At 37.8% G+C, this 144,179-nt stretch overlaps 8 protein-coding genes and 1 long non-coding RNA gene across 12 annotated transcripts in view; 6 read left to right on the top strand and 3 right to left on the bottom strand.

The window, feature by feature from the left end:
• The window catches only part of efna3b (ephrin-A3b), a 55,361-nt gene extending 42,820 nt beyond the window's left edge, over positions 1 to 12,541 (top strand). Inside the window, exons 2-6 of one of the 3 annotated variants that reach the window (XR_013823720.1) lie at positions 2,239 to 2,525; positions 3,095 to 3,160; positions 5,947 to 6,024; positions 9,178 to 10,571; positions 10,643 to 12,541. Coding sequence is in view for 1 of the 3 variants with exons in the window: in XM_079894897.1 (XP_079751023.1) it covers positions 2,239 to 2,525; positions 3,095 to 3,160; positions 5,947 to 6,024; positions 9,178 to 9,299 (553 nt within the window). In the remaining 2 variants the exon portion in view is untranslated. Of the gene's footprint in view, positions 1 to 2,238; positions 2,526 to 3,094; positions 3,161 to 5,946; positions 6,025 to 9,177 lie in introns of all 3 variants that reach the window. The other 2 variants (XR_013823721.1, XM_079894897.1) reach the window with 2 other exon arrangements.
• Positions 12,542 to 58,650: 46,109 nt separating this feature from the next.
• efna1b (ephrin-A1b) lies at positions 58,651 to 69,033 on the top strand. The gene is made up of 5 exons (XM_079894040.1): positions 58,651 to 58,934; positions 67,566 to 67,861; positions 68,264 to 68,329; positions 68,442 to 68,537; positions 68,692 to 69,033. The coding sequence occupies exons 1-5, from the start codon at positions 58,837 to 58,839 to the stop codon at positions 68,811 to 68,813; spliced, it is 678 nt and encodes a 225-aa protein (XP_079750166.1). The 5' UTR covers positions 58,651 to 58,836; the 3' UTR covers positions 68,814 to 69,033.
• A 2,296-nt stretch (positions 69,034 to 71,329) lies between these two features.
• Positions 71,330 to 78,699, top strand: slc50a1 (solute carrier family 50 member 1). Its single transcript, XM_079893630.1, has 6 exons — positions 71,330 to 71,557; positions 72,189 to 72,266; positions 72,404 to 72,527; positions 72,820 to 72,981; positions 75,157 to 75,276; positions 75,357 to 78,699. Exons 1-6 carry the CDS (start codon positions 71,490 to 71,492, stop codon positions 75,462 to 75,464), a joined length of 660 nt encoding a protein of 219 aa, XP_079749756.1. The 5' UTR covers positions 71,330 to 71,489; the 3' UTR covers positions 75,465 to 78,699.
• Positions 78,700 to 83,601: 4,902 nt separating this feature from the next.
• On the bottom strand, positions 83,602 to 86,059 carry LOC307172521 (uncharacterized protein). The gene is made up of 4 exons (XM_079894949.1): positions 86,002 to 86,059; positions 84,164 to 84,278; positions 83,862 to 83,992; positions 83,602 to 83,750 (listed from the first exon to the last, which is right to left on the bottom strand). Exons 2-4 carry the CDS (start codon positions 84,231 to 84,233, stop codon positions 83,616 to 83,618), a joined length of 336 nt encoding a protein of 111 aa, XP_079751075.1. The 5' UTR covers positions 84,234 to 84,278; positions 86,002 to 86,059; the 3' UTR covers positions 83,602 to 83,615.
• A 1,120-nt stretch (positions 86,060 to 87,179) lies between these two features.
• Positions 87,180 to 102,515, bottom strand: trim46a (tripartite motif containing 46a). 2 transcript variants are annotated; one of them, XM_079895412.1, is made up of 12 exons: positions 102,168 to 102,515; positions 99,158 to 99,413; positions 97,545 to 97,695; positions 95,920 to 96,118; positions 94,612 to 94,758; positions 94,273 to 94,368; positions 92,867 to 93,120; positions 92,539 to 92,660; positions 92,071 to 92,418; positions 90,486 to 90,715; positions 88,913 to 88,980; positions 87,180 to 88,812 (listed from the first exon to the last, which is right to left on the bottom strand). In XM_079895412.1, exons 1-12 carry the CDS (start codon positions 102,225 to 102,227, stop codon positions 88,428 to 88,430), a joined length of 2,316 nt encoding a protein of 771 aa, XP_079751538.1. In that variant the 5' UTR covers positions 102,228 to 102,515; the 3' UTR covers positions 87,180 to 88,427. The 2 variants fall into 2 exon arrangements, with proteins under 2 accessions (XP_079751538.1, XP_079751539.1); XM_079895413.1 differs by lacking the exon at positions 94,612 to 94,758 and having other exon boundaries at positions 102,168 to 102,316.
• Positions 102,516 to 102,749: 234 nt separating this feature from the next.
• Positions 102,750 to 108,840, top strand: krtcap2 (keratinocyte associated protein 2). Its single transcript, XM_079895032.1, has 5 exons — positions 102,750 to 102,889; positions 103,778 to 103,932; positions 104,055 to 104,118; positions 104,758 to 104,824; positions 106,816 to 108,840. The coding sequence occupies exons 1-5, from the start codon at positions 102,886 to 102,888 to the stop codon at positions 106,931 to 106,933; spliced, it is 408 nt and encodes a 135-aa protein (XP_079751158.1). The 5' UTR covers positions 102,750 to 102,885; the 3' UTR covers positions 106,934 to 108,840.
• Positions 108,841 to 109,670: 830 nt separating this feature from the next.
• s100a10b (S100 calcium binding protein A10b) lies at positions 109,671 to 111,451 on the top strand. The gene is made up of 3 exons (XM_079894896.1): positions 109,671 to 109,974; positions 110,525 to 110,674; positions 111,026 to 111,451. Exons 2-3 carry the CDS (start codon positions 110,534 to 110,536, stop codon positions 111,191 to 111,193), a joined length of 309 nt encoding a protein of 102 aa, XP_079751022.1. The 5' UTR covers positions 109,671 to 109,974; positions 110,525 to 110,533; the 3' UTR covers positions 111,194 to 111,451.
• Positions 111,452 to 115,598: 4,147 nt separating this feature from the next.
• s100w (S100 calcium binding protein W) lies at positions 115,599 to 117,611 on the top strand. Its single transcript, XM_079895675.1, has 4 exons — positions 115,599 to 115,980; positions 116,379 to 116,423; positions 116,563 to 116,705; positions 117,085 to 117,611. Exons 3-4 carry the CDS (start codon positions 116,565 to 116,567, stop codon positions 117,247 to 117,249), a joined length of 306 nt encoding a protein of 101 aa, XP_079751801.1. The 5' UTR covers positions 115,599 to 115,980; positions 116,379 to 116,423; positions 116,563 to 116,564; the 3' UTR covers positions 117,250 to 117,611.
• A 24,592-nt stretch (positions 117,612 to 142,203) lies between these two features.
• On the bottom strand, positions 142,204 to 143,416 carry LOC307172967. The gene is made up of 3 exons (XR_013823787.1): positions 143,336 to 143,416; positions 143,030 to 143,123; positions 142,204 to 142,450 (listed from the first exon to the last, which is right to left on the bottom strand). It is a non-coding gene; the product is annotated as an uncharacterized lncRNA (long non-coding RNA).
• Between the last annotated feature and the right edge of the window lie 763 nt (positions 143,417 to 144,179).

Raw genomic sequence — 144,179 nt, 5'->3', positions numbered from 1 at the left:
CTTATGTTGTTCCAAACCTGTGTGAATTTATTTCTTCTGCTGAACACAAAAGAAGATACACAAAAATGAGATACACAAAAATCCTACGGACTCGTGCAAACAGTGTAAGAGTCACATAACATCAATCACTAATAATACCAAGTTACAGTTTTGCTAGTACAGCCTAAATGGTGGTTAATAATTTTATTGAAAAAAAGGCTAGCATATATTGTTGCAATAAAATCTTTACTTTTTCCAGTTTAGGTTTCCTTTCCGTTTTGCAGATGGTGTTGAATGAATGAATGTGTGTGTAGATGGGTGTGACGTGATACTACAGACAAAAAGCAAACATTGAGCTTACACACCATCATTTGCATTTAAAAGTCAGAAGTGAGACGGAGGAATAGAATGAGAGGAGTGAGTGAGGATCAGAGACGAGTGTGAAGCGGGAGAGGCGTTAATGCAGCATGTTTGATCTTCATTCAATAATTGAATAATAATCTCCCAGGAGAAGTGACCTAGAACCGAGAAAAAGAAATTGATATTCATTTGCGCATCTAAATACTGACACCTGCTGGTCAGATGTTATTATGGCAACCTCCCATCATTGAGAGAGCTGAGTTTCACTCCATCCTCTCGGCGTCTGCTGCGGTGACATTGACAAACGAGTGCAGTGAAGAAGGTACCGCGCTTGTGTTTTGAATCCTGACACTTGCAGTGCAACTTTTCCAACCAGCGGTAAGACTGGCCTCGCGAGAGCTGCATTCAGTCGTTGTTTATATACAGTAGGCCTACGTTGCGTTACGCGCGCTTTCATCAGACACAGTCTTGGAATGGTAAGACTCATTGTCAATACAGCTGCGCACTGGAGCGGTATAACAATATATTACTACAGGTCCCAACACAGCCATCACTCTCGTCTCTCCCTTCTTCATGCTCACCTTCACTCTATCTCTCAGGCCCGAGGGAGCTTCCCCCGAAATGCAAATGTCTGATACAAGCTTGCACTGATTCTGCCTGAACTTCAGCCGAAGAAAATGCATCCATCATCGTTTGAAAACTTATTTGTCCTCCTTTAACCTTGAAGAAAAAAGGAAAGATGTGTGTGTGTGTGTGTGTGTGTGTGTGTGTGTGTGATGATTTACAAAAACACATGTGTAATATACTGTAAACGTAAATAATGTAGCCTATAATTATTTAGTAAAAAAAAAAGTAAATGCGCTTCACTCAGATCACTGGATCATTTTCTCTATAGTAGTACATGAGGCTGAAAAGAACTGTTTTTTTTTTTTTTTTTTTTTTTTGCTTTTCATTTTGGAAGAATGTGAAATCAGCTGCACCTGACCTCTTGCTCTTTTAAATCAGATGTGCTTGACTGATACTAAACTTGAGGGCATTTAGTTGTTCTCACATTCAGCTTTGTTATTTATCATACAGACATGCAGAGAGATTTCATGGCAAAAGTTTAGTGATCATTTAGTGATTGTCGAACACGACTGAATGATTTCATGGAGCAAATTTTCATTACGCAAAAATGCAGGTTATAAAGGTTTATTTTCATCATTTTAGTGCATGTTATCACTTCAAGAAAACCAATTAAAAAAAAACAGAAAGTGAAAATATTTATATATGAAGAGTTCAGATGCAAACGCCTCTAAGTGCCATCTGAAATTTTCTTCTAGAATGATCATTTTTATCAAGCTCGTATATTTAAGTTCAGTAATTTCACTTAAATGGCAATGAAAATGACCTATTAATTGTCCTTTAAGTGAAATTACTGAACTTAAATAAACAAGCTTGATAAAAATGATCATTCTAGAAGAAAATTTCAGATGGCACTTAGAGGCTTTTGCATCTGAACTCTTCATATGTAAATATTTTCACTTTCTGTTGTTTTTTTTATTGGTTTTCTTGAAGTGATAACATGTGATAACACATATACTAAATATAATGCTGAAAATAATGATGTATGAAATGTTTAATTATGGTCTGACAAATTTACAAAGAGGTTTGGAAATTTGAGTCTGGAAAAGAGGAATTTTGAAGTTGAAAATGTGTTGGAACCTTGTTAAAAGATTGGTGACTGGTCACAGCACCACACATACACACTTTCCTTTAGTCATTTATGTAAATCTGCACTATTCTGTTTTGTTTTTTTGCGTAGCTTGGTGAATGTATGGGTGAATGGATAAATATGCCAAATATGTTCAGCATTTTCTGAGCAATAACTGATTATAATGTGTGTTTCTGTGTCATCAGACTTCGTAAGGAGGGCTACACTGTGCAGGTGAATGTCAATGACTATCTGGATATCTACTGTCCTCACTACAACAGCAGCCAGAGAGGTGTCGCTGAGCAGTACGTGCTCTACATGGTCAGTTATCGTGGTTACCGTACGTGTGACCCGCAGCTGGGCTTCAAACGCTGGGAGTGTAACCGCCCCCACGCCCCGCATGCACCAATCAAGTTCTCGGAAAAGTTTCAGCGCTACAGCGCCTTCTCGCTCGGCTATGAGTTCCACGTTGGGCACGAGTATTATTATATCTGTGAGTATAGTGTTTTGTAACACAGCTATTTACATTACTGTATTATAGTATATGAATGTCAGACATTTCCATCAAAAGAAAGAAAAAAAATATTCTGCTTAAAAAAAGGTGTTTTTTTTGGAATTACAACATTATTTTAATAACAATTAAGTACATCATCACCCTCCCCAAATTGTCATTATTATGTGAATATTAATTTAAATTTGTTGCTCTGCTTTTAATAAATGTTGCTTTCGAATAATAAAATAAATCATTGTATTTAAATGCATTATATTTATAACTATAAAGTTCATAAATCAGTTTATTTACATTACTGTATACAGTAAGTGCATAATAATCCACTATTATATTTACACACAATGCTAACACTATACACTGTATCTGTAGGACCTTATGCTTGTGTTGTCATACAAGTTACCATTTACATCCAATAGTACAAGCTTCTTTTTAGATACTAGATAGTATTACTTATTTAAAGCTTTTCTGTGTTTAATATTGCAGACAATTTGACAGAATATTACAGTATTTCTGATGACTGACAGATGATTGACATTTTCTTGTTTTTTTAGCCACACCCACTCATCACCACGGGCGGAGCTGCCTGAGATTAAGAGTGTATGTCTGCTGCTCAACAGGTATCGACCTCTATCCATCCATCCATCCATCCATCCATCCATCAACTCATCATTTCATCCATCCATCCAACCATTCTATTTTTTCAGTCAATTAATCCACCTGTCCACCCACCTCAGTCCAGTTTTCTTTAACTCTACTATCTGTCTTTCTGAGGATTTAATCAATCTGTTTACACAGAAAGCACTCTCTCTCTCCCTCTCTTTCCCCAATAGGTTTCATGTCTTAATGTTGTTTTTTGGCACTACAGTGATTCCCAACCGGGGGTACGCGTACCTCAGGGTGTACTTGAAAAGATTTTGGTTTTACTTTCGTTAAACTTACTCTACCATTCAAAAGTCAGTAAGTTTATTTTTTAAAGAAATTAATACATTTATTGAGCAAGAATGCATGAAATCGATTAAAGTGACAGTAAAGAAATTTATACTGCTACATTTCAATTAAATGCTGTTATTTTTAACAGTCTTTTCATCAAAGAATCATGAAAAAATGTATCACTATTTCTAAAAAAAATATTAAGCAGCACAACTGTTTTCAATTGATAATAGTAAGGTCAAAGTAAGAAATGTTTCTTGAGCAACAAATGAGCATATTTAACTGATTTCTGAAGGATCATGTGAAACTGAAGACTGGAGTAATGATGCTGAAAAATTCAGCTTTGCATTCACAGGAATACATTATAATTTAAAAATTATATTTTGCAATATTGCTGTTTTTACTCAATTTTTGATCAAGTGAATGCAACCTTTGTCAGCGAAAACATTAACAGAATGTACCAACCCTAAATTTATGAAGTAGTGTATATAACAGAAATTGTCACTTATTAAAAGATTCGAATAAAAAAAATATATTATGGAGCCCTGCATGACATGGGGGGAAATTATATAATAAAATATAACAAATTAAGATTTTGTTTAATTTAGGGCTGTCAAACGATTAATCGCGATTAATCGCATCCAAAATAAAAGTTTGTTTTTATTGTGTGTGTGTACGGTGTATAATTATTTTCTATATATAAATACACACACATGCATGTATATATTTAAGAAATATTTGCATGTATATACATTCTATTGCTCCACCTCTGTTATTTCTCCCCCCCCCCCCCCCCTCTCTCTCTCTCTCCCTCTTCTCTCTTGTTTCCAGGTCCTGTCAGGATTCATGTTCTCTCAAAGTCAGTTTGCTGGCACTGAGTGTTATTTTAACCCCTCACCCTCTCTTTCTGTCAGTGCTCATGTTCATTAATAATATTCCAGCTCAGTGGATGTATGTGAGAGAGAGAGAGAGAGAGAGAGAGAAAGAGAGAGCATACTGTGTGCTGTCTTAACCTCTGCCCTCTATCTTGGAGTCTCTGAGTTCTTGTGTCAAGATGAATCTGTTATTCTTGCTCAGTCAGGTCTGAACTCCAGTGCCTTGAGATCAAATAGCTGAAGCAGGGCTGATGTATTTATCAGGATGTGGAAAACTACTAATGAGCTGATGAGTTGAGTCAGGTGTGTTAGATTAGAGAGATAACATGTGCAGTGATGGGGGGCATTTAAAGGCCTTGAAACTCGCAGCATTATTCAATGGCATGTGTTGAACACGTAATTTTCACTGAAACAGGAAGACAGGGTTGGACATATCTAACAGCTCCTCCTTTTTTAAAAATAGCCAATAGCATTTCGTTTATATCACAGCCTGGAGCCGTTGAGATAGCGAAAGCCGCAGTCTCCTCCTAATCTCTAACCGTTTCTCCTCCTAATCTCCTCCACACCGCTTTAAAATATAGCATTCTGTGCAGAATTCAAATGGGTCCGATATGTTTTCTGGTATGCACCGACTTGCATATATCATCACTCATAAGAAAATCTGATGAGAATCTGAAGTGCAGAATGATGCCATCAAAATCATTGATGCATATTGGTGGAAATGAAAAACTGTAAGTTTTGAATGCTTATATCTTCTAAATGCAAATTGTGTCTTTGTTTTGGAGCAAACTAGCTTATAGATTACATTAAGGCTAGCATATTCATGCTATAAGCCAAATAACTAAAAATCTAAATTCATGAGGACTTTAAAACCAAGATTTTGATCCACTGAGCTTAAAAAGAAAGAAACAAAATGCAGTAGTTTTCCAATGCATTTTTAAAAGTTGCGCCGTCTTAAAAAAACACAACGCTTTTTTGCTAAATTAAAGCAATGCGAAATACCAAAGCTAAAACAATAATAGTAAAATATTGTTTCAGAATATTAATTGGATTTTTCACAGTACATTTGTTCTGAAGGCAAAACAATTTCTGACAATTTTTTTCTTTCTGTTAAGCAGAATGTATTTTTGTCTACCCACTAATCATTTTACAATAAATACCTAAAATAAATATCAAAATAATATAGTTTCAAAGCAGATTAACAGAGAATAACCCAAACTATTCTTGATTATTATTATTATTATTATTTTACTGTTCAAATTAATGGCAGTCAAAAGAATAAAAATATGAATTAATCATAATTTTCTGAAAAAGATTTTGATAGCCCTAAAAAATTCGATCAAATTTTCCTTGGGTCCCCTACTGCTCACTCCCTTGACTGTTGGTAATTGTTAGTTGTTAGACAAGTTGTCGACCTAGTAGACCATTGTTTCGTGATTTATAACGCATCCCTTTGATGTAAGTAGCCTCCATCCAGTGCTGTATGACCCGGAGGAGCTTCCAAATAAATTCCCAAGGCCTTTGAGAGCATGCATAAGATCCTTCAGAGAGAGAGGGGAGAGTATGTGTGTTCTGATTCTCCTTTCATGTCTTCCCAGCATCTGATTCAGATGATGAGCCCCAGCCCACAGAGCCAGACTACACTCTAAGACCTAACATCAAAATCGATGACCTCGGTGAGTTACGCGCACACCAGACGGACCACACTGACACTTATACATATGCATATAAATCACTGACTAAGTTGACATTTACACCCAAGGTTTCTACGCCCAGATCCACACGCCTCTTTCGTAATTACACAGCAAGCTCATAAATCACGCGTGCACGTGTAAGAGCGGATTTATTGTTATAAATCAAATTGGGTGTGAAGTTAAGAAGCTAAATCCACTTCATGTCATTTGAATGTGTAATAAAAATGCATATGAGCTCAACTCTAATTTGCTTTTCCTGCGCACACGGCGTATCCCAAACAAACACAGTAGCCTATATCTGCTAACACACATCTTATGGGCAATGACTGACACTAATGAAGCCACAAGCTAAAAGGCAAACGAAGCGTGAGCTGCCCGGCTATAGTTAGCTTGATTAGCGCCGAGGCTAGTGTTAGCGCTGATTAGCAGTGGCAGAACTAGCCCTCCAGTTCCCAGCCGTACAGTCACATCCTGCACTTCCTCACCACCGCGGTAACCTGACTCAAGGACAGCGACGACCGCACCATTTAAATGAGAGAAAATAAATTGATTTGACTTCAAGTGTTTTTAAGGAATAAAGAGGCATCGATCTGTTCGTGTGTTTTTTTCCGAGCGTGTGTTTTGAGACAGATGGATGTGTTTTGGGTCGTCTCTGGGTCAGAGCCACCCAACGATTTCCAATAACTGGAATCTGAGTACCGGCTCTCTCCCGCTTGCTCCGATCAGGGGTTCAGTTTTCAAACAGGCCAGAGAGGGGAAGAGAACAACCGCAAGAGGCCAGCCGGGTCTCGGGAAGCCACACGTTTCAGTACTGCTCCATACATCTGTGTCCAACAGACAAAAGAAACCCTGTCACTGCTGTCCTATTAGTATTGACCAGCTTAAAAAAACCAATGGAAATTATACATTTCTAAAGTGCACTTCTACAAACAAATCAAAAGTTACTCACAAAACTGCCACATTAAACTCTAGAATGCTGCAAGTGCTTTTAAAATAAAAGAAAAAAATACATAAGCACTTACTAATTTAAATAAAATTGGATTCTGAAGTCGTTGGAAACATAAATTCTCATTTGCAGGATTCTAAATGTCAGTTCTGTAAATCTGCTGGAGCAGTTAGTCCCAATAATGGCAGCGTGTTTTACGGTACGAAAGGAATTCATGATATTAGTACAGAGCGACTCGCACAAATGCAGGCAATCACAAATACAGGTGCAATAAACACAAAGGCAACTTTTATTTGGCCTTTGGGGAATAATACAGAACAAGAAGAAGATGTGTGTGGCATTGTGCTCATATACCATTCTCTTTATATGCTTTTTCTAACAATAAAACAAACCATTTCCTGCTTATATTAAGGAATATTGGTTAATTCATCAGTTAATGCAATAGACATCCTACACTAACAATGAACAATACTTTTACAGCATTTATTCATCTAAAATAGTATTAGTTTGTATATATACACCACCTTTCAAAAGTTTGGTGTCTATGTACATTTTTATTAAATGTTTTTTTAAGTCTCTTATGCTCACCAAGGCTGCTTTTATTTGATTAAAAATACAATAAAAACGGTAATATTGTGAAATTATTACAATTTAAAATAGCTGTTGAAAAAAACATTTTCATTTTAAAATGCAATTTAATCATGTAATGCAAAGCTAATAAATATGCTGTTTTTATTTGTTTATTTATTTATGAATTATTACAGTTGAAAACAGTTGTTCTGCTTAATATTTTTGTGGAAACATGATCATTTTTTTCAGGATTCTTTGACCGCATTTATGTGAAATACAATTTTTTGGTAACAATATAAAAATCTGTACTGTATCTTTTGATCACTTTAATGTGTCTTTGCTGAATGTGTCTATATTTTTAACATTTTGTTGTAGAAATCAACATTAGCTAATGTATTATAAACAAATGTGAATTAACAGTGAACAACAGTTTATTTATTGACATTGACCCAGATTAACGAATGCTGTAAAATTGCTGTAAATTGTTTTTGGTTTTTTATACCTGAATGCAAACTGAAACTTATGTTAACCATTTGAACCTTATTGTACAGTGTTATTACAATATTATATCTGACGCAAAGTTCTTAGTGTTCCGTAATGTGAGATTCGACTTCCCGTTCAGGTCACTGATAGGACAAGCTCATCAAATATCTCTGTAATCCATTCTCCAAACGAAAAACAACTTCACAAAGTACAAATTGGTCATGTGATTGTATCTGGCCCGAGCTCTGGATGTTGGCACAGAGTGTTGAAATCCAGCAGGTAAACATGTTCCAGAACATCCCACACAGCTCTTCTCTCCTGCCTGGCATCCAAGGACTCCTGTCAATCAAACATTGCCCTGCCATAGTGGTTAGAATGCACTTAATTTGCACAGTGACTTGTACACTTTTAATCTGACAGGTATTATTTAACAAAAGGAATATAAAAAGCAAAAAAAAAATACAGACTATAGAAAAAGATTTAAACAAGAATGATAATAATATTAAGTCTCATAGTTAAATACTGTTGTGATTCAAATGTTAATTTAATGCTATCTGCGTAAAAAGGTGATAAAAGGAAAATTAGCACCCCCGATGTCTCTGGAAAAACTGTCACATCCTTTGTCTGAGTGGTGTAACATCATATTATTCTGTCAAAAACACACTCATGTAATGTGTGCGTGTCTGGAGATGTTTTTTATCTTTTGGCAGCCAATTTGCGTCACACACTGTTCCTTTTCACCTGTAAGTGAAGACGTGTGTTTATGAACTTGTCTGTCTATCACAGAGTCCCTGAGTTGGAGGACACCCACTCGCAGTCGCAGACACCAACAAACCGGTTGTGTTAGATGTTCGTCTCCGGTGATGATGTTGCAAAATTCCATAGATTACTTGGGCACATCGGACATTCCTCTTGTAGCTGATAATAATAGTTAAATTCTAGTCTCTGTTGTGTTCACAATGAAGCTTGTCTACTCCACACAAACACAGACATCTTCAGAGCATACCTGGCTGAGTCAACGCGTTTTATTTTTAACTCCTTCCCTTAGGCCTCAGCTGGTTTTCTATACCTTAGTGAGTCACGCAACAATGGTGTCTAGACCAGCTGGTAATTTTGATCTGTCTGTCTCTCTCTAGATGACTATGATAATCCCGAGGTCCCTAAATTGGAGAAGAGCATCAGCGGTAGCAGTCCATCCAGAGATCGCCTTCTCCTAACCGTGGCATCACTTTTCTTCATCGCCCTCTCTGTCTCCTAGCATCCACCTTTTATCCGTCACCACACCAACGAGGCCTTGGGGGGGAGAAAGGAAGGATCCAGGGCCGATAAGTTTGCCGATAAAAACTGGGAAAGGAAATGAATGGAACACTTGATGCTGCAGCAGCTTACGAAGTGTCAAGCACCAGCCCACAATTCAACAGTTGTTTTCATGTCTTAAAAAAGCGACATACTTTTCATGTCGTGCAGACGATACTAATACAGATTTGAACACCATAATGAGAACTATGCCATTTCGGTTTCAATAGTGCAGATTGTATGTGTGTGTGTGTGTTTATGTGTTTGTGTGGCGCCTTCGGTGCTTGGGGGCGGAGTGGATCTTTCCTTCACTCTGAAGGTTTGATGGCTCCATTATCTGTGAATTGGCAGGTTAAGAGTTTAAAAGTGTTGATGTGATCTGAAAATGAAACCGTCGAGGAGCTCAGGTTACTCTTCGCTCGAACCCGGCAAAATATCTGAACCACCGTTTAATCCAATTCCAAAAGTGTTTGTTTCTCTCTGTGTGTTTCTGTTGCCAGAGAGACGTGCAAACCGCTGGATGATCATGTAATTGCCGTCAGGGATGAACAGCAATATTCATTTGATGAGTTTAAACAAGTCTATAATAGAAATCTCAAAGACTCGAAATCAGTTCATTTTTTACTTTTTTATTGACGAGGCGACAATTTATAAAGCGTTAAAAAAAAAAATCCAATTACATCTGATTCTTATTTGAACGTAACATGGTCACACATGAAAGCAGAGGCCGATATGGTTGTTCTGTGATGCAGAAAATTGAGAAAGAAGTGATTTCGCACGAGCGCCTGCACAAACGCATTAAACACAATGAGACAAACAGAAGCCAAATAGCTTTTTGTTGTTGTTTTCTTTCCTTCTTTCTTTTGATAAAAGGTGCTTTAAGTGTGTGAGTGAGACTGAGTGAGTGTGAGTGAGTGAGTGAGTGTGACTGAGTGTGTGTGTGAGTGAGTGAGACTGAGTGAGTGTGACTGAGTGTGTGTGTGTGTGTGTTTGTGTGTGAGTGAGTGAGTGAGTGAGTGAGTGAGTGAGTGAGTGAGTGAGTGAGTGAGTGTGACTGACTGAGTGAGTGAATGGGTGAGTGTGTGTGAGAGAGTGAGTGAGTGGATGGGTGTGACTGACTGATTGTGAGTGAATGGGTGAGTGAGAGTGTGTGTGAGTGAGAGAGAGAGAGAGAGAGACTGAGTGAGTGAGTGAGTGAGTGAGTGAGTGAGTGAGTGAGTGAGTGAGTGAGTGAGTGTGACTGACTGACTGAGTGAATGGGTGAGTGTGTGTGAGAGAGTGAGTGAGTGAGTGAGTGAGTGAAAGGGTGAGTGTGTGTGAGAGAGTGAGTGTGAGTGAGTGGGTGAGTGGGTGTGACTGACTGATTGTGAATGAATGGGTGAGTGAGAGTATGTGTGAGTGAGAGAGATAGAGCGTATGTGTGTGAGTGCATTAGCTCAGTGATGCTGGAATAATCTCCTCTAGACTTTATGGACTTGAACCGGAGATGGACACCTACACAGACACTGTACATAAAACACATGCATTTATTTATGTGTGGATATTGTGGACGATCTCCGCACTGATACCCGTTGGATTCGGAAGAACTCCAAACCATCTTCAACGGGATTGTTCCAGTTCGAACCGGTTGTCACTGCTTGCTACTTGACTACTTTCGGTGGTGATCAGCAAGACCAAATGAAAATTGAGGGGTCTGGTGGTTATAATCCGTTTCTACGGCAACAGTTATTCAGCTATACACACACCTAAAGGCAGGAAATCAGATCAACACACATGAAAAGAAATAACAGCAATTACTGGCAACATTTCTGGTGACACTTTTGCCAAGAGTAATACAAACACACAAATGCTACTGGGTGGGTAGTTATTGCATTCTTACGTGCTTTTCAAGGGATAAACGGCAGTGTATGCATCAATCATTTTACAACAAGGTTCAAAATTAAGGTTCTAACTCTTTTTACATAGACTAGGACCTTATCACGATGGTAACGACATCATATCATGGCTCATGATAATAGCAACCAGCGCTGCTTCTCGCTCTAGAGACATGCAAATACTGCTTAAACTAGCAATGGCATGTGGTTTAGGAGAAATGATGTGTGGTAGAGGTTTTCTAACTTAGATTCATAATGGGCACCTTCTCTCACACCTACAGGCTGTCTTTAAACAATTGATAAAGCCGTTTATTGTATCATTCTGCTATAATAATAATTTCAGTTTATGTGGAACATTACGTCTACTTTATATTCCATTACTATGGCTGCTGTGATTTCACCGATTTAGAGCAACTTCAGAACAAACTGAACACTAATTTGAATGCTCGGAATGATCATTTACAGACTTGAATCTACATTTAATTTGTTTCATGTTGTCTTTCAAAGTCGTTGGGTTGAGGATAAGTAGTTTTTTCTGTATTTGGGTTTCGGGGGTTCGTTTTTTGTTTGTTTTTTCAGATGGAAAAATGTAATATTTCAGAAGAGTGGATCAGGCAAAGTATCACTCTTCAAATGTTGCACTTACAAAAACTTGGACACGAGAATTGTGTGTGCGTGTGTGTGTTAGACTGCAATTGTTAGAATTTGATGTTTGTTTTAAAACTAGCCTAAATGGCCTTTCAGTGTGTGTGTGTGTGTGTGTGTGTGTGTGTGAGAGAGAGAGTGAAAGAATGAGAGATCAAAAGGTAATAAAGCTAGAGGACGGTGTGAATGCATGTGTTTATGCAAGTTGTTTTCCATTGTTTATTATAGGCATTTTCTGTGTGAGTGGGTGCGAGTCAAAGAAACTGTATTGTTTTGGAGGAAACAACAAAAGCATTTTGTTGGAAACAACCGATTACAATCATGTTTACCTTCAACTGGAATGAATTTAAAGAACTTGAAAAAAGAAACTGTAAACTGAACAAACCATAACAAAGCTTATAATAATAATAATCATGCTAAAAAAAAAAAAAAAAAAAAACACCAAGCCTTTGATTCATATTTGTTACACAACAACACAGTTTACGAACTCGTCTTTTTGGGTATTGAAATGTCCTTCTGAATCAGATGAAACCAAAGGACTAAATCTAATAAGAGTAGCCTACACAAACATTATCTCCCCCTCACTCTGATTCCCCATCTGAAAAATAAAATGTAGTTTCAGGTTTCCCACTGCTGTCATCAAAAACAAGCCATACTTTTCCAATCTTGTAATCTCTTGTATTTTGTTCACTCTATCGTCTCTATTGAATCTATTATCATAGTGTTGGTTATCTCTGCGCAGTGTGCGATGAAAGGATTACTATCAGAGGCCGACCTGATGCTGGGACCCTCTTATCTAATCACTTATTTATGAAGATATTTCTACATATCAATCCACATTGCGGGGCTTGGCATGGCACTTTTTAAAAATAAGACCCATCCAAGCAATTTTTACATCCTGTGCAATCTTTCTTGGGCCAACTTACACAGATAACTACATAATTGTCTGTGTGCAAGGTTAGCCTACTATACTAGTTTATTTATACAAAGTGATGTGCAAATTTGTTTTTTCTTTTTTATAGAATAATTTATCTCATAAATTCCAACCAGCCTTTTGAAAGCAGAATGAAAATTTAAACAGTATCAATAATCAATTCAATAAGTGTTTCTGTATTTATTTAAAAATGTTTCTAGTTATTTAGTTGAGTTATAGTAATTTGCTTTATTTCTAACATTAATTTAAACTGCACTAAAAAATAAGTTTTATAAAATACTAGGCCAATAAAATAACTGCAGTGTAACGTCTCAACAATCAACTTTATCGGCCCTGTGTGGACGCTAATAGTTATCGATCTTGGTGTGGACGGGCCTTAACTCTAATAATAGTTAGGCTACAGAATACATGTTGCTGAATTGAATTACAATAATTATATTTCTCTCATCTTAATACAGTGGCGCTTGATTCAGCGCGACGTGTTGAGGCACAAACTTGTATAGCCTATGATGACTGACGTTAAGTTAATGACTCTGTGGCTTGGCGCGTGAGTAAACCGTCTGAACACGCTGTAACAATAACGGCGATTGATCCACCAGACACCCGGCCGCTGCTTTCTGCTACCGGCCACACCGAGCAGACGCTGACTTCATCTGCTATGGGAACAGGACAAAGACGCCTCGTTTCAAATGATGGAGCTAATGAGTAAAATTCCCCATGTTACTAAGTAGACCAGTACAATGGTGTGTAGACAGACCCAACAACTGAACATCTGTAGGCCACTGTGAAGTGATTATTAGTGCATGTAGGAAAACCTTAGTAACAAAAAAGTTAGAACACATTTTTTTCTTGTTCGAGAAGCCGTTTCACGCGGATATATCACAATATGGAAGAAAAGACTATCGCAGCTTTTGTTTCATGCCGACTTTAATCGCTCAGCTGCCGCAGGACCAAGCAGAAGTAGCCTACAACCTTGAGGTAGGCCTAACTATCTTTGCTCAGGCAGTCAGTTCTGGAATCAGACAAGATTGGCTATAGCCTATATCCCCCCTCCTCGATGCCTGATCAAAAACCTATCGTGTTGTACGAATGAAAAGAGCAGAATGCTGTTACTCAAAGGCTAACTGAAAACACAAAGGAAGTAAACAATTATGGTGACAATCTTAGCTTCATAATGGCTAAAGTGATGTATCCATTTCAGGCTTTTAAATAAAAAATTTTTTAACAAAAAGCAAATGTTTATTGGTAAATGTGATATAGCAAGGGCAATGTCAAAAAAAAAAAAAAAATCCAAAATTAAATTTACAAACAATGCAAGTTGGCTTTCAATGAATCCTTTGTATGACAAATAACATAACAAAAGAACGCAAAACACGTCATAGAATTTAAATGTCCTTCCTGTGTGTTTTAACCTATTCAACACACCTTTTTTCTTCCATACAAAAAACAACAGCAAAACTTTAGAAAAGATTCTTTCAAAGCAAAACTCAAAAAAACAAGGTAGCCTACCTCTCTCCAGCCTGAAGGTTAGTACACGAATGTGCTCCAAAGGGTATATTGAAGTATTTTTAGGGGCAGCAATAAACAATGTACAACTGAAAAATTCCCTCTAATGAAAATAAAATGTTAAATAAGACAATATAACGGTAACATTGTCTCCATGTACATGAGATATAATTAAAATAATTCATGGTTTTCTTCAGAGCATAAACGATACTGTAAAAATGAGAGGGAAAAAAGGCAAATAAAACTAACTTTTAATCGACTGATGTGCTTGCTTCGTGATCAGTGCAGCTTCGGTTTGCATTCAACTAAAACAAATCTCTCTGACCTAAAGGTTAGTACTCCACAAATGTATTTCAAAGGGTAGGCCTATATTAAAAGTAGTTCTATATTTTGAGATAAAATGTCAAATAAGACAATGTAATATTGTCTTCATTTGCATGAGATATGATTATAATAAGTTGTATGGTTCCTTCAGTGCATAAATCATATTAAGAACTGCACAAAAATCAAATAAAAAAATGCTGACAAATAAAGCATGCATGTCACGATGTTCATGATTGCTTTGTGATTAGTGCAGTTTTGGTTTGACATTTATTCAGTTCCACTTCCAGCCCACACCACGTTTCTGTGGTACCATGCCAGTCTTTGGAAGTTGCAAGTAGACTCTAGCACTACCCAAATCAAACCAGAGTTTGCAGCCTTTTTTTATCTTTCAGCCGAGTTTTCTGTCTTGTAAACGTGCACAAGGTAGATGACGTAAACAAAAGCATTGGAGCTGCTGTTGTTCTCTCGCGCGTCTGCAGCTGCAGTGGCGATGTAGTAACACTGACGCGAAGCTCAAGCTTGCGGTGTGAAACGGGCGTAATTGTTCACGTTCCAACTGGCTTGTGACACGTACTTCTGCTGTGTTGGGGTTAATTTCAAAAGCTCCTCAGGGACTGATCCACCAGCGATATTGTATGTCAACTCCGCATTACTCCCACTGTCTGCATCTGTGTCCACACATCCAAAACCTTGTTCACCTGGCTGATTCTCCTCAGCAAAGTCTATCACATACAAAGTGGATTAGAAGACCGAGGGAGTTGTCATTCATGTATGTCTCTTGCACCTTCAGGGAGTTTGTGCTTGACAGTACAGGGTTGCCACAATTCCAATCCTGTAGTCTTTGATCCTCTCATAGTCCAGTAGTGTACTGGAAGAAGTACTTCATCTTGTGGTCATTACTGTTTTCACAAGCTAAACGCAGCTGGAATGGGATGTCCCCAGTGACCACACAGGTCACAACTGCATTTTCACTCTCATCACAATCTGATACATCCACCAGATCCACAGCTGTGCCCACAGGCATGTTCTCTGATATTTTAGCGACGCCATCTTCATGCTTTACAAGGCCGATGCCCTGGATCCTGATAAAGGGTGTGTTGTCATTCTGATTTTTCACTCTGATACAAGGACTTTGGAGCTTTCCAATGGGGACCGTTGTCTTTAGCTTGGACGTGGAACTTGAGAATGCTGATTTCTATGATCAACAGAGCCTTTGACAAAAATGGTGCCTGTGTTGTGGTTAATGCTTAAAAGGACTTGGACTACTGGTAATGCTTGTTCTCCGTTGGGCCCCATGTCAGAGTCACTGGCCTTACTTTGTAGAACAGAACAACCCACTGGGCTGTTTTTTGGCAGTTCACCATCATAGTGTGACTCCTCAAATTTAGGTCCATTGGCATCTGTAATGGTGATCCTGAGCAGGACATGACTCTAGCGGGGTGGAGGGCCACCATCAACCACCTTTATGTTCAGGTCGTATGAATCTTGCTGCTCTCTATCCAGATTGCCCAATACAATGAGCTGCGGCAATTTTTCATCTGAGTCTTGTACCACTTGCAAACTGAAAAGGTCTGCACCTTCAGGCTGGTCAATCAGCAATGCCGTTACTTCCAGAATCTTTGTCGCTGGCCACCAGAGTTGCGAAAAAGTCTGTAATTGACACCTCAAATTTGAGGAACAAGGATTCCCCTTTAAAAGGCTGCGACAGTCCTCAAAAGTCTCACGATCAATTGGGGTCTCTGTGGTTTAGAGCAACAGAGGATAAGCAAAATGCATTCTAGTATGGCTTGACAACATCGTATTGGCACTTAGCCAATAATTAGCTAAGCCACAGTAGTTTCTGGTTTCTTCTTTTTGGCTTTTAAATAAGTTCACCCAAAAAATGCTTCATATAGCTTACTCATGCTCATGTCATCTACTTGTATGAATTTCTTCTGTGAACATAAACAAAACTATTTTGAAGTGTCCATACACTAAAACTGAAAGGGATCCAATGTCTTCATGCAGGTTTGCAATTACGTGTGCAAGTAAATAATAACAGAATTTAAATTTTTTATTGCGGTTGTACACCAAGCATCTCACTGCAAATATAGCACGTTGAAATATAGTAGTCCACGGGTGTTACAGAAACATTTATTTGCCTCATCAAGATCTAAAAGATTGGACTGGATTAGAACGGTCTTCACTGATCATGTACTGAGCTCTGGTTGTTTAATACTGTTACAGAATTTAATCAGCAGGACAAGAGTGAGAACAGCGGGATCAGTGTGTTCTACCTCACTATACAACAAAAACAATCATTTTATAATTAATAAATCCTGGTCCTTAATATTTGGAAATCTTTTTTAATCATAGACCCCAAAAACGCTAAGTGACATAGACCTTCTCATACATTCAGGTGCAGTTTAACTTTAAGGTCACCACCAGGTGTCTCTGTTTCATCTGTTGTACATTCAGAAAAATAATATTGTAGATAGTTTTTCCTTATCCATAAATGAATCCCACTGTATCTGTTGTATAAGAGATACACCATCTGGATTGAGTCTAGCAGGTTATGATATAGTATCCATGTGAAACAAGCACAGTGATTGCAGAGATATTGACAATATGAGCCAATATTTTTATATTTCCATTGACAGTTGACATTTACAGTTGTTCTGTATACAGATTGTTTGCAGAATGAATCAATTAATTCTTATGAATGTATTGTAAAGATTCCATATTTCAAAACACATATACATTCACTCTTACATAGCCTACTCAAACTGCATTTGCAAACACAGATGCTGTACCTCTGGATAAATTAATCTAATAGTTTTATATGTAAGAATTTGGAGCTATTTGTTCCATGGAACACAAAAAGATTCATTCTGAATGATTCAACTGATCTAGTTCAACTCAATTCAATGATTCAACGATCCAGTCACGGTGGTTTAAGGAGTAGTTCACTTCAGCATTAAAAAATCCTGATAATTTACTCTCCCCCATGTCATCCAAGATGTAAATGTTGTAAAAAGAAATTAAGGTTTTTGAGGAAAACATTCCAGGATTTTTCTCCATATAGTGAACTTCAATGGGAACTAACGGGATGAAAGTCCAAATTGCCGTTTCAATTCAGCTTCAAAGGGCTCTACACGATTCCAGCCGAGGAATAAGGGCCTTATCTAGCGAAACAATTGGTTATTTTCTGAAAAAAATAAACATTTATATAATTTTTAACCACAAATGCTCGTCTTGCACATCCAGAACTTCACGCTTTACGTAATCACGTGGGAAAGGTAAGGCGGTAACCTGACATAGGCGGAAAATGTAGGGTAGGGTGAAAAACTTCTTCAAAATCCAACTTCAAAATCCTCTGACATCGTTGTTTTACCTTTTATTTATTTTATTTTTTTTGTAAAGGGTGTTTTACTTTGTCTTTGCATGTTCACTTTGTAAACACTAGGTTTGTACTTCCGCCTACGTCACGCGTGACCTTTCAACGTGATTGTGTGGTGCATCACAGCTAGTGCAAGACGAGCATTTGTTGTTAAAAAGTATATAAATGTTTTTTTGTTTTTTTTTTAAATTACAGATCATTTCACTAGATAAGACCCTTATACTTCAGCTGGGATCGTGGAGAGCCCTTTAAAGATGCATTTTGGACCTTCAACCCATTGGTTCCCGTTGAAGTATATGGAAACAAATCCTGGAATGTTTTCCTCAAAAACCTTAATTTCTTTTCAACTGAAGAAAGAAAGACATGAATATCTTGGATGATGTGGGGGTGAGTAAATTAGAGAAAAAATGAGGAAATTTAGGTTCTGAAGTGAACTAATCCTTTAACGGCTCGCTAAGGGAGAAAATGATCAGTGAATAATGACTTCTGGACAGTGTGAGTAAATGATGACAGAATATTTATATTTATAGGCAAACTATCCCTTTTTGTGTTTTTACATTATTTTTTAATTTTTTTCTGTATATCTGCAGTTTAAGAGGTTTGTGTCTGTCTAAATCTAGACGTAATCTGATTCAAAGAGGACAGAACAAGGTGCACGTCTGTCTTTTTTTTATTCCACAAGATACTTCCTGATCTTTGCTGAACTTTCAGAGGAAGCCTCTCCACCCACTTCCTATTGCTCAGTGCTATAACTGTTGGTTTCCGTGGTACCAGGTTTGCCATGGTTTCCGTCTTGACTCAGTGAAATGAGGGGAATCTGTTATGAGAATTTATGAATATGTGAATGTGTGAATAAGGCCCACCCACTCACCCCATATGGCCCAATCAGAAATAATTTTCCAGTGTAACTATGTTAGCATAAATTAGCATCCATTAGCATACCCATAATGATTAGTCATGTAGGCGACATGCTGCGCGCGACTTAAAATACTTCTCAGAAAAACGATTACTTGATTCTCCTCAAAGCAGAATGATTCCCAAATACTCATTAGCGCCTTCAGCAGCCTCATTACTCTGTGTAAGCGCTTCCTCAGAAGCCCAAATCGCGCCATTTTTCACACAGAGAATTAACCTTGCCTTCGCACCCTGCTCCAGATGATTTTGTTTTTCTCTGTAATTTTCCAAAATGACCGTAAACACTAGACAGTGAAAGTGTCATTACTGGAGGGAGATGAGATTAGCAGTGTAATGCTTAGCGCTGGCAGGGGAAGGACTGAAGTGGGGAAAAACCAAAGAGCTAATCCAGCACTAATGATATTAATAACTGTCCAATCGTATCGCCAATGGCCACTTCATATTTCTGAGCGACATCATCACCATTCTCTACCCCTCTATTGCAGGCTAAATGTGGCAAGCATGTGAGCTGTCAGTCACGGCCGGTCTATATATGGCAAAGGGTGTTTCATTAGTCAGTTAGTGTGTATCGAGGCAAACATGACTGAAGTGTTTCGCTCTCCAACTGCTGAGAATTTTTATCACCCTCTGATTTGCATCCTTTTCCACTTTTAACCCTCTAGGCATCTCATCTCCCACTCTCTCTTCGCCATTCCCCCTCTCTCTTTATGCATAATCCTTTTTAAGGCTGCATCCATACAGCTCTCAACAGATGAATGTTATATATAGACACTGAATTTCTGCCCATCACTCAGTTTGTATTTGTTTGTCATGTAGGAAATAAAGTACAGCAGTGCAGTATATGAAGCTTAAGCATTAGCACATTATGCAAGCACAAATATGCTCCCTGCAGACTAATACCAAAACCATTAATGGTCCAAAATCAGTCCTCTGAGAAATATGTTAATGTGATTTCCAATCATGTTCTTTTACTGTTATAACTGAAAAGTATTATACAATAATATATGAACATATTTTTGGAACATATTTTGTGTGTGTGTGTGTGTGTGTGTGTGTGTGTGTATGTGTGTGTGTTAAGTATAACAAAAAAAACACAGGAAAACATTGATTAATATGGGATATAGCCTACACAAAAAATATCAACACTCATCACTTTCCATTTCCTGTTACTTATATAATCCAGTTACTAAAAGGAAATTAAAGTGGAAAAAGTGACAATGAACAAACAAAAAAAGGGAATCTGAGTAAAATCCTCAAACTGTAAGCTTTATACAGTTTGACATGAGATTTCAACTAAGCACAGTGACCAATAAGATACTGACACATTTCCTATTCAAATCTTGGATGAGTTAAATAAAAATTGGACATTTTCTTTTCTGGAGCCAATTTCATTTATTGGGATTTTAATGAACAGAAATGTTCCTAGACTCTATTAGAGCTATTAGATGAGACATTCTAATGAAAGTGTATCATTTACACGTGTTTTTAAGCCTTGGCCATTTAAATATTTAAGCCAAAGAAGCAGCGAAAGAAAACTCAGTATTTGCGCGCTGTCTGAAAACATCCCAGAAAGCCACGCCTGAATGCTAAAGATACTGAATTGAGGTCTCTTTCTCGTCTTCTTGTGCTTGAACGGACAAATTCACACAGAATTGTCAAACATACTTTTTTCTGGTGGGGCCAGTAAACCTTTTGGCTGGGCCAGTAAAAATTTGAATTACTGACCCAACCAGTTGAAATAAAATCCTTAGCGCTGTAAAGCACTGTAATTTTTGACGATTCTCATGAAATGCCGTTTTGGTTTGGAAGTTGCTTTGGTTTTATTTGAGTCCTTCAGCTTGGGTCACTGGGTTTGGGTTGCTATGGATATCGGATGTCTTGACCTAATTGAATAATTAGATGAACCCAGGGACATGGATTATTTGTAACTAAGGCTAGACCTTGTCCTTACACCACCCAGGGCACACTACACACAAGAATGCATACTATTAAACTATTTAACTCCATTACTTAATCTTCAGTCCATTAAAAGTACGAAATATATGACAAATAGTTTTTACAGATTTAGTTAGATATCCTCTTTTTTCCTGTCAGGTGATTGTATGTTGGAATTGAGCAGCACTAATGTACACATATTTAGATATGTTTACATGCATGTGTAGATGAGCAGCTGGGGCGGGATAAAAGCTGAGGTCTACCTGAGCTCTTAAGACTTTTAAAACTAATTGCATTACTGTCCTTTGAATGGATGATAACAGCACCCCGTCCATCAACGTCACCCCTCCCACAGAACAACTACGAAACTTAAGTAGACTTTTACTCAATCATGACGTCTGTTTCGTTACTATAGAGAAAAAAATGCCATGCAGTTGCAGTATGATCAAATTTTGCAAGCACATATATAAATTCTTCCTTTTTATTATCTTTTATTGTATGTTATGTTTTTAGTATCTATATAATCATATGTACTGCCAAACTATTACCTTTCAAAAGATTGGGCTCGGTAAAATTCTTTACGTTTTTAAAAGATTTGTCTTGCTTATGCTCATCAAGGCTTCATTTATTTGATCAAAAATACTGTAATATTGAGATTAATGCAATTTAAAATAACACTTTTCTATTTTAAAATGTAATTTAATTCTTTGATGGCAAAGCTGAATTTTCGGCAGCCATTACTTCATCTTCAGTGTTACATAATCCTCACATGATTTATCAATCTGATTTGGTGCTCAAGAAACATTTCTTATTATCACAGTTGAAAACTGTTGTGCTGTTTATTATGTGGAAACCGTGACGCTTTTTTTTTTTCATGATTCTTTTTAATAGAAAGATCAAAAGAATAGCATTTATTTGAAATAGAAATCTTTAGTGAGATTATAAATGACATTACTGTCACACTTGATCAATTTATTACATCCTTGCTGAATAAAAAATACAATACTGAACATTTTCCTAACGTTTTAAGCTGTTCACATTTTTAACGATAAATTGTTAGCCACTTGAACTGAACTAAATTTGTATGTTCTAAATATGACCTCACTGATATGAATCTAATAAAGAGCATTTAAAATCATCTTACAAAATTGGAACATACATGCGATATCAAATGTTTGTTTTTACTTTACACTTCATGAAGAAGGCTGATGACCCAATGCGTCCATATCAAAGAAGGTACTTATTGCAAAGTTCAAGTTTAAAGTTCAACTGATCGGATCGAAAAAAAAAACATTTTTCATACAAACCCCTATTTGCGTCACACATGCATGACTGCAAACCAAGTATGTTTGTCAAATGTTACTTTCAGGAGTATTGCTATTGCTACTTTACACAGAGCATGTGAGCACATACACAACCTCAAAATTCAGCTTGGCATAAGCAGTGGATTTTCTAATGGCCTTTCCAATTGAGCACTGCATTTTTAAATCCCTACAAGGTGCATAAAATATTCTCCAGTCATGGTATCCAATTGGATATATTTGATTTATAGTAGGAAAGTCCCAGTAAGGAATCCTCTCAAGATCAGGACTGACTAAACTTCAGCTTAGGAACAGAGCTTATAACCACTAATACAGCCAGAGATATATATCTGCTTTGATCAATATGTCCTCTTGAATCATAATAGCATTACAGCGGCATTACAGGTTGGCAGTACATGTTTGATAGGCCAGACAACCAAATCTCAAGCGCATGAATGACATGGCTTATTTCATTACACTGTCTGAGGTCATTTTAATTTGGCAGAGACAAATGTGACCTCAAATTATGTGATACTGATCTACAAGTCAAAATTCTTGAAAGCAAAAACCGCCTCAGGACAAACAGAATAAACAGAATTACAGTACACAAAGTAAGAAAATGATCTTATTTGTGGCCTGGCTAGCGGTTAGCATGCTTGTTCTGATGTGTTGAGTCAAGGTGCCCATGAGAATGCCTCTATTCTTTAAATAATGTTCTTGCATTCCCTTGAATACGCAATGGATAAAATTGCCCAACAATAATATATATAAGTTATTCAAAAGTTTGATCAAATGACAATTATTCACAATTGATCAAGTGACAAAGGTCACATTATAATGTTACAAAAGATTATTGTTCTTTTGAATTTTTGGTTCATCAAACATGTCAAAAAAATGTCTGACACTGAAGACTAGAGTAATGAATGCTGACAATTGAGCTTTGCCATGCATCACAGGTATAAATTCCATTTTAAAATAGATATTAAAATAGAAAAGTTATTTTGTAAATTGTTAAACGGGTTAATTGTAATAATATTTCGCAATTTCTTTTACTGTATTTTGGATCAAAGTAATGGAAACTTGGTGAGCATTAGACTTGTTTCAAAAACATTACGGTAGTGTGTATTTCAGAATTATATATGTATAAATTGATGGCTGTTCAGTTTGTGTTACGATTCCAGTAAAGCACATTAAAATGTTCTGTAATATAACCATTTTCGATGGAATGAAATACAGTTGTCACTGAATTTCAATTATCAACATGACTTGATTTTCTTGTTATTTACCAAAGATCATTTGTAGTCAACATAGCCACTCATTCTTGTGTTGACAAAAGCATCTTAAACAATATAGTTTTGGTGTGTTTCTTCTCTGTTAAAAGTAATCCAATCAACATGTATTGCAACTCTTCGAGCGAGAAAACAATAGCGTGCGTCAGCGTCTTGGAATCCTGCATCTGCATCTGAATACTGATTCAGAGTCTTGGTTCTACTGTCAACATGGGATTTGTGGCACGTTTCAAAAGTTTTTAACAAGTAGGCCTAAAAACACTTAATATCAGTTGTATTGCTTCAAGTTACAGGAACAGATTTCTGGTTCTTTCAGCAGTGAAACATGTCTTCTGATTAGTGTTCAAGATGGTGAACATATTTCTTCTCCTCCCTGACAGTTTTTCAACAGGTTTCTCTTCACTTTAGGCGACGCATTGTGGCCATCTGGAAATAATTACACACTCTATTATTCAGATCTGTGAGATTGCGGTGGATTCCAACAAAAGACCACAATACATATCCGACTGCGCCCTCTCTTCTCCTGATTTTCCCTTTCTTCAGAAGGATGCACATGTTCAAAATTGCACTTTTTTTGTTTTGTTTTTCAAAAAGACCATTGCGTGAAAAAAATTAATGACTGTTTGATCTGCCCAGCTTTTGTAAGGAACAGCAAAGAATGATTTTGATTGCTAAGGTTTTCAAGGGCTAAAGTTTATTTTCGGTCACAATATATATTTGGGTCAGTTCGGGGCAAATGTGATGGCCTATAGCTTTGCTGAAAATAAAAGAACATTCCATTGCACAACCATTAAAGCCCCAAACCAAAAACAACTTGGTACAGATTTAAAGCTGGCACATCTCTTGTGTCTCTTTCTAGCAGATGAATGTGATGTGTGTGTATTTATACACGTTCAGTCCATCACTGTTCCCTGCTAATTCATTTAGTAAACTCTTGTACTATCTGATTTGCCCAGTAATCTCCTGAAGGTCAGTAAATCAGCTCACTGTAGTGGTCAGTCTGTCCTTATGTAACACTGAATGACCAATGATGAGTGATGCAGATGCAGGTTTGCATGATTGGGGCTAAATAAGGTCTGGATGAGCCGCCACAAACTGAAATGACCCTCTGAAGGGTTTTGCGGAGAGATTTAAGATTTGGGCATTTTGTGGACAGAATGTGGAATTAAAGATTGATTGAAACCGTTCCTTCACATTAGTAAACATAGCCTTAAGTTCTCAAATCCAGCCTATAGTGGGTGTGAATTAAGAGTCTGTTTACTCTCCATCTGAAGCATTGAGTCATGTAGGACAGCACAAGAACAACAAATGAGATGTCTCACACCTACCAACGCATTATCGAAAGATTAGAATAACAATTAAATCACCAAACATGGCTTCTGTGAAATAAGCCAAGAAAAGCAGAGATTAATGTTAATTATTTGTGTTTTCTTCTATTAATAACACTAGATTTTAACAGTAAGAAATCAAATCAGCTTATTTTTTTATTTTTTTGGAGGGGGGGGGGGGATACACACTCCATCGTTCAAAATGATAGAAAAATGTAAAAAAAAATATTAAAAATTATATTAAAATTATAGTTAAAAATTATAGCTTTGTCCCAGTTTTCAATCCCAAAATATGAAATACTTTTTATTGTGAATTATTACTTAATTATTTTAAATTATGCTGATCAAAAAGCTGAATTATCATGGACCATTTTTTTTTTTTATTGTGGGCACAAAATAATTTATATACATTTTACACAAATTATGACTGACAGTTCTCATTTCCATCACAAACAACAATTTTTCCACGAATAAAGTTCATTCAAAAGTTGGTGCTAGTTTACCAAAGACACAGCAGAACATGAGGCATGTGATGTCTGAAGGAAAGTAAAAATTTGAATAAATGCTTTTTGCGTGTCATTTTTAATCGTGCTATAGTTTATTATGCTAAATTATGCAAAAAGTGTGAAAATGTAATTGTGTGTATTTAGGATACATAATATGCTAATGAAATTAAGAAGCAAGACAAAGGAGTTGGCCATTTTATCCAAAAATGTCATTTCCATCATCGTCATTTCCGTCATTTGAGATGTGGTTTCATGTATAGCATATAGACATAATAGTGGACCATTTAGAGAGTGAAAAGTGCATTTTATTAGTTTATTTTCTAGTCCACAGGGCCAGAAGTCCCCATAGTTGAAGAAACACCTAATTATCTTGTCTGAAACAGTTCTCATTCCACCACGAGTAAGGGGAAAGCGGACATTAGATTTGCCAATTAGGGATTTACTATGATAAAAACATGTATCAGAAGATTCATAATGGGGTCTCATAAAACCCCTCTGCCCTTTAAAGACTGACGAAACTGGAGGTAATGAAAAGCAAAAACTCACACACACACAGTTGCAGTCTCACTCTCTCTCACACACACACAATGACAAACAAACATATTCCAAACCAAGACCTTAAATGTTCCCGCGATTTACCACCAGATTTTTCATAATTTAATTAGAACTTATTAGAGTTACATGCGTCAAAGAGTTTGAAGAGTTCAGTCCTCTGCACTTCACCATGACCCAACCAGCCGAACCGACTAACAAACACAGCACTTATATAACCTTGCTTTAAAAGAGCATTTTCAATCCATTCAGTGAGGAGAGAGAGCGCGTTACAGAGATGGACAGATGAACAGAAAAACAGCGGGGGAGGGAGTTAAGGTCAAGGTTCAGATCACAGGGTTCTTAGTATTTTGAATGTTTGTTTATTTCATAGTCGGTTTTATATATGGCACAGATATTAAAATGACAGTACAGGGTCACATACAAAATAAAGAAGAGCAGATAACAGCTTAAAAACATGAATCATAATCTCAACCATCAGACCCCCCTCATTCAGCATATTCAAAATAGAGCAGAGTTATTTCCTTTTTAATCAGTTTCAAATCATTCACATTTCCTCAAAGGGACAGACACACTTGTTCACTCTGACAGTTGTTTTTCCTCCCAACCAGCCCCCTTTCATTCATCCATACATCTCTGTGTTTTTGCCCTTGAGTTCTCACAGTCACAGGGGCTGATTGTCTGATTGTTAATCACACACACACGCACACACACACACACACACACACACGCACTCCTTTGCAATGTCAGTGATGTCAGATCGCAAAGAGTTCACAAACATCACACCACCCTTTAAAAGACTCTGGGAAACAGAGGAACTACTGTGGACGGAGAGATGTGTAACATGAGTAAAAGTTGTATTTACTTTTAACAAGATTTCTGAGAAGCGCAAACACGCTTGACCTCTCGCAAGGAGATACAATTATCAAGCAACATTGACTCAGGTCTGAGAATAAAATATTGTCTACCTAATATAAATCTGTGAAGCTTTGCAATCAACATCATGAGTCACAAGTGGAATTTGACAAAACAGCCCACAAACCATGAAGGCTTACTGTATGTGTTTATGCGTGTGTGTGAAAGCCTGATTGGAAATGTGAGAGATGCAAGCCTATATTGCTCATAAAAACAATTCAAACACACAGATGAAGAGGATTTTAAAAGGTCCATCATGTGACTGATGAATAGCCCGTAAACAAAAGACGTGTAGAAATCAGTGCACTTGTTGCTTAAGCAGAGACTGAGATATGACGCTCCCCGTGCTCAAAATATTGTCACGTTGCTAACATTGAATTGTATGCAGGGCTTTCCCCTTTGACAGCATTTTAGTTGCTATGGTCTATTTATGGAGGTATTCCAGCGTTTAGTCACTAGGTAAACAGAGGTTGTGACAACTTTTATGCAGTTATGGATAGAAAATATGCGACTTGCTTGTATGGTTGAATGTTACAGGTGATGTCATTACTCTAGCTAATATTCTTACATCAGTTTGAGAGATTATTTACAGTGTGCAAACTTGATAAGATATAGTTTACTGAGGTCTTGGCAGGAAGATTTTGATTATTTTCCATGCATAAAAAAATAAATAAACATTGCATTATGTCTTGATTAACTTGTTTAATCATTGTATCATCATTTCAATATTTTATTATTTAATTAAAAATGATTTATGTAGACAAAATTATTGTCACACTTATATTTATGTTTGCAAACATGTCAAACATTTTTGAAAAATAAATAGTAAAAAAAGTAAAAAAATAAAAAAATAAAGTTGAAACTTTTTACCAAATATTGCATATTGTTTTTTTTCTTTGCATATAACAAATAAAATAAAATAAAAACAGTACAAAACAGATTATGTCGTGTGTGTTTTAAAAAACTTCAGGATATGGACTGCTGAATGTCCAGAATAAGGTCAACAAATTATTTGTCCCAATTCAAATGAATCAAGTTCCATTTTCAATGAAATTAAATTGTGACGAAAATGTTCAAAAATTACATTTCAATTTTTGTTAGCTTACTTGAATAAATACATTTTTGAATATAGGAATGTGCATTAAAAAATACTGCTTTTCCTAAGTTTTTTAAGTTTTAGCCCTTGTCATCTCTCTGTACATCCTCTCAGTTTTTCCACTTGTTTTTAACTGATCCTCAATGACATATGTTGAAGTTAATATTTTTTCTGTCTGGTTTTAATTTGAGAGTTCTATTGTTTTATATCACTCAAGACCACGACCAAAACCCACAATACAAATTCAGTGACATCACCGGCCATGTAAACACACACGCAAACAGAGACACGCGAAACCAAACACTGTATTTATACTATAAACATACATTTGCACAGAATCTTTGTTGTAGAGAACAACGAACTTTGAGTGTATGCCTTTATAATGAATTGCCATGAATGAGATGCTGTGAAGCAGTTCAACTGTCTCATCACCGCCCTCCTCGTGTATATCATTTCAGACTTTCTCTCTAATTCTCCATCAAAATATATTCATAACCCTCTGAAGTCCCACCGGCTGGCAAATCTTTCACAGAAGTCATTTCCTTGCATGCAGTGAAGTAACTTACAATCCCACATGCAGCTATTTGCATACATTTCCAGAAACTAATTTGTCTTCGAATGTCATGCTGAATCAAATAAAAATAATTTCTCTAGAAATCATCAATCTTACCCAAATGCTGCTGCTAAACAAAAGTTATGTGTGATAAATGAGAACATTGTGAACATTAACAGTCACACAAACGCTAATGACTTTTATCCTGTGGTAAAATTTATGCTAGCAAACTGTTTAGCAAAAAAAAAAAAAAGAACAATAAACAGTAGCCCGCTGAGGAAAAGAGGAACTATGCAAGAATGAGCATGGATTTATGAGATATCGTAACACCCATCCTGGAGTTTATAGTTTTCGAAGTGTAACACTCTGTGCTCTTGTATAACTGAATCATTAAAGGGCAACAACATGCTGAAACGACTTCACATTAATGCCTGAAGTTCTCTTTCCCGATCCCTGGATTAATAAATGAAAGACTGAATACATCAGGGGCACCAACAGGGCAGGAATGTCGCCTCAGGTCTTTGAACAGGGGCCATGACTAAACGATGGTTTCAGATTAAAAGGGGGACCCGAAGCATGAAGTTTTGTCTTATTGTCCTCAAGGCCACATCATCCAACATGTGTAAGAAACTGTGTTTGATACGTGATCTCAATTCAAGTTGGAGTTCAGCTCAATCTGATGCAACATGACCGTTTATGGTTACGTTTTGCCTCTCGGCTCTCTGCAGGTGCTCTCGAGTGTTTTACAGTGGGGTAAAAGTCCATCCTGTGTAAATGCTGAAGTGCACCTCAGGCCATAAACACATGGAATACATCATTCGATTGAGATAAGGAATCACACTGGAATTTTCTTCTCAGTCAAGCACCCTTATCACAGTTGAGAGCGTGCTCACAAACACACACACTAGGTTCACCTAGATGCACGTAGGCATTTGGATTTGCACAGGACATTGATCATGACCTTTGAATTTTCCTTCTTGATTGGGTGAATAAGAAAGTGGGCAGTATAGACATGCAGTGGTGCACACATACACATGAATGAATACCTTTACATATTTGAATTTGTGCTCCTGTTGACTTGTAATAAAAGGGAGTTTGGTTCTCCGTAATGTGACCCAGCTGTTCTAGATTTGTCGCAGCAAACCAGACTGCCAGGAGCCGGTAACGAGCTGGACTTAATTAATACCCAACACCCCCGTGGCCTGAACCTCGACCTAAACGTTCCCTCTTTCATTCTCTCTCCTGCTGAGCAGTCTCCACATGTAGTGAAATAATGAATGCGAAAATGAGAGCGATAGAGCTTTTAATGTGAATCTTTAAATGGGGAACTCTGCGCCCAAATGATCTTTGGAAACCCTGCTTGCAAATCATCTTCGCAAATCCTGCTGCTAAACACAGTGGAAACCAAAAGTCTACAAGTAAATTTGGGGATCAAAGATTATAAATATAATTTAAACTGGGAAAGATACTGAAAGTTTTAAAATAATTAAACAAACAAAACAAAACAAAAACATTATTACAAAATGAGAAGGAATATGGCAAGCCGTTTTAACATTTAATCCTTAAAACCTACTAGTATCTATTTTCATGCTACTAGTTCCTAATTTTTAGATACTATTTCATTAAGTACTAGTGCTTATTCTTTAGGTACTAGTGCCTATTCTTTAGATACTAGTACCTTTTTAAAAGACTAGTAGTTATTCATTAGATACTATTTCTTATTTTTTAGAGACTGGTACTCATTCATTAGATATAGTACCTATTAAATAGACACTAGTACTTATTAATTAGATTCTAGTGCCTATTAAATTGGTACTAGTACTTATTTATTAGATACTACTTATTCATTAGTTACTAGTCCTTATTATGAGATATTAGTACTTATTCATTAGATAGATACTAGTTCTTATTCATTTGATACTAGTACTTATTTCGATAGTGACTAGTAACTATTCTTTTGTTACTAGTAACACATTTAAATTTTTGCCATTGACTTCTATGGGGATCTGCCATTCAGATATCAACTATTCAGTTCTGACTAGTGACTAGTACATATTAGATATTAGTAGTTATTCATTAGGTACTAGTACTTATTTTTTAGATACTTGTACCTATTACTAGATACTAGTACTTGTTCAATAGATGCTAGTACTTAGTCATTAGATACTAGTACCTATTAAATAGATACTAGTACTTGTTCAATAGATGCTAGTACTTAGTCATTAGATACTAGTACCTATTAAATAGATACTAGTACTTATGCATTAGCTATTAGTACTTATTCATTAGCTATTAGTACTTATTCAATAGATACTAGTACTTATTCATTAGTTACTACTACCTGTTAAATAGATACTAGTTCCTATTAAATAGATACTAGTACTCATTAATTAGCTTCTATACTTATTCAATAGATATTTATTTATTAGACACTAGTATTTTGTAATTGTAACTAGTAACTGATTTTTTACTCGTCTTATGTTATGACTAGTCAGAACGGCCACTGTAGAGTTCAATAAAAAAATCTTACTAGTAAAATAAAGAATCTTACTAGTAACATTTGGAATAAATACTAGTGTCTAATAAATAGGTATAGTATCTATTGATTAAGTACTAGTAGCTAATTAATAAGTACTAGTATCTAATTAATAGGTACTAGTATCTAATGAATAAGTACTAGTATCTATTGAATAAGTACTAATAGCTAATGAATAGTTACTACACTGAAAAAAACTACTTGTAAGATTTACTTAATAAAATCCTCGTAACAATTTGCACAAGTATATTTTAAGTAAATTTTACTGCTATAATATCAAGTACAACTTACGTGTCATTATCAAGTAAAATCTACTTAGTATTGAACGTAACGTTTATGAAAAAATTAAGTAAAAATTACCTATTTACATTTCATTTAGATGCTATATTTATTAAAAGTAATTAAGTAAAGTTTATTTATTGTTTTATAATTAGGAAGCTTGCTTTTATGAAATTATGAAGTAAATCTTACCATTTAATGAAGTAAATAAGTAGATTTTATTTAAGTTTTTTTGTTTTCATTTACTTAGTTTTATGAAATTATAATACTCCCTATAATTATGTAAACATTGCTAATTTCTTTTTTATAAATAATCATGAACATAAATAAATGAACATTCTCTATATTTTTCACAAATCACACAACTAAAATACAATTAAACAGTTTATTTTTCAGTCATCAAAAAATGTTCTTCATCCATTCACAGTCATCTCTTGATACAGGTGCATTCAGTAAAACTTCAAAATTATACTGTAACCCTTGTTTTAAACATAAAAATGTATTTTAAAAAAAAAATTCATGCAAAACATTCAACATTCTAAACAGCACTCTGAAATAGTGAACTTTAAAGGGATACTCCACTTTTTTTGGAAATAGGCACATTTGACAACTCCCCCAGAGTTAAACAGTTGAGTTTTACCGTTTTCGAATCCATTCAGCCGATCTCCGGGTCTGGCGGTACCCCTTTTAGCATAGCTTAGCATAGATCATTGAATCGGACAAGACCATTAACATCTCTCTCAAAAAAATGACCAAAGAGTTTCGATATTTTTCCAATTTAAAACTTGACTCTTCTGTAGTTTCATCGTGTACTAAGACCGACGGAAAATGTAAAGTTGCGATTTTCTAGCAGGCGTAATGATATGACGCAGCGCCTGAAAATAGTCCCCAGCTCAGTAGCCTATTATCAGGCGGCAGGCGCTGTGTCATATCATTACGCCTGCTTCACCCATGGTACGGCAGCAAAGTTTCTTGATTATTACGCAGGAATAGGGCTGGGCGATATATATCGTGACATTGTTATGCGCATCTCGTCAGTAAAGCCGGTTCCTTGATTAGTAGTAAATCGCCATCGCCTGCTTTCAGATGGAGCGGCATTTACTACACAGAGCCGTAGTTAACTGACAAGCTGAGCCATATCGCATTAATTATCGCAGGCGATATGTCCGCGACAATTAATGCGATATGGCTCAGCTTGTCAGTGAACTACGGCTCTGTGTAGTAAATGCCGCTCCATCTGAAAGCAGGCGATGGCGATTTACTACTAATCAAGGAACCGGCTTTACTGACGAGATGCGCATAACAATGTCACGATATATATCGCCCAGCCCTACGCAGGAATGAGAGTATAGTTCCATCAGCCTAGAAAATCGCAACTTTACATTTTCCGTCGGTTTTAGTACATGATGTATCTACAGAAGAGTCAAGTTTTAAATAGGAAAAATATTGAAACTCTTTGGTCATTTTTTTGAGAAAGATGCTAATGGTCTTGTCCGATTCAATGATCTATGCTAAGCTATGCTAAAAGGGGTACCGCCAGACCCGGAGATCGGCTGAATGGATTCGAAAACGGCAAAACTCAACTGTTTAACTCTGGGGTAAGTTGTAAAATGAGCCTATTTCCAAAAAAAGTGGAGTATCCCTTTAAAGAATACCATTAAAACTTTAATGTATTATAAATTCATCAACAGCTAAATGTTTACACAGTTCTATCATACCAAAGCATTTAATACAACTTCATCTTCAATCTTTGAACTTTAGGGGAGAGTTTAAGAAGGATGGATACATCGATTGGATCCATCAGCACCATGGACAACCAGTGTTTTAATGATGTGCTGAGTGACCTCACTGCAGCTGTCCTCCTGCATACAGTTTAGAAGAAAAATTATAATTCTTTTGAGAAACAAAAATAGAATTGCTGGAATTATTTGAAGTGACTTCATTATCACAACAGAATGAACACATACACAAACTAAATTACTATTCTTTTGTCATTAAAGCACTATTTTTACAGTTTAATACAGTAAAGCTGCTTTAAAGCAATCTATATAGTATAAAAAGCTATATAAATAAACACAACATGTGCGTGCATGTATGAGAAATACATTAAGTTCATCTTATTTCCAAAAATGTGAACAAGCACAATTTTGATCAAACACACCTGACTCAGTTTGTCCAGAAATGGCCTCAGTTTGGTCCCCAAATTGTAGTGATTCTCCTGAATTCCTCCTTGATCTAATGTGACAAAATGATTCAAGAGTACAACAGCAGAAATTAATGTGGTTAAATATTCTGATGCAGGGAGCAAGGGTTAATTCTGTAACGTTACAAGGACTGTAGATATCAATAGTGTAATGAACAATCCAGAGCGATTGAAAATTTTTACCTTTATGTGTAACGTTCACATACCTTCCTGAGCAATATTCAGTAAGAAAATTCAAACTTTTCCATAGTCAACAGTTAACGTTACTTCAGCAGGAAAGCGGTTCATGTTAATTTTAAGGCCTAATAATGTTAGCAAGCTAGCAGTTACAACGGTAAAGATTTTCTAATAATTTCCAATCAGTTCGAAATTTTTACACGAAAAACAGTGCTTTGTGAATCTACAGACCCATGTTTTATTAAATGTAAAACAGAAAGACAAACTTACCTTAAACACGACAAAAAGCAGTCACGCAGCAGCTCGCCAATCCGTCTGACCCATAGTGGCAGTTAGACTGTCTTGTCCAAACACGCATGTGCGGATTCAAACGCGCTATACTTTTCGATTAAAATTTACTTAAAATGACTACGTTTATGTGAAGTGACTATAAAACGTTTAAATATTACAAGCAAATATATAATAAGATTTACTCTTTCCAACCAGTTAATTTATTACATGAATTAAATGTGTAGATATTTAACATTTTACTTAGAACATTCTAGTTCTCATTTAATTTTAATTTTATAAAGTAAAAATTATGATGGTTAATTTAATATATATTACTATACCAAAAAGTTCGTTTTTACAGTGTATATATAGTATCTAATATATTCCAGTATCATAATATATATGTACTAGTCACAATTGGAATACATTCTAGTCAGAACTGAATAGTTGATATCTGAATGGCAGATCCCCATAGAAGTCAATGGCAAAAATTTTTAATTTGTTACTTGTAACAAAAGAATAGTTACTCACTATTGAAATAAGTACTAGTATTTAATGAATAAGTACTAGTATCTAATGAATAAGTACTAGTATCTAATGAATAAGTATAGGCTACTAGTAACTAATGAATAAGTACTAGTATATAATAAATACAAATTTAATAGGCACTAGATTCTAATGAATAAGTAGTAACTAATGAATAAGCACTACTATCTAATAAATAAGTGCTAGTACCAGTTTAATAGGCACTAGAATCTAATGAATAACTAGTATCTTTTAAAAAGATACTAGTAATAAAAGAATAGGCACTAGTACCTAAAGAATAAGCACTAGAAGATAAAGAATAAGCACTAGTAATTAATGGAATAGATACTAGTATCTAAAAAATAAGTACTAGTAGCATGAAAATAGAGACTAGTAGGTTTTAAGGATTAAATGTTCAAACGGCTTGCCAGAGAAGGAAAGGTACTTTTAAGGAATAAATATTTGGAAAAATGGGATCATTTTAATATAAAATTTTAAACTAATTCTCTCAGAAGATGTCAACACAGAGTCACCAACTAAACAAGAGCCTACTGACTAAAGAAAATTTTGACAACACATTCATTCATGTATTTTTTTAAAATACTATTGATGCTATACTGACTAATGCATAATGTATTAATGTTAGTAACTACAATGATTTAATCTCCCAGTTAGTTGTAAGCTACATTAGCTGCACTGTAAGCCTATGTGTTTGATTTCACTAAAAACATCCCGCTCAAAAGAATCATTCGTTTAGGAGTCAGACTACACTGGTTGTGTTTTGCGTTTGATTCACTAAAAAGAACTGACTCAAAAGAAGCATTTGTGTTGTTATCAGACCACATTGGTTGCACTGTGTGCTTTGCGCTGTAGATTTAAGGGAAGGTCACATTAGACTCTGAGCGGACAAATTTTCTTCACACACTGTAATGGTTGTGATGTGACATCAGAAAGAATAGAATAATAGAAAGAATAATTATCCGATATGTAAAAATACTACTCCACTTTCCTGCAACATTGCAAACCTGCAGCTTGAACATTTGTGTTCTTTTGATTGATACACCGGTATTCTATTGGTAACACGTCTTCACGTGATGCAAATTCGCAGGTCAGAATTCACCAAACTTGAACTCAGTGAAATTCGAAACTTCTTTGCACAAGCTTGCGTTTCAGTCTCCAGCATTCACACGCGTATGCATGGAAGTGAATGAAAGGAAAAAGTGTAGTGTGACCTCTCATTTAGAATTTAGTTTTTCAGGAAAGTCAAGAGTATTTTAGTATGATATTCCATCCGTTGAAGAATACACATCACTGAACTTTTTTTTAATGGAACTAATGATTCTGAATAAATGTATGCACTAAAGCTGATTGTTTCATGTATATTGTTTTTCTAACTAATCTGCGTGTTTGTGTGTTTAAGATGCTTTTAGACTGACTGAGTTATAGTTCTGTAGGGATTGGGTGGAGATCTGGGTTGGACTGGCAGGAGGAGACACTGATTCATTACTGGGCAGGACTATGAAATCAGGGCCAGTGTTGGTGATCTGATTTGTATATTCAGGCCAGAAAAGGGTGTGCTGGACATTTGGCAGGCCAAATAGAGTATTACGCACAGAGAATCGAAGCATTTCTGAATGATAATCTCATGTTGGGGTCAGAAGCGTCACGTGTTTGGGATAAAACGTGGCACGGCTAGAAGTGTTCGCTGTTGGGTCAGGCAGGTCAGGAGAGGGTATGTTTGGGTGTGTGTGTGGTCACAGATAAAGTCCGTCTGTGCTGTCTGGAGAGGGTATGTTTGGGTCTGTGTGTGTGGTCACAGATTTGCCATGAGCTGAAATCAATATGTGTGTCTGAAAAGAGTTGGGTCATGTGATCTTGATTAAGTTTCTACCGAAGTGTGTGTAATTCAGTTGTGTGGTTGGTTCAATCATTGCAGCTTAACATGCCTGGAGCAACTCAACTAGGTCACACTCAGCAGTGATCTCTGATGACTTATTCCGTGCTTATTCACACACTGTAATCTGCAGATATACCGGAGTAAACATTCCTGGTCTCTGTCCATGGAACATATTTTATTCTGTTCTTATCATATTATTCTCTCATATCTTTAGTTTGGCTTGTGCGTGTGCATGTCTGACTGAGCCCAAAAACCTGAACTGAACCCACAAATGAATCTGTGATGGCGTCATCTACAACCCCAATTCCAGTAAAATCAAGAATCTGTTATTTGTTCATTCTCTTGAACGAAAAAATAATAATTACTGTCCAAATTATTTGTATTTTGTAAATATAAACAAATTTTGATTTTGATGGCTGCAACACACTCCAAAACAGTTGGGACAGAGGCTAAATAAAAGTGAAAAGATTAGAGAATATCCAAGTTAAACTCTTTTGAAACACTCCACAATTAGCAGTTGGATTTGGTAATAGGTAAGTGTATCGTGTTTGGGTATAAAAGAAGTATCCAGCTAAGGTTCAGTCTTTGTAAGCAAAGATGGGTCATGGCTCACCCCTTTATGCCTCATTTCATGAGAGAATTGTCGGTAACACTTTATTTTGATGGTCCCTTTTTAACATTCGGTTGACTAAGTAACTTTATATCTGCTTAATAACTCTTTATGTCATCAACTTATTCTAACCCTAACCCTACCAGTCTACTAATACTCTACTAACACTCTAATGAGAGTTGGTTGACATGTAGCTGCAACGTTACTTATAGTCAACAGAATGTGTTAAAGGGACCATCAAAGTAAAGTGAAAACGAATTGTCAAACAATTCAAAATTCACATTTCTTAATGCAAGATTGCAAAGTATAGGTCTTTCACCATCTACTATACATAAGGGAATCCAGATAATTCTCAGTCTGTGTAGGGCATGGCAGGAAACCTCTATCGTGCGTGACCTTCGAGCCCTCAGATGGCATTGCATGAGAAACCATCATGCTACTGTGTTAAAAAATAGCCACATTGGCTTGGGAGTACTTTGGAAAACCATTGTCACTTAACACTGTCTGCCACTGCATCAAGAAATGCAACATGAATTTCGGTTACGTTAGGAGAAAGATATACATCAGTTCAATGCAGAGATGCTGTTGATGAGTTCATGTTTCAGCGTGTTTGAGTTTTCAGTCCCATCCAGATTTTCAAGTGAAAAAGTAAACATATGTCATGGTATGGGGGTGCATCAGTGCAAACGGCATGGGGGAGTTGCATATGGGTGAAGGTACCGTTGATGTGGAGGCGTATATTGGGATTGTACAGACATAAACTGCCATTAAAGGGATACTTCAGGATTTAGCATTAAGCTTTGTATTAGTAGAAAACCTGTAGTATTTTCGAATTACCGTGCTTTCATATCCCCCTGAGACGAGAGATTTATGTATTTTTTGTCTGGAAAAAATCCTCCGATGACGCAAAAAATCGTCATTTTGCGTCATCGGAGGATTGTTTGGCCAGAGGCTAAAGACTACAGCCAGTAGTAGGGGCTGTCCCGCATGTTTTTAACCTGCCCAAAGAGCGTGGGATCTCACTCACAGAATGTACACATAGTGTCAGCCATCTTTTTTGTAAGCTAAGCTAGCAGGCTCTTGTTCTGTGGAGAAAGCTGAGTAGTAGGAGAAAGCAGAGTAGTAGGGGTTACCATCCTCTTTTTCCTGGACATGTCCGGCCGTCGAGATCGTCCAAAATGTCCGGGATTCGGCTTTTGCTTTCTGCAGTCGCCATTCATTGTTTACATGCACACCTTTTGTTTCAATCTAACTGAATTCATTCCGATTGGTGAATCTGAATGTAGTGTTTACATGAACGCTAAACAAGTGATCGGTTGATGTGCGTTTTAACATTGCTAAGAAAATTCCCGCTCCTCCGTGAGAGATACGAGACTGGTGCGTCTCACAGGTGTCGCTCATCAGTAATCACGCCACCGGCCTCTCATCGTTCTCCCACGGCCTTCAGTCTCAACCTGCTCGCCACAGTAAACATAATGAATGGCGACTGTAGAACGCAAAAGCCGAATCCCGGACATTTTGGGCGATCTCGAAATCCCGGGCAGACTCGTCACGGAGACTCACTAGTAGCCTAGCCTTGTTATTTAACTGCGCTCTCTTACCGGTAGGCGTGGCATGGGAGTGGCCTCCTAGGGCAGCGAAGCAAGTGCATTCTGGGAGTTGTTGTCTTTCATCCACATAAGCCAATAATTTCACATTTCTTCTACATAAATGACCCATTTTAAATACACATGTAGTAGCTGACATCTTAAGATGACATCTTTCATGGGAAGCAAGACAATGCCAGGCCTCATTCTGCATGTGCTACAACAGAGTGGTTTCTTAGACACTCTACACCGTAGAAGGGATGTGCCTGCCTGCCTGCAACTATTAGTATCCTCAATTCCCAAATGATTAAAAAGTGTAATTAAAAGGAAAGGTGATGTGGCAGTGTTCAACATGCCTCTGTCCCAACTTTCTTGGAGTGTGTTGCAGCTATCAAAATTAGTTTATATTTACATAATACACTTAAGTCAGTGAAAACATTGGAAATCTCTTCTTTGTACTTTTGTCAGTTAAATAAAGGTGAAAGAGAATTAACAAATAATAATAAGTTGCTAGGGTGTTTTTGATGGTTGCCAGGACATAGCTAAGTGATTGTTAAGGTGTTCAGACTCAGAGTAGTTTTTAATGTATTGCTATATGATTAATGGGTCTCACTAGGAACTAACTATTAACTATGACTTTTGCCTCAAGAAACTCCTAATTACTGCTTATTAATAGTTAGTAGGGTCGTTGTTAAGTTTAGGTGTTGGGTATGATTAAGGCAGGGTTTCTCAAACTTGGTCCTGGAGGGCCACTGTCCTGCACAGTTTAGCTCCAACCCTGATCAAACACACCTAGCTGAGTTTCTAGTGATCCTGAATACATTGATTAGCTTGCTCAGGTGTGTTTGATTAGGGTTGGAGCTAAAGTGTGCAGGACAGCGGCCCTCCAGGACCGAGTTTGAGAAACCCTGGATTAAGGGATGTAGAATATGGTCATGCAGAATAATGCATTGATATGTGCTTTAACTACTAATAATCAGCCAATATCCTAGTAATATGCATGCTAATACGCAACTAGTTAATAGTGAGGAATGGACCCTAAACTAAAGTGTTATCGATTAATGTAACAAAATGCTCAATTTAAACTCATTACAGATCCGGTGGTCAGTTATGCAGTGATTGCTGGTTCTCATTAACAGATTTACTACTGTAATACAGAATAAACAGGAGATACAGGAGCAGTAAATGCCTGTTAATGTCAGGTTTATGTGGGTGGAAGTGGTGGTCAAGCTGAACAAACTCAATAGAAAGAGAGAGAGTGGAGAGAAATCAGCCTTGTTAGTGGAAGAGTAATATGATGTGAATGGATTTCAATCAGAAATGCAAAGGAGTGACATAATGAAAGGTTGAAGGGGTGTATGAGTCAGTGAGAGCGAGTGAGAGGCCTCTTGGTACTGCCACAAAGTCCAGCCACACATAAGAGGACTGTAATTAGGACCATCCCAGAATAGAGGAAACACTGGAAATGAAGAAAAGGGAGGCAAATGAAAGCAAAAACATGTCACAGTACATCTCCAGCACACACAACCTGGAAAACAAGCAAGAAACTTTTGAAAAATGTATTTTGCATTATGTGCCATATACTAATCATTTTCCTCATGCAAATGGGTAGTTAATATCATTTTTTGAGATATTCAACATGACCTGCAATGTAACACGCTGTGCTCCATCTAAAATAATTTTAAACAGCATTTTTCTTTATGGAATATTTTTAATCACCACAAATCAATTTTAAAAACAGTGAAGGCAAAGAATTGGTGGTCATTTAAAAGACCAACGATATAGATTATTTCAAATATTGATGTTGCATATTGGAATAATAGAAAACTACCTGTAAAATCTGGATGATGTGACATAAGAACATAATGGAGGCAAACTGGATCATTAGTTTATGACAACACTTCAGTTTTGTATTAGAAATTTACATCAAATTATGTTTACTTTTGCATGTGGTTCTCTCACAAGCAAAAAATGAAGAGTGAAACTTTGTCAAGTAAATGCATCCAGATGTTTGTTACATTTGCTCAGTACATGTTCCGTATTTAAAGACTAAAGGGGGAATTCACTAAGAACAAACTGTGCCCACTGAAAGTTATGTTTATTTGCACATGCTGTCTGCATTAATTTGGCATCTGTTTTACACACACACAAAAAAAAAATGCAAATCAGATAAGCACAATTCTACCTTGTAAGTCATTTCTGAGTGCTCGGTTGTGGAGGATACAGCAGAAAACTGCAATCTGGCTTACTTTAGGACTGCAGAGCATCACTACAAAGAAAAAGCTGAAAACCTGAAAAGTTAAAAACATTCCATATGTGTGATGGAGGCCAGCTTGTAAAGAGCTATGCAGGTAAACCTCACTCCCCTGGCCTGAAAAGGCATACTAGTTACTGACGTTACGGTTTGTGGTCTTTAGAGTCCCACTTTGACCGATGTGAGTAGGACCAGTTACATTGGTGCCGTGACCCCAATGGGAGTGAGGTTTAGTGTGCTGAGTGCAACGGAAGCCATCTAGTAAAGAGCTGTGCAGTTAAACCTCAATCCCCTGGCCTCAAGAGGTACACTAGGGACTGATGATTGAGGTTGTGATCTTAGCATCCTTTTTAGTGTGCCAGCCTCCCATGCCAGTCACGCTGGTTCAAATCCCACTTTGAGTGGTGTGAGTAGGACCAGTTACATTGGTGCCGTGACCCGGATGGGTGTGGGGAACGTTTATACGTTTATCTCTGTAAAGCTGCTTTGGAACAATCTACATTGTTAAAAGCGCTATATAAATGAAGATGACTTGACTTGACTTGGGGTTTGGGGGGTGAGTGTAATGGAGGCCAGCTATTAAAGAGCTGTGCAGGTAAACCTCACTCCCCTGGCCTCAAGAGGCACACTAGCGACCGCAACGTACGGTCTATAACGTCCTTGTTTGCGCACCCGTCTCCCATGGCCTGAAAAGGCATACTAGTTACTGACATTAACGTTTGTGGTCTTTTGATGCTGGTTCAAATCCCACTTTGACCTATGTGAGTAGGACCAGTTACATTGGTGCCGTGACCCCAATGGGAGTGAGGTTTAGTGTGCTGAGTGTAACGGAGGCCAGTAAAGAGCTGTGCAGGTAAACCTCAATCCCCTGGCCTCAAGATTAACCGCAGCGTTACAGGCTATGGTCTTTAGCGTCCTTGTTAGCGCACCCGCCTCCCATGCCGGTGCCACTGGTTTGAATCCACCCAAAGCGGGAGCGAGAAGGACCGGTTACATAGGTATATCCCCAGCTAACAGGGAACACTTATAACTAATAGCTAACATTCTGGCAAGGTTCTCTCGAAGTAAGAAACAAACTATTTTCCAGTAATGTTAATAGAATATGGGCTCAAAATGATCTGGTCTTTAATAATATTCTCAAAACGTTAGCACAAAAACATTATTTATACATCTTTCATGGAATGTTTTTTTCCTAGAAAATTTTAGCTGGACGTTCGTTTAAATGTTACTACTCGTTTCAAAATGTTCACAGAAGATGCAAAAGTAACATTCCCATAATATTTACAAAATTGTAAAACAGAATGTTACCTTAAAGGCACACTATGTAATTTTTCGCTGCTAGAGGTCGCTTATTCAAAATAAAGGCGTATCTTGATGACGCCGTGATTTCGGCTCGAGAGCTTTTATTATGCCGCAGACGACCTCTTCCACTTCTTCTGGTTTAGATACGTTTGAGTGTGTTGAAAGTTATGTTATAATGCTACTCTGTGGGTTCGCTACTATGCGGCTACTATGAGACACTTGTTAAACACTGCTGTATGGTAAAACATGGTACTTGCGGGAAATCAAGAAAATTAGGTTTAAACAATACTACTAACTGTGTTGAGCTATATAACAATGATTAGTTTTCTGTCGATGAATGTATCCAAACAGTTGCTCACCTGTCTAATGAAAACACATAATATATTAAAGCGTCTTTGGTGTTTCCATGGTTTCCACATAATAAAACCGTAAATCGAGGGTAACGCGGGTATGGTGTCACTAATAGGCAGTAACGTGCGGTGAAATCTTGTCATGGGTAGGCTGTGACCTATCAATGTGGCATATATGTTCATATATTCATTCAGTTAATGTAGCAACCCAAGTTCATATCAGGCATCATCATCGCTGCCTGCATACAGCAAAGTCAGTCATATGTGAGGCTAATGCACAATCAAATCTAATAATCAAATTAATGGACACATCTATCTTATGACTTATACAACAAACAAATGTTTTGTGCGGGACACAATAACGTTAAGAGAGGGAGGCGTCGCGGTGTCAGCGAACCGACAAGCAGCCTATCACTATTGTAGTTTGTATTAATGCCATGGTTCAACAAATAATGTAAAGGTTAAATAATAATTCACTTAGACTTTATAAGAAAGCAATTGCGACTTTATTTCACACAATTCTGACTTTAAATCTTGCAATTCTGACTTTATAACATGCAATTGCGACTTTATTTCACGCAATTCTGACTTTATATCTTGCAATTCTGACTTTATAACACGCAATTGCGACTTTATTTCACGCAATTCTGAGAAATAATGACAGAATTGCGAGATGTAAACTCGCAATTGTGAGATAAAAAGTCGCAATTATCTTTTAAAATGTTTTATTCTGTGGCGGAAACAAGCTTCCATACCTCCTGGCCTCTTCCTCCCATCCATCCTCCCTGACACGTACCGTTACGGTAGGGCCGGCCCAGCTATCGGTAAGCGCCGGCGGTGCCGCGGTAGCCTGCCTGAGAAAACGTTTTGGAAAAGACGGGCTATGGACCCAACCAACTCTATAGGAGGGGAGGGGAGAACTCCCTCACATGGTACAACCCATGCAGAGGCTGCGCTCTGCGGTGTCAGAATGCGGAACGTGTGTAGCCTAATGTAACGTGACAAATGTGAAAAAAATAAAATAAATCCTCGACCGGCCCAAACGTGAAGCGGCCCACCGGGAATTCTCCCGATTACCCACCCCGGGCCTGTTGACAGCCAACGCTAGGCGCCGCTAGATCGGGAAGTGCGGATTGAGTGAGAGCGAGTGGATCACGTGACATGAAGCAAGCTCGGTCTCTGCCTCAATGTTGATCATTCAAGACAGCATGAGAACTGACTGCGCATGCGCAAACCTACGTAAACAACGTTCTATGGACCAAAGAGGCACTGCTAACCTCTGCCTCAATGGCCATGGCTTGAATTTCCTGCATGAAACAATGGTTTTAGGAGCAAACAATGGCAAAATGAGTATATTATATGTGTATTCCTAAAAATGTTTGTTACAAAAATTTATATTTGGAATAAAATAAATGCAATTAATAATGTGGTGAATTAATAAAGTTCTTGGAATTAATAAATGTAATGTCAACATTTCCTTTGGTGAGGCACTGCCTACCCTGCCTACCCTGACCGCACATCCCTGCTAATAGGCAACGCACGGACGTGGTCCGTGTCCTGGTTAAAATTGCTTATTTCTCTGGATTTAAACATTCTTGGAAACATTTGGGATAAGGTAATTACACAAATCAAAATATATAACATTGTTCTAGTGGTTTTTGGATAATTTGATCCAAAAATCTTACATATTGTGCCTTTAACCTTTGCATAACCAAGGAAAAACGTTTTTTTAAAACATAAAATAAACTTTAATAACTTAATCTCTCTTTTTCATGAGAACTTTAATAAATAACGTTTCTATAACTTAATGGTAAGGTTAGCTAAACATTCTTTCATATTTTGATAATAAAGTACATTTGTAAACAACCTAAACTAAATGTATTGTGAAAAATAAACAGGTTTGAAAATCTAAATCCAGATCGCACTGGCTCACACATATGTAGCCAGCGATGTGGCCGGTCAGAGAGGCTCTGCTGTGGTCACTGGACGTGCTCTTTTTTCTAAACCCATAATTACTCCCTGGTTTCCGATGTGAGCGTTATCGATGGCTAGTGCGTAGACAAGCTAATCCTTTAATTGGGTTAAATAAACAGCAATCCCCCCTGGCAAACGTCACACCGTGTGTTCTGTAATGGAGATCCTAATCTACTCAATCACATCGACCCACAAACACACGCACACATATGCTTCCATAACACTGGCCAATTCAGCCATTGCCTTAGAAAATACGAAATCAGTACTTTTGCTGATGTCCGATAAAAATAACATCCTGAGAACAAAATTGTATATGATTTTAAGACGAATCACTTTCTCCAATGACAATTCCACCTTGAGATTCCAAAATCTCTCTCAATGATGACAGAAGTGTACTGTTTTTAAGCATAAACCTCACTAAATTTTATAGATTTGTGCTTCAAAAAATGGCTTTTTGGGCAAGAACAATATTTAAATTTGAGATATAGTTTCTAAAAACAAGTCTTTTGCTAGTTTATTTCATTACTTATGAATCTTAATTTAGCAAGGAAATTTCTCATTTGAAATTTCTCAAATTAAATATAAATTATTGTCCCCAAAAGAAAATGTGTATTTGAGGTAAGCATGTAAAATATACAATAAAAATAAAATAGCAGCTCGCAAATAGCATCAATAAAATAATACCATTCAAAATGATCAAGAAAGATGTTAAAAATTGCAATAAAACTTTTTAAGGATGTTTAATATAGTATTTTTTTGCAGTGCTGGCTTGAACTTTGACCCTCAAAAAAGAACCACCCACCTAATTTGACAATATCAGACAAGGAAAACAGATTTGGAAGCGATTTTTTCACCGGTTTTGTGATTCATGTTTTGTCATTTAAATGTTTATTTCCACGTAACACAAGTTTGCTGGTACATAGTGTTCTGTGACTCCTTGTATAAAACATAATAATCATCAGTAAGCATCAGATTAGAACAATAATCCCCTTCAAACAGCACAATTCTTCACATGCACTTTGTGTTCTGAACACTACATGCTGGCATACTGCTTAAAATAGTCCTGCCAGAATCAAACTGTGGAGTGTACTGTATGTGGTTGCAGTTGTTAGTCCTTTAAATTAGCGGCCATTACCTAGGGATATAATCAAGGTCATTAAATATGTCAATTTCATTCAATATGTTCATGCATCAAGTTGCACCAATCATCACTGCACCAATTCATCAATTTAAAAAACTTTCCACTTTGAATAGTGTATGTTGAGACTCCAGATCCAATGTTAAATTCACATCCTTAATGAAAATGTGCATTCTGATCCATTGCGTTGTGCACTGCGTTAACTGCTGCCATAAAAACAAAGTGGAACTTCAGACTTGAAATGCTTCAGTGTTTGGAAAATCAATTAAAAAACTAAATTAAATGAAAGGTTCCTAATTTTGTTTTGGAAGTCTCCTACAATAGTTTTACATGCATCTACACTTACAAATAATGGTTGGCACCGATGGTTCCATGAAGAACCTTTAACATCCATGCTGCCCTACAAAGGCAAAAGACCTTAAGTCGCTAGAGTGTGGAACTGAGAAAAATTACTTTAAAGATTTTTAGTTTTCCCGCCATATTAATTATAGGTAGGACACTGGAAATCTAGTGACCATGGCATTTATTTTGTATGATTTACAATTATTTATAGCCATCTACGTATTGCTATTCTGTGCTTTGGTTGCATTCTGATGGCATTATTAATACATTTGACATGACAAAATACCTTCATAGATATATTAGCCCAGCGTTGACTCGACCGCGTTTAGGGCGGGGCTGAAGGCGAAGTTTTGGCACTCTGCCAGCTAGTTTGCCAAGCTTTAATTCTTGGTTGTATTCATCTGATACGGCAATGTGTAACGTTTTTCTGTCAACTCTGCATAATCCTTCGCGATCGATATCGCACGTTTGTCGATGGAACGGGTTCAGACCATACTAAATGTTCTGACCGCAATTGTGCAGGACAAAGCTCTGAGGACATCAGAAGTTAGAGGGACTGATGGCAGCTGTACAAAGTACACAGGCTACACCGTCATTTTAATTTTAATGGACATTAAAACAAAGGCAGATAACCGTACAGTCTGGTAGGTAGCATTATCTGATAGAACACCGGCACAGTAACTTCATATTGACGCGCGGCTGAACAAAGGCAGTACCGAAACTCAATTTGAGCGTTCCAAAACAAAGCCAAAGAGCGGTAACTGATGTTACGGTGTTCTGCCTTTGTTTCTCATGGGCTTTTGGAAGTTACTGTTAAGACAAATCATTATTTTCTCGAAAAAACAACGGAATTGATTCAAGATACTTATCCACATGATAAAGAAGGACTTGAATGTGCCAAAAATATAAATAACTAATTTTCGACCAAAAACGAAGTTACGGTCTTTTGCCTTTGCACGGCAGCATGGAACCTTTCCATTCCACAAAAGGTTATTATAGTGGAAAATGGTTCCTTGGATTATAAAAATGCATTTTACACTTATTAAAAATGGTTCTTTTACCCCCTTTTGGTAAGTGTAAGGTAAAAGAACACTTTATTTTCTCATAATGTACACTTCAGCATCACCTCATTTCTCACAGTGTCTGAAATGGTTAGATAAAGGATTCAGTCTCTCTAAACCCCTCCTTTCCTTGAGCCTACTCTGCTCTGATTGGTCAGACAGCCCAGTATGTTGTGATTGGTCGCCCACTTACAGGGCGTGTCGGAAATGAAACGCTCATTGCCATATCTGAATTTCGGCTCCGGAGGCTTCCTCAGCACTTGTATACACAGTGATGTGAACGGTAACTATGGCGTTGGTTTTATATCATCAAGTCCTCATTCTTTGGAAGTGCAAGCAAAGTGGATTTGCTTTTACAGCGCAGAAAACATCTTTTCAACAACATGAACCAAACTCTTCTAGGCCTCAGCTACAACTACTGTGTTTGAGAGCGGGTCACAGTAGATGTTGTTTGCGGGCAGCCAATGAAGACCATAGACTGGCATTATACAACCTTTTTACAACGTATACGTTTGTGCAGGAAGTAAGACTGAAATGACTGGCGATTTATTTCAGGCAGTTCAGAATTGGTCCTTTTTTTGGGTTATTTAATAGCCCTACACGTTATTTAATAGCCCTAATAAAAATGTCAATTATGATGAGAAAAAATGACGAAATACTGACAAGTGATCAAGTCTGCTCTTAGTTTAATTACACCCTTGCAACTATTTTCTCTCACAAAACCACACATCTATTTGTACTCATATTTGCAGAAACACACACACACACACACACACTCTTGCATGAGCTCATAATATCAATCGTCTGTGTTTCTGGTTTATGTCCTGTGGGAAGATCCATAATACAGAACAGACCGTCCCAAATATCCAGCACCAGGTGCATGTGTGTGTGTGTATGGCCAGAGGGAGAGCCCTTCACGGGCAGAGTAAGTGTTAGACGTTGAGTTCTTGTTAATTATGTGTCACTTATGCAACAAGTTTCACACACTTCCTGCTGCCAATAACACAGGCTGTCCCAAACACCCCGCCAAACAAACAGCACGACACAATCACATAGCAGATCCTAGCACAATAACTACACAACCATACAACAAAAATCTTAGTTCATCATGATAGTTAAAGTCACCTTGAAATCAAAACTGACAATGTTTTTTTTTAATGGTATTGTGTGGTGTTTATTATAAATGATTTATCTGTGCATATTATTATTTTAATTCATGTGCCCTCATAATCTTTAATCAAAGTAACTTCCCCTCCCCTTACTCTTGCAGCGACATCTCTTCACTGATGATGTGTTTACTGAGATTAAGAGCAAATGACAACGATCCAACAATCCAATCAATTCCTGATGGACAAAATCAAGTCCCGCCTTACATTTTCACATTTTACACCTGGTCTTTTCGTTTCACGATTGGAAAGCTATCGGATCAGAGAAAACTCATTAAGTGACCAGGTGTAAACAGGCTCTTTCGTTTGGAACGCCCCTACAAATGGCGTCCTCTTCCCAAAGTGCAAAACCACCGTTTGGAATTTCATATTTTGTTCAAGAAGCCGTTTCACTCAGATATATGTCACAATTTGCAAGAAAACACTATCGCAACTTCTGTTTCATGCTGTCTTTAATGCATTAACTAATGTTCCAGATTGAATCTTATTGTAAAGTGCTACTGCTTTTTTTTTTTCATGTAGAATCGCAGACTGATTCACATTCAAGGCAACTGCAAGATAAATCACACCAAAGAACAAAAAAAGAGAAAATGCTGTGTTGCAACAACGGTATCTAACAATTACTGTACACAATGAGACACTGAAATTCTCTGAAATGAAGAAAAAGCCAGAGGAGAGAGAGACACGGGTGAAAAGGTGAAAGAGAAGGAGGGAGAGAGGACATGAGAAACCATGACTAGACCACAAAGGCTAGCGTGGTCAGAGCCTGGTGTGCAATACACACTTATTCTTTACCTCTCTTCCACACATACATAAATACACACTCACAGAGTGGATCACTTACTCTGACAGTTACTTGAACACCATGGATTAAAATATACATTTTGTGTACTTTTTTTGAACATGAAGGACAAAGTGAGTGTGAAAGTGCATGTAAAGGAAATATGACTGTCAATGTCAACGCATACTGTTAAATAAATATGTTTACAGACGTAACTTTTTAAGACTTTAATGAATTTATTCAATTTGATATTATAAAATGATAATATCGTTGAGCTTCAGGATGCGACGCCGAACTTTCAGCTTCATTTGCAGCAGTTTGCTGAAGAGATGCTCAGCTACTCGTGGCAATGCGTGTTGCAGTAGCACTGTCATATTTGACTACCGGAAGCCTATATAATGCTCTCACGTGTTTATTTTTTTACCATTTTGGGAGGAGTAAAATTGACATATGTGGCTTCAACAACCACATGCATTTAAACTTGTCCAGTTTCGCCTGGAATACGTCTCAGACCACCTCTTTAAGTGGATTGATCAGATTTAAATCAGTTCTAAATACGTATCAGAGGGCATTTACACCTGGTCTTTTCACGATTGGATCGCTATCGGATCAGAGAAAACGCATTAAGTGACCAGGCCCTTTCGTTTGGAACGCCCCTACAAATGGTGTCCCCTTCCCGACGTGCAAAACCGCCGTTTGGAATTCATCCTAAATGTATAGCCTACATATTTTCATACATAAAGAAAATTCATGTAATTTATAAAAAAAAAAAAAATCTGATTCATTCTGCATTCAACTCTCCCATACTCATATATGCAGCAAATAGTCACTTTGTTGCATGAGCTGAAGGGATTAATATCACTTGTGTTTGGAACGACACATGACATCCAATTCCTAACAGTGCAAAAAAAAAATGGTATTAGAAATTTGCCAAGTTCTTTTGCACTGAGACTGTTTGTATCATTCTTTTCAGGTTTTTGTGCTTTGACTCTCAGTCTGTGTTTTGGGGTGGGAATTTGTGACTCTTTATGGAGTTTAAATCGTTTTGCCAGTTGGTCTAGTTGGTGGCTAGTGATAACTTTATGATTGAGTTAACCGATTCATTCAGGTAATAAATGAGTCTTTGAATCATGAAAGCAACTGGAAATAATGTACCTAAACTGTAAGTTACTCAATATTAACTTCTTGTTTATTGAACTATTGCATAAATGTAAAACCAATTTCTTTTTAAAAAGTGTTTTACATCATCGGAATGGTAAGAAACTTGGTAAAGGTTTTAGCAGTTACTGTGTGAACACAAAAAAATGAAAGTTCATGATTCGAAGGGTCTAATGGTACTGAAAGAAATAGTCACACTTGTACTGTTCGCATTGGAAATGAATGGGAGAGGAATTTCATCTATTGGTAAACGTTTGGTAACGCGCACAAACAAATTCTTATCTCAACCTCGAATTTGGAATGCAGCTTGTTTAGATTTGTGGCTTTGATTTTCTCACAGTTTTAGAGTAAAACATGTTTTGGAAAATATATATATAAAAATTTAAAATGGTATTTTTGTTTATTTTTTATAACAATAAATGTACAATTCTATAACTTTTTTCAAGTTCACTTTTTTAAACTTTTTTCACTTCAGCATTACTCTGCCAAAAGGAGAACAAACTTAAGTCTGTACTCCAAAGCATTCAAGATCTCCGTTTAAGTTGCAAATTTCATTTTAAGGATCATGCTCAAAAAGTGAATAAATGGATTACAAGTACTGCATAAATATAATTTAGTACCATAAAATCCCCTAAAAATACAAAATATTAAATAAAAATTATTATCGAACTAAAATATAGTACAATCATTTCACTGAAATTGTCATTTTTGACCGACATGCAGAAAGTACCAGGGTTAACTGCTTAATCACATAACTTTCATTCTGTCCTGTGTGATAGGCCTATTCAAAACTGATCAAAACCTTTGGCTGGTCACATAGAACACACTGCACTGCTTTTGCCAAGGGGTGGGCAACTCTGACCCTTGAGATCCATTTTCTTGCAAAGTTTTGCTCCAACTCTAATCAAACACACCTGAACAAGCTAATCAAGGTCTTCAGGATTACTAAGCTTCAGGCAGGTGAGTTTGATCAGGGTTGGAACTAAGCTCTCAGGAAATTGGATCTCGAGAGCCCTAGTCGGTGTTTGAACAGCGTCTTTTTCGGTCATGCTGCACTTATTTAGAAATAAGTTATGCTTTAAAAAAAAAAAACGTTTCTTAATTTTGCTGTTTTTTTATTTTTTATTATTCCACTTCACTGTGCTCCATGTGAATAGCACCATTTAAAAAGTCTGCATTCTTGAATAATGAAAATTAATTGTCATAGTTCTACTTGTAAAATATCACCTAAATATCATTAATAAAGTTTGAACATACATTTTGTTGGAAGTCGTTTTATTATTGAACTTGAACTATAAAAGAGTTTTTTTGCATTTCAATTGGGCTTTGACAAATGCAGAGAATGTTGTGAGATGAGTAAAGAGCACTGCATAAATTTACGCCATTTGTCACCCACACAAATTCCCGAACCTAATAATTACACAAAGGCCCATTATTTTGTTTTCTTTTATTTAAAAGGAACTGAATGTTTTCCTTTTAAAATGATTAATCATGATTAAACATTTTGTCGGTCCTAAATAGGCCTATAGGTCTTTTAAATTCAACGGATTAAAGTGGAATGATTTGTGCAGCATATGCACAAACATTCTGGAGCATGTATTTACAGAATATACTCTCATGTTACAACTGTTATGGAATGTGTGTATTTTTATGATCCACATGTTCATGAACACACCAGTCACACAGACATGTAAGCCACTACAGCATGTTTGAAGTGTAAAGCTCCACCAGGTCACAACCTCATGAATTTAAATCAGCCTTCGTCATTTAACACCTCACTTACAGTTCAGCTCAGCATCTGCGTCTGCACTTAAAGCAGGAAGTACATCGAGATGTTTGCATTTGGCAGATGCTTAGTGTATTTAATAGTAATTTTGTTGTGAGAATCAAATGCTTTTGGCATTGGTGATGCTAGCTCCATGCAAATACCAATGTATCCTTAATGTCGCTTAACGGCGTCTGCTAAATGCATAAATTGAATGTAAATAATTATTATTTAATTATTATGAATTCAAGTTTTAAGGAAGATTTGTGATTCCTGAATACACAAAGCTACAAAGCATCTGTTGTCCCATGAAAAACAAACCTATAGTACATCATTATTTCTGATTCCAGTTTTCCAGTAATGCTGACCGTATGACAGTGCTACTTCTATTTTAATGCAGATACACAATAAAAAGCATTTATGGTTTTTAAAAAAAAAAGTGTGTCAGTGTGTATACAGTTGTGTCATGGTGATGATTCTCTAAACAATGACTACAGTTCAGCTCAGAGGATGATCCAGCATCTCTCTGTCTGCCTTTTTGTTCCTGTTATATCCTCTGTTCTTGTGTTTGAACATCTTAGAAAGCCAAATATACACACACAGTGATGTGTGATCATGAGTGTGTGTAAATTGTCACCCGTCGTGTCTCGCCTCCACAATAAAATCAGCCCATCTGGGATCCTTGAATATGTGTCTTTCACTGCTGATGAATTGAGTGCAAACACCTGTTGAGTTGCTGAGACAAAGAGACCTGAGGACAGAAGCTGACGTGAACAGCGCCAGAGACTGATACAGAAGAGAAATTGTTATATAATGTTTGTTTGTTTTTTCGCACAAAAAGTATTCTCGTCGCTTCATAACATTAAAGGGATAGTTCACTCAAAAATGAAAATTGTGTCATCACTTACTCAACCTCGTGTTGTTCTAAACCTGTGTGAATTTCTTTCTTCTGCTGAACACAAAAGAAGATATTTTGAAGAATGTCAGTAACCAAACAGTTGATGGGTCCCACTAACTTCCATAGTGGGGGAAAAATAATACTATGGAAGTCAATGGGGTCCATCAACTGTCTGGTTACTGACATTCTTCAAAATATCTTCTTTTGTGTTCAACAGAACAGAGAAACCCATACAGGTTTAGAACAACACGAGGTTGAGTAAGTGATGACACAATTTTCATTTTTGAGTGAACTATCCCTTTAAGGTTGAACCACTGTAGTCACATGGACTTTAAAAAATCTTACAACGCCAAACTTTTGAACTGTAGTGTAAATGAGACATGTTATTATAAATTATAAACATACATCTCATATATATATATATATATACCATCTGTTTAGACAGGAATCACAGCCACAAGAACAATACTCAGTTCAGCGTATCTGCCGCATGTTTATTCTCATGCGCAGCCGACAGAAACAAGAATGTCATGACAACAGGACAGCCAGTGATCTGTGTTTCTCTAGTCACCCAGTTTCACAAATCAGTCAGTCAGAGAATTGTTAATGTGAAAGATTTTTATTATGTGCTGGTATACTGAACAAAGCAGCAGTCAAGGAGTATTTTGTCTATTTAGGAGTTGTTAATCCTTATGAAGTGTTATAGCTTAAATTTAGAAAATTTACAATGAATATTCTTTTTTTGAACATTGCTTTTTTATTCTTATCATATTGGTTCCTAAAACTGTGTTAAGTTGTGGTTGTTCAGACTTTTGCTGGGAAGAAATGTAGAGACTGGACATGGAATATTCTTGTTTAAACAGTTGGGGTGTTTTTTTATTTATTTATTTTTTTACAATTTTACAGTCTAACATTTACAAATCACCTGTTCAGCTTTTTTATATATATAAAATGGTTTAAGAACCTTCCCCAGGAGTCTAAGTGTGTTTATGTGAGCGTAATTGAAGAAATACGGGAAACAGAAGCAAAATAACTGCTCAGTAAGAACAGAATGAGGAAAGACAGACGACACCTGATGAAGCAAGGGGGGAAAAAACAACAGAGATTAGATATGGATGATAATTGGTGATGTGTGTGTGTACGTGCACGCGTGTGTGTGTGTGTGTGTTGGAGGAGGTGCTGAAGAAGAAAGAGAGAGAAATAAAGAGAAACTGTGACAGCCGACTTGCATATATAGACCAGTCTTTTATCTGCTGCTTTTAATCCTGACATGGTCCACATTCATGATAAAGCTTGAGCTTGCATAACCAAAACAAGAAAATTCATAATCATAACACTAAGCCTTCTGACCACCTCTAAATGTAGAGAGGCTTTGTGCAAACTGAGAGTGAGCAAGAGAAACATGCTTAGCTAAACAAGAATGTGCCAGAAAAATAGAGATCAGGTGTTAAAACACCAAAGCAGACTTTGAATTAATAAGCTAAATGTGTCCATGTGAGGCAGGACTGATGTTGTTGCCCCCCTTAAAAAATGACACGACACTTTTTTTTTCTAAATAAGATCAAATATGACAAGAAAAAAAAAACAACTTAAGTTCATATAAATGTAAAATGTGATGGCTATCATTTTTGTAATCTCCATGCATTTCTTCACATGAGTTGCAAATGACATAAAGGTGGGATGTGATTATCAAATTTTCAGTTTAAAGCAAGTGATCTCCTGAGTTAGTTTGTGAATGCAAAACACTTTTACCCACAATAATTGTGCAACTGTATATATAAAAATAAGTATATAAAATGAGAAGGGTAAAATTAGATTAAAAAAAAAAACAAATCTTTCTTTTCATTAGAAGAGAGAGTAAGAGAGTAAATGGTTGAAAAGAACATGTAAAATGAGCAATGGCTTAAACAAGCTTGAGGACAGTAATAGGTTATGAAAGGAATGAGGTGGAAAACATTAAGAGTGCTTCAAGAATCAAAGAAAGGACACATGGAGAAAAGATGGAGAGAAATGATTAGGAAGAGGCAGAGCAAATGACTGAACGTCTGTGCAGAGAATAGTTCAGTTAACAATTGGCCTAAGAGTTGAAACAGAAGTGTGCGAGTATGTGTGAACATCAGCTTTTGAACGCATTCGTGGTCCTTCATTTGCCCCCTGTGGAGTAACAGGAGCTCCATTGTGTAGGAGTGTGCCTTCAACCAGAGCCGGGTCCACAATGCAGACCACCTGTATGCTAATGAGGGATCATCCCATTGTCTCCTCAAAAAGAGAACAGCTTGGTGGAGTGTGCCGCAATGAGACCAAGCAGGGAGTTAAATAGGGCGACAGAAGTGTGTATGTGTGCCATGAGGTCAGACTGCTGCGTTTCTAATTGATGACCTCAGATGGAGGTCATAGAAAACAGGCTTTGATTTCAATACAGCTTGCCAGATTTATTTTAAAATAGCTTCTCAGTACATGTGTCCACATGCATGAAACAATGAAGAAATATTCTCATACATTCAGTGAAGACCAAAAGTCTGAGATAATGCTGAAAATCTGTAAAACTGGAATTTGTTGGATTTAAAAAATAAAATAAAAATAAAAACTCTTTCATTTAATTTTTTTTTTTTAATTAAGGATTTTACACCAACTGTCGTGTTATTAACATGATTTGTATTCTAGAAAATAAAGTGTAAAATTATTTAATTGCGGAATTAATAAAAATGCAAAATTTAAATACACAGAATATATTTGCAAATGTTGTGTTCACAATGTTTTTTATTCACAAAAGGAATATATTCAAAAGTTTCCTTAAAGATTCAGTAGGGCTGCGTTAAATTGATCAAAAGTGACAGAAAATACATTTATATTGTTACAAAATATTTGAAATAAATTCTGTTCTAAAAAATCCTTGAAAAATGATCCAAAAATATTTAGCAGCACAACTGTTTTCAACAATGATAAATAATAATAAGGAAAGTTTGTTGAGCACCAAATCATCATATTAGAATGATTTCTGAAGGATCATGTGACACTGAAGACTGGAGTAATGATGCTGAAAATTCAACTTTGCAATTACAGGAATAAGTCACACTTTACAATAAATGAAAATATTTTAAATTGTAATAATATTTAATATAGTACTGTTAGGATTAGAACTGCTTGATGACCCTATATGGGGAGTGCCAGGCTTTTTCCTTTTCTCTATTTTTGCACTCTGATTATTTAGTTCTCTGTTGATTTTCTCCTACATGAACACCTACTCCGTTCTCCAGGTCATCCATCACTTTTGTTCATTTATATTATGCAACTTCCAAAGTAAATCTATTTTGCTCTCCATTTCTCTCCGTTTTTCTCTTTCCATCTTTTCATCTCTCCCTCTCAGTGTTTCGCAATAGCAGGTTCTCTGTACGCCTCTGGGTGTATCTTAACGCAACGAAACAGAGATACACTCCCATTTCCAACCAAACCCCCAACGGCGTTTACACCCATCTTCACCTTTCATCATATTAACCACATAACCATCTTTTCCATATTTGATCATCATTAACCCACCCACTCCAACCATTTCTCCATTTTAGGAGCAAGTTTTACATGCTATTAACAAAAAAGTAATTATATCTTAGTAATTATTGACTCAGGTGAGGCATATAACCAAAACATATGAATGGTTTCTGCTGGTGCCCAAAGGGCAGACACAGCTTGAAGCATGTAAAGGTTGACCAAAGTTTGTCAATGTTATTACTGTTGCCAGTTCTTTTGTTGCATAATTACGGAGGTAATTTTGCATTTCAGGCAACTAACAAACAAAGTAAGTGTTCCATGGAGACTCATTCAGCTATGGGCTTGTTTCACAATGAGGAATAAATCAATTTTTCATGAGATACTTCATCATTCCCATTTGAAGTTAGAAGCTAATCAAAGCTGGGAATAAATGTCTTTGTTGCACAGACGAGATCTCCTGAGCCCATGAGGATACGCATTAGCAACTTGACAGCTTAAACGCTAAATTAACTCTAAACAGCACTTCATAAGATGTTGTTATTAAATTATCCTTCTTCTCATTTTTCATCATGAATGCTTTTTTGGGGTATCCTGCAAGCAGTTACCTCAAAGTTGCCCTCGCTAAATCACCCCCGAGGGCCATTGAAATGGTCACTTTGGCTGAATGCTGCAATAACAATGAAGGAGCACTTTTACATACTATAACATTAACAGGACATTAGAGAATTTGTGTTGTACTGGATGCAGGGTTTCCAAGCTGAATGGTGAAGTCGTTTACACCTTGATCTCTTTGTAAACCTGCAGTCCGTTATTCAAATGCGGCCTTTGTTCAGCCACCGAACGCTGGATAACTGCCCATTCATACGCATACACACACACATAGCCTACACACAAGTGGACAGTATGGCCCAACAAATGCTAAACAGTCTTACACAGATCTATCCACACTTTATAGACAACATCGGCTACTGTGTAGGAGGGAAGTGAGAGAACAAAAAAGACAGTGTGTACTAGAGCAAAGACAAGAGAGAATAAGACTGAGAGGAATTTCAGCTTCTGTCCTAGACTGTGATAGGGCTCAGTGCTCGATGCCAAGCCCGACTGTAAAGGAAAGCCTGCTGTGGGTAGATCTGTTCCTGAACATTTGCTCCGAGCTCTACCTCCTACGCCGATGGAGCTCATAAGCATACTTTATTCTGCAACTCTCAGACTGAATAAAAACTGTATATCCATAATGTCCCTGTTCACCTGGGCGAAGGTGACGCATTGCTCTCAAAGCAGACGGAAATGCACCCTCACTCATATACACTCAGCTTTGACTAATCGTCCCAAACTAAAGCCTTCAACAACATGGAGCATGTATGAGCCTGCCCAGCCCTGCCTAGCCCAGCCCAAAATAGTCCGCAGGTAGACACACTTTCCACTCGGCTCACCTTATACCCTCAAGTCAAAAACCTGGGCAAAAGAGAGGATAATTGCTTTCCTCTGTGACCCTAAGATGAGTATTTAAGGCCTGGATTAGAGGGACCCTCCTGAGGAGGTGGGATGAGGGGGAAAAGCCCTGATGACTGTAGTGCTGATGTCATAATAACGTTATCAGGTGTAAAAGGGGATTTTGGGGATTACAGTTTTTTTTTTGATTGATACCCAGGTAAAACCTGCTTTGTTTGTTATTCTACAGAATGCATCGTAATGTTTCCAAATGTAATATTTCATAACTGAAAAACACTGCCCACGGTAAATTACTCAACTTGCTGTCATAATGATTAATGCGGAACAGGGTTATATCCAGTAAACAGGTACACTAGAAATATAGCCATTTCAGGCTTACATTCAGGAAAACCTGAAAAAATGCATATAGATTAAAAATATTATAATTAAAAGTAAAATGACCAATTAAACAATGAACAAAATAAGAAATTGGGTTACTTTATAATAAAAACAAATATTTGTATATTTACTTATAATATAAAAAGTTTAGGTATATGCATATAAAGGATGTCAGTTATAGTCAGACAACTAAATTTTAATATTTAAAAATGCTGATTTATTTCAGGGTTTTTATTGTTATTATACAGTTGATGTTATAATTATTATTAGAAATATTTTGGTCAACTGAAATAAAGCTGAAATAACACACACACACACACACACACACACACACACACACACACACACACACACACACACACACATATATGTTGCCTTGGAAATAAATAAACTAAAGCTGAACAAAAAACTAGTAATACAAAAATAAAGAAAAAGACAAAGCACAAAATGACTAAAAAGAACATCAGAATAGGATTTCAATAAAACTATAGTGTATAAATGATACTAAAATAGCACTGATTTACAGTAATTGTCATAATCTGTTCACTTCAATGACAGCCTGTGCGTAGAGGCGTGTCGACATAAAAAGCGTCCTTGTTTTCATTGGCTGCTTGCACTTGAAGGCGTGGCTTATGTAGCTTATTGATAAAGAGGACTGAGCGCACATTTCTTCAGACTTTACCGCGACTGTTTATGCTAGAGACTCGTATACAAACCTGTTATTCAAGTAAACCGAATCAATAGTGTTTCAACGATTCTTGCAGTGCAGTAGTGCACATTTATATTTTCATCTTCAACGTGCAAAACAATCCTTTGCACTCGTATATATTCCTTTAAAGAGCATTAAATCCCGGACTCAATGGATTTTCTGTGTCTGGTGTGTGTTGCGGTGAGCGTCAGCGCCTGGTACGCGTCTGCGGAGCGGCACAGTGTTTACTGGAACAGCTCGAACGCAAAGTAAGTATTTTACTGCATTCTCCTTTATTTGTGTGAAACCTCTCCGCTGTTTTCCATCTTTATGTAAATAATTTCCCCTTTATATGATGTAGCTCTTGTTAGTATTCTTCTGTGATATCTGAAATCTCTGTATAGCTATCACAAGTTGTAAAAGCCTATGCAAACTATAGCCATAAAGTACGCAGTATTATTAAATGAATTACGTAGGTTATATGCACTGCATTAACAGTCTAAATAGTTTCACAATAAGCGGCTATATCTTATTTTATCTGGTGTAGCCTATGCAATGTTTTGTTGCAGTTTCTCGTTATTTGCTCCTACTGTTTTCATTCTGTGTTTAGATTAATGAAACGCATAACTCTGACTTTCAACTTGGCAAATCATTACCCTGGCTTGCAAGTTATGTTAGTTCAAGTTGTTTACGCTTTCAGGTTAGTTATCACACACTTCATTGCTTTGATTATTATCTCTGCCTCTCGTCTAACCTTAAACATATACAGTATTAGTGAATGACATGATAATTACTGTATAAGAGACAGCAGCTGGGAAGAAACCAGACAGATGGACAGACAGATCAGCCTAAATATACATGCACACATGTTAGTTTTACTATTTGTGTGGGCATTTTATTGACAGGGTGTCTTAAATACATGATATTTACCATACTTTATCCTTCACACAAACCTGTAGATGTACATTTTTAAATCTAGCCAAATTTTTACAGATACATACACAAAGCAATAAATAAACAGACATGAGCACACCAGACTAAAATATCTAGTAGTAGCTTGCGCTTTTTATGGGAGGTATCTTGTTACTCTTAGTATGATATTAAGTTGTTACTGATACAGATTACACCGTTACAGCACTTTGATGCGTGTTTCATCAAATGATTGCATTTGTAATCTCTCCTCGTAGTGAAGAAGGACGGGTCACCAGGCACTTTCCAGAGATCAATATGAATGACAGCAATCAGAGTGATTTATTAGGCTTTTAGCAGGAAACTCAAGAACAAGAAAATGGGCTTTTGTGGATATCAGAAGCTTGTTGACCGTAAAACAGAACCTTTGGCCATGTGCTGGCATCTCTTTTCCCGCTTCTCATTGTCATTGACTTGACTGGATTTTTCACGTACACCATGATAAACCTGTTGTCATAAAAGTTAACTGGTGATAACTGAACTGAATCCGTGCTCACGGTCATGACCCGATTGGAAGTTTTCATGATGTCACAGGTGATTCACACCGTCTGTTGTGATTCAGTCGGCTTTCGGTGAGTAATTTATCAATGTCGTAGTTGCGCAACATGAGTGTACCAGCCTTAACCAGACACGGTCTCAGAAGAGCCTGGCTCAATATCAGCCAACAGAGAGAGATCGAGAGAGAAGCAGCAGCTGTTCCTGAAGACAGACAGAAGGAGGGATAGCTTCAAGAAATCATGTAATAGAGACCAAACTCTTTTTAGGACCTGCTGTGAAAAGAATGAGGTGGAAGAGACAGGGATGGAGTAATAGGAGCTGCTTGGATCTGGGTATAAAAAAGAAGGATTGGTAATTTGAGTTAGAGACTTCTATGGAGATGGAGAAAAAGAGGTGGAGGGGATTATGTGGCAGCAGTCTGGTGCGTTGTCCGGTCGCTAATCCCGACATGGACCACATCCACGGAAAGGGTTGCGTAAGCACAACAAGAAAATTTGTAATAACGAAACGCTAAGCCCTCAGAAAATCTCTACATTAAAAATCTGTGCGGATCTCTACTTTTAAAGCTCTCAGTCTTGCACACATACACAGAGACCATGGCAATGTTGCTCTATTAGCACTGAAAAGGTTAGAAAGAAACACCCACACATCAAAACTAGAATTGTAAATATAATCCCTTCTTGAGCTAGTCATAATCTGGCAGGTGTGATGGGAACTGTGTTTTCACTATGTATTTTTCCAAGTTAAATCTTTCTCATTAATCTTACATTCTAAGAAAAAAGAAACAATTGCCATTAATCAGGTTTTCGGGTTTCTCCTTTTGCTTTTATTTCCTTTTAACGACTTCCATCAAAGCCAATGATTGTTCAATCAGTCTGTGAAACTCAATCAGTTAGTATGTGCACTAGTCAGGCTCGACTAATCAATGCCAGATAGGTGTTAAATATTAATTGGCGTGATCATCTAGTTCTGCCTGTTGCGTAAAAGCGTTTGCACGAAAACAAACACAAACGCACACTAGATTGTTATTGTACCTGAGTGGGTGTGAGTGAACAGTGATGATTTAATCTTCTGCATGTGGCCTTTGGCGAGCTGATGCTCTGGTTTGACGGGTATGTGCGTGAGTCTGCGCCCCGAGGAGACTGGATTTTCAGGTCCGGATTGACATATGGACGTTGTTTTCGCCGATCTGTTTTTGTGCTCGACTCATGCCTACGCTGAGCGCGCTGAAGGGGAAGTGTACAGTCTCGTCATGTTAGCATCATCAAATCATTACTCTCGACCTGAATCATGTGTTTTTTTTCGCATATGTGTTGTCATATGCATTTGTGTTCCCTCGTCAAAGTTTTGCTGGCTCGCATGCGATTAGGGTATATTTAGTAGACTGGGATTCCTTCCAACAAACATGTTGCTATACTTGACCTTTCAGCTGTCCACTCATTGTCCACTCCATTTCCTCTTTGTCCATCCCTTCCTCGCCAGATTCACTTTGTTTGATCTTTTACATGTATCTGAGCATTTAGTGCTGTGTTGTCTTGAGGAGGGGAGCAGACAGATCAGATCAGCATGCGTATCCAGACAGATTCCACAGACAGGCTATAAATCTATGTTCTTTACACAGACACACACACACACCCCTGTTCTTTGTTTCTGGCTCATAGATGCACGCAAAAACAGCCGGCTATGTAGGCAGGGCTGTAATCTGTAAAACGGACGGTTCAGCCTCAGATTATACGCAGATGTGTGTAATCTGGCTGAATGACCCATTCACACAGAAATTACTGTATATATTTATAGACTCCAGTGTAATCCAGTGCTGTATAATCCCGATTTACACAGAAATGGATGTGTATGGAAAATATAATCCATAATTCCACAAAGCATTATAGAATGTTCTACCATCTACGTAGTTGATTGATTACGAAACCGTAGCTCTTTCTGGATCATATCTGTTGTGTTTTTCCACAGATTAGAGTTCCATTTTAGGGTTTCAACTGGTTAAGTAATGATGATTAATAATCGGCAGAAATAATCTGATGTTCCAGGTTAAGTTTTATGTATATAAATGACCCTGGGCCTGTTTTTACATATCTTGCTGTGTTTTCCACTCATTTTAACCCTTAAAGCCCCTTATTCTGAGCTCTTCCTCTCATCTCCTTATCTCCAGCCCAGACTTCCTTACTATTTCTCTTTATATGTCCTTATACCCTCCCTGCTCCATCTTTCCGTCCACTTTTTTTCCCACACAGCCCCCTTTGTCTATCTTGTTCAGTCCCTGATTACTATTTTGATTCTCACTGCCCTGTTGAGTTGGAGTTTTCCTGTTTTTCTGTCTGTAGTCTGCTAGATTGTGTAATTGTCGGTGTAGTAAAGTGTGTGACCTCACAAATGTAAACAAAAGAATCAGAAACTTGTTTCCTGGTGTTACTTATTTACCTCAAGTCAAGCGTTTGCCTTCAGCGTCTTCAGCAGCTCACTGTCGCCACCTACAGAATGCTTACATCACTTAATGATCATTTTTATGTCTCTCAATGACTATATTGCTTTCAGTTTATTATTTCATAGGTACTTTTTTGTGATAAAGGTGCTGACTTTGAATAAAACTCACAGTATGCTACCAAACAACAAGCTAGTGTATCAACAGGCAATTAGCATCCATTTAAAAGTGAAAGACAAAGGGAGGAGGGGGAAATCAGGCATTTGTAAGGAACGGACTGAGAAAGATAGGACGGGGGATGGGTGACGGGTTAGAGGTCAGATAGAAAGAAAGGAATGTTTCTCCAAAAAATTAGCCTGAATGAAGAGGCCCAGGTTTATAATGTGATTTTAAACAGAATGGGAAAAGAAAGAGGGTGGAGAAGATGGAGGAAGGGGGGTGGAAGATAGAAAGATACATATAAAATATAAATAGATAGGGGTGGAGCAAAAGGACAGTGATGGATAGTGTGAAATTTTGGTTGTCTGCTCTAAACTCACACAAAATGTCACTGAAATAGCCTAATATCTGTGTAATCACTGAAGAAAAATGTGAAATCCAATAACTTGTTAAAACGATGTAATATGGGTTCAATAATTAAAAAAAATCTCTAGAAAATGGAAAAAGTAGGCCTACTGGTCATTTGGATATCTTTTGGATTTGCATATAAGTTTACAGACATTTCCTTAAACCATAAAACACAATAGCAGAGTATAATTCAAAATATAGGTAAAACACCTGTGATAAAATAGTATGGACAATTCCTTCGTATTAACACAATAAAATGGACCCTAAAGACTAGAGTGTATGTGAGACCATCATTATTCTCTGTTGACCTAAAACTTTATTTTTTCATAACTCTAAGTATTAAAACATTGTAACCTCAAGACTTTGTCATATGCATATCATGATTTGCACATCTGCGATATTTCAATAAATATATTGTGCAGCCCTACTCCCACTCCATCTTGACTTGAAACATGTATCTGTAAACCCCCACCCCCACTTTAACCTCCGCAAACGGGCCGTATTGGTTGGATAAGTCCGGTGCTGGTGAATAGCAGCGGTGTGATCCGTGTGCTCAGTGTGATAATCCCTGGTTTGGAAGAGCGGATTAGCTGGCTGGCATTCCGACCCGTTCCGCTACGTCTGGGGTAATTACCAGCATGTAATCGACGGGAAGGACAATACGAGAACATACTGCTCGGAAAGAAAGTGAGAGAGCGGTGAGGGTAAAAGGACTTAGTGGTGACTTAGCACCTTGAACCTGGCAGACTTTAACGGGACGAAGGCGCAAGACTGAGACGTCTCTGTATATTATACTTGTAGTGGAGAAAGAAAGCCAGACAGACAAACATAGCGTGAAAGCTTCGTGTACGCGCTTGAACAGACAGGTTTTATTACTTGATAGTGTGAGAACAAGCCACTAAAATAGGATCATAATACTTGTCATGACAAGCAGCAGGTCTTAAAGGTTTTCAGTAACCGAGCCCTCAACTCTGTTTGTGTGTGTGTGTGTGTGTGTGTGTGTGTGTCAACTGCTGACAGCGAGCATAGTGCAGTTGGCAGTGAGTACATCTGCTCTGAAGCACACAGCTCTGACCGTCTCTCAGTGTGTGTGTGTGTGTGTGTGTGTGTCCTGCTGACTGTGTAAGGGTGTGTCTGAAAAATATGACCCTGAACTTTGACATTACTGACCCGCCTGACAGCTTGAAACATTCAGCCAAAAGTGAAAGAGGGGGAGCGCAGACAAACTATTGAGGGGAACGGGGACAAACACGTATCTGAGAGCAAGTTAAGCTTTAGTTTTACATATAAAGTAGTTTTTTATGTATTTGAAAGTCTATTATGCTCACCATGGCTGCATTTATTTGACCACAAATACAGTAAAACAGCAATGTTGTGAGTTATTTCAATTTAAAATAACTGTTTTCTATTTTAATATGTTTTCAGCATCATTACTCCAGTCTTCAGTGTCACATGATCCTTCAGAAATCATTCTAATATGCGGATTTGGTGAACAAGAACATTTTCTTATTATTATCAATATTGGAAACAGTTGTGCTGCTTAATATTTTTGTGGAACTTGTGCATTTTCACAGGATTCTTTTAATATGAAGTTCAAAAGAACAGAATTTATTTCAAACACATTTTTTTGTGTAATAGTGTAAACGTCTTTACAGTTTTAAAAAAAAAAAGACTGACACTTGCATAAGATGACGACTCCAAGCATATTAGTAGCCTAAAAATGTTCGAGGAGGTCGGCTCGTTCGACCAACCTAATTAGTCTGCGTAAACAAATTACTGAGTGCAACTTTAAACTCAAACTCTTTGAGCCCACACGCAAACATTTAAACACAGGCTCCTCTGTGTCTTGTGATAAACAGATTAATGACGTGGCCCCCAGGGGCCGCAGGTACAGACCCTCCCCTGAAATGTGTGCTGTTTACATGGATCCGTGCCCCTCTTACAACTCAACAGCGTCACTCTCACGCTCGGCGCTTCACAGAGCCAAGTGTCACACGGGAAACAGTGGCCACTGCGGCGTTTGAAGTGACCGCTCGCCAGGAGGAAAAGCACAACAGAGCTGCTCTGGGATTGTTTGAGCTATCGGCGGCTGGCCTTGGATCAGCTCAGAGAGATTAGACAGGCATGGGAATCATAGTGTGAGGGCCCACCAGACCCTTTCAGTATGAAATTAAACTTAGAGATGCACAGATAATCCAATTATATTCTGATAAATGGCCAATTAATGTTCTACTATTTTGTCAAAATAAATTAAAAATAAAACACTACAAACTAAGTAATTTTAAGTGCTGTAAGAGTATTTTGGCATTACAGCTTTATAATGTACAGAATAAAAAACATTTATTTGATTGATTGATTGATGATTATTATTATATTTAAAGAAAATATATGGCATCACAACATGATATAAAATGAGCTGAATTGGTTAAATATTATATTTAACCTTTGTATAATTATCATAATAAAACGTAACAATATAATAGACCTAATGTTTAGTAATGCAATTATTTTCCCCATACATAAATATAATGATGTTTCATGACGTTCATCAGGAATATTTATGTATATTAGCCAATAACCGATATGGTACCAATATATTGTGCATCTCAAGGCAAACGCCTTAATTGGTGACCCAAAAAAAAGAGATTAAACCCGTGCCTTAGGCTGATGTACGGGGGATGAGTTAATGACACCCAATTTGTGGTGTTGTCTTGATCTTGCCACCAGGTTTCAAACAGCTCCAGATCAGCTGCTTCAAAGGAACTTCAGAGGAAGTGAGACGGGGCAATCAACCTCACAGTCTAGTTTCCAAGAAAAACAGAGCGAAACTAAAACCGTTCTGACACTGATTTCTGTTTTAGAATCACTTTGACCATTTAGCATCTCTCATCAGTTCTGATGTGTTGTTTGGCATATTGAATACACATTAAAAAAACACCGCTTTCCCACACACAGAAAAGTCAGCTGGCTTAGCAAGGCGTACACCCTGTCTTTTGAACACACTGCTGATTAGAAGCCGTGCGAGACTGACTCTAATCTCTGCATTAAGCGGGGCTAATGAGCGCAGTGATGTGTATGTTTACCCCCCGTCTGAATAGACCGCCAGGCTGTTTAGACAGGTCGGCCAATGCTTACTGCAGAGGCACAGTGGGAAAGAGACAGAGATGAAGGGGGTTGAAGTGGACAACAGGGGGCCCGTCAGGAGCCTGTGTGTCTGTCCGTCATTTAACCACGGCTCCTGATGGCAACAACAACAAATACATGTGCCAAAAGGGAGAAAGTAATAGAGCAAAGGGCAAGATGGGGGGAAAGAGGCCGCCTTGTGTTTTGATGGCGGTTCACGTGAGGGCCGTGTGAGTAAATGTTATGGTAAAGTGATTGGGTTTGATGATATTGGGTATATGGAAATGTATCATTTATAACAGTCACAAAGCTAATCAGCCAATCAGATACTTTATGTGGTTTGAACAGGGGCATTGTATGGTCAAAGCAGGGGTGAGCGTATTAAGGAAAAAACTTTGTGATTTATTCAGATATGTTGCATTATTCAGAAATGTGAGACAAAATTCACCATAATAAATCAATGACAACATGAAAGCACAACATACTGAAAGGCCTGTGGATTTGTCATTTGTACATCTGGTAACAGCAGCAGGGAAGCTCAGATCAGACGAAAATGAGAAAAGCAAATGAGACGACAATAAAAGGAGAGACAGACAGAGAGGAGGCTGTGAAAACATGTAGAGCCAATTCAGAGAGCCAGTCAGTCTAAGCGGCTCCATCTCTGTTACCAAGAGAACAAGGAAGAGGTTGTGATGGATCACACAAAGTCAATGGATTTCAAGATTTTCACAGAAAAAAAGTTTTAACAAAAAGTATTTTAGAGCTGTCAAAGTAAACATGTTAACATAATATATATATATATATATATATATATATATATATATATATATATATATATATATATATATATTACCCCCCTATAAGGGGTTCCCCTCAATCATATTTGTGTGACAAAATAAAAAAGGGAGATTCAAGTTCATTCTAAAATGTAAAGTGAAATCTTTTCATTGAGGACTTTAAGAAAAACACAGTTGAACAATTTCCCTAAACACTCCTTCACCCAACGTGACTCAAAAATGCAGAGTAGAAAGAAAAGAAAAAGAAAAAGGGATTGTACAGGGTGTTTCACCCAAATAAAAGCAGCAGGTGAAGGGTGAACACACGTTACTCACACACGTGCATCAGGGTGTAGCTCTCGCTTTTGCTTTGCACTGATGACGCTTGCCTGGGGCCGTTTCGTGTCACTGTTTCTGTTTGTTTGTGAACATCAAGTTTCTTTTTGGAGCCGTTTTATTCCTGAGGTGTGTCTGTGTTTTGAAGGTTGACAGCCATTCATGGATTTTTTATTTTTTCACTTTTCTTCCAGCTTCCTATGGGATGATTACACCGTGGATGTCCGCATTAATGACTACCTAGACATCATCTGCCCTCACTACGCACGGGGCGAGATCCCATCCCAGGAGGCCGAGCGGTACGTGCTCTATATGGTGGAGCTGGAGGACTATGAGAACTGCAAGCCGCAGTCCTTCGACCAGCTGCGCTGGGAGTGTTCCAGACCTTTTGCTCCTCACGCTCCAGAGAAGTTCTCAGAGAAGTTCCAGCGCTTCACTCCCTTCACTCTGGGCAAGGAGTTCCGCCAGGGAGAGAGTTACTACTATATTTGTAAGTATCCACGTCTGTATTTGTGAGAGTATGCTAAACTAAAAATTTGAAGTTTGTGTGTTAAAATTAAACACACAAAGTGAATGCTGTGTGACCAACAATTCGGAAGAAAAAAAATACATAATGTGCATCATCATGTCATGTGGTGTGACTCCCCAAAGTCAGGATATTTGTGAAACAATATTTGATTCAATTTAATTTTTGCATATATGTTCACTAAGCTATTACTTTTTACACCATATGCCATTCAATTTTCCTTTTCCTTGAATTTCAAAACCTTATGAAACCAACGTAAATACAAAATGCTTGTTTTAGCATTTAATAACACATTAAATGATTTATTATTATTTCAATTATAGTACTACAGATTCCGATTCTAAATTTTCACTCTGTTTTCCACAGCCAAACCTCTTCACCATCATGGACAGGAGTGTTTGAGACTGAAGGTGGATGTTGTCGGACCTCACGGTAAGTCAAATCAGTTCTTGCGTTACCAACTAGACATTTCTGCAATCTTTACTGAATTACAAGGACAACCAATGCCTTACTTACAGTCCAACTATATCATTTAATGTTCTAGGCTCCACGAACAAGAAAAAGATAGTTGAGAAGGATGATGAAATGGAAATAAAGGCTTCTGGAGGAGTACACAACCCATCAAACAGGCTTCCAGCAGGTGAGAACTTCTTTTCCTCGCTTTTGGCAGCGTGTCCATTTGCTTTAGGAAAAGATGTGGAATTTTTTTACTTTTCAAGCCGAGGTGTTAGAGTGACTTTACGCAAGTTACACGGTCACGAAATGTACTCATCATGCTTCTCCTCTACTTTCAGATGACCCTATTGCCATGATCCCAGTTGTTCAGAGGAGCGTGGGCAGTTCGGGTGTTCGTGTGTCTCCCGTCTCAAGTTTCGTCACGTTGATCTCTATACTCATCTTTCTGCTCCTCCACTGAGCCTGATATAAGAAGACTTATGGACGCTGGTCCGTTAGGACACAACAGACTTTAATGCCGGTGCTGGTTACCGGCTCTGAAAATGGATTTTCTATGAAGAATTTTTATACAAACTGAAGTTTTGGTGCTGGTGTGCAAGTTGCTGAGTGACGTGTTTGCATTTGTGTTCGTGAGAGTGATGTGACCAGAGAAAGGTGTTTTTGAAGAACCTTCTCTCTTTTTTTTAAAGAGTATTTACCGTTCTATAATTCTGTTCCCCCATCAGCTCTTTTTATTTTACTTTTGTAGACCGTATGTGCTCATTTTTCCTGAAAATTCTTCACAAATCTATTTACCAATGTGATTCAGAACAAACCTTAAAGTCGGGAGAGCTTGTTTTGTAACTATCAGCTGTAGAACTGGAATTGTGATCACAAGGGAGAACAATAGGCCAGATATTGTGTTTGATAGAGACCTTTGCTCTACTGTACTGATTTGAGCCAAAGATCACAGGATTTCTCTTAAAGCTGACCCTGGCCTTGCACCTTATAAAGAATTGATGTTCGTGCATATAACAGTGTTTGTAAATCTAGAACAGCTATCGAACAGTTTCCTGTGTTTTGGATCTCGTGTTGCTGTAGTTTCAGTTGGTTTCTGTGATGTAATGTGAACACACCCTACAAAATGTACTGGAATTATGTTATAGATGAGATCAGATTTGTTTTCTTTCATAACAAAACATTTGGTTTTGAACAGGAATGATCGGTTGTGCTGTTCGTGAGTGAGTGAGTGAGTGAGTGAGTGAGAGAGCGAGAGAGAAGCTGGCCTTCTGACAGAGAGCACGACATGCACAAACAATTTAAAACGGTTCAATGAATTCTTTCAAATAAGTTAAAAGAACAATTTCTTTTTGTAAAAAGTTATTTTGTACTGTATTGGTTTATAAACTTGTAAATAGTTGTGTAAAAATGTACATATTAAGAGTTATATAAAATAAAGACATTTGTTAATTATGAAATTGTGTGGAATGTTTATTTTTAATAAATATTGTTCAGTTGATTAAAAAAAACCAAAGTTTTGGAGCAGCACAGACAAATTCTCTGTGCAATTTGTTGAGGCCTTAGAGTAAAGTTTAACACTGTCAAAACACCACCATCAAACTTTCTTCCTGTCCTCTTTCGTTCCCTTTTCATCTCTTTTTCATGGTAAGGACTTCACAGCTGTTAACCAAACATTCAGATGGGGTTGAGATGAATGAAAGAAAAGTGGCACTTGGGTGCCAGGACGTAACTTGCACATTTTTCTTGGCACTCTCAACTTTTTTTTTTTTTTTTGGACATTTGAAAACATTCAACACAAGATACATTGGACTCGCTATGTGTATGTCTTTCTCAGCTTTGGCCATTTTTGCACCCCTGGACTTTTAGAAAACATTTTTTTATAATTCTGAGAGGAGAATTTTGTCTTTGAAATAAAATAACAATCTCCTTTGTCTTGTTTTGTATTACTCTTTGGTCTTTTTCATAGTTTGCATTTTATGTATCCTAAATACAAATCATTTTTTCACACTTTTTGCACATTTTGACTAAATAACGTAATACATAAAAATATATATTTAATTTATTTGATTTTATATACAGTATGTCTCATTTAATCTCAGGCATGCTCTTTGCTGACAAAACATTTTCATAAGGGATGAAATTGTGATATAAATCAATATTTTATTATTGAAAATTAATTATTATTAAATTTGTTTATGTTTAGATCACTTTGTATGGGTTTTCATAAAGATGCAATAATTCTATAGTCCCTATAATATTTTCTATAATTATTTTCATGAATCACAGATTAAGATCATTAAATGCAAAAGATAAATTATGAAAGGGTGCATGGTTTCCAAGACTGTATTGATACATTTAGCAGACAACAAAGATGAAACCTTTGAAATCCGTTTTTAATACAAATCAACCGCAGGACACTAAACTAGCTACAACATGCGTGTATTCACTTAAAACACCTTTCGAAGCCCAGGAGTGCAGAAACTAATTGATTTCCGAGAAAGCGGTTGTGCTTTGGACAGAGCTCTATACCTCAAGCGTGTACTTTCAAAAACTACAGCGTTTTAAATCTCAGTATAATCAATGTAGGTGGCAACCATCTTAAAATTACTCCGAATCACCTACGCCTCTTATTTCACTACACAACAGGACTCTGGAAGAACGATTTGAAGAGCTATTTGCAAAATCTCTTCAATGGATGACAGACAAAAATGCCATAAAACTTTCTGCTTTGGGCTGCCTGGACCATCACCCTTACCTTGTGTGTGTGTGTGTGTGTGTGTGTGTGTGTGTGTTGTTCTGTTTTGTTTTTTCTTCAGAATTTTGTATCAACACGAAAAATATATCATCGTTGAAGTATGCCATAAATGTTTGTACTTGAATTCGGTTTAATAATAAAAAAAAAAAATTATCAAAAAGAAACTACACAACCGGACTACAAAATGACGATCAGGAGCATCATTCTGTGAATAACCAATCAGAGTGAAGGAAGCTGTTCAACCCTGATTACAAACACGGAAACAGAGAAGTGGACGTCAGCGTAGCATGAGTGCTGGATTCATAGGTTTTGTAAATATAATTTATTTGCTTGATTGCACAGTGGTACAGAAGCACAGCTCAGTTTTCGATTTTTCAGTCTATGGATTTTCTGCAGCTGCTATCATGTGCGTGCATCATATTCACCGTCGGGATGTTCACGACGGGATTGTAAGTTACTTTAATTTCTACTACTTCAGGACTTGATATGACAAATCATATTTGACAGTTACCATGTAGCTGAGCAAAAATGTGCACGCATACAGATTTAATAATGTTCGTGTCTAGTGGCATTTCGTGCCTTCCTCGGGTTTTCTGTAAATACTTTGATTAAACAAAGTTCTATATTAAACTTTTAGGCTATTTATCAACTGTAGTGGTTGCAACTAAGAGTGGCTGCCTTCACTCAAATTCAATAAACGTTCTGCGAACATACTATGATTTTTGGTACAACAGCAAACCTTTAGTAATATTAGCCAACACTGTTAGCAAGAAGATTAACAATTTATTAACAATTTATTAACAATAACTAGTACATTTATTAACAATAACTAGTAAATATAGTATTTTGCCTGAAACTATAGTGCATTTTTAACATCTTTATTATGTATATGTTTGTAAGTTGAGCATATAAACGTTTTGAGGCTGTGCGGGGCAAATGAATTTCACTGTCTGGATAAATTGACAGTGTAAAATATGAAGCATTTAAATAGAATTTGCATAACCTGTTGTATCTGCTATGCCAGTAAGTTATGCTGTCTTCCAAGAAAATATTTCTCACACACCGTTTCTGTGTTTGCAGGACAGACTTGAAGAAAATGAAGGCCACACAGTCTTCAGATAACGTTCAGTTTCTGCCCTTCCTAACCACATGCTTAAAGTATGTATTTGCTATTTGACATCAGCCATTCTTGTTAGTTATTGCATACAACTTCATGTATGCAATGGTTATCATGCTTTGAAATCCATATGCAAGTCCATTCAGTCTGAATGATGATTTTGTGTGTGTGTTTTTAGTAATCTAGGTTGGCTTTACTATGGATTACTGAAGGAAGATGGAACAGTGATCATTGTAAACGTCATTGGGGCATCTTTACAGACCTTATACATCATCACCTACTGTCATTATACCAAAGAGAAGGTTTGTCATTTAGTCATTGTCATAGATTATACAGTGGGGTGCGGAATTTAAGACCTCTAGCTTCTTTTTAGCTTTTTTTCTAATTTAATACAATATTTTAATTACAAAATAAATTACCAGCATAACAATTTGATTAAAAAGGTGAAATAAATACAATATTTCTATTGTCTATTACATTAGCAGAATAACAGTTTGACTTTATTCAATATTTTCAATTGCACGATATCAACTGTATATACAACAAATATGATGAAGATTTTTCAATGGTATGCTGTCCCTGTGTGTGTTTCAGAGGCGAGTGATCCCACAGACGCTGGTGATGGTGATTGTGCTGTGTGTGGGCTGGGTGTATTTTACTATGGTGCTTCGTCCTGGAGAAGCTCAACTCTCTCAGCTGGGTCTCGCTTGCAGTGTGTTCACCATCAGCATGTACCTCTCTCCGCTCACTGATCTTGTGAGTACACACACACACCTATGCCTATAACCAGCATTAATCATGTTTAAACCACAGTCAGCATGTACCTGCATGTATTTAAAGATAGGGTAGGCAATGTTTTTTATATACACTTTTTATTAAACTGGTTGAAACCTTCTTCATATCCTGATAGCAATCAATAATAGAAGTGGTCTAAATATTAAAAAAAATGTACATATATCTTCTGAGGAAGTCTCAGGACCAAAACATATTCGTCCAATCATTGCATTCCATCTGAATGCAATAATAGGATGTCATACCTGTCTGTCAATGTATGTATTTACTGTATTTACAATGTATGTGCTGACTATACTTTATACTTTACATAAAACTTTAGACATAATCTTGGATTTACACATGAAACGGTACATAGTGCAGTGGTACAGAAGTCAGAGCCAAAGAGACATTCAGGGCAAAACCATGCAAACAGGGACAGTGCAAGTCAAGATGAAAGATAAAAAATATAAAATGTCCAGTGCACATAGAAATACATTGCCTTAAAGCACATAAAGATGAAAAGAACGTATTTAGAAGTCTAATAGCGTATTACCAGGACTGTCAATGACAGAGTAAATGACAGATTACATTTATGTAAATCTTTACTTATGTAGAGTGTTACATACGTTTTATGTAAATTATTTACTTGCGGTACATAAACAATATAACAAAAATCAAAACATAATATGTGATAAAATAACAAAAAGATTGATAATGAGGAATAAGTCTGTGGAAAAGATAAAGCCTGAGAAAAATATATAAATGACAGGAATACCACCACATAATAATTTTTTTTTAAACTGTGTATTTATTTAACTTTTTTTAAACAAAACACTGTTACATAACGTTTACTTATAATATTAATAATGAAAAGTTAATAAAGAAAGAAACAAACAAAAAAGTGAATAAAAAATACAAACAAAAACAAAAAAACAACAATGAATAAGAAAATTAAAGAAAATACAAAGTAAAAATAAATACAAAAGTCCCTGACAGCACTTCAGTAAATAAATATACCACATACCAGTACATTATCTTCCTTCAAGCAAAAATGTTTCAATAAGTGCCCACTTCTGTCGAAAAAGGTCAAATCTGCTGTAATTTTCTCAAATATATATATATATATATATATATATATATATATATATATATATATATATATATATATATATATATATATATATACTGTATCTGTGTCCATTCTGTCACAGTGGGTTCATGCACCTTCATCCAGTTCACAGTGATTATCTTCCTGGCTGCCATTAATAATATGTAATACAAATAAGTGAGATTTACTAAACTGATCCAAGGGGAAAGCATCAAGCAAAAAAAAAAAGATATTGGGTGCATTGATGTATCTCTTCCTAAAACATTACTAATTTCCTTTTTAATCCTCTTCCAATACACCCAGAATATTCCCAGAATATATGCACATAGTCCCCCACCATCCCACAATCCCTCCAGCATTGTGATAATGGCGAATAATAAAACATTTAAACTTATGTAATTGCATGCATCAACAAATATTACATATTAAAAGGTAAACGTTATTGCATACATTTATGTCATCTATGACACCATGACATATTTCATAAAGCATACATCAACTCTAAAATAATTGTACATTTGTCCTTATCTTGTTTTTTTTGGTTTGTTTTTTCCAGTAAAATGGTGTGAAGTCTTGTAGTAACATTCCAGCTTTCCATCTTTTGTTTATCACTCCATCCATCCTTCTTTTCTGTGCCCTCTCGCAGTCTCCATCTTCCTGTTTTGGATCTTTCCCTCTTCCATATTTATCAGCCCAGCTCTGTCTATCTGTCCTGTGCCCTGTGTTGTATTTCCTGTCATTCTCGTACCTCCTTTTGTTGCTTCCTGTTTTTCCCTCCATCATTCCCTCCTGTCTGCGAGTGGCAATAGCAGCTTGTTATAGGAGAGACAATGCGTGAGTGTAAATAACAAGGTCTGGTTGCAGCTTTGACGCAGTGGTGAGCACATGTGCTCCAGATTTACTGATCCTTGCTGCTGAAGTGGAAGACACCAGTTTGAGTCCTGCCTGCATCATGTTTCAATTCTCTGTGCTTTCTATCAATAAAAAGTAGCAAAAGCATCTTTCTCCTCTCTCAAAAAAAAAACATTTGTGTTTTTCATTTCCACTAGTTGGATATTGTGCGAACGAGGTCTGTGGAGCGCTTGTCTTTTTCCCTGACTGTCGCTACGTTCTTCACATCGACATCATGGACGCTGTATGGCCTTCAGCTCCAAGACTATTATATCATGGTAAGACGATGAAGAGACTGTCTTGAGACAGTGGTTTGAGGTAAAGGAAAAAGTGTGATATATATTTTTTTGTTTTTCAGGTACCCAACACCCCTGGCATCTTTACTAGCCTCATCCGCTTCTTCCTTTTCTGGTGGTTCGGAGCTGTCATTCCAAACAAGCCCTCCTATAAACTCATCCAAATCTGAGAGGAACTCAAACATCTAGTGAAACTGCCACTGAAAATTCAGTGAAGTCAGACTATTTTCACTTTATCTTTGTCTTTAATTAAAGGGATAGTTTGGCCAAAAAATGATATTGCTTTTACCATTTACTCTCATGTTGTTCCAAATCTTTCTTTCATCGGTGGAACATAAGAGAAGAAATAGACATTGGAAGTCAATGGTAACCAAAACTGACTGGCTACCAACATTCTTCAGAATATATTCTTTTGTGTTCCACAGACAAAATAGAGTAATACGGGCTTGGAACAACATGAGGGTAAGTAAATGATGACTTGAATGATGAGAACTTAATTTTTTTTATAAAGTGAAATATCTCGTTAATTAAAGGAATGTTACTCCCCGCCCCAAAATAAAAATCTGAATGTATTATTCCAATCCCGTATGACTTTATTTCTGCTCACAAAAGAGGACAATGTTTTTCCCCTGCAATTCCAAAGAATTGGGACTGGAGCTTTTAGTTTTTAAAAAGCACCATCTAAGGATCATACTATATTAGTCATCATATCACACATTTTAAGACATTGTTCAAAAATATTGATCTTAGCTCTTTTTGGGACTTGCTTTTTGAACAGAATGAGTGATCTTTTAATGATTCGTCTGAATGAGTCATTCTCAAATATGATGGATCCGGTTCTTGAGCTCACTGGTGTGGAAGATTATCAGACTATCTTATGTATTTTAGATCTATTTTATGATACTTTTATGGCTTGAAAGTTCCTGTATCTATTCTTTGTAGCTGGATGGAAAAGAATTTCCTCAGAATTTCTTTTGAAGTTTGAAAGAAAAGAAAGTCATACAGGTTTGGAACAACATGAGGATGAGCAAATGACAGACAGTACATTAATATCTGGTACATTTTTAAATTCTGTGTGAGTGACAGTTTTCTTTTTCTTTTTTCCTTGGTTGATCCTTATTGGGATGAGGATTCTCTAAGTTTGTTTGGCAGGTATTTCTTAGTTAATAAGTGTTGAAATCTGCAAACATGACACACCCCAAACCAAGAGCTCAAACATTTCCTGTTTCATTCTTTTGAAACGATGTGTTAATATTAAGCAGGTGTCTTTTTTATCTTGGGTAGGATACATACTGTTCCGAGTGACCTTTAGGAAAGTGTCGCATTCTGTTACTTAAGTAATACATGTAGCGTTTACAGAATCACTCATTACTCACAGACTACATTCTTATAGTATCATTCTTAATTGTGTCCAAATGGCAGTTTGGCAGCTATTTAATTGCGTCCAATTCCAAACTAAACTTTATGTGTAGAAACAGAAAATTAGTTTGAGTGAATGACGTTGGATTAAGGATATCTGTCTCTGAGATTATAGGAAATCTTGCACACATCTGTTTACAGTTCTTGTTTTGTAGTTGAAAGCTCCTTTTCTCTAATCATTCTCACTGTCAGAACACCATATACTTTACAATAAGCCGATGAAAATAAGTATTTAAATAAACAATAACTTTAACACATTCCCCTCCCTCAGAGAACACCAAAGTCACACAAAATCTGATGGCTTTAATCATGTGAGTTGTGGTGACAGGCAGGATATGGAGAAGAATAATTGTCAAATTCACTAAGTTACATATTCATAACCCATAAGTATGGTGAGATGAAAATCTTAAGCAGTCGTTGGCTGTTAATGTTGTTTTGCATATTCTCTGGGTCTTACTGTACATCATTCGGTACTTTATTCACAAGTCTTTTCAAGTCTCCAAGACTTGGCTTTGTGAATAAAAATGGTCAATATGTTGATTTAAAACATTTAAACTTTGTTTTATTGTTGTATTGTTTATGGCTTCTGTGTTGTATGATTATGTTTTGTGTTTTACATTAAGCTTAAATGTCTTTATGTTTCTTTGTACCATTTTATATGCTATGCAACATTGTATATTATATCAGAGGGGATTTAGGGGGATGTTCTTTCTGGAGTTTCTGGGGAAAAAAATTTGCTCAAATAAATCTTTATATAACATAGCCTTCAATGTTTGGCTGAGACTGAGAGAAGAAGTTATGAGAGCTTAGCAGGGGAATGTGAGAGGATTTTGTTCTGGTCTCAAAGAGGATCAGCACTGATTGTGAGCAATGAAAACTAAAATACGCCGAAAAGCCGAGGCGTAACGCGTACTGACAGACATTTTAATTTCTGTGGGAAATAACAGCACTTTTATCTCCCGCTATTAAGTGTTTGGTTTTGCAGAGCTCTCTGTGTTTTTGAGTGTGTGTGTTGTTTGCTTGTTTGTAGTTTGCCTTGGTTAACATGAGCGAGTGGGAACCGTGTGCTCGCTGTTTCTCAGTGCCTATGGAGTCTTTACATGCTTTTCCTGCCTGCCTCTCAGAGAAAGACATGAAAGGGGAAAAGGATTGGTGATTGTTCATCAGGAGAGTGTGTTTTTGAAAGAATTAGTGATTGGCAAAACCTCTTTTGTGAGAGAAACAATGATGACTAAGGCAGTCTCACGCATGAAGACAAAAGCACTTTTTAGTCTTCAGCCATGTTTGTGTAAATGTTAACATGTAAGAAGATTAGTGGCTCTCAAACCAAAATGGGTCACATGTCCATTCTGCTGTGATAGTGAGAGGGTCACAGACAGCAGGGAAAATGCAACAAACCATTTAATCGTGTATAGTTTTGACTGTAAATATAAATAAGCTTGTCAAACTTTACAGTACCGGACAAAAGGTGTTTAATGTTTTTGAAAGCAAAAGGCTGCATTTATTTGATCAAAAATACAGTAAGAACAGTAATATTGTGAAATATTACAATTTAAATGAACTGGTTTCTGTTGTAATATATGCAAAATGCAATTTATTCCTGTGATCAAAGCATGAATTTTCAGCATCAGTCTTCAGTGTCACATGATCCTCCAGAAATCATTTTAAGATCATTTCTTATTATCAATGTTGAAAACAGTTTTAGCTGATTGTTTTAAAAAAAAATCATGATACACTGCCATTCAAAAGTTAGGGGTAATACAGTACTGTTTTTACTGTATTTTTTGTACATAAACAGGCTTGGTGAGACTAAGAGACTACTTTAAAAAAAACTTAATTTTTTTATCTTTTTAAATTTTTTAAGGTCCAAACTTTTGACTGGTAGGCTACTGTATGTAGTATATATCTGTCTATATATTTTAGGAATGGAGAAGTTGCATTTTTTTTTTAAATAAAATAAAACTTCAATAAAACTGAGTTTTATATAATAATTTTTCACATGATTACTGTTTTTACTGTATTTATTTGTTTAAAAAAAATGAATAATTATGTCTTCATTTTTACACTCCCTCTTCTAAACCTGTATTGACATCCATAGTATGAAAAAATACTATGGATGTCATTGGGGACTGAAAACTGTAAGGTTACGAACATTTTTCATAATATCTTCTTTTAATTTGCGCAACAAATAAACAAAATAAACAAATAAACTTATATAGGTTTTGAGGGTGAAATTCATTTTCATTTTTGGGGGAACTATCTGTTTAAAAATTTTTTTGAATGGTATGATCATTTTTTCTATTCAGCTGATGACGTTAAAATTGTTGCATATTATGTGGCCTATACAGATTAAACTATTGATTTAAGGGGCATTTTTCTTTTCTTCTCTACGCATTTGATGCTATTACACCACTTAATGAAATATCTGGGTCCTGAAGCAAAACCAGTTGAGTGTGTGTGTTATATGCAAATCCATTATTAATTGTTAATAATTATGCCTTCAGCATATTTTTTTTAAATTATAACAATAATTGAAACAAACTTTAAAATAAAAATACAATCATATTTGAGTTGAAAACAGAAAGCAACTTTCATGCACGAACCTGTTGAAATAATCAATTTCCTTATATCAAGGAGATAAAGAAGTCCATAATTTGCAAGGAAATAAATATTGAAATGACAATGATTTGGTCAGAGACAATCGTCATTTGCCAATATGAAAAATGACGCCCACACCATGACAAGCTCCTCAGGCTGAAACGATTTAGTGTAATTACAGTGTAAACCGTCTCTGTTACACAATAGACAGATAAATAAACAGACGGGGGATGGACAGTCAGGAGTAATGGATGGCCATGTGGAGACAGAAAGACTAGACAACACTCACAATGCTCAAATGTGTGTGTGTGTGTGTGTTGCTGTATGGTGTCCAGTGTTTCTTGATGGGACACTTGTGTGACGGCATCCAGGCAAATGTGTTTATTATGAATCACATCTGATTGATCTCGGACACTTCGCTCCGTTCTCATCACTAACAGCGCAGTAGCTGTGGTGTGGTGTGTACGTGTGGGAGTGTGTATTAGTGTATGTTTAATCAGCGCAACAATGGGAGTCTACTGCAAAACAGGATACCCCTGTTTCCTGCAGCAGAGACTGTCTCTGGGACACACACACAAACATACACACCACCTTGTCTAGGTCGCTAACTATGTATTTTCTCAGTGACTTTTTTCATTCATTCAGATGAACACATGATCAATGATTAGTTTTTTTGTTTTTATGCATGTCAGAATGCATCATAAATTCTGCTCATGAATGAGACTGTCTGATTCTTGAGTACGGAGACAACAGAGACTCTAGAACTAAAAAAAGATGCAAACTATTTTATGTTTCTGGTGTTTCACTGGAAAAGCAATTGTTACCTTAAGCATGTTTCTACTTGATCTAACCTTAAAAGGGCCTTTTGTAGGTTTAAACTAGTCAGGTTTAGTCATATTAAAATCCCCAAAACATTTTTTTATGGTTGGATGATGGAGGAATCATGGCAGTACACTGTAAAAAGTGAATAGTTGGATCAACTTAAAAAAATTACTTAAATTGGTAACACCTAAAGAAATTAAGTTTTCTCAATTTAAGTTGAGAAAACTTAATTTCTTTAGGTGTTACCAATTGAAGTATTTTTTTAAGTTGATCCAACTGTTCACTTTTTACAGTGTAATACAGACAATATAATTACAATTATTAATATATATATATATATATATATATATATATATATATATATATATATATATATATATACACACATATAACTGTGTGCTGAGCTTGTGATGAAGGCTCAATTTGATACTGCCTGTTTAATTAACCAATGTTTTCAAAAATAAATGATGGTGTAAACCAAAAACAGATGAAACCTTTTGAAAGAGTTGCATTTCATTACATTTTATTGAGGGATATTATTTTGTCATTATTTTTAATTATATCACATTACTTTCTCTTACATATTACATATTACTCTTACATTATAGGAAATCTATAAAAGAAAAAAAAACCTCAGAGAAGTGAAGATGGTTCCAGCATCATGTGTTTGCAGAATTTTGGCCGACATTTTGTAAAACATATTTTGAAGTGTGACTTAAGATACGTCTTGTCGTCTGTGATGATACAAATGTTATAAATGTGCAGAAGGAGCACTTTCAACTTTTGTTTGCTGAACTCTTGAAAAACAGTAGTGTGTGTTTGCTGCATCAGCATGCTTGCGTGTGTGCGTGTGTGTGTGCGTGCGTGCGTGCGTGCAAAGTCAGCTCATATGTTTCAGCTTTCAGCAAGTAAAACACACCTGTGAGAGCTCCAGCTGTTGTTTTGAAGAGCCTGAACAAGGGAAGCAGAGACAGAGGAAGAGGAATGTGCTGCTCACCCCTTTTTTCCTTCAGCCCTTCTCCTGTATCGCGTTTGTTGTTTACTTTCATCTCATTCACATCTCTTTTTTCCTAACAGCCTTAATTATCTGTCTCCTCGTACTTGTTTGCATTTGCCTGCTTCTGTCTTTACGGCAGCACTATAGATGAGTTAACAAAGACGCCAAAAGCACCACAAGTTGTATCAACATGTTTTTAATAGATAGACTCCATTCATCAAATCTTAATAAACACGAAACAGAGAGAGCAGAAGACAGGCACAGACAGGCAACACCCCTCTGGCACCTGCTGACCTCTGTCACAGATTTCAGCTTAAACTGAAAGTCTGCTAGTAAAACAGGTTAGGTCAAAGGTCACAGACTGTAATGGTGACCTTGTTTTTCTCCTGTCCAACTGTCTCACCATCTTCTCTGTCTCTGTTTCATGTGCAGTTGCTTTAGGCTGGCATTTATGATCAAGAGTGTGCAGACTCAAGGCATTCAAGCAGCTATTTCAAGCTTTAGCACTCCATCTCCTGAATTTCGCTCTCAAACCGACTCAACTCTCTCATCCAACCTCACTTTAGAGCACTTGAGGTGTTTCTCCCAATGCTTCATTTGGTTTCTGAGACCAAGAATGTCTATAGCCTGATAGCGTTCCCATTCATTTCAACAGTTGCTCAACACTGTTATACGTTAGGGGGCGCTATTACACACCTTCTGAAAGAGTACAGTAACTCCAGATCAAATCATCAAAACACAGGCAAAGAAGAAACAGAAACGAGCGATCCCATTAAGTAAGCTGATGCATAATGCGAACATCAACATTAAACAGCATCTAAATCAAAACTGATAATGTTACCGAATGAAATGTGGACCCAGGACGAGCTATAGGACTGTGCATTGGGAGTGTTGATGGACTCGATCTACTCCATATACGGTATGTTTTGATCATCGTAACGTTACTGAATCCGATTTGGATGTAGGCCTAGTCCTCGACAAAAACGCGATTTTCAGCTTTTTGCTCAAAATGTTGCTTTTTTAATTAAACTTATCCATATTCAAGTGTTGATAAAAAAATGCATTAAGCTATAATAAAAAAAAAAAAAATTCTTTTTTTTTTTTTTAAGCAGAGGCTTTTATCTTTCTTATGGTGTATTGCATGTACGGAAATTCATACAGCGAAATATTTTGGGGGCCATGAAAACTGAAAATGATCAAAAATGCTGGCGCTGGTGGTGGCTGGCAACTTTTTAGAAAACTGCTGGTGGGGAAAGAGTTAGGCGCTCTCCAAAAATAATTGGGCACCAGTAACATACTATAATATGATTTATATGTTGCTTGCAGGAAAAAAAAAAGCCTACATTTGAATGGAGAATGGATGCATTTTGCAGCCAGATGGTGTAGTTACGACATCCAGGGCCTGATTTAGGTCACGTTAACCAGTCAAACCTCCACACTTAAGCCTTCATTGGAGTCTTTAACCGTGAATTCAGTAGTTTGGTTCTAATTTAAAAAGTTTGACACATTAAAGGTTTTACACCTTTGTACAATGAAATTCTGCAGTTGAAATGCAATCATTTCAAAAGGAATCCCTGCAATCTCATGCGAAGGAACATTTCCCCACTGAAGACAGTAGGCCCTAGTCATAATGTTTTTTGGTTGTTTGTTTTAGTGTTTTAACCCTTTCACGCATAGAGGTCACTACAGTGTACAGTTATTCAAAAAGCCATTTTCTTGTATGCATGTGTGTTATTTGCATAGTTGCACATCAACCACTACAATGGGCACACTAGTGCATCCTCCTATACACTGCCACCAAGTGGCGAGTCGTTGTATGTGGTTTCATGATGTTTCACTAAGCATTCGAGAGAGAATCCTCGCACTCATTGGCTCCCGTCTCAGATACACTAGTACCGTAGTGTTGATTGACATTAAAAATTGACATTAATTGCTTTAGCAGCGGAGTAGCTGTACAGTCGAAGAAGCAGAATAGGCCTGAAGGTAGAAGTCAGAAAGACTAACAAAAAAAATCGAGCAAGAAAAGTGCTCAAGTGATGCCCAAGTTGCTTCTTTTTTCATTGGGCTGGTGGCAAAAAGTGTCCAAATCACCCTGAATTCACCCCTGAACTTTACCCCTATCGTGTGTGTGTGGTAGTAAGGAGAAGATCATTTATTATTTTGCCTGTTTTCATTGCCACCAACTGCCAAATCTGTGTACAAAAGTACTACAAAATGTCTGTACCAGTTGAACGCCATAGATCACAACAGTGTTTCTGACTGATTTTATTTCTTAATTTTCCAAAGATACATTTATTCCTCGTTTTAAAGTTATTCCTCAAACAATAAATTGCTTTATTTAAATGTTGAGTGTTTATTAAAGATTAGCCTTACATGAGATGAAGCTATTGGCCTACATACTAAATAAGCAAGATATTTTTTTATTTTTTTATTACATATACTTCCGTACATGTATAAGCAACTTCAATCAGTCGATAGGTCTTGTTTACTGCGGAGGAGGCCTCTGAATGGAGTCAGAGACTCTCTGGACGAGTTTGGCACACTCTGCCATGTTGAGACGTTTGTCATGATCCTCGTCTACGTCGTCCATCCATTGCTGAGTCACCATTGGGGTCAAGGTCTACCAAGAGAGTGAGAGAGAATTTTCCATGAGCCCCATATCTCTATTTACATAAATATCATATAATCATGTTTGCTGATTTATCTATGATTTGAGAAAACGTATACAGACCTGGATTGACCTTCCAAACTCGATCAGCATCATTTCAAAGACCTTCGGCCCGTCCAGAAGGAGGGTCCCACCCTGAGTGTAGAATGTGCAGATCTCATTTCCAATGCTAGGAGGAGGTGGAGGAGATGCGTCTATTATGTCAGAAAGAGAAAGCAAATTAAAATGTTTTAGATCCATAGGAAAAAGAGATCATGACTAAATGACAAGGCAAAGCACTGAAATAAAATAAATTGTGATTAAGACTAGAAAGTAATAGTTCAGTATGATCTCCAATGAGAGGAAAACTGTGATTAGAGACTCACCCTGAGCGTGGACCACAACAGCCAGCACACACAGGCTCAACACTGCCACCAGCTGGACATAATTTGCCATTGCTGCAGATGTTTTACAAGAACGGGTCTGTCAGATGAAGAGAGGCTGGAAAGAAAATGAGGAATTATTCAGAGCAGCAAGTCATTATATGTGGATTTAATTTATATGTGGAAATGTTAGTACATTGCTTTTGCTAGTACATTGGTCCATGAAAAATTTGAGAGAATTTTTTGAAACATTTATTGTAGCTTATGGCTGTCAAATCTCTGTTAACTTACGGTATTAATTAAATAAACACTTGTTTTATTTATTAATTTGATATTGCTGTGTAATTCCGCTTTCTAATTTGTAAATAAATAAATAAATGTAACAGATTTTTTTTTGCATCATGTTTATATACAACTTTAAAAGTGTGTAGAAAAAAGATAGGCCTACATAAAATGAAATGTTCTCCAGACAATATTGTACTAATTTGGGGTCTTTAATTCATGTCAATTTTTTTATCATAGTGCTTTTCACACAGCAGCTTTACAGAAATTCACCAATTGTAACACTTTATGCCTAATTGTCAAAATTTGACAGTATAATGCTTAAGAGTTTAAGTATTCGGCTTTATGTTTAATTCACATAGTATAAATGGGTCTTAATAGACATGAAAATATAGGCTAGTTGCCTTTATATTTTAGTGAATAAAACCAAATTTTAAGTTAAGAAAGTTAAATAGCCCTGGATATTGGCAGCATTTAATTTGACAATTTAATTAAAAAGATAAACATCAGGAAAACATCCTTGCTTTCTCATTGGTTATAAGTGACTCATTCCATTAATCTTTCCATCATTGTAATGCAGTCATTTTGAAAAGAATGCCAACATGTGATTTCTTTTAAACGCTCACTGAAGTGAGTTATTCAAGATGTCGATCCGGTTGTGCAAGCTTTTGTTAAACTAAAAATGCCAACCGCATTGACGGGGCTTGTGTTTGTATGTAAATAGTGGGGAAGTGGAACATTTTAAAAGATAGTTCATCTTTTTTCTGTCATCACTTATTGTTTCTAATCCATGTTAATTTCTTCAGTGGAACATTAAAGGAGAAGTTTGGCTCAATGACAGTCTCAGTCACCATTAACTTTCTGTACGGAAAAAGATTCTGTCATTCTTCCTAACATCCTTTGTGTTCTACAGAAGAATGTCTGAAACCTCATGAAGGCGAGTAAATTATAGCCTAACATTTTGGGGTTGAATGTATTTTTTTTTTTATGTTCATCACCTATAAATATGTAGATATTCATCAATTTACTTATTAAAAAAACTGAAATCCTGAACTAGTCAGTGATGATGTTGTAGCCATTTAAATTCTATTTTTAAAACAACGCCGATGACAAATTCTTAAAGTGTTAGTTTAACACAATACTTGATAAGTTGTGATTCTATATCTGCAAACTGATATAATAGGTTAATACAATTATGATATTGTGCAGTGATATGTTATTAATATCTTAAACCAGCATGCAAATGTTAAGAGAGTATGTTAGAGAAATATTATGTTGTTATAGAGTTGATCAAAAAAAAAAAAAAAATCAAATAAGCAATAACATCACAGATAATATTCAGAGACGACAAGCATGAGATAAAAAGCTTAAATAAAAAATAATTTGGTAAATTTCATTTTTGATTTCAATTCTTTCAGGAGAATGTTAAAATGTATGGCTTGCAGACAACACTGGAGTTTGAAAAGACACCAGAAGGAAACGAACGGTGAAAATGGAAAGAGAGAAGGTAAACCAACAGTTTGTGTTGAGAAAAGTAGACGAGTGCAGGTGCTTCTTACCTGTATCAAGTGTGAAGAGATACTGCCAGCTCTCTGAACAAGGAAATTATAAAAACTAGGCATGTGTGATTTACATATGACCACCTATTTTCACATTTCATAGGAGAAAAGAGCCTGAGTGGGAGGGAAGAAAAAAAAACAAGTTATGGAGGTGTGGCGTGACTTACTGGTTTGTTGATAGGTTCTTTGTTCCTGATGAATGTCATGGAACATAATGATCTATATCTATGTATCTATATATATATATAAACAAGTATAATATATGCCATGGTTTTTTATTCACTTTTGATGCCAGTGTGAAGGTAATTTTTGAGGACTGCAACATTCATACTTAAATAAACATAATGTTGTTGTATGCTGTATGTTTTATGTTCTCACACTGGCAGACACACTCTCACATATAAGTTTCCATTAGTGCATGAAAATAAACATTGAAATGAGTGAGTTGTACATGTAACCTTAGATCACCTGTGGATTAAACAAAAACTGGACTAACAAGCAGCTTTTTTTTTTTTTTTGTATAAGAAGCATTCTTTACTTTCACTTTAATAACTGACAACAGCCTATGTGGGACTTTCTGAGTGCCAAAAATTCACATCATACGAAAGAACCTGCTAATAAATGAGAAACTACTTATATCACAATAAGTGATTTTACCACTATTTAATTTGTTTTACAGTTTGCAATTGCCCACAATTGACTGGGCCTGACCTGATATATGACTGAATATCTGGGCATAATTTGACATCTTTGTCAGTTTTGTGTGCAATAGGTTGTAAAGATCACAGTTTTAGGTGAGGAAAAACGATTGATCAATAAGATATGACAACATATGTTTTGACATTGCTTTAACTCATCAAAAAAAAAAAAAAGGATAAGCAATTTTTAACTCTCAACTATATATAATGCTGTAAACTTCCTTAGGACAGATTCACACAGAATGTGTTTTTGCATTTAAAAACATGAGACGCAGGGCAGTTGGAATGGGGAAAAGGCAAGATCTCAAGACGTGTTTTTTTAAAAATCTTAACTTGATTGCTTAACTCTGTCATATGCAAGCGCAACAGTCAAACACGTCCATAGAAAGACGATGGAAAAGCAGCACAGTGGAATGCAGAAACGTGTTCTGTGTGAACGGCCCCTTATTCAGAATAAAAATCACGGGGCATGAAAATAATACAAGTGAGAAACATTGATGCTTTATTTCACTTCTGCCATTAGTGTATTTTACAAACATTTAGCCTGTTTTCAAAGGGCCATTTTAAGAAATGCTACATAATATCATCAACATCAATATAAATTCACACAACGAGACCTGAATCTGCAACACTGCACTCAAGTAGCGGAAAACATGGCCAAAACCAGAGCTTTCAGCAACTGTCTTTCTTTATTGCAATAACATATCACGCACTCACACACGCGCGCAATAAATACATTTGACGCTCAGCATACAATTCAAAAATGCCCTCTCACATCGACACACACCGACTCACAACTGACAGTTGCACTGTCATAAGCAGCATACACTTCTGAAAAGCAAATTTACCCGCTAAATCGTTGTTGCCATACCCATTCTGCAAAAAAAAAAAAAAAAAATTGCTTATGAAAAAAGCCTAAAAAAGTATGAGATGTGTCAAGACTGTTGTGTTTTGAAGATTATTATTTAGGACATTCAAATGGGAGTCGGTTGTATAACATTTGAGCAGGCACCTGTAGGGATCTCACAAAAACAGGTTCTTTTCACTTTAACTGTCAACCCTGTTTTGGCCCAAACAAACCAAACAGACAAGGTCTCTATGCACAGAACGTGGACTGATACCAATACAACATGTCCAACCAAGGTTTGACATCTTGGTTGAGTCTCAAAGTAGCAACACAATTCAAAGACATCGGGAACTACTTAGAAACATGACACAGTCTCAAATGGATAAAAACTGCAACAGGATCACATGTCAAGACATTTTAACATTCCTGTAAAGAGCACATACATTGTTAATGAATAAATCAAGGTGTATTACTAACTATTAGCACACCCATTTTGGGCGGTTTGCATGCTAACAATGCTGGAAAAGGAGGTTGTAAATAGCGAGGACTCATTTGTTTTTTATAAGAACGTTCTGTCATGAGTGAACCTGAATCATACATGGACTATATTTCCATTGTTTTTGATTTTGTAGCCATGAAAATGAACAATTCCTCATTATTTAATGCTGACCCACATGTTGTTAGCATGCTACATGTTGTTAGCATCCATAACCTTTTTTTAATGTGTATACTTTGAAATTAAATTGAATCTTAATATAAAATATCATCAGTCAATGCATCATTAGCTATGAAATAAGCTCGTAAACAAAGTCGATAGAAAACGATAAAAGAATATTTGCCTAAAGGTGCTAATTTGACTAGTTTTAAAGCGATCAGATGTTTCAGTGACTGGCATCGGTGGCACGTGTTTGGATGGTCACTCTTCTTGGCGGGTTCTGCTCTGTACTGCGAATGGCTATTAGCTCCTGTAGCTGCAGAGCCCCTCCGCCAATGAAACAGAACGCTGGGCAAACAGGGGCGGAGCAATCGACAGTCCCCTCCCACAGCACTCGCAGAGAGTGTGCGTCGTAGAAAGTGAGCCGCCCCTTCTCAAAGTCCAGACACAGTCCGAGGCGAGGTGGCAGGGGGGCAGTGAGAGGGCCAGTAGAAGTGTTAGATGACTTGGGTAGTAAAATCTTGCCCATGCCCATTGTGAGGAAACAGAATGGAGGAGGGGAGTCCTGGGCGTCCTCTGCGCCGCTGTCATGACCACTGTCTGGATCGTACCTAAAGTGAAATGGGGTGGGGGGTTGAAATAAAAATCATCAATAACATTGCCTTCCTCAGTCAGCTCTAAAGCGCTTAAAAATTCTCTGTTTCTCCTCACCGTGGACTTGCCATGTCTTGTGGAAGATGGAACCACTCCTGCAGTTTTGCTTCAACACCCACTCCCACCTACACACAATGCTTTAAAGGGTTAAGTTCACCCAAAAATAAAAATTGCCCCACAATTTCCTCACCCTCAAGCCATCCTAGGTGTACATTACTTTCTTCACTCTTCCACCAGAATTTGACTCGTGTACGGCCGTTAACGGAAGCCAGTGATTATAGTTTATAAAGTTATAAATATAGATATTTTTCATATACACCTAGGATGGCTTGAAGGTGAGTAAATTATGAGATAATTTAAATTTTTGGGTGAAATAACCCTTTAAGGCATAGACATTTTAAAGTTTTTTTGTTTTGTTTTTTGTATGAATCTATTATTTTTTATATATATATCTATAAAAACTTTTCAGGAAATGGAAAAAAAACACACTGTATTTTCTTAAAATAATAAAACACTGTGTTGTCAAAGTTGATACTGTGGACTCATGTATGGTCAGACAAACGCAGAGGTGTAAAGTCCAGGTTCAGAAAGTAAAAGTCCTCCTCAATGTTTTGTCTCAATCACCTGGATTTGCTAATTAGCACAGTTTTTCAGCCAGGAGATAGAACTAATTAGTGAAATCAGCTGGTTGAGTTCATGGGTGGAATAAACATATAGCAGGACTTTTACTTTCTTACCCCTGGACTTTACACCTCTGGACATACAAGGTTTGGTCACAAGTTATTTTTTAAATTCTTTTCATTGGTTAAATATTTGCAAAAACCACAGAGAGGTATAAAGGGTGACAAATAGTAATGATTTATAAAAATAATAATAAAAAAAGACAAAATATGGAGATTCGATGTTTCCACCCGACAGTGACGATATTTTATTTTATTAAAATATATATATATATATATATATATATATATATATATATATATATATATATATATATATATTAAAGGATTAAAGGTGAAAAAGTAAAATTTTTGAAAAAAAAGTGAGTAAACCGTATTATTTAATATAACAAAAATATTCAATATTAAAAATAATACATAAAACAAATATTACAACTGTTTGCAAAATTAGCTGTACACTGCTCAGACAGGGGTTGGTAAGATTGTTAATGGTTTTGTTGGAAGTCTTTTATGCTCACCAAAGCTGAATTTATTTGATAAAAAAAAAATACAGTAAAAACAGTCATAGACAGTAAATTACTGTTATAAACAGTCATTCATTCCTGTGATGGCAAAGCTTCATTTTTTTGGCATCATTACTCCAGTCTTCAGTGTCACATGATGCTTCAGAGATCATTCTAATATGCTGATTTGCCTCTCAAGCAAAATGGTTCGTATTATCAATGTTGAAAACACTTGTGCTGCTTAATATTTTTGTGATGTGATACATTTTGGGATTCTTTGATAAATAGAAAGAATTGATTTGAAATAGAATGTTCTTGTAACATTATAAATGTACTTAATGTCACTTTTGATCATTTTAATGCATCCTTGCTGAATTAAAAGTAATCATTTCTTAAAAAATAAAAATCTTACTGACTGCAAACTGCTAAATGGTTGTGTATGTTCACCTTAACCAGGTAGGACCCAGGCTCCACTGAGCATGCCCAGTAGTGTCGTCCCTCTGTGATAGAAACGTCGGCCACAAGGAGGTCAGAGGTGAGGTGACATGAGGTAAGGACCCGATCAGCTGCCTGCAACAGGGTCATCCCAGGGACACTCCGGGCATACGTCTGCCCTTTCCCCAGCGCCACCCGCTCCGCATGCAGGCCCCAGCGCGAATCCAGGCAGAACGACAACACTGAGATTGAGGTATTCAGGAGGAGAGGAGTGGAGGATAGGGTTGGAAAGGTCAGGTCATAGGGTTAGGGCAGATCACAAAGCGAGAAGAGGATGAGGGAGTGAAACAACATATAAATAGAAGATAGAAAGAAACAGAGAGGGGGTATATGTATGGATAAGCATAAAAGGGAAGGAATGGGATAGGAAATTTGGAGAAAAGAGGGGAAACAAAGAGGACAGCAGGAACATTGTACATATTCCAGGACTCTAGGATTCAGAGGAGATCGAGCAGCTGATATTCCAGTTAAATAGGAATACAAGTCAAAGAAACAGTGGAGATAATAGGAACAAAGGCAGGTGGAGAATAACAGGAAGTACAAGGAGAAATAATACAGAGAGAAGAACAAAAAAAGAGATGTGTCAAAGAGTTGTGGATAAGCACTGAATATACTAGTGATAAGCAACAGAATTAACTATGAGAGAAAACAAAAAAGAGAATATGATATGCATAAAATACCACAAAACAAGAACAGGTTCAGTTTGATGTAATAGAACTGTGATATGAATGGATCAATTAATGATAGATAGATATACAGTATGATAGATAGTATGATAGATAGATAGATAGATAGATAGATAGATAGATAGATAGATAGATCGATAGATAGATAGATAGATAGATAGATAGATAGATAGATAGATCGATAGATAGATCGATAGATAGATCGATAGATAGATAATTGATACAGACGGATGGACAAGTGAATAAACATGAACAAACGGACACGAATAAATGAATCAGTGAATGAATGGATGGATGGATAGATAAATGGAGGGTGGATGAATTGATATAAATGAATCAATCAGTCAATTATTGAATAATTCAATGAGTAGACAAAAAAACTGAAGTAGATGAATAAATGGATGGATAGATAGATAGATAGATTAATTAAAAAATATTAATTGATACAGATGGATGGATAAGTGAATAAACATGAACAAACAGACATGAATAAATGAATCAGTGAATGAATGGATGGATAGATAAATGTAGGATGGATGAATATATATAAATGAATCAATCAGTCAATTATTGAATAATTCAATGAATAAACAGATAAACGAAAGTAAAGTAAACTAAAGTAGATAAATAAATGGAAGAATTAATAAATGGATGGATAAATATAGGCATAGAGGATGTCAATTCCAAGTCAACGAAGTAGAATGACTGGAAAAGATGCTAAACAAAAACGAAGCATCCAATATGTGAGAAACTGGGGAGCTTGAGGAAAAACAAATGTCTCTGAATAACTGATATTTTGAAGTGGTTCAAATGCAAGTGTGTTTGTATATTTGTGAGTGGATGTGTCTTACCTGGTGCAGGAGGTGTGTGTAGATACACCTCCTCACTGTACTCTCCAAACCCTGCCTTATTACAGCCTCGAACTCTCAGGACATACACACTGTCCATCTCTAGCTTGTCAATCACTGCACTGGTCCCGCCCACATCATCAAGACGCTGCCAAGGACAGTGTGTGCCATTACTTCCTGAGCTTCCGTCAGACCAGACTCTGCCCCATAATGCTCCAGCTCCGCCCACTTTCCTCTGATACTCCACTGAGTAGTGCCAGGCGGGGGCGGAGTCCTGTGGGAGGCGCCAGCACAAATAGAGCTCGTTATAGGCCAGGGTCTTTTGAGTGTCAATCACAGGAGCCAATGGGGCTGCAGAAGGAAAAAGATCAGTCGAGTCAAGTAAGACGTGAATTCAAATTGTTACCTTGTTAACCTAGAAAACCAACTCAAGGTATTTACGGATTTTGAAAATGGAGTTTTTATGAAAACCTTGTATAAAGTCCATGCTGCTAAGTGCTGTGAGTTCTCTGGAGACGTCTATTTGAAAGTGTCGAAACGAGGGATCAGCAGATAGAGAGAAATGCTGAAGATGTTCTATTGCTTTTACCAGTCTGAGAAGAAGAAAGATAAAAAATCAAGTAAAACTTAAATGAATATAAAGAAGCTCTCTGTAAACCAATTGACTATGTGTAACATAATCTTCCAACGTTTGTGTGCCTTCAATGGAAACACACAATAGGCTATTGTGGGTTTCGTATTTCATAAATGAACCGATTCACGCAATCCCAGCAACAAACACCCTCAAACACAGTCTAACCTGTTGTGCGTGACTCTGGCGGCCTGCACAAAGCACGGCTGGTCGGGTTCCTTAAGAAGCTCCTGAGTGTATGTGAGCAGCCCTGCATTTTCCAAAAGACTCTGTTTTTCTGAGAGTTGTGCATTCAGAGCCCCTGCCCGCTGCGCACGAGCCCCCTCCATCAACATGGCCAAAGCCCCCTGACGCTCCGCCAGCACACCACGCAACTCACTCACACACTGATTCAACTGCTCCTTAGCCACTACGCTGTTCACCTGAGCACAGAGGGAAAGAGATTGAGCAGGACAGGAAAAGAGAAGAGCGAAGCTTGACATATCTTTTTAAACATCATAAATATATATAAAAATATATATTTTATAATTAATATATTATATATTAAAACGTTTACATAAAATTATATCAATTTTACATTAAATCATATTTGAAAGTAAATTATTATTAATTTAATTTAAATATTTTAAACCTTTTCTTATTTTACACAATGAATCTTGATCATCCCCCACCATCACATTTGGTCATTATTTATTACACCACTGAAAAAACACAGGATACTCCTGGAGAGACAGTGAACTATTATCCGTCTTTAGATTTAATTTCCATGTATAAAAGAAACATGAAGGCTGCACCAGAAATCGCATACTTCCCTACTATATAGTAGACGAAAAACTGTATGTGACAAAAGAAGTATGTCTGAATTCACAGTACGCATAAAAGAGTAGACAACTACTTCCGGCGGGATTCTTAAGTGTGCATACGGTGGGCACTTTACTATCCCATGAGGCCACGGGAAAGGATTACATCGCAGTGAAGCGACATACCTGACGCTGGTAGGTCACATGATAATGACAACATAGCGAATGTAGTATGTCCAGATTACATTCATACTATAATAGAAGAACACACCTTTTTAGTGGCCGTGAAGTAATCACTTATTCAAAATAAGTACATACTCAAGAGAGTATGCGATTTCGGATGCAGCCTACGTGTTTTTAAATGTAATACATATTTTAATAATTTAATATCTAAATATTTCATTTATTTTAATTTATATACAAAATATTTACATAAAAATGTATATTAAATCTAAATAAATAATAATAATAATTAAAAAATAAAGCATTACTATAAATAGTAATAATAATTGTGATAATGAATCTTATAATGAATCTTGGTCAACCTCACCATCACATTTGGCCATAAATATATTTCACGAATATATATTTTAGTTATTATGATATTCAATATTTTGCCATTTCCAACACAGGACATTGACTAAACAACTGCTGGATCCGGTTGAAATCCTGCAACTTCATCCTCGCTCCGTTTTCACACCATTCGTATACTCTAGGGTGAAGTATTTGTCTCATAAACACTCAAAGTATAATTAAAACACCAATGCTGTGTACCTCAGTCTGAGCAATGCCGCTTTCTACTTGGGTGATCTGTGCCTGAATAGAATCCTGATTGCCCAAGATGTAGTTCATTTCCTTGGTGATCTTCTCCTGTGATTTCACAACATGGAGAAAGATGAGTTACGTTAAACACCGACAACACTGTAGAGCTTCTGCTAGCTGCCTAGTCATTGAAGAAATCCTTTCCCTTCTACCCTTGAGATGTGCAGGGCTAGAGCTTAGAAAGATTAGCCCAAATAACCATTTTATACAGGAAAGAAGGGCATGTTGGGCATTATTACGTTGTTTATAGTCTAAAGATTCAGCTCTATAGAGCGTACAAGGAACGAATACCTTTAGAGTTTGGTAAGCCAACGCAATAGGAATGATCTTGTGTCCACTGTGGGCCCGACGGAGTTTACAAAGCGGACACAACAGATGCTGACATGACCTGCAGTAAAACTGTAACCTCTCCTGCTCATGTTCCACACAAACTAATACCTGCAAGTGAGTGAGAGAGAGAGAGAGAAGATAAATGGACAGGGGAAAAGCCCGCGAAGGGGGAAATGAGATTAGGGAGAACTTTTGAGACTAATATGTTTATCAAAACTCCTCTGTGTCGACTACTGTGGAAAAGGACAATATTTGAATATTATTTGCATGTGGTTGATCTCTTTTCTACAAAATGTAAGCTCAATACTTTAGTCAGTGTTTTGTGCTATTTAATGGACATTTATGTCAAAACAAACTTGTATGTCTTCATGTTTTTGTGACAAACTAGGCCTATATAATGGACAAAAATGTTCTATAAAAATAGTGTTTTATTGTTCTGTAATAATCTGGCAAAGCTGAAATTTTTAGCATCATTACTCCAGTCTAGAGTGTCACATGATCCTTCAGAAATCATTCTAATATACTGATTTGCTGCTCAAAAAAACATTTCTTATTATCAATGTTGGAAAAAAATACTTTTATACAGACACATACTTTTTTTTCCAGGATTCTTTGATGAATAGAAAGTTCATAAGAACAGCATTTATTTGAAATATAAATCTTTTGTAACATTAAAAATGTCTTTAATGTCACTTTTGATCAATTTAAAGCATCCTTGCTAAATGAAACAAAATGGTATATATTGATTTTGAATGGTATATATTCTGTTCAATTCAATTCACATTTAGTTGTATAACGCTTTTTACAATATGTATCGTTTCAAAGCAGCTTTACAGAAAAAAAAATGTGAATCTACATTACATTTTAGAGTGATCTGTTATCAGAGGTGACTGTGTCCAATTAATGTCCATATTTCAGAAATGTACAGTTCTAAGATAATACAAATCACGCAGTTAGCTAACATCATGTATTAATTTTAGGCAGAAACTATAAACTCAGAGTAATTATTACAAGTTGTGAACATAATGATTATAATATATCGAAAATTTGGCAGTGGTGCTTGTTGACTCAGAGTTGATTCTGAAATATATGGCTGGTACATTTCTTCAAAACACTGGAAAAAATAAATATATATATATATATATATATACACATATATATATTGGACCCTGGATGTAAACACGGTCCGATCTCGGGTTAAATGTCAATGACTCTCCTTTCTTTGTGTTTGTGGTGATCCTCTCTCAGAAGGGTCCCAGGTGCTCTTACCTTGGGTCTGAAGCTGTGTGTGGGCATGATGTGTTCGTGTTGGGCTCGTGGTGTGCCCCAGGGGTGGTACAGTTTGAAGCACTCATTACAGAAGTTGGACCTGCAGTCAGCGCAGCCTTTGGTGGCATCCAGAGCCTGAGGAGGTTTACAGAACTGGCACATGACTGCCATGCTGCCAAGACTTACTGTCCGCCTGTACCTACACACATGGAGAAAGAGAGACATCGGTCATCTATTGTGCATTGAGGCTAATTTGAAAAGTAAACACGTATGGCTTGGGTTACATGTACGCATGATTGTTTAATTGCATTATATATTTGTATGTGTACTGTGGCCAGCAGGACGAGGCGTGATCATCAAATAACATTGAATAAAACAGTCCAGGCCTGGTCCTCTCTTGATCTCCACTGTCGTCGCTCCTCCTTTTATGCCTCCGCACCTCCGTGAGAGATACGAGACCGGTGCGCTCATCATCAATCACGTCACCGGCCTTGCGCCGTTCTCCCACGGCCCTCTGCCTCATCCTGCTCGCCTCATGTACATCAATTATAGTGTGTGTTTGTTTGTGTGGTGTAAATGTAGCTCAGCTGTCCAAAGCCTGCATAAAAACAAAGCATCAGCACTTCACTTACATTCAGCTTCCTCTCACAACTTCTCTTTTAAAGGAAAAGTTCAACCAACAAATGTTCACCCTCACTGTGTTTTTTACTACACATCTAAGAGGAGAGAATGTTGTGTTACCAAACTTTAGAATTAATTAATTTATTTTATTTATTATAGATGTTAAAAGGAACATCATGTCTCTATTAATTTAAATATTTTACTAATTTAATATGTTGATATTTATTTTTTATCTTAATGTTATATATATATATATATTATATATATATATATATATATATATATATTAAATGTCTTTAATGTTTTAACTATGACTTTTGCCTCAATAAACTTCTAGTTTCTGCTTATTAATAGTTAGTAAGGTAGTTAAGTTTAGGTATTGGGTAGGATTAAGGGATGTAGAATAAGGTCATGCAGAATAATGCATTAATATGTGTTTTATAAGTACTAATAAACAGCAAATATCCTAGTAATGTGCATGCTCAACATCCTTAATTCTCTTTCATTATATGGATAAGAGTGGCTAGAACATTCTTCTCCTTTTGTGAGAAATTAATTTAGGTTTTGAATAACATTATTTGATTTTGAGTCAAATATTTCTTCTCTTGCTTCTCTTAAGTTATAATTGAGTCTTGTGGTGTTTTAGGGCCAGACTTGCTCGTGCACATTTTTACTATATGGAATGAAGCCATGCAAGCTGTTTACTGGAAGGAAGAAACTAAATATTTTCTCCGCCTTCTCTTGACCTCATTTTGCTATGCCAGTAAGGTGATTTGATTGGTCCACGTAGTGAGACTGTGTGAAAATATTCAAACAGCTATCAATCCCTATGGTGATGTGTCTATGAATAGACGCAAGTTCAGAACATCTGATGTATTGTTCAAAACCAGTAGAACAACATTACAGTACAGTTACTGGAATTACAATTTCAATGTAGCTCAAGTTAATAAAAGCAGGATTTATCTGAGGAAGTGTGTGTGTGTGTGTGTGTGTGTGTGTGAGACCTCTCCACTATGCGCTCCAGCGTGAGGTTTCTCAGACAATCTGCAAGCCCTCTCTCTCCCAGCTCCACATCTTTTCCGCAGGTGGGACAGGGGAACAGCATGATCACGGGAGGGGTGTCTTTACGCCTCCGTCCTGGATGTGTTCCACACACTGCACAAAAAGAAGGAGAGATGCAGACAGAAAAAGCACATTAAAGCTTCTTTAAGCCACTATAAATCTAAGGCAGGAAGAAGAAAGGAAAAGCTAATCAATGCCGAAAGAGAACCGAATCCAGAGGCCCCGTGTGTGCTGACACATTCAGAATCAGCCCATCACGACGGCTGCTACATTTAAACACACACGCACCTGCAAAGTGCTGCAAAGACGCAATACATCTGAATGATACAGCAGCATCTATAAACTTTTGCACAGAGAACAGCTAGTTAAACTATGCTAAAGTTACATCACGATGTCATAGTTTTTAAATGTTATTTAATCTGGGCCTGGTTTCACAGACAGGGCTTAGATTAAGCCAGTATTAGTTTTTAGTTCAATTAAGACATTTAAGTAGCTTTTATAAATGTGCCTTTAAAAAAAACATTACTGATGTGTATTACTGAGACAAAGCAAAACATATTTTCAGATATGTCAGTGCTAAAGTTGCTTTCAGTTAAAACAGCTCAAACATGCATTTTAGTCTGGGACTAGACTTAAGCCTCGTCTGTGAAACGGGATAATTAAATCATTTTTTAATAAGTAATTTAATTCAATAAATATATAAATTATTTTGAAATAAATATTATGAAAATCCAACCAAATAAATGATTAAACTGGCATGCCTTATTTTAAGCATTATTAAATATAATTAAATAATCAAATCATTTAAAATAAATAATTGATATGATTCATTTTAATTCCTAAAATAATTAATAAATTATAATTATTAAATGATGATCAAATAAATAATCAAATGGACATGATTAATTGAATTGAGCTAAAATTACGTGATTATGGGAGATTAAAAAGACCACAAAAATATACATATAAAATTAGCTATCAGGTAAAATGGTAATAAACTAAAATTCAAAAGTTTGGGTTAGTTAGATTTTTTTAAAGAAATAAATAGTCGTGTTCATCAAAGAATCCTGAAACAATGTATCTGTTTTCATAAATATCTTAAGCACAACAACTGTTTTCAACATTGATAATAATAAGACATTTTTCTTGAACAACAAATCACTCAGCATGTCATAATAATTTCTGACGGATCATGTGACCCTGGAGTAATGATGCTGAAAAACCAGCTTTACCATCACAGGAAAAAATTACATTTTAAATATATTAAAATAGAAAACAGTTATTTAAAATTGCTATACTATTTCACAATATTGCAGTTTTTACTGTATTTTGAATCAAATAAATGCAACCTTGGTGAGCAATACATTAAAAAATAATACCATCCCCAAACTTTTAAATGGTAGCGTACAGTTTAGTGGTCAGTACAAAAAAAAATACTCGACTGCAAAACTGACCGAACGATTGACAAATCAGAACCGAGCATCTCAGAGAGCCGTGTAATAAGATGACAGCACACCTGATTTTGATCTCAGTGTCTATTAAGGAACACACAAACCTGTTCTGATCACCCGGTCTAGGCGGTCTGTTTTGGGTGGAGGTCGACGTGTCTGGCGGGGAGAGCGTGTGTTGGGGCTTGAGGTGGGTGTGTTGGGCTCTGGGGGGAGCTCGGGGGGCGGGTATCCTCTCTGAACCAAGACTTCTGCCGCACACAGCACACACACGCTGTGCATACATGGCAACACTATCGGCTGCTTCACCATCTCCTCACACACGGGACAGTGCAGCTCTCTCTCTATACTCTTCATATTAGACTAGACAGAGAAAGGGACAGTTTTAACTATATTTACCAGAGGAAAACACGCAATCAAACATGCAAGCACAGACAACACTCTCTCTATATATACATTATCCATTATGTTGATATTTATAGACAGATCATAACCATATATCCTGTTTCAGAGGTAAAGGCTTTAATATATAATATAATATAATATACATCATTTCTGATGTTACATGTACAGTTTCATGTTTTTGAAGCAACACTGTAGGCTTTATTTTTATTTTAGCCTATACACTGTAAAAAAAAAAAAAAAAAAAGAATATATATATTTTGCAAAATTGCAAAAAAAAAGATTATTAGAGTGCATTTCACAGGAAAATACAATTTCAGTTTTTCTACTTTGGAATTTTACGTTTAATTCAATGTTTTTTTGTTTTTTTTTTTCATTTCAATGACTGAAATTGATTATGGATTGTGCTATGGACTGAGTTTTTTCTAAGGTAAACATTATGGGAATAGGTTGGTCAGTATGAACGTGTCATAAAAGTCCGAATATTTGCATATCAGGAAAATTATGTAAATGCCAAAAACAACACACACATCTTGTTGTCTTGTTGTTTATCAAAAGTGTAGTCAGTACTTCCTTCTTTCTAGTTTTGCTTACAAATGTCCCTAGTAATGGAAATAGCCTACTTTTATGCAACATTCAAATCATGAATTCTGCTATGTATTCACACATATGACTGATATTGGTAGTAGCTACATTTTATCGACAATTGCGATTTACGAGTTGAACTTGTTTCTGTGTTACAAATCTGTTCAAATGTGTTAGTCATCTTTGGTCTTCCCAAAAGGAGTGCAACTTGAACATTTAACTTCATATCTTAACGTAAAATCATTCCTCAAACTCGAAAACCTTGATGTTGGCTTCTGTAATACAGACTAAGTTCACGCACATCTTGTTTATTTACATTCCTACCACCCAAGTTTCATATCTGACATAAGGAAGTTAACATTTTAATCACTTTTTTTGTATTTGATCATACTCATAAACAACCATTCATTCTACACCACTGGAATCTAAATTGAAGTCGGTTTCTGGAAGTAAAAATCCCATTCATTTTCTCCACAGGGAAACTGATTTTAAAAGATAACTTATAAATCTTTAAAGACAGACCTGCTGTGAGCTCTGAGGTTGTTAATCGTTGGTATATGCTTTTGACAAACCGGTTAGTCCATATTATTTCAACTTATTCTTTAAATAATCATGTTTAACAGTGGAATTCCTGCTGAAAAACTACATTACTCTTGATTCCGCAGAGAAATCTACACTAAATCAGAGAATTGCAACTAAATCAGGCCAAATGAACACTTCAGCTACTCCCCACTCCCATGAAGCACTGCGAATGACTTCAGTCTTACACTCTCAAACTAACTTAAACTATATTGTTTCTATACATAATCAACATCTTGTTTGTTGTGTTTGACTTTATTATCTGTTCAGATTTCCTGCTTTAACGCTGGCATAAAAAAAATACATCAGACAATACTGTACATGAACATTATATATAAATTATATTATATATTATATTAAACCAATTCCCCTAAAACCATTAAACCATTTCCCTCATTAAAGCTGTTAAATACACAGTCTTGTACCTTTCTGTCTGATTTTTTTAAAGATTTGCTTTACATTAAACTTTGTAAGGTTGTTATTCAGCTTGTGATCAGTATGGTCCATGGCTTATAACTCTTAAACAAAAACTTTTAAAAAATCTCTATGGTAAAAATAAATGGGGAAATATATTTCTAGAACCAGGCTGCTAAAAAAAATGCATTTTTGCACTCCATTAGTCTCCATCATTTAATAAAAAAGGGGGTTTCCCTACTGAAAAAGAAAATGCTGACATTTACAGCTGTCACAGTCAGGCATGTGCTCAGCTGGTTTGGCTGGTTAGCAGGATGATCTAGAAGCCTTACAAAATCAATTTAAGCTATTTTAAGCTGTTTTATGTTCAGTATCTGGCAATTATTTCCCCCAGAGCTGACAGCATATACATTTTATTCTGTCAATAAGCCATTGAAATAATTAAATTCTCCGAGCTCTGTTCCTCTTTTTTACACTGACTTTAGTTTTTTTCCAGACGTTTCCCACAGCTCGCGACCTCAGCCCTCTTGCATCCCCGTCTCTATGGCAACACACATCCTGTCGCGCGACAGCAGCTCACTGATAATAAGGCCTTTTCCGCTTTTTATAGATTTTTAAAGGCTCCTATATTTTTCCTTTACATCTTCTCTAAGAATGTAATCAATGAATATGTTGCATCAGCGTCTGATCTGCATCAATCATGATTCTAAGTTAGACTAAATGCGTCAGTCTGTTCAATCTTGTATTAACGGGGGGAAATTATTCTGGTATTATATTAGGCCTACACGCTTAAGAGCAAATAAATCATTCATAACAGAGGAAAAGCAGCCGTGGCCTACACGTGCTTTAGCAGAAAAAGATGAAAAATATACTCGGTTTCAGCTTACAGGTGTTATTCATATCGAGAAAATATGCTCTCAGTAAAGAATGTGGTTTATCTAATTGAATTGTTTTTTTATTATCATTATTATTACTATCATTTTCTTTTTAATGTTAGATTTGGGCATGGAAAACACTCAAATGTCCCATTTAGCCTAAAGCTGACCGTAAACATTGCATTCTTGTGTTAAATAACAGCAGCGTGCAAATGACAGATAACGTGTAAATATGTGGTTTTAATAATGCAAATGTACTTACGCTTATACGCACGAGGGCGTCCATAATGGATGTAAAGGTTTGCAACTCCGCATCTGCCATTGCTGAACTATGCCGATTGTTAGATTAATAGCAAATGAAATAAACGCTATTATCGAGCGTTTTTTTCTACATATAGAATCATTTAAACAACTAACGGTTTATATGATCAGAACTCCGCGAAATAAAACAAAATGGTTGAACATGCAACTGATATTGACGGCTGTTATAAACCTTTACGTTATAATAATATTATTTGTGTCTAAGAGAGGTCCAATTTAACGCAATCCATGTTGATTTAGGGGGGTTCCAACAGTGCTTGCTGAGGTCTATTCTGACGGATGTTGAGCCATCCGATGGATGTTATGAGGTGTTCAGGGGGAGATCAGTAAAGAGCATGCGCATGGATGCTGAGCTGAGCATGCATGAGAGCCGCTTGGGTGGTTTTTACAGTCTACGGTAGAAAAGATGAATATAATATAATATAATATAATATAATATAATATAATATAATATAATATAATATAATATAATATAATATAATATAGTGTCGATGAATGTGCCGCACGCTTCTGTCCGCTAGATGGAGCTGTAGTGTTAGTGCAGGGGAATTTGCACTTGGCACGGTTTTTAGACGTTAGCAGCGCGTCATCTTTGCTCTGCTGGCCCCGAGACTGAACAGAGAGGAGTTAAACCTGTCTTTACCTTATTGCTGTCCAGTATGGGTGAGATTAGCTTTTACATTAACTATTTCAAACGTTGAAATTTGAGCTGTTCTGTCTGTTATTTTGCACGCATGATCATAAAAAGGGACATATAGTAACGTTACACGGGTGGTCTCGTTAAAAGTTTGTAGCATTGAAACGCAAAATAGGAGCTTACTGCAGCTCCTCATTTAAATCGCTTTGTGAACATTAACAATAAGTTGAATTGGGGTTTTTTTCATCCATTTGTGTTTCGAAAAAAGCAAAAGCAAAAATGTACAGTATGAATGGTGTTTAGCTCACCGCTAACCATTGCTAAACATTTCATACGTTTTCAATTGTCATCGGCATAGTATTCTTAGAAAAGACGAAAGAAGAAGAATAGCAATAACTTAATTCAGTGTGCGCTTACTATTTAAAAAAAAAGAAAAAAGCAAGAAAAGCAAAACAGTAAAGTAGATGAAAATTGTAGCCTCTCTGATTGTTTCCACACGGAACGTTTTAAAGAGCGTACACTGACGTGTCCAAATTCTTGCACATTAACTGCTTCATAATAGATCCTTAGTACGCTTTTCCCTTTATGTTTATGTTTTTTTGCCTTTCTCTTCGTAATTTAACGTTTCTTGTCTGTAAATCAATATATAACTAAATGTTTATTAATCTGAGTCGTCCCTCGTTCCCAAATTAATTCTTCCGTAATGAACACTAGCCGGTCGCGGAACCAAATAGACTAATCTGTCAAGAACTGTACGCGAACATGTTCTTAATTCTTTCTTAATATATTCAATTCAAATTCATATATTCTTTCCATATTATTATTATTATTCTTTGATTTTTATACTGATGTTTCCACACACTCACACTTTGTCTTTTGCTTGTCTCTCTCTCTATCTTTCTCTGTTGTTATAGCGGTGAACACAAGTACATCCCTGGTGTTGTCCAGTCTGCTGTCCGTGCTGGTGTTTGCAGGAATGCAGATGTTCAGTCGGCAGCTGGGCTCTTCAGAGTGGCTGACCATCCTGGGGGGCTTCCTGGGGTCTGTGCTGTTTCTCTGCTCTCTTACAGTATCCTTTTGCTGCTTTGTCATGCATACAGTAGTAGTTTGTCTAACCTTAAGGCTTAATGTTAAGTTTTTGCTCAGTTGGCTTATCTGTTTTCGGTGTTAGTTCTTAACCTGCATTTTCAGGCTTTCAATAACCTGGAGAACCTTGTCTTCGGGAAAGGCTTCCAAGCCAAAATCTTCCCAGAGAGTAAGTGCTGCTATTGTCTGGTGTATCCTCCTCCTCACTTGCATAAAGTTCAAATGAATGAAGAAACACTTACACTACCATTCAAAAGTTAAAAAGCTTTTTTTCAACAAGTAAAGACCGTAAATACATTTATTTCAAATAAATACTGTCTTTTTGAACTTTATATTCATCAAAGAATACTGAAAAGTCACGGTTACCACAAAAGCACAACTGTTATCTACATTGATAATAATAAGAAATGTGTATTGAGCAGCAAATCAGCATATTAGAATGATTTGTCGGGTCATGTGACACTGAAGACTGGAGTAATGATTCCTGCTTTGCCATCACAGGAATAAATTACATAAATATATATATATATATATTTAAAATATATTAAATTAACAAAACAGTTATTTTGAAACTGTAATAATGTTTCACAATATTACTGCTTTTACAATCAAATAAATGAAAAAAAAAATCTAAATCACAAACTTACAGCAGTGTATATTTAACCAGAAGATTTTAATAATGTCATTTTAACAATGTACAAACAACAATGTACATTTTGATAGACAAATGTAATCAGATTGAATTAAAATCTGAATGATTTTAATGAAGATTTAATAAATGTACTTACCTGAAAAATCTTTGTCTCAGTTCTCGTGTGCCTGTGCCTCTCTCTGTTTGCGTCTGGTTTGGTGCATCGTGTGTGCGTGACAACGTGGTGAGTTACTTTTAAAATGTTTTAAAATTTAAATTTTCTCCTTCGATTTTCTTTTTTTTTTTTGCTGGGTTTATTCCTCATAAATATGCTAATCATATTATGATGTTTGATGTGTTGTTTTGGATAATGTTGATTGAATAAATTAATTGAATCATTTATTTGTTTATATATTTATTTAATATATATTTATGTAATTATATAATTTTCTTTGTATCATTTCTGCATAATTTAAACTGAAAATAAGTACATTGCACAAGTATTTAAACCCTTAACTCAGTATTTAGTTAAAGCACCTTTACAGCCTCAAGTCTTTTTGGGTAAGATGTGACAAGCTTTGCATTTGGCAATTTTCTGCCATTCTTCTCCTCAGATCCTCTCAAGCTCTGTCAGGTAGGATGGGGGCTGTGTCGGGGGACAGACATTTTCAGGTTTCTCCAGAGATGTTCGATTGGGTTCAAGCCCAAGCTCTGGCTGGGCCACTCAAGGACATTCACAGAGTTGTCCATAAGCCACTCTTGCATTGTCTTTGCTGTGTGCTTGGGGTCATTGTCCTTTTGGAACGTGAACCTTCTGCCCAGTCCGAAGTTCTGAATGCTCTGGACCAGGTTTTCATTAAGGCTAACTCTATATTTTGCTGTGTTGATCTTTCCTTCTACCCTGACGAGTCCCTCAGTCCTTGCCGCCACATCATGATGCTGCTACCACCACACTTTATGGTTGGGATGGTATTGTGCAGGTAATGAGCGGTGCCTGTTTTCCTTCATACATGAGGCTTGGAACTGAGGTTCATTAGACCAGAGAATATTGTTTCTCACAGTCTGAGAAAAAAAGTGTTTTCTCATGTGTCTTCTTCACTGAGGAGAGGATCGAGTCTGGCCACTCATATCTGCCATAAAGCCCAGATCGGTGGAGTGTTGCAGTGATGTTTGTCCTTCTGTAAATTTCTCCCATCTCCATATATGATCATGAAGCTATGGTCACCACTCTTACAAGAGCCCTTCTTCATTAATTGCTCAGTTTGGCAAAGAGGCCAGCTCTAGAACTCCTGACTCCTGGTTGTTTCAAACTTCTTCTATTAAGGATTATGGAGGTTACATGCTTTTGTGAACCTTCAATGGAGCAGATTTTTTTGTAGTCTTCCTTCCCCAGATCTATGTCTTGACACAATCCTGTCTCTGAGCTCTACAGGCAGTTCTTTTGACCTTATGGCTTGGTTTTTGCTCCGATATGCATTTTCAGCTGTTAGACATTTTATTGAAAGGTGTGTGCCTTTCCAAGTCGTACCCATTCAATTGAATTTGCCATAGGTTAACATCAACAAGTGCAATTGGAATGCTCCTGAGCTAAATTTCAAGTGTCCCAGAAAAGGGTATGAATACTTATGCAATGTAATATTATAAGTATTACTTCAGTAATAATTAATATTATTTCAGTTGACTAAATTTGCAGTTAAGGTTTAAGTTGTCACAAATCAGTTTTTTTGCCTTGTCATTATGGTGTATGGAGTGTAGATTCATGTGGAGAAAAAAAAAGTCATTTAAAGTAGTTTAACAAGTCAGCAACATAACAAAATATAAAAAAATGAAGGGGATTGAATACTTTCACAAGACACACAAACAAACATTTTATATATATATATATATATATATATATATATATATATACATATACATATACACACACACACACACACAACCGGGTGCACTATTGTCCATTACGGCACTGATTATGTTGTGAATCTAAAACGTTTGGACTTTGCATTTTGCCTCTTTTTGTAAGAAATCTTCGACTATTATGTGTGCGAGCTCCTCTTCTTGTTGTGGTAATCGATTAACACATAAAAAACTTGACTCATCCCACAGTTTTTAAAAACAAACAAAAAAATAGTTGACAACCCACTTGACTTTTATAGGCTACCTGTCGAATTGGTCAAATATACCTCATTCAACACTGTTAATTTGTTCTTTCTTCCTCTGTTGTCTCCAATATAGCCTGATCTTCTCTGTCATCGCACTGTACTACATCAACAAAGTGTCAGCAGCTCTTTACCAGGCAGCACCTGCTCCAGCTCCTGCCAAACTCACCAGCAAGGGCAAAAGGAAGAACTGAAGCACTTATGACATCAGCCACCACACCGTTGTATGCTAAAGCTACAAAATCTGATGCGTTTGCCAACAGCAGACTTTATTTTATCCATTCCATCCACACTGAAAAATAACTAAACACATTGTCATACCAGTCATAGATGTGTGGTTTTTGGTTCTGTTTACAAAATTGTTTTTGTTTAAGGGGTTTGTAATTAAAAGCTGATAAAAGAATCATGGCCCTTCAGAGAGCTACTCTTGTCTTCCTGTTATAGTCGGCACAAAATGAAAAATTTTGCACATTATTTTTAAATGCATCTTATTTTGAACGATTCATTAATGCATATGTACCTTGTATTTTTTTCCCGGTGGAACGGCAAACTTCGCCCTAATAACGTATGCTGGACTTTTCGAGTCATTTAGTCCACTTAAACCCGCCGTTTTCTTAAATTTGTTGTCAAGCTCACATTCAGTTCATTCAATCAACAACTGATGGATCAAACCAAGTCCCAAGCATAAATTTCACTGTACATCACAATTTGGAAGAAAATTTTCATTGTGACTTTAATGTGAATTTTCTGTAACAGACAATACGAAAACTGCAGTTGATTTAGGAATAATTATTATTGCAGTGAGTTGTTAGACCCATATGTCTAACCTGCCAAGTGATTTCAGTGTCCTCCACCCTTTATGTATGCTAAACAGTGCTGGTTTCCTGCCTAAGGCCTCACATTGCATCCTGGGACTCTCAGCTGACTCAGTCAGTCTTGCTACTGACCCCGCACAAACTCAATCATTGTCATCTTTCGACTTTATTTAACCTACTCAGTCCTTAAAGCTCAAACCGCAGATAAGCTTCAAATTAGGATGGAATTAAAAGTATGTGACTCTACCACAGTTGAAGCACATCCAAATATGTGTAATGCATTTCAAATTAAAACCAGATAGTTGTGATACTGCTGTGCTCTGCCGAAATGGTTCCCCCAGGCTATATGAACATAAGCATTGAATATCAAAAGGACAAAAAACTAGTGGAAGCCCATTTGTTCAGTAACTAGTTTAGTTATTTTCCATATCGATTCACGTCTTTTCTGGATGGACCAATGCTGTAGTTGTGAAAGTTAATGTTTTTTCCCCCTCATGTTGCTTCTTTATAGCATATGCATAGATGTTTATCTGTTTTAGCCCTTTGTGGAAAAAACTGCCAGTTAGACCACTTAAAAAAACCTCATGTCCTAGCCTGAAAGGAATGTAACGAGAGAATTGTAGTGGCAAAAAACCTCCAGAGATGTGCAAAGGATTCAACATGGTTACTATGACAAAAACAATCGTGCTTACTCAAAACACAATGTGTCATCCACCCATGACCGTTCTCTCTCTTCCCCTTTTCTCATGTCCTATACTAATAAAGATTCAATTTAGTTTCTGATAGTTCACCCAAAGATGACAATTCTGTCATCATTTACTTACCCTCAAGTTGTTCCAAACCTGTATGAATTTCTCTCTTCTGCTGAACACAAAAGAAGATATTTAGAAGAATATGTGTAACCACACAGTTGATGGACACCATTGACTTATGGGAAAAAATATTATGGAAGTCAATGGGGCTCATCAACTGTTTGATTCAGCAGAAGAAATAAATACATACAGGCTTGGAACAACTTAAGGGTGAGTACATGATGACCAAAATTAATTTTTTGGGTGAACTACCCCTTTAAAGGCACCTCCTGTGTGCTGGGAAGAGACATCCCTTCATGCCTACTGTGCAGATTGAAACAGGCCATATCTTTGCCAAAAGCACCGGCCCTTCCCTTAAAAATAATGCCCTGCCAAGTATCCTCTTCTAACATTTGTTCGAAGTGGAGAGTCAGACATGTTGTGTTGTGTCAGACGAGAAGCATTGTGAAAGTTTTGAGTCACACACTTAGGAAATGGTGGATAGGAATTTAAGGGCTGATCCTCCTTGTGAAAACATACTTACCCATACTGAACATTCGTTCAACATGCATAGGAATGCACTGACCATAAAGTAGCACACACACACACACATATAATAAATTCCACTGGTGCAAAATGCAATAGTGATGGCAACAGTGTTTTTCTTCCTAAAAACAATCTGTCCTTGTGAAAAAGGAGTACACCTTAGCATACTTTTAAAAAGAGTATGGAAATAAAGGAATATACTGAAGTGCAAACTGAATGTAATGTTTTTGAACACTTAATTGCTTGTTATTTGAAATTAAGTGAAAATGTATTATTACATTTAAATTAAATTAAATTAGTTTCACTTAGTGCTTTTTTGAGGCACTTATAGGACTTGCATCTCTATATGTAATATAATTCTATTGTCATTTAAATATGATGTGTCATAGCATTGTGGAATTTACATGCATTTTTAATCACACATTTGTAATGATGAAACAATTTAAAAAAAACACTAGTTAAAATCATAATCAAGTTTACATATGCTGTAATATGTTAGTCAGCACATCAAACTAAGAATACTTCTTTAAAGCACTACAAAAGATCTTTTTTTTACAACAATAAATTCAATTATTTTAAAGTGCCGTGTATACAGTCATGAAAGTATACTCTCTTTAAGTACATTTAAGTGGCCTTTTATTTTAATAATATAATATTATCTGCAGGTACATTTTAAAATATAAGATTTGAAGTAGGCTACACTACAAGTAAGCACACTTCTTTTTCACAAGGGTGGTTTGCTGGTTTTAGCTGGTTTACGATGGTCTAACTGGTTTCACGCGTTACAGATTTAAGGTGTGTTTTGTTCCAGCAGAGTTGATTGGAGTGGAATTCCTCGTTCATAAATCTGTAACTGTTAAATTCATTTACATACACATGCTTACATTCATTCGCGTTTGTACTGTAAACCCGTCAGCGTTTTCTGCCCTAAACAGTTAACATTTAGGCTATAGTTCCCACCCAACCTCACACTCATCATTCGGGCGGAGCCCCGGTATAAATTCCTGCTCTGCTTGACCAACTCTTGCACAGGACATTCAGTACATTCTTTCATCTTCAGGTGACGCTCTGCCTTTTATCACCGTAAGTACGCAAACTTTTACTATTCTGGGACAAGTTGACATTTAAATAAAGGCATAGTAGCCTACAACATTGTTTTACTTAGTTAACGACTGATAGCGGTTTTTAAAAGTTTTTACCTTAGTGTTGTAAGATTTCTCTACTTGTTAAGTGATAGTAATACATAACTTTGAAATACGAACTGCACTTTTTAAATGGTGTGTGTGTGTGCGTGTATGCACAGATTTTATGGCCGTCAGTGTCACTTAAGGCTACGTAATCTAAACGTTTTTATAAGTAGATTAAAAGTTAAAAATAACTTATTCATTCTGAAATACTTTAAACAATTGCATCAGGATATAGGCCTTCTAATAATAAATGCGTCTTTTTTTTAATGCATCTATTTGGCATGACATCTGGTGGGCATTACTCACACTTTGGCTTATTTCCAAATGGAAAAATCCACTTCTGTTTCCCAATCTGCCCAATGGGAGGAGAACAGTGGCTGTTTGTATAATATGCAGTTTGATTAAGGGATGAGACACAAAAACTAATACATTTTCTCTCATTGTAGACAGTCAAAATGCCGTCTGATCTGGAGAGAGCAATGGAGACTCTGATCATGGTGTTTCACCGTTATGCCGACAAAGAGGGCAGCAAAGCATCCCTGAGTCGCAAAGAGCTCAAATTGCTGATGGAGAATGAGCTGTCTAGCTTTCTGAAGGTACAAATTTCCATCTATCATACACCCAAGGCGGGACAACTTTAAACATAGGCTTGGGCCCTGTAATGATCAGGGCCCTCTAATGGTATAGCAAGGGCAGGGCCGTACCAAGCATGGGGCGGGACCCAGTCCAAGGTAGTGGAAGCCACCCTCTGGTCTGTTCCCCTCAAGTGCGGGGCCTGGTGCGGTCGTAACGGTTGCACCGCCCTAAGGAGGGCCCTGAGCAAGGGGCCTCTGATATCCATACCGAATCATTCAGATCTTCTTCATATTTAACTCTTTTTCCATAATCTGTGGAAACCTACTTCCAATTCTATTATATTGCAAACATGTATCTTTTGTTTCTCCCAGACTCAGAAGGACCCTGCTGCCATTGACAAGATTATGAGGGATCTGGACTCTAATGGAGACGGAGAGGTGAATTTTGAAGAGTTTGTGTCTCTTGTGGTGGGCCTCTCCATTGCCTGCGAACAGATCTACCAGATGCAAATAAAGGCACCTGGTGTCAAAAAGAATTAAATAGTCAAACATGAGGGCAAAAAAGAATGTCTGTTTTTCTTTTTCGTCATTTTGTTAATGTTTTTCACTTTCAGCCACATGCCTTGAAGTTGTTACTATAGTTACAGTGTATGTATGTTTTGCAAAAGATGATGTTTTGTCATTTTTGTCCAGTGATGTTCAAATTTACTTTAAGTTTTTATAAGTGTCAGCATTGGGCACAAAATGTATTCTCAAAAGTCCTGTAAGTTCCACCATGGAAATAAACACTCAAATGATTTTCCTTTTTTTTTTTCTTTTTTTCTTTTTTTTTTGCCTCCATACTGTTAAGGGCTTGACTCCAAAATACTCTGCAAAATTATTAAGATATCATATCAGACGTTATTCTGATGAGACTTTTGGAGACAATTTCAAAAGAAAATGCAAACTGCTCTTTATGATTGTCTTAAGGGTGCAGACACATTGGAACTTAAAAACATCTTAGATTGAGTATCAAATACAATCTTAACAGAATATTTTCCAGACGTAAGCCTCTCAGAACTTTTGCTTGAATGAATATTTATATAATAAGGATAATTCTACAAAACGGGTTCCATTTTTGTCCTTCATATGCACATTTTCCCATGATTTTAAACATTTGATTAGATATATCAGAATTAAATTCTCTTTACAAGCACAAGGCTTGTAATATTAAATTACACGTCAGCTGTTATACTTTCTGTAGGCATTATGTCCCAACATACAGCATATTTATTCAACCTGAGATGATAATGCAATTTACTAACACATTATATAGGCTTCCTAAAAGAATTTTTAAAAAATGTTATAGTTTTACATACGTTTCTGTTTTGCATTCTGTTTTCTGATGCCTTAACATGGTGACAGAAGAGCTACAAAACAACCTTTGCCTTTCCCAGAAATGACTGAAACTCTAATAGACACAAATGGCATGGCAACAACAACAACATGTGATAGAAATAATTTATGTAATGGTTATTTTCAACATTAAATGTACAGAGAAATGCAGACTAAGGATGCTCATGTCAAAGGCCATACCAAAAAGTGCTTAACACAGTCATATGACTAGCTTAGATCATTACAAATCAATCACCAGAACAAATCACAGTGAAGAAGACTTGAGTGACATTGATTTTTACTCAGCTGTATGATTTAAATATAGATGTATCTTTCTATTCAGGAGACTCACTTGGTTGTTGTGGCCAGTGGTATATGCTGTGTAGCTGAGAAACAGATTCTACATTCAAAAGACAACAACAGAAAACCCATGTGTGATTGAGGTAGTAATAGAAGTAGGCTACTAAAGATTCTACGGTCAAAAGACCACCGCAGAGACAGTGATAGTGTTGGAAGACTAGAGCCACTCTCGGGATGAGGCTGTAATACTCTTAGTATTAATTATCCTGTGTCGGACCAGTGTACAACTGAGAAGGACGGTGAGAGTGTATAGATGCTAAAGACCTGTGTGCTCATGTGTGATTGAGGTAGTGATATAGCTTCTTGACGGGACGCCGTCACCTTACTTCAGGAAAGTATTGTGGGAATTACCTCGAGATACTGTAATTATTATTTTTAACAACTGGAAGTTGTTAATTCACAGACTGTCTTTATTTTCTCTCCACGCTTCCTTCAAAATTCCCATAAATAATGGGATTCTCGTTGTCTAACACAGTAACAATGAGGGATATCACAAAGGTCTCTAGCAATCCACTTATGCCTGCAGTATGATACATCAATCTGATACATAAATCAGATGATACATCATTGCCCAGTATATAAACATTTAAAATATATAAAGATATAGCCTATTTAAATAAACACATTTTATTGTCCTGAAATTAGTTTTTATAACTAGGCTACAATATGACCAAGAATATGAAAAATTAAATATGTTGTTTCTGAATGCTTTCTATTTTGAATAGATAATCATCCCACCCTCACTTAATCCTCTGTTTACACATCAGACATTCAGTAAACACCAAACTCAGATTTAACTTTGAACCACAGGTATATCAATATTTAATGCAACCCTGTAATGACATTAATGAATCTCAATTTATTTCTCTTTTTTTTTTTTTTAGTCTATCATTATTGTGTGATTTGGGAACATTATGGGCTACTCGGCTGGGTTTTTTTTAAGCTCACTCGACATCATCATGCAGAGTGCTTGCAAGTTGGTGTTTATTGTAGATACACGTAGCCTACCTGAATTCATTTTACATAATAAAATATAATTTTAGGATCTGTTGATTCAAACAACTTTGGTGGTTTTCAAATGTACCCCCTCCCCCCTCCACCGACAATGTGTGTGTGTGTGTGTGTGTGTGTGTGTGTGTGTGTGTTTGAAATCCGTGTAAACAGTCGCGTTGCCTTGCAACCAGAATGACTCTTAAGGGTGTGTCAGCCACATGAGGTCATGGGAGCCAGTGCTAACCATAGGTGCTAACATGTTTTTTTTTTTTTTTTTTCCTTTCTTTTTTCTCCTCCATATGATTCGTCTGGACTTAAAATACAAAAATACCTAGACCATAGATCTTCAGTAGCCTATAACTATAATCAGTATATCAATTATTATTACCATTACACATATTTGTAATACTTGGTGAAACACAGCATTATCTTTCCCCAAAAAATTCAGTAGACCAAAAAAAAAAAAAAAAAGCCCCAGACAATATTAGCTGTGTAAAATTATAAGTGACCTCGGAGCTTTATACAGCTTCTTACAGTGGATGTCACTGAAAACACGGTAAGTCTATCACAGCCTCGCTTTCATTTGTGGCGCAGCTCTTAAAATGGTCTATTATAGTTCAGGAAGTTGATCACTAGATGTCAGCAGTATTCCACACGTCATGAGTTCTTTCATCAACTCGCTCTTCCTCTTCTCTCCCACTTTTATATTTCTCTATCTTGTAGACAAGTAACCCAACAATTCTTTTTTTTCTCTCTCTCCACAGATAAGCTCAAACATGTCTGTAGGCTACATTTAGACCGCTGTTTTGTTGAATGTCTATGATGGATTATTTTAAAACTAACATGCTAATAACATAAACACATTTGTGTTCCAACATTTTTATGCCAGATAAAGTGACACCAATGATTATATTTTTGCAATTTTTTTTTGTTATTTTCTTTTTTACTTTATTAGGCCCCTATATATTATATTTTTTGGTTACAGACGTGTTACAGTGTAATTACACATTTTAGTAGCTACTGAGTAATTCAGCTTATTAGGGTTTGAAATAAAAATGTGAGTTTATGTTATGTTTATGTTATTCATGTATGCATAATTTACTGTTATTATAGTAAGTACATGTAACAAGGTCACTGTTGCACACTGTCACTAAAATAAAGAGTGAACTAGTTTTTTCTGTAGAGCTCATGATCTCTCAAGTCAAATCCTCGTGGCTATGGCACCTATACATATATAATGGCTCCTATAATGTTTTGCGTACATATTTGCTTAGGTGTGTTTGTGCAATATTAAAACACCTGCAGGTTATGCTTACCTTTCAAGAAGAGCCTGCACTGAACAAAAGATAATTAAATAGAGTACACTTAAAAGCACACACCCTTCTTTTTAATACTCCACAGCCTAAAGGTTTTTCTCAGAGGTTAGAGGTAAAGACTTTGGTGGGGTTTACATTCACCGACATTTACTTTGCTGTTAGTGTTACCATCTTGGTTATGTACTGCAAATATATAAAAAAAGATTCTGTGATGATAAATAATGGAAGATATATGATAAATATGTTTGGTTAAGTTAATTAGAAAGGGTGTGTCTGTTTATGTCTGTTTACTTCGGTCTCCAAAAAGTAGACTATATTACGACACTGGATGATGAGTCAGTGTCTTTGTATTTATGTCATGCATGAAAAGCTTAAGGGAAATTCTGTTGCTCCACAACCGAGCATAAAGATGAGCAGTCATTGTCTAGTATGGTTTTGTGCACCATTGCATGCTTTATTGTCTGCAGATGGCTTCATTATTGTTAGCGTTTCTGTGTACTGTGGATAAAGTATTTATGTATATATATAATATACAATATATAGATTATATATAGTCTCCTTTAAAAATGACAATTTTGCAAATATCAGGCATTCTTTGATGTCTGAAGACTAGATTTAGAGAGGATAAGTGTGTCTCTGTTTACTGCAAATATGAAGCTTCGTTTGAAGCTTGTGATTCAAGCCTCCACGAAAATATAGCCAACAACGTCATAGCTACACAATGAGTCTTTCAGCTTTTTCCTAAATGTTGAAGATGAAACATTAGTAAAAGAATGTTTAAAGAAAGGGCATGCAGTCACTTCAGAAAAATACATGCAACTATGGCGTTCAGGGTGCATGAGACCAGTTAGTTCAGGCTTCCACAATTTTCTACGTGGAAGGAAGGACAATGGGCAACACCCAGTAGAGAGAGCGAAAGAGTCACTCATGTCCTATGTGACTCAGATTCCCCATGTCTGACTTGGGAAATCCCCAATCATTTTTTTGTTTTGTTTATTTACTATAATCAAATTGCATAACCATAGTAAAACACAGCAGAATATCTATATTTGAATCTAAAAAGTGTAACAGATTACATAACCGTGTATTATTTTACGATGCATGAGACTCATCAGACTGGTTTGGGCGTGCTACGAATCCTACATAGCCCAAGAATGAATCATTCCTGCCGCTGTGTGTGCGTGTGTGTGCTATATATGGAGAATAAAATCTGTGCTTTAAAAGCAGCAGACGATTTACTCCAACAAAACATCTGCATAACTTCTCTGGAACCACAACACTGAGGTAAGTGCAAGAAAATAAGAAGAGAGAAAGAGAAAAAGAAAGTGCAAACTGAAGAAGATTTTAGAAACAGTCTAGAGGAATTTACAGCACACTATGATGGATTTAATGCATGATTGTTATTTAACCCAAGTCTTATTTAAAGGGATATATCATTCAAGTTCTATCATTCACCATCTGTCATTCGTTCACTCACCATCATGTCATTCCAAACCTGTATGAAATTCTTTCTTCTGTGGAACACAGAAGTGGATATTTTTGAAATGTCAATTATTTTTGTCCGTTCAATGAAAGTCAATTGGGTCCAACATAAAGAAACATTGGAACCCACTGGCTATTATTGTACTGACAAAAACATTCTTCAAAATCTCATTTTATTCAGACCCTTTGTATCTTCACAGTGCAGCTTAAATTGCATTCCTGAGTTGCAGACCATCATTTTGTGGGTATGTCTTGCAGCAAATATAAATGTGTTGTTTGTTTTGCATTGGCCATAGACCTTCTTTATGGTGACTTTAGGATGATAAATGTGCATGAAGAGGTTCTGACTGGCATTAGTGAACTTCCTGAATCTCTTTCTCATAGACATGTCTAAGCTGGAGAAAGCCATCGTGGCCATAGTGGAGGTGTTTGAGGAGTATGCAGGAACAGATGAGAAGAAGTCCCAGCTCAGTAATGCTGAACTCGGAGAGCTGATTAAAGCCCAACTGACCAGTCCTGAATTTAAGGTTAGAATGAGAGAGATGCATAGAAAAAAAGATGACGTTTTGAGAAAGATAGTCATTGGTTGGGAGAAGTGAACACCTCCAACATGTTGCAACAAATCAAAACATGTTTACAAAAAAAGTTGTGCAATTACTGTGCAGTAAAGGCTTATTATGGCAACCTGGCATGAGAAGCATTTCAAGTCGTAACACCCATGATGGAAACTTGAAAATATTCCTGCTCTTCATTCCTGCTCTCATTCCTTTGCTAACATACTTTTTAGAAACTCATGCACTGCTGCCCTTCATCTTTTTTTTTTTTTTTCTTTTTTTTTTTTTTGGAGCTATGAGTGGTATGTAAGTAATAACAGGATTGACATTCCTCCCTCTATGTCTGTCTCAGGATAAAGTGGATCCAGAGAATATTAAGGAGGTGATGGAAGAACTGGATAAGAACCATGATGGAGAAGTGAACTTCCGTGAATTTAGTCAGTGTATTTCTGGTCTAGCCAGGGCCTACTATATGAAGAAGCATGGCAAAGAAAAGAGCAGAGGGAGGAATAAGTGAACACACACGTCCTTCACACACTTTTCTCACATGCCTATAAGGTCCCAAAGTACCTCTCAGTGTCTCACACTGTACTTTTTAATGTTACCATTTCATTTCATTTTCATTTTATTGTTTATTTTTACAGGGACAATGCACAATTAAAAGTAATTGCACCAGAATTAGCTAATAGCTAGTTTACATCTGCAACAATCTACCAACAATTTTATATGGTGTAAGACAGTATGGCACAATAGAAAATGGTGTTATGCAAGAGTTGTGCAAAATACTTGTCCTTTCTAATGAACAATATTTACTTATAGACATTTTGCAAAAGTGTAATTTATAGTTCTGTGGACACTAATAAAACCCTCTTGTGATCACTCATGTGTACTTCTCACTTTTTTCTCTTCATTTAGTTTTTATATGACTTAATTATTACACCAATTATTGCATTTATTTTATTTAATTATTTTTAAAATCTGTTCAAAATAACTTTATTTAAATCAATGAGTGCATGTTATATTTTAATATTAAACTAGATGTACCGCATGGCGGTACAAAATATGACCGCCGCTCAGGCCTGCACTGGCTTTCCACAAAAATAAATGACGTGGAGCAATTTGGCTGTATTGCGTGTTTATGTATATAAGTTGTATATTTTAAAAGACTGTCTGGAGTATTCCTGTGGATCATGGATAATTTAGAGTTTTGTAATTATTTGCCATTACTATTTAAGTTTTATATCAAAAGTCATTAGTTTAGACACTTAACATCCATAATGTGAAAACGTCACATCCATAACAGTGGTTTTCCCTACATAATGTATTACAAAAATGAGTTTCAAAAACACACTTATTGTGTTCAAGCCATAGACTGTAAAAAATAGGTTCAAGCAAGTCTTTTTCATGCTACATCGGCAGTTTGTTTAATAATTCACAGAGTTTGTAGGACACTTGTAAAGTGTGTGTATTTCATGTTATGTCCATAACGCTGATGATATGTATTCATAGTGTGTGTCTGTGTGTGTGTGTGTGTGTGCGTGTATGTATGCGTGCGTACATGTGTGTGCGCGTGTGTTTGTTTGTGTGTGTGTGTCTGTGCATGTGGATTTGTATGTGTGTGTGTCTGTGCGTGTGGATGTCAGTGTGTGTGCATGCTTGCGTTTGTTTGTATTCCTGCATGTGTGTGTGTGACAGTATCATCCTAAACCACTAACCCTTCGCTCAACACCACCATCTACAGGCCGATGAGTGTACAGTTACTAAATGTGCACATAAATTAATTTATTTTATACCCCCCCATGTATGAAATTCTACAAAACTTAGCATACCCCCAGATGATGTCAAGTTAATAATACACATGAAATATGGTGCAGTTCTGAACATCTCAACTGAAGATAGGGGCGATTAAAGCAGAATAATATTGCATTTAAATTTTTTATGGGAGGGGCGCAAATCACAAATGAGTGATTATGGGCTAGGTTGATGTGGGCCCTTAAGATCAACATACCATAAAAATTTCTTCATCCTCGGTGCCACGGTTCAGGTAGTTATTTAGGAAAAACTGCATTTTTTGGGTTTGGGGGGGCCCAGCGCGGGGGGGGGGGGAGGGGGGAGTGGCCCCCGGGGACCAAACGAAATTTTTCCGTAAAAGACTAGTGGGGCTACATGCCCACCAAATTTCATGTTCCCCGGTGTTTCGGTGTCCCTGGTATCGTTGATGAAAAATTCAGATGACGAAAAAAAAAAAAAAAAAAAAACTTTGACAATCGATTATGGGCTAGGTTGATGTGGGCCCTTAAGACCAACATACCATAAAAATTTCTTCATCCTCGGTGCCACGGTTCAGGTAGTTATTTAGGAAAAAATGCATTTTTTGGGTTTGGGGGGGCCCAGCGCGGGGGGGGGAGTGGCCCCCGGGGACCAAACGAAATTTTTCCGTAAAATCTATAGTGGGGCTACATGCCCACCAAATTTCATGTTCCCCGGTGTTTCGGTGTCCCTGGTATCGTTGACAAAAAATTCACGGGGGGCCCAGCGCGGGGGGGGGGGGAGTGGCCCCCGGGGACCAAACAAAATTTTTCCGTAAAAGTCTAGTAGACCAACATACCATAAAAATGTCTTCATCCTCGGTGCCACGGTTCAGGTAGTTATTTAGGAAAAACTGCATTTTTTGGGTTTGGGGGGGCCCAGCGCGGGGGGGGAGTGGCCCCCGGGGACCAAACGAAATTTTTCCGTAAAAGTCTAGTAGACCAACATACCATAAAAAATTCTTCATCCTCGGTGCCACGGTTCAGGTAGTTATTTAGGAAAAACTGCATTTTTTGGGTTTGGGGGGGCCCAGCGCGGGGGAGGGAGTGGCCCCCGGGGACCAAACGAAATTTTTCCGTGAAAGTCTAGTGGGGCTACAAGCCCACCAAATTTCATGTTCCCCGGTGTTTCGGTGTCCCTGGTATCGTTGACGAAAAATTCACGGGGGGCCCAGCGCGGGGGGGGGGGAGTTGTCCCCGGGGACCAAACGAAATTTTTCCGTAAAATCTATAGTGGGGCTACATGCCCACCAAATTTCATGTTCCCCGGTGTTTCGGTGTCCCTGGTATCGTTGACGAAAAATTCACGGGGGGCCCAGCGCGGGGGGGGAGTGGCCCCCGGGGACCAAACTAAATTTTTCTGTAAAAGTCTAGTAGACCAACATACCATAAAAAATTCTTCATCCTCGGTGCCACGGTTCAGGTAGTTATTTAGGAAAAACTGCATTTTTTGGGGTTTGGGGGGGCCCAGCGCGGGGGGGGAGTGGCCCCCGGGGACCAAACGAAATTTTTCCCCATAAGTCTAGTGGGGCTACATGCCCACCAAATTTCATTTTCCACGGTGTTTCGGTGTCCCTGGTATCGTTGACGAAAAATTCACGGGGGCCCCAGCGCGGGGGGGGAGTGGCCCCCGGGGACCAAACGAAATTTTTCCGTAAAAGTCTAGTAGACCAACATACCATAAAAAATTCTTCATCCTCGGTGCCACGGTTCAGGTAGTTATTTAGGAAAAACTGCATTTTTTGGGGTTTGGGGGGGCCCAGCACGGGGGGGGAGTGGCCCCCGAGGACCAAACGAAATTTTTCCGTACAAGTCTAGTGGGGCTACATGCCCACCAAATTTCATGTTCCCCGGTGTTTTGATGTCCCTGGTATCGTTGACGAAAAATTTACGGGGGCCCCAGCGCGGGGGGGGGAGTGGCCCCCGGGGACCAAACGAAATTTTTCCGTAAAAGTCTAGTAGACCAACATACCATAAAAATTTCTTCATCCTCGGTGCCACGGTTCAGGTAGTTATTTAGGAAAAACTGCATTTTTTGGGGTTTGGGGGGGCCCAGCGCGGGGGGGGAGTGGCCCCCGGGGACCAAACGAAATTTTTCCTTAGAAGTCTAGTGGGGCTACATGCCCACCAAATTTCGTGTTCCCCGATGCTTCTGTGTCCCTGGTATCGTTGACGAAAAATTCAGTAAGGTGACGGGAAAAAAAAACAAAACAAACTTTGACAATCCCTATATGACCGCTTTCGCTAGCTACGCTAGCGGCGGTCATAATTATTTGTGTATGTTGGGGGGGGGGGGGGGGGGTGCTAAAATAATATTTTTATATTAAAGCTGCAAGCAGCGATGAAAGGGCCCTCGCACCCGTGCCGCCGCCACCCGGTGGCTTTAGGAAGACAGAGCATGGTTGGACAATGTGCATTTAAGGAGGTATATATAGTAGTTGCTAGCAGGTTTAGTATGTTTTTAGCATGCTTAGTACACAATAGTTATGTGGTTAGTACTGCATTACTGTGTTAACCATGTCAGTTTCTGTTGCCAGTAGGTGGGGCTATGTCTATATCTGAATATCGCTATGTAGATGTGTTCAGTGCAGGACTTTTATCAAACATGTGGAGTTTGGGGCAGATTGGACATTGTATGCTTGAGTTACAACAACTTCCTTTAGCATTTCTAGCATGTTTTATGATGTTTCTAGCATATTACATATTAAAGGGTTAGTTCACCCAAAAATTTAAATTCTGTCAGTAATTACTCACCCTCATGTTGTTCCAACCGCGTAAGACCTTCGTTCATCTTCGGAACACAAATTAAGATATTTTTGATGAAATCTGAGCCATGTTTCACTCCTCCATAGGCTTCCAGTGTGACCGAAACTTGCTGGCCCAGAAAAGTTATTAAAGAGATCGTTAATATAGTCCAAGTGACTCCAGTGGCTCAATCTTAAGTATATCAAGCGACGAGAATACTTTTTGTGCGCAAAAACAAACAAAAATAACGACTTTATTCCACTATTCATTTCCTTCTCTCTGGATGTCTAGTTGGTTTGCGTAGTGTTTTTGCGCAGCGCGTCTGTGTCACACGTCACCACGTAGGCTCACTATTGGCCGACGCCGGTCATGTGTGTGTTGCGTGATGACGTGCAACACAGACGCGCAGCGCAAACACACTACGAGGCCCAGAGAGAAGGAAATGAAAAGTGGAATAAAGTCGTTATTTTTGTTTGTTTTTGCGCACAAAAAGTATTCTCGTCGCATGATAAACTTAATGTAGTGCCACTGTAGTTACTTGGACTATTTTAACGATGTTTTAATAACTATTCTGGGCCGGTGAGTTTCGGTCACACTGGAAGCCTATGGAGGAGTCAAAATTCTGTCAGATTTCATCAAAAATATCTTAATTTGTGTTCCGAAGATGAACGAAAGACTTACATGGTTGGAACAACATGAGGGTGAGTAATTACTGACAGAATTTTCATTTTTGGGTGAACTAACCCTTTAATTTTGGGGTAGATTGGACATTGAATGCCTGAGTTACAGCAAATTCATATTTAATTGCAGTAATAGGATGCTTTAACACTTAGCTAAGTATTTGATTGCATGTTTCTAGTATGTTGCTAACATGTTTAGCAGTTGGTGACACTTTTTTATATGTTATTAGGAGTCCAGAATAGTGTTAAACGTCACTTCCTGTTGCCAGCAGGCGGCGCTATGACTATATCTGAATATGAGCATGGACTTGTGTTCAGGAGATAACTATTATCAAACGTGTGAAGTTTGGGGTAGATTGGACATTGTATGCCTAAGTTACAACAACTTCCTTTAGCATTTCTAGCATGCTTTAGAACTTAGCTATGTGTTGCTAGCATGTTTATTGCATGTTACATATTAAGTTTGGGGCAGATTGGACATTCCATGCCTGTGTTACAGCAAATTCATATTTAATTGCAGCAATAGCATGCTTTAGCACTTAGCTAAGTGTTTGCTAATATGTTTCTAGTATGTTGTTAGCATGTTTAGCACTTGCTGGCACTTTTTTATATGTTATCAGGAGTCCACAACAGTGTTTAACATGTCACTTCCTGTTGCCAGCAGGCGGTGCTATGACTGTAACTGAATGAGCATGGTCATGTGTTCAGGACAGAACGCTTATCAAAAGTGTGAAGTTTGGCGCAGATTGGACATTGCCTTCTTGAGTAACAACAACATCCTGTTTCATTGAATTAGCTAAGTATTGCTAGCATGTTTTAACATGTTTCTAGCATTTTTAGAAGTCAGTGGCATTTTTAACATGTTGCTAGAACGGCATCAACGTGTTAAACATGACACTTCCTGTTACCAGTAGGTGGCGCTATTACTATAACTGAATATTCTCATGTAGATGTGTTCAGGCCATGACTCTTATCAAACGTGTGAAGTCTGGGGCAGATTGGACATTCTGTGCCTGAGTTACAACAAATTTCTATTTAATTGCAGTAATAGCATGCTTTAGCACTTAGCTAGGTGTTTGCTAGCATGTTTTAGCATGTTTCTAGTATGTTGTTAGCATGTTTAGCACTTGCTGGCACTTTTTTATATGTTATCAGGAGTCCACAAGAGTGTTAAACATGTCACTTCCTGTTGCCAGCAGGTGGCGCTATGACTATAACTGAATATGAGCATGGTCATGTGTTCAGGACAGAACGCTTATCAAAAGTGTGAAGTTTGGGGCAGATTGGACATTCCATGCCTTAGTTACAGCAACTTCCTATTTATTTGCAGCAATAGCATGCTTTAGCACTTAGCTAAGTGTTTGCTAACATGTTTCTAGTATGTTGTTAGCATGTTTAGCTCTTGCTGGCACTTTTTTATATGTTATCAGGAGTCCACAACAGTGTTTAACATGTCACTTCCTGTTGCCAGCAGGTGGCGCTATGACTGTAACTGAATATGAGCATGGTCATGTGTTCAGGACAGAACGCTTATCAAAAGTGTGAAGTTTGGCGCAGATTGGACATTGCCTTCTTGAGTAACAACAACATCCTGTTTCATTGAATTAGCATGCTTTAGCACTTAGCTAAGTATTGCTAGCATGTTTTAACATGTTTCTAGCATTTTTAGAAGTCAATGGCATTTTTAACATGTTGCTAGAACGGCATCAACGTGTTAAACATGACACTTCCTGTTACCAGTAGGTGGCGCTATTACTATAACTGAATATTCTCATGTAGATGTGTTCAGGCCATGACTCTTATCAAACGTGTGAAGTTTGGGGCAGATTGGACATTCCGTGCCTGAGTTACAGCAAATTCCTATTTAATTGCAGTAATAGCATGCTTTAGCACTTAGCTAAGTGTTTGCTAGCATGTTTTAGCATGTTTCTAGTAAGTTGTTAGCATGTTTAGCACTTGCTGGCACTTTTTTATATGTTATCAGGAGTCCACAAGAGTGTTAAACATGTCACTTCCTGTTGCCAGCAGGTGGCGCTATGACTGTAACTGAATATGAGCATGGTCATGTGTTCAGGACAGAACGCTTATCAAAAGTGTGAAGTTTGGGGCAGATTGGACATTCCATGCCTGAGTTACAGCAACTTCCTGTTTCATGGCGAAACATCAAAATTTGTCAGGCCGCCGAGGGCCCGCCCTTCGACGAAAACTCAAGATCTTCGCAATTTAACGTCGCAAAGGCCTTAAGATTACACTCACCAAATTTGAAGATGATCAGATTAAAACTGTAGGAGGAGTTCGTTAAAGTACGAGGCCTGAAAATGGCAAAAAGTGCACAAAAATCAGAGAGGAAGTTGAAAATGGCTGACTTCCTGTTGTGTTTAGAGCTATGCTCCAAGAGACTTTTTTGTAGGTATTAGGTCATTACACATATGTACCGAATTTCGTACACGTACGTGGAACACAGCGGGAGGCGCACTCTGTTGAACTTTTATAGGTGGCGCTATCGAGCCATTTTGCCCCGCCCAATTCTGAAACCTATATCAGATGTAAATTTTCGCCAGTTCTGACGCGTGTGCAAAGTTTCGTGAGTTTTCGAGCATGTTTAGGCCCTCAAAAATGCAATTAAATGCGGAGAAGAATAATAATAATTAAAGCTGCAAGCAGCGATGAAAGGGCCCTCGCACCCGTGCCATCAACACTCGGTGGCTTTAGGAAGGCAGAGCATGGTTGGGAAATGTACATTTAAGGAGGTATATATAGTAAGAGTATGTCAAAGTCAGTTACAAAATGTTTTGTATAATGGTGATAATAGCATGCTTCATGACTCAGCTAAGTGTTGCTAGCATGTTCAGTCTGTTTCTAGCATGCTTAGTACACAATAATTATGTGGTTAGTACTGCATTACTGTGTTAACCATGTCAGTTTCTGTTGCCAGTAGGTGGCGTTATGACTATAACTGAATATGAGCATGGATGTGTGTTCAGGACAGAACTCTTATCAAACATGTGAAGTTTGGTGCAAATTGGACATTGCCTTCTTGAGTAACAACAAAGTCATGTTTCATTGAATTAGCATTCTTTAGAACTTAGCTAAGCATTGTTAGCATGTTTTAACATGTTGCTAGAACGGCATCAACGTGTTAAACATGTCACTTCCTGTTGCCAGTTGGTGGCGCTATTACTATAACTGAACATTCTCATGTAGATGTGTTCAGGCCATGACTCTTATCAAAAGTGTGAAGTTTGGGGCAGATTGGACATTCCATGCCTGAGTTACAGCAAATTCCTATTTAATTGCAATAATAGCATGCTTTAGCACTTGGCTAAGAGTTTGCTAGCATGTTTTAGCATGTTTCTAGTATGTTGTTAGCATGTTTAACACTTGCTGGCACTTTTTTATATGTTATTAGGAGTCCACAACAGTGTTAAACATGTCACTTCCTGTTGCCAGCAGGTGGCGCTATGACTGTAACTGAATATAAGCATGGTCATGTGTTCAGGACAGAACGCTTATCAAAAGTGTGAAGTTTGGGGCAGATTGGACATTCCATGCCTGAGTTACAGCAAATTCATATTTAATTGCAGTAATATCATTCTTTAGCACTTAGCTAAGTGTTTGCTATTATGTTTTAGCATGTCTCTAGTATGTTGGTAGGATGTTTAGCACCTACTGGCATTTTTTTATATGTTATTAGGAGTCAAGAACAGTGTTAAACGTCACTTCCTGTTGCCAGCAGGTGGCGCTATGACTATAACTAAATATGAGCATGGACATGTGTTCAAGAGATAACTCTTATCAAACGTGTGACGTTTGGGGTAGATTGTACATTGCCTTCTTGAGTAACAACAAAGTCCTGTTTCATTGAATTAGCATGCTTTAGCACTTAGCTAAGTATTGCTAGCATGTTTTAATATGTTTCTAGCATGTTTAGAACTCAATGGCATTTTTAACATGTTGCTAGAACGGCATCAACGTGTTAAACATGTCACTTCCTGTTGCCAGTAGGTGGCGCTATTACTATAACTGAATTTGAGCATAGGCATGCGTTCAGGCCATGATTCTTATCAAACATGTGAAGTTTGGGGCAGATTGGACGTTCCATGCCTGAGTTACAGCAAATTCCTATTTAATTGCAGTAATAGCATGCTTTATCACTTAGCTAAGTGTTTGCTAGCATGTTTCTAGTATGTTGCTAACCTGTTTAGCACTTGCTGGCTCTTTTATATATGTTATTAGGAGACCACAACAGTGTTAAACATGTCACTTCCTGTTGACAGCAGGTGGCGCTATTACTATAACTGAATATTCTCATGTAGATGTGTTCAGGCCATGACTCTTATCAAACGTGTGAAGTTTGGGGCAGATTGGACATTCCATGCCTGTGTTACAGCAAATTCCTATTTAATTGCAGCAATAGCATGCTTTAGCACTTAGCTAAGTGTTTGCTAGCATGTTTTAGCATGTTTCTAGTATGTTGTTAGCATGTTTAGCACTTGCTGGCACTTTTTTTATATGTTTTTATATGTCCACAACAGTGTTTAACATGTCACTTCCTGTTGCCAGCAGGTGGCACTATGACTGTAACTGAATATGAGCATGGTCATGTGTTCAGGACAGAACGTTTATTAAAAGTGTGAAGTTTGGCGCATATTGGACATTGCCTTCTTGAGTAACAACAACATCCTGTTTCATTGAATTAGCATGCTTTAGCACTTAGCTAAGTATTGCTAGCATGTTTTAACATGTTTCTAGCATGTTTAGACCTCAATGGCATTTTTAACATGTTGCTAGAATGGCATCAACGTGTTAAACATGACACTTCCTGTTGCCAGTAGGTGGCACTATTACTATAACTGAATATTATCATGTAGATGTGTTCAGGACAGAACGCTTATCAAAAGTGTGAAGTTTGGGGCAGATTGGACATTCCATGCCTGAGTTACAGCAAATTCCTATTTAATTGCAATAATAGCATGCTTTAGCACTTAGCTAAGAGTTTGCTAGCATGTTTTAGCATGCTTCTAGTATGTTGTTAGCATGTTTCGCACTTGCTGGCACTTTTTTATATGTTATTAGGAGTCCATAACAGTGTTAAACATGTCACTTCCTGTTGCCAGCAGGTGGCGCTATGACTATAACTGAATATGAGCATGGCCATGTGTTCAGGACAGAACTCTTATCAAACGTGTGAAGTTTGGGGGAGATTGGACATTCCATGCCTGAGTTACAGCAACTTCCTGTTTCATGGCGAAACATCGAAATTTGTAAGGCCGCCGAGGACCCGCCCTTCGACGAAAACTCAAGATCTTCGCAATTTAACGTCGCAAAGGCCTTAAGATTACACTCACCAAATTTGAAGATGATCAGATTAAAACTGTAGGAGGAGTTCGTTAAAGTACGAGGCCTGAAAATGGCAAAAACTGCACAAAAATCTGAGAGGAAGTTCAAAATGGCTGACTTCCTGTTGTGTTTAGGGCTATGCTCCAAGAGACTTTTTTGTAGGTATTAGGTCATTACACGTATGTACCGAATTTCGTGCACGTACGTGGAACGTTGCAGGAGGCGCACTCCGTTGAACTTTTATAGGTGGCGCTATCGAGCCATTTTGCCCCGTCCAATTCTGAAACCTATATCAGATGTAAATTTTCGCCAGTTCTGACGCGTGTGCAAAGTTTCGTGAGTTTTCGCGCATGTTTAGGCCCTCAAAAATGCAATTCAATGCGGAGAAGAATAATAATAATAATAATAAACAGAGCAATTCCAAGAGGGTCCTCACACCATCGGTGCTCGGGCCCTAATAAGTTATATTATTTATTTACATTCTATCACATTTTGGGGGTAAAATACATTAGCCTATATAAATATATATTTATGTCAGTTATTGCATGTTATGCTTCTTGCGAAAAATAACTAGATGTACCGCATCGCGGTACAAAATATGACCGCCGCTCAGGCCTGCACTGGCTTTCCACAAAAATAAATGACGTGGAGTAATTTGGCTGTATTGCGTGTTTATGTATATACCTAAAAAAAGTAGTAGTATGTGCATGTCTGTCTGTGTGTGTGTGTGTGTATGTGTGTGTGTTTGTGTATGTGTGTGTCTGTGTGTGTGTGTGTGTGTGTCTGTGCGTGTATGTATGTGTGCGTACATGTGTGCGCGTGTGTGTTTGTGTGTGTGTCTGTGCATGTGGATTTGTATGTGTGTGTATGGGTGTGTGTCTGTGCGTGTGGATGTCAGCGTGTGTGCATGCTTGCATTTGTTTGTATTCCTGCATGTGTGTGTGTGACAGTATCATCCTAAACCAGCAACCCTTCGCTCAATAGCACCATCTACAGGCCGATGAGTGTACAGTCACTAAATGTGCACATAAATGAATTTATTTTATACCCCCCCATGGATGAAATTCTACGAAACTTAGCAGAGGATACCCCCAGAGGATGTCAAGTTAATCATACACATGAAATATGGTGCAGTTCTGAACATCTCCACTGAAGATAGGGGCGATTAAAGCAGAATAATATTGCATTTTCATTTTTTATGGGAGGGGCGCAAATCACAAATGAGTGATTATGGGCTAGGTTGATGTGGGCCCTTAAGAGCAACATGCCATAAAAATTTCTTCATCCTCGGTGCCACGGTTCAGGTAGTTATTTAGGAAAAACTGCATTTTTTTGGGTTTGGGGGGGCCCAGCGCGGGGGGGGAGTGGCCCCCGGGGACCAAACGAAATTTTTCCGTAGAAGTCTAGTGGGGCTACATGCCCACCAAATTTAATGTTCCCCGGTGTTTCGGTGTCCCTGGTATCGTTGACGAAAAATTTACGGGGGCCCCAGCGCGGGGGGGGAAGTGGCCCCCGGGGACCAAACTAAATTTTTCCGTAAAAGTCTAGTAGACCAACATACCATAAAAATGTCTTCATCCTCGGTGCCACGGTTCAGGTAGTTATTTAGGAAAAACTGCATTTTTTTGGGTTTGGGGGGGCCCAGCGCGGGGGGGGAGTGGCCCCCGGGGACCAAACGAAATTTTTCCGTAGAAGTCTAGTGGGGCTACATGCCCACCAAATTTCATGTTCCCCGGTGTTTCGGTGTCCCTGGTATCGTTGACGAAAAATTTACGGGGGCCCCAGCGCGGGGGGGGGGAAGTGGCCCCCGGGGACCAAACGAAATTTTTCCGTAAAAGTCTAGTAGACCAACATACCATAAAAATTTCTTCATCCTCGGTGCCACGGTTCAGGTAGTTATTTAGGAAAAACTGCATTTTTTGGGGTTTGGGGGGGCCCAGCGCGGGGGGGGAGTGGCCCCCAGGGACCAAACGAAATTTTTCCGTAGAAGTCTAGTGGGGCTACATGCCCACCAAATTTCATGTTCCCCGGTGCTTCGGTGTCCCTGGTATCGTTGACGAAAAATTTACGGGGGCCCCAGCGCGGGGGGGGGGGGAGTGGCCCCCGGGGACCAAACAAAATTTTTCCGTAAAAGTCTAGTAGACCAACATACCATAAAAATTTCTTCATCCTCGGTGCCACGGTTCAGGTAGTTATTTAGGAAAAACTGCATTTTTTTGGGTTTGGGGGGGCCCAGCGCGGGGGGGGGAGTGGCCCCCGGGGACCAAACGAAATTTTTCCGTAGAAGTCTAGTGGGGCTACATGCCCACCAAATTTCATGTTCCCCGGTGTTTCGGTGTCCCTGGTATCGTTGACGAAAAATTCAGTAAGGTGACGGGAAAAAAAAAAAAAAAAAACTTTGACAATCCCTATATGACCGCTTTCGCTAGCTACGCTAGCGGCGGTCATTATAATAAATTGGGACAAAAAACCTGAATTCACCCCACACCCAAAAACACACAACTGAATCATTAAATTATGTTTTATTAACAAAGTTCGGGAGGAGCACGTTCAGATAATTTAACCTAATTAAACACCTGTGGAGATAATTCAGATAAAGCTAATTAAACACGAGTGGAGCACATTCAGTTAATCAACCCAATCAACGAATTAAGAGATATAACGTTATACGGCAGACTTACCCCCGTTCATCAGTTTAACATCATAAATTCTGCTGTAATGAGCTTAAAGGAGAACTCCGGTCAATTTTAACATTGAGCTCATTTTATTGTACATTTGGAGTGCTGTCAGTACAGAGAACAACGACAAAATTCGGTGTTGCCTACACCGAGTTATTCTATTTTTAAAATTTGCACCCTGTTGACTTCAATGGGGCAAGTACTAAACCTGCTTTTAGCCTCTTAACATCCTTGATGTGTCATTTACAAGTGCACAGAAAATGTGAGTGATTCCTTCAGAGTGAACACGAGTGAGTCTGACTGCAGTAGATGTGAAAGATAAGTATAAAAATTATGTTATTTAAGCCAGCGCAAATACCTTTGTTTACATCCTGTTTTTCGGTTGAAGTCCAAAGTAGTCGATTGCCGAGTTCACGCGCATGATCATAGGTATTAAACCTATGCGTGTGAACTCTGCAATCGACTACTTTGGACTTCACCCGAAAAACAGGATGTAAACAGGTATTTGCGCTGGCTTAAATAACATCATTTTTATACATTTCTTTCACATCTACTGAAGTCAGACTCACTCGTGTTCACTCAGAAGGAATCACTCACATTTTCTGTGCACTTGTAATGACACATCAAGGATGTTAAGAGGCTAAAAGCAGGTTTAGTACTTGCCCCATTGAAGACAACAGGGTGCAAATTTTAAAAATAGAATAACTCGGTGTAGGCAACACCGATTTTTGTCGTTGTTCTCTGTATTGACAGCACTCCAAATGTACAAAAAAATGAGCTCAATGTTAAAATTGACCGGAGTTCTCCTTTAAGCATTTAAAGTGACAGACAAGTACGTGCTTAGAATAAACAGAAAGATATCTTTATAGTTATCGTTCTTGGTGTGAATAGGCCTTAAGTTTAAGTCAAGTCACCTAAATTTAGGCCTATATAGCACTTTACACAATACAAATTGTTTTAAAGCATCTTCACAGGCATCAACAGAAAAATAAAAGAGCCCTAAAAAGATTAGCCTGGCAAGCCAGACCTACATCAAGATGTTAGGTCTGGCAACTCACCATAGACATGGCTCAATCCGAGGGGCGGGATAAACGGCTGTCTTTCAAATTCCCTCTGCCCGCAATAGGACAGCGCTTCAACCAACCAGAGCGTTTTCCCAACAGCGGAACTAGTTGATAGATTCAACTTTTGCCATATCTGGCTGGCAAAACCATAGATATCATATAAAGGCTAGATGTCTTAAGGCTGAGTCACTTCCGGCATCACTGGCGGCCATCTTACCACAGGGCTCTGTGAATTAAAGGTCCCGTTCTGCGTGATCCCATGTTTCAAACTTTAGTTAGTGTGTAATGTTGCTGTTAGAGCATAAATAATATCTGTAAAATTATAAAGCTCAAAGTTCAATGCCAAGCGAGATATTTTATTTAACAGAAGTTGACTACAAAAAACGGCTCGATTGGACTACATCCCTCTACTTCCTTCTTTAGTGATGTCACTAGAACCGTTTCTTGACTAACCTCCGCCCACAGAAATGCTCCCTCAACTCTACTGGCTACTTGCGCACTTCTTATAACTTAGGCTACTGTGTTTACTCAGCTCTTACGGTGATTTTCTGAAGTAAAACTGACGCTTCATCTTTTGTGTGATGTACAATAAACTTTATTAAACTCATCAGTACATGTTTGATCATCATTCAGACAGCAGACTTGTAGGCTATTAATAAATAATGGATACATAGCCTACAAGCAGATGACAAATACGTTATAATAACCGTAATTAAACTACTAAATGAACGCCGTTACTGAGAGTTTCTGATATTATCATCATTCCGTGAGATGAATTTTTCCTGACAGACTGAGCACGAGCTCATGAAGCTCCGCCCCCTGTGTCGTCCAGCAGCACCTCATTTGCATTTAAAGGGCACACACTGAAACAGCTCGTTTTTCTGAGCCCCAAAAAATGTCAATTTAAACATGCTGTAAAAAATGATCTGTTGGGTATTTTGAACTCAAACTTCACATACACACTCTGGGGACATCAGAGACTTATTTTACATCTTGTGAAAAGGGGCATATAACGGGACCTTTAAGGTGAGTGATCAGCACGCACACAAATCGTCTTATCTCACTGAAATCTTGACGGATTTACAAACGGTTTGGTTTCTTACAAACTTTATTAACGTGGCTATAATTATTTCATATGGAAGTCCATTGCTATAATTATTGTATTGTAATAATATGTATGCAGTGTCATAACTACATCTCTGACGTTTATAACAAACCAAACCGTTTGAAAATCGGTAGAAAATTGAGCAAGTTATGGTTATTTAAAAATACATGCACCATGTTACAAGTGAGCGAGCACCCTGTGGTAAGATGGCCGCCGTGTGCGGACGTCGACCTCCATTGGCCAGCAGCGCGCACGAGACATAGCCTTTATATGATATCTATGGGCAAAACTACGAACACATCTTCCTTTTTTTAAGAATGACTTAAGTGCCGTTCTTTGCTCTTTTCTCAAAGAAAAACTTAACTCCAAGTCCTCCAGAGTCGCGGCCAAAGCCGATTCGAAAGACTGTCAAAGAGTATAGACCCCTTTTCAGTTGATAAACATGGTGACGTTTTTCTGTGGGCGGAGCTTAGGTGGTGGCAGAACGATCCCTCTGGCCGCTTCACTAACGTTAGTTTGCAAGATTTGTTAACTTGTTTTTTAACAATGACTGGAGAAAAAACGATTTTATCTTAATGTGCAAGGTCACTCACTGTCCAGGACCGTGATTGTTATTTGCAAAAGTTAATTTTAACGAGATTGGCTGACCCGTACACGCTCATTCAATGGATGGACGATCTGACAGGATTAACGTTAACGCTACCTCCGGTTGAGTGGCCTGACTTCTACACCTACCCGATAGAGAAACCGAGGGTAAAGAGAAAGTGAGGGCATGTACATATTTAGATGCCTATAACTGTACTAAATGGTCACAAGACTTGTGTTGTAGCCTACGATCCGCAGTTCTGCCTAGCCAGCGCCAAGGCCAGACAGAAGACGACGTAAAGAGTGACATTACGGTGCAATTTTAATGATGTGAATATTTTCTAGAAATTCTAGAAAAATTCCAGATAAAGCATATTCATTCATTCAACTATGTATTTGATTACACTTTCTTACCAGGTTCTTCAAAAAGTCTAGTCACAATCAATCAATGTATCAATAAACAATGTATACAATCATAGATGATTCACAAATAATCACAATAATTTAGAAAACATTATGCGATAAAATTTCAAATTGGAGCCTGTACTCCGTCGATTCTTGCACCCAACAACACAACAAGATGACATTTAATAACAATAATAATAATTTAAGCTCCTTATTATGTAGCCAAATCTGTGCTGGTTTGTATTGTCCACCTCCAGTTCTCTTATGAGAGGTTCTCTCGTATTGCGTAAGTTGCTTACGCTACGGGTAAAGTCTTCTTTTCTCGAGATCTGAAGCCAAAAATTATCCTTAATTTTGTATTTATTGTCAACGCAGTGCGGCAGCCAGCAGACCATAGCAGGCCGTATCAGCGTGCTTGGCTGACCTGCGGCAACTGCAGCAGCCTACCGGTGAGCCCCGCGTGACGTCGCGCCCTCTACGCGTCACAGCCCGCCAGAATGGGTATGGCTTAGCGTATATAAGGACGGGCTCAACAGGCTGATCTCTGATTTTTATGTCTTCAGCGAAGACATAAAAAGGCCGGACTACCCTCCATCTCTCACGCATTTCTCAGTCCCCTCTTAAGTTCAGGCGACTGGAAATATCAATATTGCAGTGAATGAGCCTGTTATGATACACGCACGCCTGCAAACGAACGCCGACGCAAAACATGATGACGCTCTCTGGCTACTCGCCTCTTACCGCGCTCTATCCCTTTGTTGAGCCGCGCAACCGCGCCTCTCACAGGGGATGTCAGAAGCGGACGTTCACTGGGCTGGCCTTCTTTACGTTACAAGAAAGCTACCCCGCGACGAAAGGAGGAAAGAGAGGCCGGACTAACCTCCATTTCTCACACATTTTTCAGTCCCCTCTTAAGTTCAGGCGACTGGAAATGTCTATATTGCAGTAAATGAGCCTGTCATAATACATGCACATCTCCAAACGAACGCCGACGCAAAACATGATGACGCCTCTTCCCGCTCCCTCTCCCTTTGTTTGAACCGCACTAACTGCGCCATTCACAAAGGATGTCAGAAGCGGACGGTCACGGGGCTGGCTTCTTTACGTTACAAGCAAGCTACCCCGCCCTTGTTTGCGTGCGTCACTCACCGGCGTAAAGAGGAAAGAGTGTTTTAGTCCCAGGCAGCTGGAAACATCAATATTGCAGTAAGCGAGCCTGTTAGAGTACATGCACTCCTGCAAACAACCGCCTACACAAGTCATGTTGACGCTCTCTGGCTATTCGCCTATCACAAATTTTTTCCCACGCTCTCTCCCTTTGTCTGTGCCGCGCAACTGCGCCGTTCACAAGGGAGGTCAGAGCGGGCGGTCACGAGCAATGTTCAGCCCCCCGCGTGCCTCACTCACCGGCGAAGGAGGAGAGAGAGTGTTGTTAGTCCCACCGAGGTCGGACCAACCTCCACTTCTCACACATTTCTCAGTCCCCTCTCAAGTTCAGGCGGCTGGAAATATTAATATTGCAGTAAACGAGCCTGTTATAATACATGCACGCCTGCAAACAAACGGCGACACAGACATGATGACGCTCTTTATATGCTCACGTTGACCAAAAGCGTATGTGTTTTTCCCCTGTGGCTCAGTGGCAAAACCTTAGGCTTTCGCGCCAGAGACCTGTGTTCGAATCCTGGCTCCGGCGGCAGATAAAAATTATGCTGCCCGCTTCTCCGAGTTCGCGGCCAGCTTTCTCACTTACAGAAAGCGAACCCGCCTCTCGTACCCTCCCGCGAGTATTATAGCATCTAAACATATGAGCCTTCAAAGCATTACTCTGTCAGTCCCTTTAGAAAAGCTACTGCAGAAGTGCATTTTGCATCCAACGAGCCGGTAATACAACCCGCTCGCCTGCACGCAACCGCCGTTTCCATGGCGACCCAGAGAAATCTCATAAGAGTGTAATGTCTGATTGTCCGGCTCACGCCACATGTGTTTTAAGTGTAGAAAATGTACCCACGTCTGTGTTCACCCCTACACACAAGCACTATAACACCCCATGTCTCTCACAGAGCCCACACTTATAAAGCTGGCAAAAGCCGCTCGAGTGTTAGATGTAGGTCATGTGCCCACAACCCTGTGCCCACACCTACCCACTGCCCGCTCTGTTACATGGCCGCTCCCTGCCGGTCACATCACAGATGTATCTCCTGTGCCCGCTCACAAGCGCTCACACATACTGATGAATGTCTCGCCCCCGGCGCCATCCCGGCGCCCCGTTCCTCGCACAATATGTTCCCCGTCCAAAGCTACCGGGACATCACGTGTAAAACGGCCAGCCATCGCTATCCGCGAGCCGCCATATTCGAGCACCGAGAGCGCGCGCGCCGCGCCCGCACCTCCGAATCAGGTTCTCGAGCCCGCGGAAATTGGCAGTCGAAACCTGGAGGCCATTCTGCCCCTAGCCGCACATGCAAAAGCATGGGAAGCTATTCCAGGCGCGTCAGAATGGGTGCTGAGCACAGTAAAGCAGGGCTATGCATTGCAGTTCGCTCGCTGTCCCCCGCGCTTCTAGCACGGACCGAGATGAGAGTGAATGGGGAAGTAGCACACCTACTTCGTGCAGACATAGCGAAACTTCTGTGCAAAGGGGCTATAGAACCGGTACACCCTTCTCTGAGCGAGTCAGGCTTTTACAGCCGTTACTTTCTCGTGCCCAAGAAGGACGGAGCTCTCAGACCGATTTTAGATCTGAGATATTTGAACAAAGCTCTTATGAGAAGACCGTTCAAAACGCTCACAACCAGACAGATCCTCGCGCAGATTCGCCCGGGAGACTGGTTTATTTCCCTCAATCTGAAAGACACTTACTTTCAGATTCAGATTACACCCTGTCACAGGCCATTCTTGAGATTCGCCTTCGACGGTCCGGTATATCAATACACCGTCCTGCCGTTCGGCCTGTCTTTAGCACCCCGTACATTCACGAAGTGCATGAACACGGCTCTCGCTCCCCTGGGATGTCAGGGCATGCAGAATCTGAACTATTTGGACGATTGGCTGATTCTAGCACAGTTAGAGGAAGAGCTTATTTCTCACAGAACAGTGCTCCTCGGCCACCTGGAAAGCCTGGGTCTCACGGTCAACTGGACCAAGAGCTCATTACTGCCCAGTCAGTCAGCCTCCTTTCTAGGTTTAGAACTGGACTCTGTGGCAATGACGGCCCGGCTGTCGACACAGAGCGCGCGCGTTCAGCGCCTGGCCGCGTCTTTCCAGAAGGGCAACACCGCACCCCCCTGAAAACGTTTCAGAGGATGCCGGGATGTATGGCTTTAGCTGCAGCAGTGCTTCAGCTGGGTCTACTGCATATGCTGGTTGATCGCTCAAGTGCCTCACCAAGCCTGGGCGTCCGGCGGCATCCGAATCAGAGTGACTCAGAGCGGCGTTTCAGCACTGAAACTCTGGTTAGTGGCCGACTGGTACCAGCGAGGAGTGACAATGGGAGCCATCTTGCACCGCAAAGCTATCTCGACGGACGCCTCCAACTCAGATTGGGGCGCTCTTTTCGAGGGCAGACCGGTCTTTGGCCTGTGGCCAGACCGGGAGAAATGTCTCCATATAAACTGTTCGGAGATGATAGCGGTCGAGAACGTGCTCAAACGTTTCCTCCCACACATACGTGGCTACCATGTTCTAGTCCGTTCGGACAACATGTCCATGGTATCCTACGTGAACCACCAGGGCGGTGTCAGATCCAGGACCCTCTGCAATCTGACAGAACGCCTTCTCGTGTGGTCCCAGCACTGACTGCGCTCGCTGAGAGCCGCACACGTGCCGGGCTACAAGAATGTCGGCCCAGACAGACTGTCCAGAGACAGCATTCCCCCCGGGAGAATGGTCTCTGCACCCTCAGACAGTCCAGTCGCTATGGCGCTTTTTCGGCAAAGCGGAAGTTGACCTTTTTGTGTCGAAAGACAACACTCATTGCCCGAGATTCATCTCGAAGAGCGAGGACGCGCTGGCCCAAACCTGGCCCAGTTGCCCGCTGTACGCTTTCCCTCCGATCTCACTGTTACCACAGGTAATCAAAGAGATCAGAGGAACGCGCCACTCAGTGCTTCTCGTAGCCCCGCGATGGGGGAACCAGACCTGGTTCCCAGAGCTGGTGAGGCTGTCGCACGTAGCCCCATGGCCGATCCCGGTGAGGAGAGATCTTCTCTCCCAGGCCGGTGGATCGATCTGGCATCCCCATCCAGAGTGCTGGTCTCTGCATGCGTGGATAATCAACGAATACCCGTTGCTTTGCCAAAAAGGGGTCGTGAACACGATCACGCAGTCTAGAGCTCCTTCTACGAGAAGACTCTACGCGTCTAAATGGTCAGTGTTTTCTAAATGGTACGCTGCTAAGAGCCTGGATCCACGCACATGCGGGGTTCCGTGGGTGCTTTCCTTCCTCCAAGAGCTGCTGGACAAGGGCAGGTCCCCTTCCACGCTCAAAGTATACGTTGCGGCCATTGCGGCGTTCGCAGAGCCGACGCGCAGCCGTGCGTTAGGAAGAAACGAGCTCATCATCCGCTTCCTTAGGGGAGCTAGGAGGATGAACCCCCCGCGGCCCCCCTCGGTTCCTATTTGGGATCTTTCTTTGGTCCTGGAGGCCCTGAAAGAGTTTCCCTTTGAACCGTTAGAATCCGTGGACCTAAAATACCTCTCGCTCAAAACCGTTTTTCTGATTGCTCTGTCTTCAGTAAAAACGTGTGGGGGATCTACATGCGCTATCAGTTAGCCCCGCATGTCTCGAGTTCAGGCCAAATGACTGTAAAGTCATCCTCAAACCGAGACACAGTTACATCCCCAAGGCGACTGGCACCCCCTTCAGGGCGCAGATCATCTCCCTATCGGCTCTGCCAGCATCCGATAGCGGGGACAGTGAAAACCTCCAATGCACCACCAGGGCGCTGAGAGTGTACATCACGCGCTCCGCCGCTTTCAGGCGTTCTGAGAAGCTCTTATTTAGTTTGTCGGGCTCACCAAGGGTCTCGCCGCCTCGAAACAGAGCCTATTCAGATGGATAGTGGATGCTATTGCAACAGCTTACGCGTCCAAACACCTGCAGTGCCCTATAGGCATCAGGGCCCATTCCACAGGAAGCACGGCTTCATCGTGGGCTTGGTCCAGCGGGGTTTCCATCCACGACATTTGTATGGCGGCAGGCTGGGCCTCCCCCTCCACGTTCGTGAGGTTTTATAACCTGGAAGTTCCCGCCTTGCAGGCTAAACATTTATCATTATAAGTGAAATGTACGTTCTGCCCAGTTGTTATGTGCAGACTACTCTCATGTACTACTAGCTCTTCTGGTTGAGCTGCACTGTGGGATGAGATTCTCCATACATAGGCCGGCGGAGCCACTCTGTGTCCCCCTATCGTATGCTTGTGCATTGTGTTGGCCTGCGCTGCTGGCCGCCTATTCGCCTTACAGCTGTGTAAAGGGGTGATGCTCTCTATACATAGACCGGCGGTGCCACTCTATTTTCTCCCAATAAGGTGCTTATATACTTGTACGGCCCTGCGCTGCTGGCCGTCTTTTCCATGTGTTGTACACAGACCGGCTGAGCCGCTCTGTGTCCCCATGAAGTGCTTATGACATGTGCTGGCTCGCGTTGCTGGCCGCCTGTTCCAACATGTTATGCTCCCCGGGCTTCCCCGGGACTCATGCTCGGATGCTCGATGCGCACGGCGTTGACAAGGGGTTCCCGTGGCGTAAGCAACTTAAGCAATACGAGAGAACCTCTCGTAAGAGAACGTTCTCGGTTACCTAATGTAACCTCGGTTCTCTCTAGAAGAGGGAACGAGTATTGCGTAACCTGCCGTGTTCGCACCACGAGCTTATTCGCTTCATCCATAAAAACCAGAGATCAGCCTGTTGAGCCCGTCCTTATATACGCTAAGCCACACCCATTCTGGTGGGCTGTGACGCGTAGAGGGCGCGACGTCACGCGGGGCTCACCGGTAGGCTGCTGCAGTTGCCGCAGGTCAGCCAATAAGCACGCTGATACAGCCTGCTATGGTCTGCTGGCTGCCGCACTGCATTGACAATAAATACAAAATTAAGGATAATTTTTGGCTTCAGATCTCTAGAAAAGAAGACTTTACCCGTAGCGTAAGCAACTTACGCAATACTCGTTCCCTCTTCTAGAGAGAACCGAGGTTACATTAGGTAACCGAGAACGTTTTCCCTTTGTTTGCCACCAGCTAGCGCCGTGACGTAACTGTGACATCGGCTCGAAATTGGTCTATATACTCTTTGAGACTGTTCTCCAGCAGCAGCCGCCATTCTTTGTTTTCAAGGAGCAGGAAACCGTCGCAACTCTGTCGTCATTATGTTAAGCCCGCCCCGCCTTCTCTATACACATTGTGATTGGCCTGACCCAATTTAGGTTTTTGCAGCTCGAAAGTCAATGGAGAGTTGCTAGACTACCCTGGCTGCAAAATACATTTTGCTGCCGCTAGGGTGCCTCTAGATTTCTAGGCTATAAAAAGACAGGTCAGTCAATAAAAATCATCAAATGTGGAAACAAACAGTTCAGTTCAGATATAAAGCAGCTCTGTAGAAAACAGTGATGTTGTCGTTCAGCTCAGTTCTTATCCAATAGTGTCAGTGCATCCAAGAAAAAAATATTGCTGAATATTAAAGGGGTGGTATAATGCCCTTTTCACAAGATGTAAAATAAGTCTCTAATGTCCCCAGAGTGTGTATGTGAAGTTTTAGCTCAAAATACCCTACAGATATTTTAGCATGTTAACCCTTTCATGCATGAATTATGATAACCTCAGTCAGGATTTTTTTTTCCTATGTGTTTTTATTGCTCTTAGGGCATGAAAAACAAGAATTGATTTTTATTTTATTTTTTTACAAATTTTTCAAAGAGATCTTCAGATGTCCACTTGAGTGGGCAGCATGCGGTTATGGTTTAAACTGAAGATATACTGTATTAAATATAAGACAATAATCAAACAGATAAAGTATGTGAATTTAACAAACTAATCAATACAATTATATCAAATCATGTGAAAACTATAAAATATATACAAAAAATATAAATGCGAAATATTGCAAAGGCTTCATACAACTTCATACAAGTTGCACATCGCATATATTTGATATCAGAACATGAGGACGTGATTCCATCAGAATTTTCTACAGCCTGTCAAGGTACAACTGTGGAAACCACTCAGATGCTCCCTCCAGTGTACCAGAGTATGGAGATTTACCCTTATTAGATGATAATTCTGATTATGTTCAAGATGGACATGCACATTTCTATCATAGCCCTCCTCTGAGAAAACCTAGCGATACGTTTTTTCAATCTCATCTGAAATGATCAGTGTTGGGGGTAATGCATTACAAGTAACACGCATTCAGATAACTTTTTTGATGTTACAAGTAAAGTAATGTGTTACAAGGAACATGCATTACCTAATCAGATTACTTTTTGATCTAACAAGTAATTAACTACAAGTAATGTGCATTACCTAATCAGATTACTTTTTGATGTAACGAGTAAAGAAACACATTACAAGTAACATGCATTATGTAATCAGATTACTTTTTGATGTTATGAGTAATGAAATGCATTACAATAACGCACATTACATAATCAGATTACTTTTTGATGTTATGAGCAAGGAAACGCATTACAAGTAACATGCATTACATAATCAGATTACTTTTTGATGTTATGAGTAAAGAAACGCATTACAAGTAACATGCATTACGTAATCAGATTACTTTTTGATGTTATGAGTAAAAAAACGCATTACAATAACGTGCATTACAAAATCAGATTACTTTTTGATCTAACAAGTAAAGTAATCCATTACAAGTGTCATACATTATGTAATCACATGACTTTTTTCGATGTCAATGAAAATTACATTCTAATAATACAAATACATTTACTTACAGTAAAAAAAGTCACTGCAGATTAAGTTTTTAAGTTTTAAGTTTCAAAAACAATATTCACATTATAATTATGAATTGTAGCTGAAATATAGCAATTGATGCATGACGTCCACTACAGTGGACATGTGATTAATCAAAGTTTTCTCTCAATCTAAAATCAAAACTTGGAAAATTTTACTGTGATATGACTCATTAGATATTGCTTGATGCTGCAATATTTTTTTTACCTACAAGAGTCTCCTAGGATAGAAGGAATCGGTGGATATTCCGGAGCAACTTGGCATGTCTGACTGACCCTTGGCCATCTTGGTTTGAAGGGGGAAAAAATCTAAACACAACGGCTTGCCACTTGGTTGCAATTTATAGGATGATGCACCAGGGTCCAATGAAGAGGCTGATGTGCAACTTTGCCATAAAAACCCGTGCAAATTCAAGAAAATGCTTTTTTAATAGCTGTCCACTGTAGTGACCACTATGCGTGAAAGGGTTAAAATTGTAAATTTTTGAGGGTGAGCAAAAACGCATCGTTTTGTGTCTGTTCCTTTAAATGCAAATGAGCTGCTGCTCCAGCACAGACGCCGGAACTTCAACAGCTTGTGTCCTTTTACCTCACACACACATGCACTGAAAATTTCAAAAACTTTTAGCCTTTTATGTACAAACTGGATTCAGACAATGATGGAGAGACTCAAGAAGAAGTGACAACATGTAGAATGCAACAGGACGTTTCTGAATGGTTAGTTGATGAATTTATGTAGCTTATGTGTAGTCATCTTCTAGTCATTGATTAGCATATTCTATCATGATAATCTATAAATCGTGTTCCGGGGGTGGGTTTATGTACATTTTAGGTTTGGTGATGTCACTAAACCGGGAGGAATGTTGTGTAGTCCCAACCAGTCGTTTGTTGTAGTCCTTAAAAAGCAATTTCTTTAAAAGCAAATATCTCCCTTTGCTTTGAACTTTGAGCGTTGTAATGTTGCAGATGTTGCAGATGTTGTTTATGCTCAAACAGCAACATTACACACTAACTAAAGTTAGAAAAGTGAAATCATAATCAATCACCCCTTTAAGTGTCCCCAACTAAGCAAGCCAAAGGTGACAGTGGCAAGGAACCCAAACTACATCTGTAATAGAAATGGAGTAAAAACTTTGGAGAAAGCAGGCTCAATCAGGGGACCAGTCCTCATCTGGCCAAATGAACCAACATACTGTGGTTTAATTCCAGGCTGCAAGTCAGATTGGTATCATTCAGAATATTCCATCCAGTTCGTTCTGCTTGAAAATTGGGATATATCACACCGGCATATGTTGGGGAGGAGTCGAAGCTGGCCATAGGGGTTTGTGCAGAGGTCTCCTGCAAGTTTAGTTGAGTTTACTCAATTCAGTTCATCAAAAAATACATTTTTGAGCGTATATAAAAATATAAAAATGTTTGAATGCAACAAAAAAAAAATTCCTTCTAATTGGACTTTTTGTACTCTTGTACTCTATGGCAGTTGACCTACTTGCTCCATGCAAACATGCAAACATGTTCTAATAGGATAATCGCTTTGTAACATTTTTTGGCACAAATGATTCTGTCACACCTCCTTTTTACACAGGCTGTCATCCTCTGTGAATGTACAGTAACCTTAAAAAATTTCACAAAATGTTTTAGGTAAAGTAGGCCTACCCTATGAAAAAGTAATTTAAAAGTCTGTCTGAAAGAGTCAGAATTTAAATCTTTCTTAAATTTACATGAAATATATGCTATATTTTAATCAAATTCATTAAAAAAAGTATAAATACAATTAACTTACCCTACCTTGCCCTATCGTTTTATAAAGGCCTAGATCAAACAGAGGTGTGCTGACAGGAGGCAGTTTTGTTTGAAGTATCTCATTGACTTATTCAAATTGACGTTTCTGCGGCAGTGCAAAGGCAAATAACTCACCCATTTTGATTATAGGCAATCCAGCTTAGCTGATTGTTGTCAGGCGATCAGTCTCTCATATGTCACATTTACAGACCCAAGATGAAATTTAGGACTGTAATAAAAAAATAAATTAATATTCAAATTCCCAATATAACAGTCAAAGAGAGCAAGATAATAGTTTGTTACATAATAGCAGCTTTAGAAGCCCAAGGTGTATTTCAGGAGCAGGTTTAAACCTGTTAGCCAACTGGCACTAATTCCTTTCTCACATTTGTGTATACGAATAGGCTAGCCTATACCAAAACGTTACAACATGTAGCCTACCTGCACAGAGAAAATAAAAATCTATGTGAAATGCCCCCTAATAGTTGACTAAACATTAGTTGATGAGAAGAGGCTTAGTCGACCAATATTTTAGTTGCTTTGTCACTTAAATAAAAACACTCCACAGGATGTGGCAAAGTCACGCAGTCCGTGAGCGGCATAGTTAACTGCGTTTTGTTACAGCAGTCTATGTCGGGCAGGAAATCCGAACATTCACCTATCATCCATCGACCTCAAATATGGTTTATCATTTGAAACATGTAAATAACTTTGGCGCTCGCTCTAACGTTAATCTAAATAAATGTGCGCAATGGTGGGTCCGAATTCGTGCACTGTCTGTGTAGGTAGGCCTACTACAATTTGAACTTTTTTCCTTTTTATTTATGACTATACTAATTCGGACATACAGATAAGTATAATACATCATTAGAAACTGTAACTACTTTTTTTTTTTGTAAAGTCACAATAGCAACTAAACGTTGTGCTTTTGTAAAATAAAGAAAACAAACAGTTTAGTAGTTTAGTGTTGTTGTTTTTTTTTGTTTTTTTACTTTTCAGTGTGTTCACAGACATTTTAAGCCGCACTATATGTATTATATCAATAAATTCATGAAGCATGCTGCATGGAAACTTCCTGCAGGGACACCTGTCTCTCTGCAGTATATATTGTTTTTCCCAGAGTGCAGTCCCTGTCCTCCACACCTGTATTGCAGTCTAATGTAAGAGCGAACACACCCACATGTTCCTAAACACACAAAGCACACAAACAGCATCTCGATTAGGCTTGTTTACAAAGGACAGATGGCATTTTGCTTGGAAGAAATACTCTGCACCCCACATTATG

Source organism: Squalius cephalus, assembly GCF_949319135.1.
Source record: "Squalius cephalus genome assembly, chromosome: 15".
Classification (NCBI taxonomy): Eukaryota; Metazoa; Chordata; class Actinopteri; order Cypriniformes; family Leuciscidae; genus Squalius; species Squalius cephalus.
Note: the sequence above shows the minus strand (reverse complement) of the source record. Positions and strands in the feature narration are given on the sequence as shown.

Coding starts and splice junctions, on each gene's coding strand:
- s100a10b (XM_079894896.1), top strand. CDS start 110,534: ATGCCGTCTGATCTGGAGAGAGCAATGGAGACTCTGATCATGGTGTTT. Junction 110,675..111,025: donor AGCTGTCTAGCTTTCTGAAG/GTACAAATTTCC, acceptor TGTTTCTCCCAG/ACTCAGAAGGACCCTGCTGC.
- LOC307172521 (XM_079894949.1), bottom strand. CDS start 84,233: ATGGCAAATTATGTCCAGCTGGTGGCAGTGTTGAGCCTGTGTGTGCTG. Junction 83,993..84,163: donor TGTTGTGGTCCACGCTCAGG/GTGAGTCTCTAA, acceptor CTGACATAATAG/ACGCATCTCCTCCACCTCCT. Junction 83,751..83,861: donor AGTTTGGAAGGTCAATCCAG/GTCTGTATACGT, acceptor CTCTCTTGGTAG/ACCTTGACCCCAATGGTGAC.
- trim46a (XM_079895412.1), bottom strand. CDS start 102,227: ATGGCAGATGCGGAGTTGCAAACCTTTACATCCATTATGGACGCCCTC. Junction 97,696..99,157: donor AGACCGGGTGATCAGAACAG/GTTTGTGTGTTC, acceptor CTTTTTGTGCAG/TGTGTGGAACACATCCAGGA. Junction 94,369..94,611: donor TGGCTTACCAAACTCTAAAG/GTATTCGTTCCT, acceptor GTGAAATCACAG/GAGAAGATCACCAAGGAAAT.
- s100w (XM_079895675.1), top strand. CDS start 116,565: ATGTCTAAGCTGGAGAAAGCCATCGTGGCCATAGTGGAGGTGTTTGAG. Junction 116,706..117,084: donor TGACCAGTCCTGAATTTAAG/GTTAGAATGAGA, acceptor TGTCTGTCTCAG/GATAAAGTGGATCCAGAGAA.
- efna1b (XM_079894040.1), top strand. CDS start 58,837: ATGGATTTTCTGTGTCTGGTGTGTGTTGCGGTGAGCGTCAGCGCCTGG. Junction 58,935..67,565: donor TGGAACAGCTCGAACGCAAA/GTAAGTATTTTA, acceptor CTTTTCTTCCAG/CTTCCTATGGGATGATTACA. Junction 67,862..68,263: donor AGAGAGTTACTACTATATTT/GTAAGTATCCAC, acceptor TGTTTTCCACAG/CCAAACCTCTTCACCATCAT.
- krtcap2 (XM_079895032.1), top strand. Junction 103,933..104,054: donor TGTTTCTCTGCTCTCTTACA/GTATCCTTTTGC, acceptor CTGCATTTTCAG/GCTTTCAATAACCTGGAGAA. Junction 104,825..106,815: donor CGTGTGTGCGTGACAACGTG/GTGAGTTACTTT, acceptor TCTCCAATATAG/CCTGATCTTCTCTGTCATCG.
- slc50a1 (XM_079893630.1), top strand. CDS start 71,490: ATGGATTTTCTGCAGCTGCTATCATGTGCGTGCATCATATTCACCGTC. Junction 71,558..72,188: donor GGGATGTTCACGACGGGATT/GTAAGTTACTTT, acceptor CTGTGTTTGCAG/GACAGACTTGAAGAAAATGA. Junction 72,267..72,403: donor TTCCTAACCACATGCTTAAA/GTATGTATTTGC, acceptor GTGTGTTTTTAG/TAATCTAGGTTGGCTTTACT.